General features: G+C 40.6%; 2 protein-coding genes and 1 pseudogene across 2 annotated transcripts; 1 reads left to right on the top strand and 2 right to left on the bottom strand.

The window, feature by feature from the left end:
- The first annotated feature begins 36,772 nt into the window (after nucleotides 1-36,772).
- LOC134372414 (histone H3.3A-like) lies at nucleotides 36,773-47,495 on the top strand. The gene is made up of 3 exons (XM_063089930.1): nucleotides 36,773-36,961; nucleotides 47,005-47,070; nucleotides 47,112-47,495. The coding sequence occupies exons 1-3, from the start codon at nucleotides 36,773-36,775 to the stop codon at nucleotides 47,493-47,495; spliced, it is 639 nt and encodes a 212-aa protein (XP_062946000.1).
- Nucleotides 47,496-53,367: 5,872 nt separating this feature from the next.
- Nucleotides 53,368-80,373, bottom strand: LOC134372413 (sulfotransferase 2A1-like; annotated as a pseudogene).
- Nucleotides 80,374-90,936: 10,563 nt separating this feature from the next.
- Nucleotides 90,937-123,541, bottom strand: EDDM13 (epididymal protein 13). Its single transcript, XM_063089929.1, has 7 exons — nucleotides 123,457-123,541; nucleotides 120,704-120,721; nucleotides 101,805-101,831; nucleotides 100,935-100,961; nucleotides 93,903-94,021; nucleotides 91,935-91,972; nucleotides 90,937-90,997 (listed from the first exon to the last, which is right to left on the bottom strand). Exons 1-7 carry the CDS (start codon nucleotides 123,539-123,541, stop codon nucleotides 90,937-90,939), a joined length of 375 nt encoding a protein of 124 aa, XP_062945999.1.
- Between the last annotated feature and the right edge of the window lie 11,845 nt (nucleotides 123,542-135,386).

Here is a 135,386-nt window from a genome sequence, read left to right as displayed (position 1 = left end):
ACGTATACGTACTCAGGCGCTGAGGCCCTTCCTTGGGCTCTTTAACTAAGCCCAACCTTCCCAATTCGCTGCCCTGCCCAGCTTCCACACCGGCATATTTTCGTTCGGGGGTGTTTCTCTCCCGCATTGCCGCCCTTGGGCCCCTGGATTCAGCAAGGTTTGGAGCCTGCCTCAACCGCGAAAGCGAACGCGTGCGCACTGCGAATTGAGCCTCCAACTCCCAGAAGCCTCTAGGGCGCGGAATGGAGCAGAGCGGCTGTGGACGGCCTTGCACAGAAGGTGAGGCGGCAGAGTCTCGGGTGCGCTGACTTGGATCCCTCCGGCCTGGAGGCGAAGTGACCCAGTAGAGGGGCGGAGGGACGTTTCTCCTGGCCAGGAGTGGGGATTCTCACCTTGATGGAACGAGGAGGCCCAGAGTCCTTTGCGCGGCGCCCAGACTACATTTCCCAGAAGCGCCTTAAGCCGGGATTTTTCTCCATGTAGTGTTGCGCCTGCGCGGCCAGTGGGTGGACCGGTGGGCTCGGCGTGATGCGGGGCGGGGCGGGGCGGGGTAGGGGTGGAGTAGGGGTGAGGCGCGGCTGGGAGGGGACGGAGGTGCGGGAAGGAGGCGGCACGCGGGGAGCAAAGGGTTTGGCGTAACTGCTCTGGTGGCGTGTGAAGTGAACGTGTGTAATTGTGAGTTTCTGTGAGAGGTGTAAGGTGTGACCCCGTCCCGGTGTGTGGGCGTGCGTGTCCTGGGTTGTGATTGTGCGTTTGTGTATGTGAGACCTAGTTTCTGTTAGTGTGTGAGGCTGAACCGTTGTTTGTGAATGTGTTTCCTTATACGTGTGTACGTAAACCAGTTTTTGTGGTTGTGTATGTATGTGGAGGAAACTACTATTTTTTTTTTTTTGCCTTTTTCGTGACCGGCACTCAGCCAGTGAGTGCACCGGCCATCCTTATATAGGATCCGAACCCGCGGCGGGAGCGTCGCCGCACTCTCCCGAGTGTGCCACGGGGTTGGCCCAAACTACTATTTTTTGATGTTTACGCTTACGTGTATTTGTTTAGAGTCTAGTCGCTGTTGTGTCAGTGCAGGGTTGTAGTTGCACCAGAGACTGTAAGGCCCACAAAGCCTAAAATGTATACTATTTGATCCTTTAGAGCTCAGTTTTTGTGGTGGTGTCCTGTGTGTGTATGTATGACCACTGATGGTGAACGTGTGGAACGTATGGAAGCTAATGTTTGTGAATGTGTGTGCTTGTATGTGTGTTAGAGCCAGTTTTTGTGGTGTGTTTGTGTGGGGAACTATTGATTTTGAATATGTATTCTGGCGTATGTCTGCACATAGTCTATGGCTGCTTTTGCACGATGGCAGAATTCAGTAGTTGCAACAGAGATCTTATGGCCCCTAAGGCCTAAAATGCTTATTATTGGATTGGCTTTTCAGATCCCAGTTTCTGTGTTTGTGTGTTTTGTGGTGTATGTATGTGTGGAACCACAGACAGTGTGTGTGTTTGTAAGGCCCAGTTTTTGTGGTTGTGTAGGTGCGTGTATGTGTGAGGGGAACCCAAGGCTTGTGATTTCACCCATGTGACCCTATGAGTGAGTGAGTTTTGGGGACTAGGTATTAGAGTGAATGTGTGAGAAAGTGCTTTTGGTTCCCCATTTCTGTGACTAGGTGGTGATAATAAAAATAGAAGCTAGCACTTACTGACTGCTTTCCATGGTCAAAAGTGTTTTCTTTTTTTCCATTTAAGGTTTTGTTTAATCTATTTAATCTTCCTCTGAGTTTTTCTACAAAAATCTCCAGTTTCCAGGTGTGTAAAGTGAGGCACAAGGATGTTAAGTATTATGCTCAACATCACACAGCTAGAAAGGGAGCTGATTTTGAATCCAGGTCTTGCTGACTCTAAAGTCCCTGCTCTTTCCATCCCTTCAGGGTGTGGTCTTTGGAGCAAGCTTCTTCATGGATTGGGAAATTCCTCTGAGTACCTGGTGGTACTAAAATAGGGGGTGTGGCCAAGAGATCCAAGAAACCTTAGGGTAAACCTGTTGCTTGGCAATGTCTTTGATGTTTTCCTTAAACCATCTCCTGAGAGTGGGTGTCATTCTTTCTGCTGTTCAGGGAAGCTGGCGGGAAAGTTTGGGAAGCCCTGCACTGAGAAAAAAAGCTTTATGCATCCAGAGACTACCTGGTCTAGTGCAGAGAGACCAAAGTACTAAAGGTTACATGTCCTGGATCTCGATCAGGCACTGTTGTGCCCATTCTCTCAGGCAACCTTCCTCCAAGAGGCCCATGCGCTTTCTAAGGCAGTTTGTCCTGAAGCCAGGTCCAGAATCCAGGCCTAGTCTTTGATTTGATCAGTTTTTCACCTAGCCTGATGACCTCTGGTGATGTCCTGAAGCTAATAATTGCTGTCTGGGGAGATGGTTTTCCTTAGGAATTCACCATGGGCCCTGAGGTTGGGGAAGGTGAGGAATTAGAGTCCCCAGGGCATGGCTGGGGTGCATCTGGGGCTTCAAGCTTGTGTTTGCAGAAGAACCTATTATCATGCTGGAGATTGCATTGAAGACTGTATTACTTGTGTTTGACAGTGTGCGAGTGTGTCTTGCCCATGGCTGGATGTGTCATTGTGCTTGAGACTTGCCTTACTGAGAGACTGAATGAGGCAGCTTGAGAGTGTGGTTTGCCTGCATGTGATTGTAGCTGTTATTATTATACTGTGACTGTGACACACTCAGTGTAGTTGTGTATGACCATTTGTGAAAGCTGCTGGACTCCTAAACTCAAGTTTAGGTGTGAATGCCCCAACACTATTCTTCTGTTTGTGGAGTTGATTTTGGGGCTGAGTTTGTGGAGGGAGAATCCCAGGTGCTTTGTGTCTGTCACAGAATTATTTGAATTGCTCTTGGCTCTATGACAGTGTCCTCTCATACTGTGGTCTGGCACTAAAAAGATACACATGAGGTTTACTTACAGTTACAGTAACTCAATTCTGCTGTTGCCCAAAGCAGCCATAGAAAATATGTAAACAAAGGAGCATGTCTGTGTTTCAGTAAAACTTTGTTTATGAAAACAGGTGGGTTGGATTTGGCACATGACCCCTGCACTAAGGTGACCTGGCTTTTCGAGACCTTAGTCACTGGGGGAAACGTTCCCATCCCCTTCCTGGGTACTCAGTTGAGTGACGACTTAAAGTGAGGGAGCAGGAAGGGAAGAACTACCATGTGCTCAGTATTTTCCTTACTGTCTCTTATGAAATTACTGCACCTGTCCTGTGGGGCAAGTATACTTGGCCTCATTTTATAGGTGAGAAAACTGAGGCTCTGAAAATTCATACAATGATTCCAGACTGTCTCTGAACCTGGGGCTCGGTAGGCCATAAGATCTAGACCAGTGGGTCTTGACCCTGGCTCCAGCTGGAGAGCTTATGAAAATACTAATGCCTGGGCCTCACCCCTGGAGATTCTGATTCAGCTATTCTGGGTGTGGGGCCTGAGGATAAGAATTTTTCAAAAAGCTCCGAAGTGATTCAGAATGTGTGCAGCCAGGGCTGAGAACCAGTGGTCTAGACCTGTGTTGTCCAGTGTGGTAGCCACTAGCCACAAATGGCTTTTAAATTAATTAAAATTAATCAGTTTCTTATTTGCACTAGCCACATTTCAAATGCTCCATAGCCACGTGCTGTTAGTGGCTACCATATTGAACAGGGCAGATAAAACTTTCTGCGGATATAGATGTTCTTTATTGGATAGTGCTCATCTAGGAGAAAGAACCCAGTATTAGAGATTTCAGGTGAGCTGGATTCTAAGTAAGGTCCTCTGTGCCCTTAGTTCTGTTTGCAGAGACCCAAGCTCAGAGGGGTTAGGTACTAGTTTAAGGCATCTTTGCTTGTCTCTTGAGCCTATTCTGTGTCTGAGTTAGGCCCTGTTTCCCCAGAGCCCTGTGGCTTCTGTGATCTTCATTTTCTAAATGAAGTTTTGTTTCCAAGGTATTCACTGTACACTTTTCTCACACACTGTATGGGAAAGGCCAGCTGACAGTCTCCATATGAGGAACCTAATCCAGTACCAAGCACATAGAGCACTCTCCAGAAATAATGCACCATAATTAACATTATTTTTATTAATAAATGAAGTGACTCGTTCACGGAAGAGTTAACTTATATACTTAAGAACCCATGGGAATCATAGATACAAATTAAATCCCTGTGATAGCTCCAGAGTATCTGGAATCTTGTTATGACAATCAATGTCTTTGTGTTTGGGAAGTGGGGGAAAGGAGGAGAGCAGGGGAAAGGAGCGTTTGTGAGTTGATCCTGAGAATTGAAGGGCATGCTTGGTATATTATAGCTCCTGTTTTCCTAGCTTTGCCTTCCCAGGACATTCCCTCTTCCAAAAGAGGAGTCAGAAGGAGGAAATGGCAGTTTAACTTCTTAAAGTCATGTCCCAAGTGAGTTGGCATTTCTTTTTGTGATTTTCAGGATTTTCCTTTGGCATTTTGCTGCCTAACAGAGCCCCTGTCAGGGTCTTGGTCCCTCTTTCTCCCTTTCTGGCAAATGACAGACCAATAAGGATGACTTAAGTAGTCCAATGCCCTCTCTTGATGTTCTCCTCCACTTAATTGTTCAGTATAACCATTGTATGTAGGCTTCCATGAATAGCTGTGATGGCTAGAAATGCACTCTTCTATAGAAAAATAGGGAGCTTTCCTTGAGGAGTCCATAAATTGATGAGGGACCAATGCATTTTTATGAGGGACCATGTCCCAGATAGCTTTGGGCTTCTCTGCAGTTATATGAGAGCATTTTAAGCTTTTTTTCCAGACTGCTTTAAAAAATGTACTGTTTAGATAGAACACCATCAGGGATTCATATATTGTAATTTGAGTTTAGGCCAAAGTAGCCTTTTACATTTGCCTTCTGTACAATTTAATTTCTATAAGAAATGATCAGTTTAGATTTATGTGCTCTTAAACACATAAAAAATGATATAGTTGAAAATGAAATGTTTTTAGTCCTAAGAACAAATACTAACAAGATAAAGTTAAATAAAACCTTTTATTTTATTTTTTTTCCTTTTAGTTATGAAATATGACCCAAAAGTGGAAACTTTTTTTCCTTATGATGTATTTGTTTGTTGTGACTGCTGTAATAAAGTACCACAGACTGAGTGCCTTAAACAACAGGAATTTATTGTCACACAGTTCTGGCAGCTGGAAGTTCAAGATCAAGGCATCCACAGGATTGGTTCTTTCGTGAGGGAAGCATCTGTTCTAGGCCTCTTCTTGACTTTTAGTTGGCTGTTCCTATGTCTCTTCACATTGTCTCCCTGTACAAGTCTCTGTGTCCAAATTTCCCCTTCGTATAAGGACACCAGTCATATTGGGTTAGGGTCCACCCTAATGACCTCATTTTAACTTCACTAATTACATCTGCAATTACCCTGTTTCCAAATAAGGTCACATTCTGAGGTCCTGGGGAATATGCCTTCAACATATGAATTTTGGGGGACACAATTCAACCCTGTATAACACATGAGAAAATTTTTTTGTTTGTTTCCATCACACATCTACTTAGTATGTGAGACGGTGTTGCTAAAACAGATAATTGTATTTTATGCAGCATCAAGTATTTATGTTTTTTGGTTTATTTTTGGCTAAATCAGGGGTTCCATGCCAGGAGAGGTATTTTAAAATGTACCTGGGATTTGTTTTAATCAGGTATGGTAAAGTGACAGACATGGAGAACGACTGCTGTTTGAAGAAGAGTTTATTACTTACGTTACCCAACAGAAGGCGGCATGCCACACCATGGGGAAGTACCACATGGGGAAGTACCAAGGTTTGGTCAGGAGGCAGAAGGAGTGAGGGGAAAGCCTAGACTCAGCGCTTTTATCGTGTTTTCCCCAGGAAAGGCAAGACAGGGCAGGGGAAACAGTTTAAGATTCGCTAGTTTGAATAATGTTGCTGGGCTCTGGGCTATAGAGGTAGTCTCTAGTTGTCTGATCCCTGTCCCCAGGGTGATTTATACCAGAAGAAATATTGGCTTGGTGTGTGTGAGTTAGATAAAAATGGTGATTGGGGATGTGGGCTTTGGATTGGTTAGTTTGCGTATGAAAGGCATGTTTACAGGCAAGTTGTTTTACTACCTTTAGGAGTTAGCTAGGGAGGGGCAATCTCTCCATACTCCCCCACCCCAAGATAAATAATAAAAAAACGTAATAAAGTATAGAATATAAAAAACATTAATACAAGAGAGCAGACAGAAAAGGTCACATATCATATGATTCCATTTATATTCAATCTCCCGAATAGGCAAACCCATAGATACAGATACTGTTTGCTTGCACTAGTAGGGGAATGGGAGGAGAAGAGGGGGTTTCTTTCTGAGGTGATAAAAATGGTCTCACATTGACTGGTGATGGTTGCACATGTCTGAATAAACTAAAAAATACTGATTTTTATACTTTATTTGGGTGAATTGTATGGTATATGAATATAAATAGAGCTATCATTATTTTTTTAAAAGTTGTAGTATTGGGGTCAAAAGTCAAACTGAAGTAGGTGATACTCTCTATTCAGGAGTCAGTTGGATGATGTCTCATTAGTCTGATCCACTCCAAGGGAGATCCTAACTGGGTCCAGTCTGTTGCCACCTGGAATCATTCACCACAGACAGGAACTAAAACTGGGCTAGAACGTGTAACGTGTCAGAAAAGCCCATGCTTTTACACCTCCCACCTCCCCAGTCAGGTCTTCCTCAAGCATTCTTCAATTCCAAGGCCAAGGTGAGCTAATAATGCAAGGTCAGTGTGGACCGTGTTTTTTTTTGGCTGTCCTGCAGCCTGTGTTGTAGGGACAGTAAAAATGTGACTCAGTAACATGAGAATATTAGAAAACCTTGTTGCAGGCTACAGTATAACATACTAGATAATCTCCTTGGTATTGCTCCAGAGAACACTCAGTCTTCATTAACTAAATAAATCTCTACTGAATCCCATCATGAAGTACTGGATATTGAGTTGCCCATTTGGAAAGCAGCTCCTACAATTCAGTATGGATTGGATGTTCACAACTGAAGCATAGGTGGGTTTCTCCAATTATGATATCATTTGTGTATCTAAGTATGACATGTCTTTTCCAATCAGTGTCACAGGCCTCTGATGAATAATTTCAGGTGCTCTAAAAGAAGCCTCCCACATTGCTGTTTCCATGGGATGAAAAAGGAAACCGAGGCACAGGGCAGGGAACTCATGTAGCTAAGGTCACACAACTAAACGTGTTAGGATGCCAGCTCAGCTCTGTGTGTGACTGCCAGCGGGTGGACAGATGATCAGATCTGGAAGTTATCTATCCTGTTTTCAGGTTTATCGATGTAAAATTAGATCTTTGTTTAATTTGTTTTGAGAAACCCTGGTTTATTTTCTGTCTTGAAATTTTGCAATCTACAGCAGAATGAAGTAGTTTTCTCCATCATTTTGAATTTTACAAAAGAAACTTAATGTATCATCAACCATTAATATCTGTCTTTGTCCATTTGGGCTGCTATAACAAATTATCATAGAGTGGGTGGCTCATAAAAAACAAATGTTAATTTCTTACAGTTGTGGAGGCTGGGATAAAGGCACCAGCAGATTCAGTGTCTGGTAAGGGCTTGCTTCATGGATAGATGGCCATCTTCTTGCTGTGTCCTCACATGGTGGAGAAAGGGAGATTTCTTCTTCTCATAAAGCCACAGTCCTGTCTGACCAGAGTTCTACCCTTATGACCTCATTTAAACTTACATTAGGTCCTTCATATCTGAGAGTTCCACATTCACAAATTCAACCAACCTCAGATTGAAAATATTCTAAAAATATATGTATATATAAAATAAGATTACAACAATGAAAAATAATATAAATTTAAAAGTACAGTGTAACAACTATTTACCTAGCACTCACATTGCATTAGGTATTACAGGTAATGTAGAAATGATTTAACATATATGGGAAAATGTGCATACTGTATGTGCACATACTACACCGTTTTTATGTAAGGGAATTGAACATTGGTGCATTTTGATATCCACGGGGGGAAAGGGGGATCCTGGAATCAGTCCCCAATGTATACTGAGAGAGGACTGTAATTACCTCCTAAAGATCCTATTTCCGGATACAATAACAATGGTGGTTAGGGCTTCAACATATGAATTTGGGGGGGGGGGAGTGTCACAATTCAGCCTATGACAAAAAAATATCACAATGTTAACATAACACACTGTGATGTGAGAATATTCTGATAATTTATCTACTACCACATCACATAAGATGGGTTGAGAGAGTTTCATGCAATTTAGGTAACATGTTTTGTCTGAAATGATTTAAACTATAAGAGTACAAATTCACATTTATAGGCTCAGGGACACTTCATGTTAAAGGCTTCCTTTAGAGCACCTGAAGTGCATCAGAGGCCTGTGGAGCTGCTGATTGAGAAAGACATAGCTCACCTAGATACGCAGATAATGTTATGACTGGCGAAAGCCAACTATTTCACATGTGAACATCAAACCCCTGTCAACATTATTCAAACTAGGCAGTCCTAAACTGTTTGCCCTGCCCTACCCTTCCTTTCCCAGGGAAAGCACAATAAAAATTCTGGGCCATGCTTTCCTCTTGCTCCTTCTGCCTCTTGACCAAAGCCTCATTGAGGGGCCCTTGCTCTTGGGAAATATAAATTATAAACTCTTCTTGTAAAGGCAGTTATCTACACGTCTGTCACGTTACCATACTTGATTAAAACAAATCCCGGATATATTTCTCCTGTCATGGAACCCCTGCCTCATAAGCCAGTGTTGCCGGTGGCTTTGCTTTGCACCCAGGGCAAAGCTTCTGTCATAGGAATGGGGGGCCTCATCAACTCAGTAATGGATGGCTTGGGGCAGTGTGAAAAATGCTGACACCTTGCCCCTCCCAGGAGAGTGGCCCCTGACTGGAAGCTGACGGGGGCAGGGGTGGCAGGTGGGGTGGCAGGGGAGGGAGAACCCTATGTTCTTGCTGTACCAGTTTGGAGTGGGAGAAAGAAAGATGTGAGTAGGCCTTGGTTCAAATAACACTGATCCTTGCTTTTCTTACCACGTTATAGTAGATTTTATTGAATCGATGTTTCTTCATTTGCTGTATGACTTCAGGACCATTTCTGGGGACATTAAATAGATGTTGTTTTTTTTAAAAAAAATTTTCACCATGTTCCTGGGGTGCAGTTCTACTGAGCTCCTTCTGCTTTCATGCCGGAAGTGGAACTCCCCACCTCTGCATCTTAAAATCACTTCATTAATTCATCAATGATGCCCATGTCCATAAATACAATTAACATTTTCATTCCTCATCTTCTTTCCTCAGCAGTTTTTATTAATTCTGCATTCTTGAAGTACTTTGTTCTTTTTGCCTCGATAGGAGCACACTCATCTTGTTTTGTCCCACAGCTCTGGCTTCTACTGCTGTCTCCTTTGCTCCCTCCTCATCAAACATTCATCATTTGACCCTTCTAACTATTGATGCTATTCTGTACATAAAGTTTGACTGTTACGGGTACTAGCTGACAAAACAGAAAAAGAATAAACAAGGCAGAAAGCTGCCACAGACATTGTAAACTCCAGCAGGAGGGTGAGTTCTGCCATCTTCCAGGCCTGGGTTTTCCCATTGAAGCAAGGCCTATAGATAGGGCAGACAAGAAAGAGTGGATGCACAGGCTCTCAGTGAAGCAGAAACTATTTTTGATTTTACAAAAGCCAAATTTTCTTTCTTTTTTTTTTTTTCCTACTACTCAATTGAAGCTGGGCTGACCATGTGACAAGATTCCTGCTAATGAGATAGAAGAGAAAATGTTCTGAAAGGACTCAGGAAAGGAAAGATACATCTTTCTCTGATATAATAAAGTCCTATAGAGGGAAATGCTGGGTGCATGTAGCTTTCTTCTTGCCTTTGAATTAGCAGAGAGGACTTACTGCCCACAACTGATACAGCCATCTAGCAACCATGAGGAGAAGGCCTGTGCAATCAGAGGTGCCAGTTGGTCCAGAGCCCTGCATATTCAGGCCTTTGAACCAAGAATGACTGCCTATCTTTAGACATTTCATTACATGATAAAAACAAACCCTCATTTGTTTAAGACACATTAGCCAAGTGTCCCATTATGTGTAGCCATCTACATCTGCATTCCTACAACTTGGTTTATTTATACTTGTACTGACCAGGTCAGCAGGAGAAAATATGGCTTGCCCAAAATGCTGTCAAGACAACACATGAATAGACCTTTGGACCACTGAACAAATAAACGTTCACTTGCTTTTTTGTTTTCACTTTACGTACTCCCCCATCTCTCGTATTGTATCTCATATGTCAAAACTGTAAATCTCTTATTCTTTATAATGCCAGAAAATGAAAAATTAAAAATGAAGGAAAATATTACTGGCAATCCTTTCTCTCAGAAATAACACTTTATATTTTGATGCATAGCTTTTAAACACTTTCAGCTTATAAAATGAAATCGTTCTTGAAATAAAGTTTTTTTTTTTTTTTTTTTAAAGATGACCGGTAAGGGGATCTTAACCCTTGACTTGGTGTTGTCAGCACCACGCTCATCCAGTGAGCTAACCGGCCATCCCTATATGGGATCTGAACCCGTGGCCTTGGTGTTATCAGCACCGCACTCTACCGAGTGAGCCACGGGCCAGCCCTTGAAATAAAGTTTGACGAACTATTTTTTCACATATCTTGGAAAATTTTTCTGTGCCAATTAACTTCTAAGATGACATCTTTTTAAATATTAACATTTTTAGAACAGCTCTATTGAAATATAATTAACATAATAAACATTACCCTCTTAAAGTGTATAATTGAGTGTGTTTAGTATATTCACAGAGTTGTGTGACCATCACCATTATCAAATTTGAGAACATTTTCATCACCCCCAAAAGAAATCCCATACCCATTACCAGTCACTCCACATTTTCCTCTTCCACCTCAGTCCCTGGTAATGACTCATCTACGTTCTGTGTCTCTAGATTTGCCTATTTTAACTTCGTGTAGCTGTGAGTTATACAACATGTGGTCTTTGTGAATGGCTTCTTTTGCTTAACATAATGTTTTCCAGGTAGATGACATGGTTTTTACTTGTGCATAATGCATATGTTGTAATGAAGTTAATGAATCGCCTTTTTCCATATTTACCAATTAAAAATTTTTTGTGCTGCACATAAATCTTTGCACATTTCCTGATATTCTCATTAAGATACATTTTTGATCTAAGTAGGGCAAAATACTCCTCTCAATCTCACTGTATCCATTTGTAAAATGGTTATGTATATATATATATATTACCCATTTTTAGGGAGCTGATGAGTATATTAAATGTGAAGCATTTTTAGAAGCATTCAGTTGTAAATAGCTGGTATTATTATCAACTATTTAAAGATTCCTTTATTCCTTTTTTCATTCAACAAGCATTTATTAAGCCACTAACTAGTGCTTAGCAAGTACAGGACAGCCACCCCCATCCCCCCCAGGCCAGCTGACTCTGGGACTTCAGCAGACCCCGGCTATCAGCCATGCCAACAGCACACCTTAAGCTCCGCTGTGATAACGCCCCTGATCCTCCACAGGCTGCCTGATAGGCCATAAGATCAACCAACCTTGAGAAACGTGGTTGAATCCGGAATTAGTACACCCGGTTGACCTGTCCTTCTAAAGTTATTTATCTGCACTATGGTGTTTTTTTTTTTTTTGGCCCTCCTTTAATTTTGCCTTTGAGATAAGTGCCTCACTTATCTTACCAGTCTTGATGCCAGGTTACTTTCCTTCAGGTGTAGCTCAGGTATTAGCTTCTTTAGGATTTCTCCCAGACCTTTTTTTTTTTTTTCTTTGGGGTGGCTTGGTTGTTACTCCCTTGTGTTTCTAGAACATTCTGCGTGCCTCTGTTAAAGCAGTTAACCTATGGTTAGTCTCTTTTTGTAACTCTCCTTCTCCTTTGAGAGTAGTGACCACATATAATATGTCCCTGACATTGGGGAAATTATTCTGCAGTAGAGAAATAAAGAATGCCTGTGATGGAGAGAACTGACACCAGCTCACTGTTTATTTTCAGAGATTTTGTGAATCAGTTGTTAAACACAGCCATCACAATGAATTAAATTAGGTAAACATACAATTAAATGTTATATTAAAACAAAGTGAATAAATACTCAGAACTCATCACTTTCTAGTTATTTTTGTTTGTTTGTTTTCCACTGTTAGCTATGCTCTTAAGGTTATTTGTATCTATCGTATCTGTATGGTGGAAATGCTACTATAATGCTACCTCACATTTCTTCTGAACTCCACATTCATTGCTATCACATTGGTAGATTGAAACCGACTGTGAGGGGAAGTATTTACACTGTGGAAATAGGTAAGTAATATGGATAAGGGCTTTTGTCCACTTCATTCCCCCAAACACTTACCAGCATACCACTAACTGCAAATAATAAACATCAGCATCCAAGGACTGGTAAATTCTTAGAAGAAGATTGTACAAATAAATGATTAACAGCACCTTTACCTTGGAAGGATATTAAAAATTCTAATTTCATCAATCATGAACAGTTAGAAGAACAGACATTTATTTCTCACAGTTCTGGAGGCTAGGAAGTCCAAGATCAAGGTGCCAGTAGATTTGGTGTCTGGTGAGGGCCCTCTTCCTCATAGATGGTGCCTTCTGTGTGTCCTTACATGCTGGAAGGGGCAAACAAGCTGTCTTGGGCCTCTTCTATAAGGGCATGAATCCCATTCGTGAGGACCCCACCTTCATGACCTAATCACCTCCTCAAAGCCCCACCTCTTAATACAATTATCTTGGGATTAGGATTTCAACATATGGATTTTGGGGGGGACAGGGACACAAGCATTCACATCACAGCAATGAGTTCACATGGCTCACATTTTTTTTCCCAGACCAAATATTTATATAAATCTAAACTTTTTATTAGTAGAGTCACAGTTTGTTATGGGCTTTAACTATACCACGGGCCGGGACTGACTAACAGTTTAGTCAGGTAGTGACTGGGTAACTTTGCAAGGAGTTGCCAGGGAGTGAGGGTAATTATAGAGCAGGAACTAAAGTGAATTAAAACCCATGAATGTAAATCAGAAAGTACACTGAGTAAGCTAATGATTAATCAAGTTAAGCGTCCTTGCTGATAGAGTCCTTCCCTTTTACCCTCCTTATTTATATAACTGTGATCTGGCAAGGCCACCTCAGCATATGTATTTCTCTGTCCGAATCTCTCTATCCTTTGTATCCAGATCTAGTTTTCTTTAAAAAAATGTTTTCATTAACACCAAGAAACAGAACTTACTGCCTCCAAGACTTCTAAGGCTGGAACAGCCAGGTTAAGCTTGACAGATGGTCTTTTAGTTGGCCACTGACTTTTTGAGGTTTGAAGGGATTCCTTCTCCCAATATCAAAGACAGAATTGAAAACTCCAGACTTTTGTGGGGTCAATTAGTGGGGAGGGATTATCATGTCATTACCCTTCCTTACCAAAGTCAAGTAAGGAAGTGGGACCAGAAATTGAGGAAAGTGATGGAATGAGGTTCCCAAATGAATGCCTTCTCTATGCCTTGCAATTGGCTATTGGTGGCTAGTGTGATTCCTAATGGAGCTTATAGTCTGTTAGAGGAAAGAGGTAGAAAATTGTAGTTCAAAAGGACATGACAAGGGCCGGCCCATGGCTCACTTGGGAGAGTGCGGTGCTGATAACACCAACACCACCAGTTCAGATCCCTATATAGGGATGGCCAGTTAGCTCACTTGGGAGAGTGTGGAGCTGACAACACCAAGTCAAGGGATAAGATCCCCTTACTGGTCATCTTTTTAAAAAAAAGACGTGACAAAGTGGGCATTGGAAAGTTGTAGAGGACTTAACGGGAGAGAATCTTAATGAAGATATTAGTGATCATTTGGGGGTAGTTCGAGGGGACAGATGAAGAATTTCAGGAAAAAGAGAAGCATCTGTCCTGAGGTGTAATGAATAAATAAGAGATTGTTAGATGAAGAGAAAAAAGGGCAGGATGGGTTACACGTGTAAAGGTCTCAGTTTAAAGATACTGAGGTATATCAAGGACCTGCAAAGGGGCCGGCCCATGGCTCACTTGGGAGAGTGCGGTGCTGATAACACCAAGGCCCCGGGTTCGGATCCCATATAGGGATGGCCGGTTAGCTCATTGGGTGAGCGTGGTGCTGACAACACCAAGTCAAGGGTTAAGATCCCCTTACCGGTCATCTTTTTAAAAAAAAAAAAAAAAAAAAAAAAAAAAAAAAAGGACCTGAAAAGACAAGGTGATGGTTGTGTGGAAAGTGGGGGCAGGGGAGTAGCAGGAGGTGAAGCTAAAGATATTTAAAATATTTTATATTAAGTTGGTATAAAATTATATTAATGTGGAAACTGAAGATCACGGCAAGGAATTAAAAAATGATTCCAAATGCAATGGAAATTCACTGAAAGGATTAGTTATATATTTATCTCAATTGGCAGTAAGCGTATATGTTATTGTGTACAGCATGATGTCTGAAATATGAGAGTACTTCAAAAAAAGTTTATGGAAAAATAGAATTAAAAGATACAAATCTTTCGACAAGGTTTTTGAAATAGTCTAGTATGTATACATTGTGGAATGGCTAGATTGAGCTAATTGACATGCATTGCGTGGCATACTTAGTATATTTTTGGGGGAGAATGCTTAAAATCTACTTTATTAGCAATTTTCAAAGATAGATCAGTTATTAACTTGTAGTCACCATGTTGTATCATACATCTTTTGAACTTATTCTTGTCTAACAGAAATTTCATATGCTCTGACCAACATCTCTCCAACCCCTTGCCCCCAAGCCCCTGGTAAGCACCATTCTATTCTCTACCTCTATGAGTACAACTTTGTAGATTCAACAGATAAGTGAGATCATGCGATATTTGTCCTTCTGTGACTGGCTTATTTCACTTAGCAATATTATTTGTCCTCTAGGGTCATTCGTATTGTTGATAATAAAAGGATTTCCTTCTTTCTTAAGTCTGAATAGTATTCTGTTGTGTATATATGCCACATTTTCTTTATCCATTCATTTATTAGTAGACACTTAGGTTGATTCTATATCTTGGCTATTGTGAATAACACTGCAGTGAACATGGGAGCGCAGATGTCTCTGACATACTGATTTTATATCCTTTAGATGAATACGCAGTAATGGTATTGCTGGTTTGTATGGTAGTTCTATTTTTAATTTTTTGAGAAAACACTGAAAATGTTTAAGTGGTGAAGTGACAGGAGCACATTTTTAAAGATCAGTAAAGCTCTCTATGTTAAAGGGATTTAAAGGTAGAATAGAGGAGTAAATAAGATAAGGCTATTTTCAGCAGGCTGGACAAGAGATAACTCTGATGAAGACTAGAACAGTGTCCGAGGAAGTGGATAGAAGTAGAGGTAACTAGGCAATATTCAGGCAGTAGGTTCAACAGCGTTTCTCACCTTGGGCACTGTTGACGTTTTGGGTCTGATAACCCTTTGTTTTGGGAGGCTGTCCTGTGATTTGTAGGATAGTCAACTACAACCTTGCTTTATATCCACTAGGTGTCAGCAGCACATCGGTTTTACTCAGTCATGAAAACCAAAAAATGTCTCCAGACATAGCCAAAAGGTCTCTTGGGGAACATGTTTGCCCAAGATTGTAAAACACTGGATTAGTGTTAAGAAAGAGGGAGGCTCACATGTATTTCTGAGGTTTCAGACAAGGAATAGAAGGTGAATGTTGGTACCATGCATCAAGGCAGAGAGAACTAGGGTCAAATGTAAGAAATATTACAGTTTTGAACTAGTGGGATTATAGGAGATGGGAAAATGTGAGGAATTCAAGCTGGAAACAAGGAAATACTAACAAAGTTCATTTGTGCAGTGTCCAAGTGTAATATTAAATGTGTTTGTGTAAGAACATTTTGGACAGGTCATATTTTCTCCTGCTGACCTGGTTAGAACCAGTATGAATAAACTGAATGTAAAAGGGCAGTTGTAACCCTTTTTTTTTTTTTTTTTTTTTTTAAAAAGATGACCAGTAAGGGGATCTTAACCCTTGACTTGGTGTTGTCAGCACCACGCTCACCCAGTGAGCAAACCGGCCATCCCTATATGGGATCCAAACCCGTGACCTTAGTGTTATCAGCACCGCACTCTCCCGAGTGAGCCACGGGCCGGCCCCAGTTGTAACCCTTTTTAAAGCTGCTTGTGGCAGAACACCTGACTAACACATCTTAAACAAGTGGGGGATCATTTTTCTCATATTGAAATGTCTAGAGATAGGCATTTCCCCTTTAGGTCTTTCTTATTCAGAGCAAGATATATCTTTCCTTACTGGAAGTTTTCCAGAACACTTAAAGATATATCATTAGCAGCAAACCTGTCACATGGTCAGCCTTAGCTTCAGTTGAGGAGGGAAAAATTCACATTTGGTTTTGTAAGTCAAAAATAGCATCTCCTTCACTGACAGCTTTTGAGTCCACTTTTCCTTACCTGTGCAATGTGTAGGCCCTGCTTTGATGGGGGAAACCCTGCCCTGGCAAGTGATAGGGCTCACTCTGCTGGTGGAGTTTTGAATATCTTTGGGGACTTTCTGCCTCAATTATTCACGCTCTACCATGACAGCTAGGACTGAGGAAAGTCAAGATATATGTAAGGAATAGGATCAATTGTTAAGGGGGTTAAATGTTGATTACCGGTTGAAGACGGAGCAAAGGAGATTGAGCTATAGGAGCAAGAGGAATAGAACAAAATGAGATGAGTGCAGTCATATGGAAAGCAAATTAACAGAGTGTTTCAACAATGAAGAATGAATTGACCTCTGTTAAGGAAAGAAGTGAGATGAGGAATGAAAAATTGGATTTATGGATATGGGCATCATTGCTGAAACAACATGGTGTCTTTAAGATGTGACAGTGGGGTCAAAGTCAGATTGAAGTATGTGTTACTTTCTTCTTTTTCCTTATTCAGGAGCAAATTGGATGTTGGAGATCATCAGTCTGATCTACTCCAAGGGAGATTCTAGCTAGGTTCAATCTGTTGTCAACTGGAAGCATTAGCCATGGATAGAATATGAAAGTGTGTTCCAATATGTAAAGAAAGGCCCATGCTTCTACACCTCCCACCTCGCTGTACAGGTCTTCACCGAGTCATTTTTCAGTTCCAAGGTCAAGATAAGCTTATGTCAGTATGGACCACATTTCTAGCTGTCTTGAATGCCTGTGTTTTGGGGAGAGATTTAAAATGTGATGTATTTAATTGAGCATATTAGAAAACTTTGTTCCAAGTGACAGTATCATACACTAGATAATCTCCTTGGTATTGCCGTTTTTATTAGTTAATTCAGTCCTTGCTGCACAACAATCTGAAGTACCCTAAATTGAGTTTACCCTGTGAGAAACAGCTGAATTATAAATCAGCACCTACAGTTTAGAGGAAATATGGATTAGATGCCCACACGTGAAATGCTGTTGAGTTTCTCTAATCATGATATCATCTATGTATGACATGTCTTTCCCAACCAACAGCTCCACAGGCCTCTGATGTATAATTTCAGGTGCTGCAAAGGAAGCTTCTAATATTGACTGTTTCTGATGTATAACTGGGGTTTTATCTTGGATTATTCTTATGTCATAATACATTATATTATATTAATGTTATCTGCTTTTCTGTCAGGTTTTCTCTGAGTACGGAGAGTATATTTATTTTGCTACTCTTATCATGTTTACCCCAATTTTGCATAATGCTTGGCACATGATAGAAACAAGAAAAATAGTAGGTGAATTAATGAAATAACAAACAAAAAGAATTGACTAAAGACCAAGCCCTGGAAAATAATTGTGATTTTCGTGTCTAAAATTTCTGACTTGAACCTTGGCTCTCCAGAATTTATCTACATTTTTATAAAGTATTTTACTTTTATCACTCCAGTCATTTTATAAAATTTGTTAAATCACTCATTGGCCATTAAGTTAATTGAACAGATACTTAAGTGGACACATAAGACAAAGAATATAGTCTTTACAACAAAAGTAGTTTAGAAAAGCCACTAAACAAAGAAACAGCTACAACCCATAACAGCAGCAACAACAAATTCTGGAGCAGGGGGAGTATCCAGAGTTGTCACATTATAGTATTCAAAATATCCAGTTTTCAACAAAATTATAAGGCATGCTAACAAGAAAGTATGGCCCATTTCAGGAAAAAAAAAAAAAAAAATTAGTAGAAACTGTTCCTCAGGAGCCCATATATTGAAGTTAGTGTTTGCCAGGAGGTAGGAGAATGAGGGAATAGAGAGTTAACTGCTGAATGCATACTAGGTTTCTTTTGGGGGTGAGAAAAATAATCTGTAACTATATAGTGGCGATGATTGCACAACCTTATGAATGTACTAAATGCTACTGAATTGTGCATTTTAAAATGGTATAAATGTTGAATTTTATATTATAGGAATTTTACTACACCAACAATCAATGCTCAGTCTGGCGCACTGCAGAACTGAGTTTAAACAATGACTCTAATCTTGGACACATAACTTGATGCCACTGGAAATCAGTATACAAAATGAGGGAGGATAAGGTATATTTTATGTAAAGTGGGTATGAAATGAACTTTAAAGACAGTTTTCCATTTTCCTTTGACATCTGTTTTTTCTGGTATGATAAAAGTCTTGAAAATGTTTAAAATGAGAAAGCATGTGAATAAGGTGCCTATAAATGGGGTGTTTTGTTTACATTTAACTTTACAATCAATATATTTTGTTATTTCTATCATAAGTTTACTTGTTTCTCATTTTTACCTTCTAATTTTTATTCCTCTTTGGCTTCTTTCCTTCCTTCTTTCTATTCCGTTTTCTTCTTCTGTTCCAGATTCTGATCTCTACCTCTTGTTATTTTTAACAGTCATTCAACAATTCACATATTTAACTTGTCATAGTCCATTTTATACCTATTCACAGTCTATAGCTGATAATATCCCATTTCTTTTTTCCACTTAATACTTCTGACTTCACATATGCAATACCCTTCCAGTAGTATAATTCCATTTATGCACCATCTTTTTTGTGTAATTTTCTGCATTGTTTTAGTTCAACATACATTTTAAATACCAACTTAACAGTGTTATCATCTTGATTTAAAATGTAAGTTTTCTTTCATGTAAATTATGAAAGGAAACAAAATATTGTCATTAATTTTATTCTCTTATGTACTATTTCTGAGTCTCTTCATTCCTTCCAGTAGATGCATTATCATTTCCTATCAGACTGGAGGACTTATTTTAGGTTTGTTGTAGTTTAAATCTGCTGGCAATAAATTCTCATAGCTTTCATGTTTCTTAGAAATGCCTATATTTCATATTTATTTTTGAAGGATATTTTTACTGGATATAGAATAAAGGGTTGATGGTTTTTAATTTCGTACAGTACTTTAGAGACATTTTTTCCACTTTCCTTTGGCTTCCATTTTTTCTGATGAGAAATTCAGGACATTTTTCTCTTCTTTCCTACTATATGTATTCTGCCTATTTTTATCTGCTACTTTGGATGACTCAGCTGGATACCAGAGGTATGAAGGAGCTGTTAATAGTCACTGGTGTTTGGTCAGTGTTTAGTAGTCTTGCTCCATGCATGCACAGCCCAACCCTCAGCCATGAATTTCCAGAGGTCCCTGACACAAACTTCTAAAGTGCCCTCTTTTTAGACCACCCTTCTTTCTGATGTCCCACCCTGTCAATTCCAGTCTCTCCAGCAGCCCTGAAGTCTGATCTCTGCCTGCTCCGCTGAGCACAATTGCTGTGCTCAGCTCAGATTCCAGCTCTGTCCACTGTGGTGGAGGAATTATCCGGAATCAGAGAACAAGGTGTATATTTTCCATCCCTTCACTATTAGTCTGTGTGTCTTTACAGGTGAAGTGAGTTTCTCGTAGGCAGCATATAGTTGGGTCTAGTTTTTTGATCTACAAAGCCAGTCTATATCTTTTAAGTGGGGAATTCAATCCATTTACATTCAGGGTTGTTATTGAAAGGTATTGCCTTACTCCTGACATTTTATTAATTTTTAATTTTTTTTATATCTTTTGTTTCACTTTTTTTGTCTTTGGTGTTTATTGGTGTTTTGTAGTGATAAGATATAGTTTCTTTCTCTTTCTTATTTGTGTATCTGTTGTACCAGTAGGTTTCGTTCATTCTAGTGTATTCATGATGGTAGTTATCTCTTTGGATTCCAGATGTAGAACTCCCTTGGGAATTTCTTGAGGGGTGGTCTTATGGTGGTAGATTCCTACAGTTTTTGTTTGTCTGGGAAAGATGCTATTTCTCTTTCATTTCTGAAGGATAGCTTTGCTATGTATTGGATTCTTGACTGGCAGTTTTTTTCTTTCAGCACTTTGAATATAGCATCCCACGCTCTTGTGGCCTGTGAGGTTTCTTTTTTGAGATATCTGTTGTTAGACTGATGGGGATTCCCTTACAGGTAACTTGATGTTTTTTTCTTGCTGATTTTAGAATTCTCTTTGTCTTTGATTTTGACAATTTAAGTACAATGTGTCTTGGAGAGGAGTTTTTTGGGTTGAATCTGTTTCGGGATCTTTGAGCATCTTGGATCTGAAAGTCCATATCTCTCCTAATACTGGGAAGTTTTCAGCTTTATTATTTTGTTAAATAGGTTTTCAATGCCTTTTTCCTTCTCTTTCCCTTCCATTACATCTATAATATGAATATTTTTGTGCTTAAAGTTTTCCCATAGATCTCATAGGCTTTCTTTACTTTTTTTTTTTTAATTCGTTTTTCTCCATCTGGGTTATTAAAGCCTGCCTGCAAGTTCTGAAATTCTTCTGCTGCTTGATCAAACCTGTTGCTTAACTCTCTGTTGTATTTTTTTAATTTCATTTAATGAATGCTTCATTTCCAAGACTTCTGCTTGGTTCTTTTTCATGATATCTATCTCCTTTTTTTTATTTTTTATTTTTTATTTTGTCAATATACAATGTGGTTGATTATTGTGGCCCATTACCTTCGAAACCTCCCTCCCTCCTCTCTCTCCCCCTCCCTCCCAACAATGTCCTTTCTGTTTGCTTGTCGTATCATGATATCTATCTCTTTGTCGAATTTCTCCTTCAGATCCTGAATTGTTTTTCTCATTTCTTGGTGTTGTCTCTCTGTATTTTCTTGTATCTCATTGAATTTCCTTAATATTAATATTATTTGGATTCCTTTTCAGGCATTTCATAGGTTTCCTTCCTTTGGGGTTTGGTATTAAAGAATTATTGTATTCCTTGGAGGTGTCAGTTTCCTTTGTTTTTTCATGTTTCTCATATCCCTACATTGATATCTGTGCATATGGTGGAACAGTCACTTCTTCTAATTCTCTGGAGTAGCTTTTGATGGGAGTGACTCTTTCCTGTAGATGTGTTCTATAATATCAGTTATATAGAATGTTTTAAGTTTGGTTCCTGTTGAGTATAGTAGTGTAGTCTCTGTGTGATTTCTTTGACTGTATTCAATGTCAGAGTTATCTGTGAGTGCCTCCATGGCCTAGGTGCTGGGGTGCTTGGCAGCTCCTCAACTGGAGTGAGCAACCCTGGGCAGGCTCAATGATTCCCTGGCCAGGACCTGTGTCCCTGATAGAGGCACTGGGGTGCTCTGCAGCCTCAGCTTAAATAGGTGACCCTCTATAGAATTGCTTGGGTCATGGTCAGGACTTTGGACTTTGAGGGAGACAGTGAGATGCTCAGAGCTCCTCAGCTGAAGTGGACAATTCTGGATAGGATCACTGGGGCTTCGGGATGGGCCCTGCACCCCCAAAAGAGGTGCTGGGGTGCTCTCCAGCTCCTCAGCTGAAGTGGGAGACACTGGTGAGGTTGCTGGGGCTGTGGGCAGGACCCTGTGTTCCCAATTGATTGCTCTGCAGCTGCTTAGCTGGAGTGGGCTACTCTGGGTGAGGATGCTGCAGTCATGGGCAGGCCCCTCTGTCCCCAAAAGAGATGCTGAGGCACTCTGTAGCTCCTCAGTTGCAATGGGCCACTCTGGAAGAGGTCACTGGGGTTGTGGGGAGGACCCTGTGCCCCCAAGAGAGATACTGTGATGCTCTGCAACTTTCCCATTGAAGTGAACCACTCTGGATGAGGTTGCTGGGGCCATGAGCAGGACCCTGTATCCCCATGAGTGACACTGTGTTGCTTGGTGGCACCATTGTTTGAGTGGGCCACTCTGAGCAAGGTCATTGAGGTTGTGGGTGGGACCCTGTATCCCCAAAAGGAATGCTGGGTTGCTCTGGAGCTCCTCAGCTGGAGTGAGCCACTTTGGGTAAGGTTGCTAGGGTTATGCCCAGGTAGCTGTGCCTCCAAGAGAGATGTTGGGTCTCTCTGCAGCTCCTCAGCTGATGTGGGTCACTCTGGATGAGGTTTCTGGGGCTGTGGACAGCCCCTTCTATCCCCAAGAGAGATAATACATTGTTCTGAAGCTCCTCAGCTGGAGTGGAACAAGGTTGCTGAGGTTGTGGACAGGCCTCTGTGTCCCCAAGAGAGATGTTGGGTTGCTCTACAGCTCCCTAGCTGGGATGAGTAGCCCCAGATGGGCTAAGAGGAGCTGTAGATGGGGTGCTGTGCTCCCAAGAGAGTCATGTGAGTGTTCCATGTGTCTCAGCTGGAGTATGTAGCTCTGGGTTGGTTTACTGGAGCCACAGTGAGACTCTATCTCCTGGGAGATGTATATGGGCACTCCACTGAAGAGAACAGGGCTGCTGGCAGTGGCCCCAATCAGTCAGCATTCTGGCTCCAAAAAGAGCATGTACTGACTCCCTCTGTTCTGGGGGTGACCTCTGTACTGCTCTGGGCCGCCTGTGCCCAGGGTAGAGGGCACCATGTGGGCTTGAGTGGTAGAGTCCTGGTGTGATGAAGGATATCAATGATATTCAGTTATTGATGGTATTATTGAGTTCAGCTATGTTCTTGCTAACTTTCTGCCTGCTAGGTCTGTCCATTTCTGATACAGGAGTGTTGAGATTTCCAACTATAATAGTGGATTCCTCTATTTCTCCTTGCAGTTCTATTAGATTTTACCTCACGTATTTTGATGCTCTGTTGTTAATGCGCATAGATGTAAAGATTCTTATGTCTTCTTGGAAAATTGGCCTCTTTACCAGTATGTAATGTCCCTCTTTATCCCTAAATAATTTCTTAGTATGACGTCTGTTCCATCTGAAATTAATATAGCAACCCCTACTTCTTACTGTTAGCATGATATATCTTTCTCCATCCATTTACTTTTATTATGTGTCTTTATATTTAAAGTGGACTTCTTGTAGGTGATATGTAGTTGGGTCTTGTTTTTGTTTTTGATTATTAATTTAATTTAATTTATTTATTTTTTTGATGGCTGGCTGGTACAAGGATTGAACCCTGGCTGGACCTTGGTGTTATATTCACCACACTTGAAGGAAGTGCTTTTTACAAGGGTATAGGGAAAGTACAGCCAAGAGGGCAGGTCTGAGATATCTGCAGTTATGCACCTGGGCCCCAGCCCGGAGCCAAGGGCGGATAGTTCCCAGAAATAGACAAGTCAGTTAAAGTTTCAAGAGTGCCCCTCAGCTGTTTCAAGGACTCCCACTTGACCGAAGTTCACCCCTGGCTTGATTTAAACTAACCAATTAAACTTGCTTCTCGCTTCTGTACCCGCGCTTATTTGAACTGACCAATTAAACTTGCTTCTCGCTTCTGTACCCGCGCTTTTTGCTATAAAAAGGACCCAGGAGCTCTACTCGGCGCGCCAGTCTTTCGAAAGACTGAGTCGCCCGGGTACCTGTGTGTTCAATAAACCTCTTGTTTTTGCATCCGAAGCCGTGGTCTCGCTGTTCCTTGGGAGGGTCTCCCTGAACTGACTGACTACCCACTGCGGGAGTCTTTCATTTGGGGGCTCGTCCGGGATCGGAGACCCCCACCCAGGGACCACCGACCCACCAACGGGAGGTAAGCTGGCCAGCAGTCGTTCTGTGTCTCGTTTCTGTGTCTCGTTTCTGTGTCTCGTTTCTGTGTCTCGTCTCTGTGTCTGACTCAGTGATTTCGACTGTCCCTCAGGGTGCGCACATTTTGGTTTCGGGTTTGTTCCGGGTTGATGTGTGAGTAGCGAACAGACGTGTTCGGGGGCTCACCACCCGGCAATCCTGGGAGACGTCCCAGGATCAGGGGAGGACCAGGGACGCCTGGTGGACCCCTTGGCAGAGGATTATTGTGTTTTGGTCTCACCGCGTCTCGGGAGGCGCGCTCTGCCATCGGACTCTTTCTTCTATTTCTACGGCACTCGGTCTCGTCGCCGTTTCTGGTTTCTTTTTGTCTTAGTTGTGATAGGTCTTTGCGTCGTCGTTCCCCTATTGGAAATTTTCGAGATGGGGCAAGGTGCCCTTACGCCTCTCTCCCTTACTCTAGATCATTGGAAAGATGTCAAAACCAGGGCTCACAATCTGTCCGTGGAGATCAAAAAAGGAAAATGGCGGACTTTCTGTTCGTCTGAGTGGCCCACATTCGGCGTAGGTTGGCCGCCAGAGGGAACCTTTGATCTTACTGTCATTTTTGCAGTTAAAAAGATTGTTTTTCAGGAGACCGGAGGACACCCGGACCAGGTTGCCTATGTCGTGGTATGGCAAGACCTCGCCCAGAATCCCCCTCCCTGGGTGCCACCCTCCAGCAAAGTCGCTGTTGTTTCGGGATCAGAAAATACTCAAAGGCCACCTACAAGGAAGCCTTCCGCCCCTCCCCAACCCCCCGTCCTCCCGACACCAGATGACCTATTTTCTCTCTCTGAAACCCCACCTTACCCGGCGGCTCCGCTGCCCCCTCTGGCCCCTCAACCAAACAGATCGGCACCAGGACGAGCACCCAGTGACCCCAACCCTGAAGGACCGGCTGCAGGGACTAGGAGCCGCCAACCTCGCAGTCCGAAAGGCGACTCGGGTCCTGACTCCACCGTAGCTTTGCCCCTCCGAGCCATAGGGCCCCCAGCCGAGCCAAGTGGCTTGGTCCCTTTGCAGTATTGGCCTTTTTCCTCAGCAGATCTTTATAATTGGAAATCTAACCATCCTTCTTTTTCTGAAAATCCAGCAGGACTCACGGGACTCCTTGAGTCTCTTATGTTTTCTCATCAGCCCACTTGGGACGATTGCCAACAGCTCCTACAGATTCTTTTCACCACTGAGGAGCGAGAAAGGATTCTCCTAGAGGCCCGCAAAAATGTCCTTGGGGACAACGGGGCCCCCACTCAACTCGAGAACCTCATTAATGACGCCTTTCCCCTCAACCGACCTCAGTGGGATTACAACACAGCTGCAGGTAGGGAGCGTCTCCTGGTCTACCGCCGGACTCTAGTGGCAGGTCTCAAAGGGGCAGCCCGGCGCCCCACCAATTTGGCTAAGGTAAGAGAGGTCTTGCAGGGACCGGTAGAACCCCCCTCGGTTTTCTTGGAACGCCTGATGGAGGCATATAGGAGATACACTCCGTTTGACCCCTCTTCTGAGGGACAGCAGGCGGCAGTTGCCATGGCTTTTATCGGCCAGTCAGCCCCAGATATCAAGAAAAAGTTACAAAGACTAGAGGGGCTCCAAGACTTTTCCTTACAAGATTTAGTGAGAGAGGCAGAAAAGGTGTACCACAAGAGAGAGACAGAAGAGGAAAAACAAGAAAGAGAAAAAAGAGAGACAGAAGAGAGAGAGAGACGGCGCGATAGGCGCCAAGAAAAAAAGAAAAAAAAAAAAAAAAAAAAAAAAAAAAAAAAACTTGACTAGGATTTTGGCCGCAGTGGTAGGTGAAAGAGGGTCTAGAGATAGGCAGACAGGGAACCTGAGCAACCGGGCAAAGAAAACACCTAGGGATGGAAGACCCCCTCTAGACAAAGACCAATGCGCGTACTGTAAAGAGAAGGGTCACTGGGCAAGAGAATGTCCCCGGAAAAAGAATATCAGAGAAGCCAAGGTTCTATCCCTAGATGACTAGGGGAGTCGGGGTTCGGACCCCCTCCCCGAACCTAGGGTAACACTGACTGTGGAGGGGACCCCCATCGAGTTTCTGGTCGATACCGGGGCTGAACATTCGGTACTGACCCAACCCATGGGGAAGGTAGGGTCCAGGCGGACAGTCGTAGTAGGAGCGACCGGCAGCAAAGTCTACCCCTGGACCACACAGAGACTTTTAAGGGTCGGACATAAGCAAGTGACCCATTCCTTTTTGGTCATACCTGAGTGCCCTACTCCTCTGTTGGGCCGGGACATCCTGACCAAACTAAAAGCTCAAATCCAGTTTTCTACAGAGGGCCCACAAGTAACATGGGGAGATCACTCTACCATGTGCCTGGTCCTAAACCTAGAAGAAGAATACCGGCTACATGAAAAGCCAGTTCCCTCCTCTATCGACCCGTCCTGGCTCCAGCTTTTTCCCACTGTATGGGCAGAAAGGGCAGGCATGGGGCTAGCCAATCAAGTCCCACCAGTGGTAGTAGAGCTGAAATCGGGTGCCTCACCGGTGGCCGTCCGACAGTATCCAATGACTAAAGAAGCCCGGGAAGGCATCAGACCCCACATCCAAAGGTTCTTAGACCTAGGGGTCTTAGTGCCCTGCCAGTCGCCCTGGAACACCCCTCTGCTACCAGTAAAAAAGCCAGGGACTGGCCACACAACTGGGGATAAATTGGAAGTTACATTGTGCGTATAGGCCCCAGAGCTCAGGTCAAGTAGAGAGAATGAATAGAACCATCAAAGAGACCTTAACTAAATTGGCCTTAGAGACCGGTGGAAAAGACTGGGTGGCCCTCCTTCCCTTAGCGCTGTTCAGAGCCAGGAATACCCCTGGCCAGTACGGTCTAACTCCCTATGAAATCCTCTACGGGGGACCCCCCCCATACTTGAGATGGGAGAAACACTGGGTCCCGATGATAATTTTCTCCCTGTCTTATTTACCCATTTAAAGGCTCTAGAAGTTGTGAAGACCCAGATTTGGGACCAGATCAAAGAGGCATATCAGCCCGGTACCATAGCTGTCCCCCACCCGTTCCAGGTCGGAGACCGAGTGCTGGTCAGACGCCATCGACCCAGCAACCTTGAGCCTCGGTGGAAAGGCCCGTATCTGGTATTGCTGACCACCCCGACCGCAGTAAAAGTTGATGGCATCGCTGCCTGGGTCCATGCTTCCCATCTCAAGCCTGCACCACCCCCGGCACCAAACGAGACCTGGGAGCTGGAAAGGACTGATCATCCTCTTAAGCTGCGTATTCGGCGGCGGAAAAATGAGTCCACCGGGTAAGAACCCTCACCGGCCTGTGACCCTCACCTGGAAGGTACTGTCCCAAACTGGAGACGTTGTCTGGGTCAAACAGGCTGCCCAGCCTCCTTGGACTTGGTGGCCCGATCTTAAACCTGATGTATGTGCCCTGGCGGCGGGTATTGAAACCTGGGATATCCCGGGATCCAGTGTATCGGCCTCCAAGGCCCAGATCAGACCCCCTGACTCAGACTATACAAAAGCTTATAATCAGATCACCTGGGGGGTCCCAGGGTGCAGCTATCCCCGAGCTAGAAACAGGCTTGCCGCTTCCCCCTTCTACGTGTGCCCCCGGGATGGCCGGACCCTTTCAGAAGCTAGAAGGTGCGGAGGGCTGGAATCCCTATATTGCAAAGAATGGGGTTGTGAAACCACGGGGACAGTCTACTGGGGACCTAGTTCCTCATGGGACCTCATAACTGTAGAACGTAACGGTAGCAGTAAAAGCTGTGACAACTCCGGCTGGTGTAACCCCCTTAAAATAAAATTCACAGAGAAAGGAAAAAATTCCAGAGATTGGGCACAAGGAAGAACCTGGGGACTAAGGTTCTATTTGACGGGAAACGATCCAGGTGTACTGTTCACCATTCGCCTAGATATCACCAATATGCCAACTGTGGCAGTGGGCCCCGACCCCGTCCTTGCAGAACAGGGACCTCCTAGCAACAAGCTGTTCCCAATGACTAGCAGGCAACCCCCCGCGGCACAAAGGAGCACTGCTACACAGAGCCTCCTATCACCAGGCACTCTACCCCCCACCACGGGTGACAGGCTCTTTGGTCTTGTACAGGGGGCCTTCCTAGCTCTAAATGCCACCAACCCGAACGCCACAGAGCATTGCTGGCTCTGTCTGGCCATAAGCCCCCCCTACTATGAAGGAATAGCCTTTTTGGGAGAGGCCAATTATACCAGCGCCGAGAGTTGCCGTTGGGGGACCCAGGGAAAGCTTACTCTCACAGAGGTCACAGGACAAGGGTTATGTATAGGAACAATACCTTCTACCCATCAACATCTTTGCAACCAGACCCTATCCATCAATTCCTCCGGGGACCATCAGTACCTTCTCCCCTCCAACCATAGCTGGTGGGCTTGCAGCACCGGTCTCACCCCTTGCGTTTCCCTCTCAGTTTTTAATCAGTCTAAGGATTTCTGTGTCCAGGTTCAGCTGATTCCTCGCATCTATTACCATCCTGAAGAAACTTTGTTGCAGGCCTATGACAACCCTCATCCCAGGTTTAAGAGAGAACCTCTCACACTTACCCTAGCTGTCCTACTGGGAATTGTGGCAGGTATAGGTACCGGCTCGGCTGCTCTGATTAAAGGACCTATAGACCTCCAGCGGGGCCTAACCGAGCTCCAGACTGCCATGGACACTGACCTCCGGGCCCTCCAGGATTCAGTCAGCAAGTTAGAGGACTCATTGACTTCTCTATCTGAGGTAGTACTCCAAAATAGGCGAGGCCTTGACTTACTGTTTTTAAGAGAGGGAGGCCTCTGCGCGGCCCTCAGAGAGGAGTGCTGTTTTTATGTAGACCATTCAGGTGTGATACGAGACACCATGGCCAAACTCAAACAAAGACTAGATAAAAGACAGTTAGAGCGCCAAAAAGATCAAAACTGGTTTGAAGGTTGGTTCAATAGCTCCCCTTGGTTCACTACCCTACTATCAACCATCGCCGGGCCCCTAGTACTCCTTCTTCTGTTGCTCATTCTGGGGCCCTGTGTCATCAACAGGTTAGTCCAATTCATCAATGATAGAATAAGTACAATTAAAGTCCTGGTTCTTAGACAAAAATATCAGACTATAGATAATGAAAATAACTTTTAACTCCGCTCTAAGATTAGAGCGATCCACAAGAGAAATGGGGGAATGAAGGAAGTGCTTTTTACAAGGGTATAGGGAAAGTACAGCCAAGAGGGCAGGTCTGAGATATCTGCAGTTATGCACCTGGGCCCCAGCCCGGAGCCAAGGGCGGATAGTTCCCAGAAATAGACAAGTCAGTTAAAGTTTCAAGAGTGCCCCTCAGCTGTTTCAAGGACTCCCACTTGACCGAAGTTCACCCCTGGCTTGATTTAAACTAACCAATTAAACTTGCTTCTCGCTTCTGTACCCGCGCTTATTTGAACTGACCAATTAAACTTGCTTCTCGCTTCTGTACCCGCGCTTTTTGCTATAAAAAGGACCCAGGAGCTCTACTCGGCGCGCCAGTCTTTCGAAAGACTGAGTCGCCCGGGTACCTGTGTGTTCAATAAACCTCTTGTTTTTGCATCCGAAGCCGTGGTCTCGCTGTTCCTTGGGAGGGTCTCCCTGAACTGACTGACTACCCACTGCGGGAGTCTTTCACACTAACCAACTGAGCTGACTGGCCAACCCTGAGTCTTGTATTTTTAATCCACTCAGATAATTTCTGTCTTTTAATTGGAGTATTTAGACCATTGACATTCAATGTAATTATTGATATAAGTTGCATTAATATCTGCCATATTTGTTCTTGTTCTTGTTCTTTGTTTTTACTTTTGTCTCCCACTATTTTTCTGCCTCTTCTGGTTTTACTATACTTGATCTTAGCCAAGAGGCCAAGAAGCAATATTTTGTGGTTTTAATTGAGCATTTTATATGATTCCTCTTTCTCAGCATATTAGTTATACTTTTTAAAAACTTTTTTTTTAGTGGCTGCCCTAGAGTTTGCAATATACATTTATAACTAATCCAATCCCACTTTTAAATAATACTATACCACTTTTCTAGCAGTGCAAGTACCTTATAATAACAAAATAATTTTAATTTTTCCCTCTTGTTTATTGTATCATTCCTGTCGTTTATTTCACTTATGCATAAACGTGTGTTAACATAGAGTCAAATACATTGTTGCTATTATTATTTTGAACAAACTGGTATCTGTTAGATTTATGCATAAACGTGTGTGTTAACATAGAGTCAAATACATTGTTGCTATTATTATTTTGAACAAACTGGTATCTGTTAGATTAATTAAGAATAAGAAAAACAGAAGTTTCTATTTACATTCATTTATTCCTTTTCTGATGTTCTTTCTCTCTTTATGTACGTTTGATTTTGTAACCTATATTATTTTTCATCCCTCTAAAGAACTTCTTTTAAAATTTCTTTAAGACAGGTATGTTGGCACTGAATTTCTTCAGTTTTTGTTTGTCTGAGAAAGTTTTTATTTGTCCTTCACTTTTGAAGAATAAGTTTGCAGGGTACAGAATTCTAGGTTGATGGTTTTCACCTCTCAACACTTTATTTTTTATTTATTTATTTATTTATTTATTTATTTATTTAAAGTGCTCAGTAAGTGCCTTTATTTTCATTACAAAGCATCGTGGTCTCACAGCCATCATTTCCACACTATATTATTATTATTATTATCTTAAATTTTATTTTGTCAATACACACTGTGGTTGATTATTGTGGCCCATTACCAAAACCTCCCTCCCTCCTCCCTCCCCCCGCCCTCCCAACAATGTCCTTTCTGTATGCTTGTGTCAACTTCAAGGAATTGTAATTGTTATGTCTTTTTCTCCACCCTTGGTTTTTGTGTGTGTGTGAATTTATTTATTTATTTTTAGCTCCCACCAATAAGTGAGAACATGTGATATTTCTCTTTCTCTGCCTGACTTGTTTCACTTAATATAATTCTCTCAACGTCCATCCATGTTTTTGCAAATGGCAGTATTTCATTCGTTTTTATAGCTGAGTAGTATTCCATTGTGTAGATATACCACATTTCCCGTATCCACTCATCTGATGATGGACATTTGGGCTGGTTCCAACTCTTGGCTATTGTAAAGAGTGCTACAGTGAACATTGGGGAACAGGTATACCTTCGACTTGGTGATTTCCATTCCTCTGGGTATATTCCCAGCAGTGGGATAGCTGAGTCATATGACAGATCTATCTGCAATTGTTTGAGGAACCTCCATACCATTTTCCATGAGGCTGCACCATTCTGCATTCCCACCAACAATGTATGAGAGTTCCTTTTTCTCCACAACCTCGCCAGCATTTATCGTTCAAAGTCTTTTGGATTTTAGCCATCCTAACTGGGGTGAGATGGTATCTCAGTGTAGTTTTGATTTGCATTTCCTGGATGCCGAGTGTTGTTGAGCATTTTTTCATATGTCTGTTGGCCATTTGTATTTCTTCCTTAGAGAAATGCCTACTTAACTCTTTTGCCCATTTTTTAATTGGGTTGCTTGCTTTTTTCTTGTAAAGTTGTTTGAGTTCCTTGTATATTCTGGATATTAATCTTTTGTCAGATGTATATTTAGCAAACATTTTCTCCCACTCTGTTGGTTGTCTTTTAACTCTGTTAATTGTTTCTTTTGCTGTGCAGAAGCTCTTTAGTTTGATATAATCCCATTTGTTTATTTTTCCTTTGGTGGCCTGTGCTTTTGGGGTCGTATTCATGAAGTCTGTGTCCAGTCCTATATCCTGAAGTGTCTCTCCTATGTTTTCATTAAGAAGTTTTATTGTTTCGGGGTGTATATTTAATTCTTTAATCCATTTTGAGTTGAGTTTAGTGTATGGTGAAAGGTGTGGGTCTAGTTTCATTCTCCTGCATATTGATATCCAGATCTCCCAGCACCATTTGCTAAAGAGGCAGTCGCTTCCCCAGTGTATAGACTTGGTGCCTTTGTCAAAGATCAGATGGCTGTAGGTGTGTGGGTTGATTTCTGGATTCTCTATTCTATTCCATTGATCAGTGTGTTTGTTTTTATGGCAGTGCCATACTGTTTTGGTTATTATAGCTTTGTAGTATAGTTTAAAGTCAGGTAGTGTTATGCCTCCAGCTTTATTTTTTTTGCTCAGCGTTGCTTTGGCTATGCGTGGTCTTTTGTTACTCCATATAAATATCTGGATAGTTCTTTCCATTTCTGAGAAAAATGTCATTGGAATTTTGATGGGGATTGCATTAAATTTGTATATCACATTGGGTAGTTTGGACATTTTCACTATGTTGATTCTTCCAATCCAAGAGCATGGGATATCTTTCCATCTTCTTGTATCCTCTCTGATTTCTCTCAGCAGTGGTTTGTAGTTCTCATTATAGAGATTTTTCACATACTTGGTTAACTCAATTCCTAATTTGGTGGCTATTGTAAATGGGCAGGCTTTCTTGATTTCCCGTTCTGCATGTTCACTATTGGAGAAAAGAAATGCTACTGATTTTTGTGTGTTGATTTTGTATCCTGCTACTGTGCTGAAATCATTTATCAACTCCAAGAGTTTTTTTGTAGAGGTTTTAGGCTGTTCGATGTATAGGATCATGACATCTGCAAACAGGGACAGTCTGACTTCATCTTTTCCAATTTGGATGCCCTTTATTTCCTTCTCTTCTCTGATTGCTCTGGCTAGTACTTCCAACAGGATGTTGAATAAGAGTGGTGAGAATGGGCATCCTTGTCTAGTTCCTGTTCTTAAAGGAAAAGCTTTCAGCTTTTCCCCATTCAGGATGATATTGGCAGTGGGTTTGGCATATATGGCTTTAATTATGTTGAGATACTTTCCCTCTATACCTAACTTATAGAGGGTCTTTGTCATGAATGAATGTTGAATTTTATCAAATGCTTTTTCAGCATCTATAGAGATGATCATATGGTCCTTGTGTTTGAGTTTATTAATATGGTGTATCACATTTATTGATTTGCGTATGTTGAACCAACCTTGCATCCCTGGGATGAATCCCACTTGATCGTGGTAAATAATTTTATGTATGTGTTGCTGTATTCTGTTTGCTAGTATTTTAGTAGGATTTTTACATTTATATTCATCAAGGATATTGGCCTGTAGTTTTCTTTTTTGGTTCTATCTTTACCTGGTTTTGGTATCAGGATGATGTTTGCTTCATAGAATGAGTTTGGGAGATATGTGTCTGTTTCAGTCTTTTGCAATAGTTTGTAAAGAATCGGTGTCAATTCCTCTTTGAATGTTTGGTAAAATTCTGCTGTGAATCCATCTGGTCCTGAGCTTTTCTTTGTTGGGAGCCTTCTGATAACAGCTTCAGTCTCCTTTATTTTTATTGGTCTGTTCAGGTTTTCTACATCTTCATGGCTCAGTTTTGGGAGCTTGTGTCTGTCCAGAAATTTATCCATTTCCTCCAGATTTTCAAATTTCTCAGCATATAGTTGTTTATAGTAGTCTTGAATGATTTTTTGTATTTCTGATGAATCAGTTGTGATATCACCTTTTTCATTTCTAATTTTTGTTATTTGAATCTTCTCTCTTCTTTTTTTGTTAGCCATGCTAATGGTTTGTCAATTTTATTTATGTTTTCAAAAAAACAACTTTTTGATTCATTGATCTTTTGTATTGTTTTTTGGGTTTCAATTTCATTCAGTTCTGCTCTGATCTTAATGATTACTTTCGGTCTGCTAACTTTAGGTTTGGATTGTGCTTGTTTTTCTAGATCTTTATGATGAAGTGTTAGGTTGTTCACTTGCCATCTTTCCATTCTTCTGAGGTGAGCATTTAATGCAATAAATTTCCCCCTTAGTACTGCGTTTGCAGTATCCCACAGGTTTTAGTATGATTTATCATTATTTTCATTAGTTTCAAGAAATTTTTTGATTTCCTGCTTCATTTCTTCTTGGACCCATATGTTGTTAAGTAGAATACTGTTTAATTTCCATGTGTTTGTATAGTTTCCAGAGTTTCGTTTGTTATTGATTTCTAATTTTAATCCATTGTGGTCTGAGAAAATACATGGGATAATTCCAATTTTTTTGAATTTGTTGAGACTTGATTTGTGACCTAATATGTGATCTATTCTGGAGAATGATCCATGTGCTGATGAGAAGAATGAATATTCTGAGGTTGGATGGAATGTTCTGTAGATATCTGCCAAGTCCAATTGGTCTAGAGTGTTGTTTAGATCTTGTGTTTCTCTACTGATTCTTTGCCTTGATGATCTGTCAAATATTGATAGTGGGATTTTCAGGTCCCCTGCTATTATGGTATTAGTGTCTATTTCCTTCTTTAGGTCTAATAGAGTTTGTCTTATTAATCTGGCTGCTCCAACATTTGGTGCATATATATTTATGATTGTTATGTCTTCTTGATGGATTAATCCTTTTATCATTACGTAGTGTCCCTCATTGTCTCTTTTTATGGTTTTTAGTTTTAAAGTCTATTTTATCAGATATAAGAATAGCTACTCCAGCTCGTTTTTCTTTTCTGTTTGCATGGTAAATCTTTTTGTATCCTTTCACTCTTAGTCTATGTGAGTCTTTATGGGTGAGATGGGTCTCTTGAAGGCAGCATAGATTTGGGTCCTCCTTTTTAATCCAGTAAGCCAGTTTGTGTCTTTTGATTGGGGAATTTAATCCTTTTACATTAAGAGTTGTTATTGAAAAGTGTTGATTTATTCCTAGCATTTTATTGATTATTGTTTGGTTGTCTTAGGTGTCTTTTGTTCCGTGCTTTCTGATTTATTGTTTGTTTTCTGTATTTGTTGGTTCCTTGGTTTGTAGATAGCCTTTTTTTTGTTTTCTCTTCATGGATGCCATTTTTATTATACTAGTGGGTTTTGATTTTTCTGGGGTTTTTAGGGCAGTGGTAGTTATTTTTCAGGAACCAAACCCAGTACTCCCTTGAGAATTTCTTGTAAGGGTGTTCGTGTGGTAGTGAACTCTCGCAGTTTTTGTTTGTCTGAGAAATATACTATTTTCCCTTCATTTCGGAAGGATAGCCTTGCAGGGTAGAGTATTCTTGGCTGACAATCTCTGTCTTTTAGTATTTTGAATATATCATCCCATTCCTTTCTGGCTTTTAGGGTTTGTGATGAAAAATCTGATGTTTGTCTGATTGGGGCTCCTTATAGGTGATTTGATGCTTCTCTCTTGCAGCTTTTAAGATTCTCTCTTTGTCTTTGAATTTCGCCAATTTGACTATAACATGTCTTGGTGAAGACCTTTTTGGGTTGAGTACGTTTGGAGATCGTTGAGCTTCCTGGATCTGAAGATCTGTGATTTTTCCTATACCTGGGAAGTTTTCTGCCACTATTTTGTTGAATATGTTTTCAATGCAATCTCCTTTTTCCTCCCCTTCTGGAATACCCATGACTCAGATATTTGAGCACTTAAGGTTGTCTGATATCTCTCTCAGATTTTCTTCAATGCCTTTGATTCTTTTTTCTTTTTTCTTTTTATTTTTTGTCTGCTTGTGTTATTTCAAACAGCCTATCTTCAAGTTCAGAGGTTCTCTCTTCAACTTCGACAAGCGTGCTGGTTAAACTCTCAGTTGTGTTTTTTATTTTGCTGAATAAATTCTTCAGTTCGGCAAGGTCTGCTATGTTTTCTTTCAGGACTTTGATTTCCTTGTACATTTCTTCTTTCAGGTCCTGTATACCTTTCCTCGTTTCATCATGATGTCTAGCTGAGTTTTCTTGTTTCTCATTCAGTTTCCTTAGAATTATCACTCGAAATTCCTTGTCAGTCATTTCAAGGGCTTTTTGTTCTATAGGATCTAGAGCTTGAGAGTTATTATCCTTTGGTGGTGTACTTTCTTGATTTTTCGTATTTCTGGTATCTTTTCTTTGTTGTTTATTCATTGTGTCGGGGTTTCAGAGTCCACAGGTTTGACACTGTTGACTGACTAAGATGTTGCTGTGGTTGCCAATTTGGTATGGCTCCCTCAGTGACTGCTCAGTTGGCATCTAGTGTCTTGTGTGTGTGGTTGCCTCTGATCTTGGGCCTCTCCAGGGAGCCACCTCTCTGGTCAGGTTGGACTCGGCTGGGCTGCTGGGTCACGGGGCGGTACCACAGGGTGTGTGTTCTCTGCTGAGCTTCCACCTCCTGTGCTGGACTTCTCCCTGTTCTGTGCACTCTGGGCAGGGCTGTTGGGATGCGCAGAGGCACCGCAGAGCGTGTGGTCTCTGCGGAGCTTCCCCTTTCCCTGCTGGATGTCTCCCTGCTCTGTATGCACTAGGCCGGGCTTTGGATGGAGCCGGGTGGCGGCAGTGCTGCCTACCTGCTGGATCACGCAGTGGCGGCCCCACAGGGTGTTTGGTTTCTGCGGAGCCTCTGTCTCCCCTGCCAGATGTCTCCCCACTCTGTGCGCACTGGGCTGGGCTAGGAATGGAGCCAGGTTGTGGCAGTGAAGCATATCTGCCGGATCATGCGACGGCGGCCCCACAGGGCATGTGGTCTCCACGGAGCTTCTGCCTCCCCCGCTGGTTGTCTCCTTGTTCTGTATGCACTTGATGTTATGTTTTTATAGTTTAAATCGGTTGATTTGTGGGAGAGAGTGACGCTAGGGACCGTCTATTCCGCCATCTTGACCGGAAGTCAAAAAGAGAGAATTCTGGCTTCTGTCCTGGGACTTCTCTTTTACATTCACAGTCTCTATTGGATGATGTTGACACAGAAGGCGTTCAGTTTCCCTGGCTATGGGTTCCAGGACACGCCTCCGGCTTTCCAGCCACTCCCTGAGGTCTCAGGCCCCCTCTTCTGGGTTCTTCCCGGTCGTGGAGTCTCCTCAGACACCGGGCAGCGCAAGTGCCAGCAGCACGACCAGTGCAGCCGCCATGTTGCTGTCCCTGTTCCGCCGCCAGCCACCGCTGCTGCTGGAAGAACTGGTCAACTCTCAACACTTTAAATATTTTACTCCACTCTTTTCTTGCTAGCATGGTTTCTAAGCAGAGAAGTCTTCTGTAATTCCTATCTGTACCTCTCTGTAGGTGATTTTTTTTTTCTAGCTTCGTTCAGGATTTTTTTATCTTTGCTTTTCTAGAACTTGAATATAACATGCCTCAGTGTAGTTTTATGGCATTTATTCTTCTTGGTATCTCCAAGCTTCCTGGATATGTAGTTCGGTATCTGACATTAATTTGGGGGAAATTTTAGTCATTATTGCCCCAAATATTCCTTCCGTTCCTCTCTTCTCCTTCCGGTATTTCCATTACATTAATTACACCTTTTGTAGTTCTCCCATAGTTCTCGAATTTTCTGTTCTGGTTTTTTTTTTCCCACCTCATCTTTTTTCTCTTTTCTTTTCAGTTTTGTGAATTTCTATTGAGGTATCCTCAAGCTGAGAGATTCTTTTCTCAGCCATGTGCAGTTTAATAAGCCCATTAAATGGATTTTTTTTTTTTTGCAGCTGGCCAGTATAGGGACCTGAACCCCCCACCTTTGGGATATAACACAGTGCTTTAACCAACTGAGCTAACTGGCCAACCCTTAAAGGGATTCTTTATTTCTACTACAGTGTTTTTTATCTCTAGCATTTTCTTTTTGATTCTTTCTTAGAATTTTTATCTCTGTGTTACATTTCTCATCTGTTCTTGAATGCTGTATACTGTATCTATTAAAGCCCTTAGCATATTAATTATAGTTGTTTTAAATTCCCAGTCTAATTCAAATATTCCTGCTATATGTGAGTCTGGTTCTGATGATTGTTTGGTCTCTTTAAACTGTGTTTTCTGCCTTAGTATGTCTTGAGATTTTTTCTTTTTGTTTATAATTGACACAGAATAATATTTCATATTTCGTATGTGTTCGTGTGTACAGCGTGTAATAATAAGTTTATTGGCAAATTAAGATTATTGGCATATTCATCACCTCAGACATTTATCAATTGTGGTGAGAATATTCAGAGCACTCTCTTCTTGGTATATTGAAATATACAATATGCTGTTGTTAACTATAGTCATCCTACTGTGCAATGGAACAATGAAATTTACTTCTCCTATCTAGCTGTAACTTTGTATCTGTTGACCAATGTTTCCCCATCTCTACTCCCCCGTATCCTTTTCAGGCTCTGGTAACCACTGTTCTACTGTCTACTTCTATGAGATCAACTTCTTTAGATTTTACATGTGGATGAGATCATATGGTATTTGTCTTTCTGTGTCTAGTTTATTTCATTTAACATGTCTTCTAGGGTCATCCATGTTGCTGCAAATGACAGGATTTTATTCTTTTTTTTTTAGTATTGCATAGTATCTAGCAGATACTATGTTTTCTTTATCCATTCATTTGTTGAGGGACACTTAAGTTGATTCCATATTTTTGCTATTGTGAATAATGTTGCAATAAACATGGGCATGCAGATATATTCAGAAAGGAAAATTTAACCACTTGGCTATACTGCCTGTAATTTCCAGTTCAGTTCTCATGTTAGATTGGCAGAAAGAACAAACACAGAAGTTCAATTGAAGTCTTGAGACCTTATTTATAAATCTGATCTAGGCTTTTGTTTTTTTTTTTTTACTTGACAGGAGTTACTGGGGACTGGAAAAATTATTTCATAGTGGCCTAGAGTGACACTTTTGATAAAACATACCAAGAGAAGTAGTGTGGCTCAGTCCAGGTCTGAAGGCCTAGAACCGGGAAAGCTGATGGTGTAACTCTCAGTCCAGGGCCAAAGTTTTGGGAACCCAGGGGGCCACTGGTGTAAGTCCTGGAGTCCAAAAGCCAGGGAGCCTGAAATTCTGATGACAGGAGAGGAAGAGTGTATCCCAGCTCCAGCAGATAAATTGACATATTCACTTTTCTCTGTTTTTGTTCATTCTGGGCCCCAATTGGATGGTGCCCACCCACACTGAGGGTGGGAAGGAGTTTACTCAGACTCTCCTGCTAATCTCTGGAAACACCCTCACAGACACCCCCCCAAATAATTGTTTACTGCGTTCTTGAAACTTAGAATAAATGATGGAGCATATTATTAAATGAAATATAGAAGCCAGAACTGTTATATGACTGTGGGAAAAGGAATCAAAAGGCTCAAAGAACTGGGCATACCACTATTGAGGATCACCATGGAGATCAAATCTTCTACGCATAAGGCTAGAAAACCCACCAGCTGATTATATTCCTTGGAAGGGTCCAGAGGGTACTCTGTTTCCCCAGACTGTAAGAAATGATGCAGTGGTGAAGGGGTCACCAGCATTGTTGAGGATATCCATGGTGACTGTGCATATATGTAAGAGCTAAGGATCAGAGATGCTTTCAGAGAACTGGGTACCCCAGTCACAATGGGGTTTATAGGAATCTGAAATAGCAGAGGTGAGGTAGTAGCATTGTTACCAATCACAGACAAAGTGACCATTATTATCAAAATGAGCAGCTTAGTTGGAATGCCATCCTGGACAGATAATAGAACATGGTGTTCCTAGGATTAAGATAGATGTATAGCTAAACAGGAGATATATATATTCTATCTATCTGTCTATCTATTCCAAGAGATAACTTGCTGAGCAGAAAACTGAGCTTAGACACCCAATGGGAATCTCTTCCCAGTTTTAAGATCTGATGCCAGTTCTTAGACCTGAAATCCAATCTCTGAAGCAAAGGCCAGATCCTCATTAGGAAGGAGCCTGCAAATCACAAGTGAATATAAAAGGGTGACTCTGTCATTCTTACTTTCAAGTGACCTACAGCCAAATAATCATATACTGGGGAAAGGGTAATACCCAAATTTTCTAGGGACTGTTGCAGTTAAGGTTCGAGTTGATGCTGATTTCTGAGAACCCAAAGAGCCATCAAGACAACTATTAGATTAGTGTTATGTAGGATATCACAGCATGTTCACTAGTTACCCAGTTGTCCTTTTCCCACTTTTCAAATGTGTAATTAAAGCAGACACATTTAGTGGTTAGAAGAACCCTCACATAGGTCTTCTGACTGTAGAATAAGAACAATTGTAGCAGCAAAGGCCAAATGGAAGCCCATGTAACTGCCCACACTCCCATTCTGGCCATGATAGTAAATTAAAACATAGTCACATCCAAGCAGAAATGGCTGAGACTAATGAAAAGAATGTCCATATGCAGAGTGGTCCTCAAAGCCAGATAAGAAAGAGGAAAGTGTCCAAAGGAGAGGTGTCCTAACATGGGATTCCAGAGCCCATGGGAGGTGAGGAGAGAGTTTACACAGCTGGCCTGTTATGGTATGATGGTTAATTTTAGGTGTTGACTGGATTAAGAAATACCTAGGCAAGGGGGGGGAATATCTAGATAAATGGTAAAGCATTATGTTTTGGTTTATCTGTGATGGTGTTTTTAGAGGAGGTTGGCATGTGAGTCTGATTGGACTGAGTGGGGAAGATCTGCCCTCAATGTGGCTGGGCACCATCCAATCCCCTGGGGGCTTGGAGAGAACAAAAACAAAAACAGAGGAAACAGAGGAAAGGTGAATTGGTCTCTTTCTCTCTTGGAGCTGGGATACACTCTTCCTTTCCTGCCCTTGAACAACAAACTCCAGGCTCTCTAGCCTCTAGACTCCAGAACTTACACTATTGGCTTCCATGGTTCTGAGGCCTCAGACTTGGACTAAGCCATACAACCAGCATCCCAGGATCTCCAGCTTGAAGATGGTTTGTTGTGGGACTTCTCATCATCACATGAACCAGTTCCCACAGTAAATCTTGTCTCATATATCTATACAGTCATGTGCCACATAATGACATTTCAGTCAACAACAGACTGCAAATATGGTGGTACCATAAGATTATAGATATATAGTAGGCTATGCCAACTGTGTTTGTGTAAGTACATTCTATGATGTTTGCACAACAATGAAATCACCTAATGACACATTTCTCAGAATGTATCCCCATTGTTAAGCGACTCATGACTGTGTATATATCCTATTGGTTCTGTCTCTCTGGAGAACCTTCACAAATACGTGTGGGAAATCAGAGCCTGAGATGAGTGAGCAAGACTTTCATATTTTTCACAGGGTGTTGGAGCCCAAAGCTGATGTCTGTGATAGACTGAAGAATGCCCCCTTAGATTTGTAAGTCCTTATCCCTGGGGCATGTGAATATGTTAACTTATGTGGGGAAAGGGACTTTGCAGATATGATTAAGTTGAGGAACTTGAGTTTGGGGGATTATCCTGGATTATCTGGGTGAGCCATGTAATCACAAAAGTCTTTGTAAGACAGAGGCAGTAGGGCTAGAGTCAGTGATGGAGGTATACCAAGACTATGATGCTGGCTTTCAATATTTGGACTGGGACACAAGCCAAAGAATGCAGGTGGCCTCTGGAATCTGGCAAGGAAATGGAATCTCCCTAGAGTCTCCAGAACGAACCACCCCTGTTGAAACCTTCTATTTAACCCAGTGAGACTGCTTTTGGACTTCTGACCTCCAGAAGTATAAGATAGTAAACTTATGTTGTTTTTAGCCACTGTGTTTGTGATAAATTATTATGGAGGCAATAGAAAACTCATTCAGTATTCATGGATGGGAGCACTGTGGCTCAATGTGATAGAATACAAACAGTTTAAGAAGGATTTCCATATAGAAGAGGGCTGGCATTATGCTGTTTGACTCTAAGTTAGGTTTGGAAAATATGCAGGCAGGAGAATGAGTGATCTGGTAGGGGATCTGTTGAAGGAGACTCAACAGGGTGAATGGTATCCCTGAGGAGGGGAGGCCTGGAGTATAGCATCAGAGCTAGAAGTTAATAAGGGGGTGTCTATGTAGGACTTTAGAGAGGAAAAAGCTCAGAGTGGGAATTCAGAGCTGGAGTGGATGGGGAAAGAGCAGCTGCAGTAAGTGGAAATTGGTTATTTACAGAAAGATTAATCAAATAAGTAAATACATTAAGAAAAATGGGAGTCAGTTTTCTCACAGATAGAGAAGGGAAATATAGATATCTTTCCATAGAAAAACTACTGTGAATTGGATAAAATAGACTTTAAACGAAAAACCATGAAATGAGACAAGACCACCATGTAATAATAAAGGGATCTATCCAGTAGGAAGACATAACAATTATGAATATATATGCACCCAACACTGGAATAGCCAGATATATAAAGTAAACACTGTTAGACCTAAAGAAAGAGAAGACCCCAATACAGTAATAGTAGGGGACCTGAACACCCCTCTCTTGGGACTGGACAGATCATCTAGGCAACAAATCAACAGAGAAATACAGGATTTCAACTACAACTTAGACATTTGGACCTGGCAGATATCTCCAGAACATTTCATCCAACAACTCTAGAATATGCATTCTTCTTATCAGCACATGGAACATTCTCCAGGATAGACCACATGTTAGGTAACAAATCAAGTCATTACATATCTTAAAAAATTGAAATCTTTTCATGTGTCTTTTCAGACCACAATGAATTAAAACTAGAAATCAATCACAAGTGAAACTCTGGAAACTAAACAAACACATGGAAATTAAATGTTCTCCTGAATGACATATGAGTCCAAGAAGAAATTAAAAAGGAAATCAAACAATTTCATGAAACTAATGAAAACAAAGACACATCATATCAAAACCTGTGGGATATTGCAAAAGCAGTACTAACAGGGAAGTTTATTGCAATATGCTTACATCAAAAGAATAGATTTCAAATAACCTAGTGCTGCACCTCAACTAGAAAAAACAAGCAATCCAATACTAAAATTAGTAGGTGGAAAGCAATAATTAATATCAGGAGCAGAACTAGATGAGGTAGAGACCCCAAAAAATGATATGAAAGGTCAGTGAAACAAAAAGTTGGTTTTGTGAGAAGATAGACAACCCATTAACAAGGTTAACAACAGAAAAAGACCCAAATAAAAAAAAAATCAGAAATGAAAAAGAAGATTAAACCAATACCACAGAAATACAAAGAATCAGTAGAGACTATTATAAACAACTATATGACAACAAATTTGAAAACCTGCAGGAAATGGATAAATTTCTGGATACATACAAACTACCAAAACTGAACCAAGAAGAAATAGAAAACCTGAACAGACCAATAACAAGCAATGAGATTGAAGCAGTGATCAGCAGTCTTCCAACAAAGAAAAGCCCAGGACTGGATAGCTTTACTGCTGAATTCTACCAAACATTTAAAGAGGAATTAATACCAGTTCTCTTTAAACTACTCCAAAAAATTGAAACAGAGGCCACTCTCCCACACTCATCACCCTGATACCTAAACCAGACAAAGATACAACAAAAAGAGAAGTTACAGGCCAATATCTGTGATGAACATAGACACAGAAATCCTCAAGAAAATATTAGCAATCAAAATACAGCAACACATCAAAGAAATTATACACCATGATCAAGTGGGATTTATCCCAGGGATGCAAGGATGGTACAACAGATGCAAGTCAATAGATGTGATATACCACATCAACAAAATCAGGGACGAAAACCATATGATTATCTCAATAGATGCAATACAAGCAGTTGACAAGATTCGACATTGCTTCATGATAAAGACTGTCAGCCAATTAGGTACAGAAGGAAAGAAACTCAACACAATAAAAGCCAAATATGGCAAACCTACTGCTAATATTCTGAATAAACCTTAAGAACAGAAACAAGACAAGGATGCCTACTCTTACCACTCCTATTTAACATAGTATTGGAAGTATTAGCCAGAGCAATGAGACAAGAGAAAGAAATAAAGGGTATCCAGATTGGAAAAGATGAAGTCAACCTGTCCCTGTTTGCAGATGCATAATCCTATATGTGGAGAACCTAAAGATTCTACCAAAAAACTCTTAAGAGTTGATAAATGATTTCACTAAAGTTGCAGGATACAAAATCAACACACAAAAATCAGTGGCATTTTAATACTCCAATAATGAACTAGCAGAAAAAGAAATCAAGAAGGGAAGCCCATTTACAATAGTCACCAAAAAAATAAAATACCTAAGAATGAATTTAACCAAGGAGGTGAGAGAGCTCTACAATGAGTACTACAAATCACTGCTGAAAGAAATTAAAGAGGACACAAAAAGATGGAAGGACATTCAATGTTCTTGGAATAGAAGAATTAACATTGTGAAAATGTCAAACTACCCAAAGTGATATACAGATTCAAGGCAATCCCCATCAAAATACCAATGACATTCTTTCCAGAAAATGGAAAAACAATCCTAAGACTCATATGGAACAACAAAAGACCCCGAATAGCCAAAGTAATCCTGAGTAAGAAAAAAAAAAAGAGGCATAACTCTACCTAACTTTTCACATTATACTACAAAGCTATAGTAACCCAAACAGCATGATACTGGCATGAAAACAGGCACTCAGAACAATGGAACTGAATAGAGAACCCAGATATCAATCCAAATATTATAGCCAACTGATCTTTGACGAGGTTAACAGGAACATACATTGGGGAAAAGAGTGCCTCTTGAATAAATGGTGCTGGGAAAACTAGATATCCATATGCAGGAGAATGAAACAAGACCCATGCCTCTTGCCATATACCAAAATTAACTCAAAATGGATTAAAGACTTAAATATAAGACCTGAAACTATAACATTCCTGAAAGAAAACACAGGGGAAACACTTCAGGAAGTAGGACTAGGCAAAGACTTTATGAATAAGACCCTAAAAGCACAGGCAGCAAAAGAAAAAATTAACGAATGGGATTATATCAAACTAAAAACTTCTGCACAGCAAAAGAAACAGTTAACAGAATGAAAAGACAACCTACTGAGTAGGAGAAAATATTCGCAAACTATGAATCCAACAAGGGATTGATATCCAGAATATACGGGATACTCAAAGATCTTAACAGTAAAAAAAGAAGTAAATTAAAAAAAGGGTGAAGTAGCTGAATAGGCACTTCTAAAAGGAAGATATACAAATGGCCTATGGACACATGAAAACATGCTGAACATTACTAAGCATCAGGGAAAGGTAAATCAAAACCACACTGAGATGACATTTTACACCAGTTAGACTGGCCAGTATCGAAAAGACAGAGAATCACAAGTGCTGGTGAAGATGTGTAGAAAGGGGAACGCTTCTTCACTGTTGGTGGGACTGAAATTAGTGCAGCCATTATGGAAAACAGTATGGAGCTTCCTCAAACAACTACAGATAGAACTGCCATACAACCCAGCAATCCCACTGCTGGGTGTTTACCCAAAGGAATGGAAATCATCATGTCGAAGGGTTACCTGCACTCCCATGTTTTTTGCAGCTCTATTTACAATAGCTAAGAGTTGGAAGCAACCTAAATGTCTACCAGCGGATGACTGGATAAGGAAAATGTGGTATATATACACAATGAAATACTACTCTGCCACAAAAAGGAATGAAATTCTGCCCTTCGTAGCAACATGGAATAACTTAGAGAAAATTATGTTAAGCGAAATAAGCCAGGTACAGAAAGAGAAATATCACATGTCCTCAGTCACAAGTTAGATCTGAAAAAAAAGTACAAAAAAAGAAAGATAAAATTGCTACAATTCCTTGAACTTTCAAAAGAAGAGAATGGAACTGAGGCCACCAGAGGTGGGAAAGAGGCTTAGGGGGACGTTGGTAAAGGGCCACAAAAAAAGTTTACATTGGGTAATGCTAAAAAATTTTAAAAATTTTAAAATGTTAAATGTGAAAAATTCAGCTAAAATCTTATGTATTCAAAAATAAAAATAAAAAACTTAGTGTGCATTCTGTGGCATTGGATTTAAATTGGGGGAATTGTTATGAGCACATAGATTTCAATATATACTGTGTATGTAATATATGTATGTACATTCACTGTTACGGGCTGAATTGTGTCTCTTCCCCCCACATTTATATGTTTACATCTGATGGAGTTTGGATGTATTGTCCTCCCAGAACTTATGGAAATCTAATCCCCAGTGTGACAGTTTGAGTCATGGGGGCAGATCCCTCATGAATGGATTAGTGCTCTCCCTAGGTAGGGGGGCAATGAGTGAATTCTCGCTTTACTAGTTCCCACAAGAACTGGTTGTTTAAAAGACCCTGGCACCTCCTCTCCCTCTCTTGCTTCCTCTCACTCTGTGATCTGTTTGTACCTGCCGGCTGCCTGTCCCTTGCCACCATGAGTAGAAGCAGCCTGAGGCCTGCTTCAGATGCATCTGTCCCAAAATCATAAGCCAAATAAACCTCTGTTCTTTATAAATTACCTAGTCTCAGGTATTCTGTTATAGCAACACAAAATGGACTAATACAGCATCTTAACCCCCCAGTGCCTCAGAATATGACCATATTTGGAGATAAGGTCTTTAAAGAACTGATGAAGCTAAAATAAAGTCTTCAGAGTGGGCCAAATCCAATATGATTGATGTCTTTGTAAAACTGGAAATTTGGACCTAGAAAGAGACATCAGGGATACAAAGGGAAAACTATATGAAGACACAGCGAGAAGGTGGCCATTTGCAAGCCAAGGAGAGAGGCCTCAGAAGAAACCGAACTTGCCAGCACCTTGATCTTGGACTTCCAGCCTCCAGAACCATCAACAAAATGTCTTTTCTTTTAGCCACCCACTGTGGTATTTTGTTTTGGCAGCCTTACCAAGCTAATACATATACCCACACGTATACATAGAGATATAATTTTGTGTATACGATGTACTTATATCATACTCTATCCACTGAGAGTCTTGAAGCAATGACACTCCCAATAGCAATGAGAATATTTAACACCCACATCCTGTCTTCTAAATATTTTCTATTAAAACCAGGGCTCCTTGGAGGAATGACTAATTTCAGGACTAGAAAAGGGAAAGTACAGGATGAGACTGAAAAATCTGGTTGTGCCAGAAGCTAAGTAAGTACTCAAGGACTGACAGGGACATGTCCAAAGGGCACAAAAGTCAGATTTGAAAGGGCTACCACAGGCCAAATCTGAAACAATTTTAACATTAAAATAATTATAGTAACGTTCGCAGCGGCTGTCGCTCTCTGACGCCAGTGCCGCCTCTCGCTCGTCGAGCTCCAGCCCAAGGAGAAGCGGGGTAAGTAAGGAGGTCTCTATAGCACGGCTGGTACAAAGCAGACCGCCTGCAAATCGACCGGTGGTAAAGCACCCAGGAAACAACTGGCTACAAAAGCCGCTCGCAAGAGTGCGCCCTCTACTGGAGGAGTGAAGAAACCTCATCGTTTGGGGCCTGGTACTGTGGCACTCCGTGAAATTAGACGTTATCAGAAATCCACTGAACTTTTGATTGGCAAACTCCCCTTCCAGCGACTGGTGCGAGAAATTGCCCAGGACTTCAAAACAGATCTGCGCTTCCAGAGCGCAGCTATTGGTGCTTTGCAGGAGACAAGTGAGGCCTATCTGGTTGGCCTTTTCGAAGACACCAACCAGTGTGCTATCCGTGTAACAATTCTGCCAAAAGACATCCAGCTAGCACGCTGCATACATGGAGAACGTGCTTAAGGATCCACTATGATGGGAAACATTTCATTCTCAAAAAAAAATTTGTTCTCTTCTTCCTGTTTTTTGTAGTTCTGAACGTTAGATATTTTTTTCCCATGGGGGTCAAAAGGTACCTTAAGTATACGGTTGCAAGTGGAAAAATAGGAGACAGAAATCAGGTATTGGCAGTTTTTCCATTTTCATTTGTGTGTGAATTTTTAATTTAAATGCGGGGACGTAAAGCATTAATGCAAGTCAAAATGTTTCAGTGAACAAGTTTCAGCAGTTCGACTTTATAACAATTATAAATAGACCTGTTAAATTTTTCTGGACAATACCAGCATTTGGATTTTTTTAAAACAAGTAAATTTCTTATTGACGGCAACTAAATGATGTTTGTAGCATTTTTATCATACAGTAGATTCCATCCATTCACTATACTTTTCTACTGAGTTGTCCTACGTGCAAGTACATATTTTTAATGTTGTCTATCTTCTCTGCTGTTTCTGTGTTTGCTATTAAAATACATTAAACTATTAAAAAAATTATAGTAAGGAATTATTATCCATTTAATAAGATAGGAAACTGTGAATCCCTACTCATATAAACAGAAAGTTGGATAAGAAGTGGGATATTTATATAGTTTTAAGATACCACCCCAGGAAACACTTTTTGTGTGTGTCCTGTTTATTGTGGAGGGGCACATGGGGGTCAGTGAAGGTACTAGGAAATTCTAACCATGAAACACTTATTGTTTCACAGGGGAGAAGAGTAACTTCGGTGAAGAAGCCTAGAAGATACCACTTTAAATGAGTGATCAAAAGTGAATGCCATCAGTAATGGGACAAGTAGAAATCATGCACCACCTGAAAGGATGCAATGAGAAGAACACGTCACTTCGGAGATATTTCTACCAAGCACTCATCACTTGAATCATGAAGAAACATCTGGCAAACCCAAAGTGAGAAACACTCCACAAAGTAAATGGCCTGTAATCTTCCAAAGTGTGAGGGTCAAAAAATTCAAAGAAAAAAAAAAATTTCCAGTCTGAAGGAGTCTGAAGAGACATGACAGCTAGTAGTAACATGTAATTCTGACCTGCATATTTTCCCTATTAAGTACTTTATTGAGATAATTGGTGAAACTTAATTAGGGACAGAGGATTAAATAATATTAAGAATTCATGTGAATTTCCTGGATTTGATGGTTGTATTGTGGACATGTAGGAAAAAAGTCTTGTTTTTAGAGAATGCATATTAAAATAATGAGGGTGTTAGGTAGGGCATTGGGACAGAAGTTTGCTCTCAAATGTTTTTTGAAAATAAAAGTTTATTCTGTTATACTTGCAATTTTTTGTAAATTTGAGATTGTTTCAAAATAAAATGATAAAGGCTGGCCCGTGGCTCACTCGGGAGAGTGTGGTGCTGATAACACGAAGGCCATGGGTTCGGATCCTATATAGGGATGGCCGGTTCACTCTCTTGGGAGAGCGTGGTGCTGACAACACCAAGTCAAGGGTTAAGATCCCCTTACCAGTCATCTTTTTAAAAAAAATTAAAATTAAAAAAATAATAGAATTTTATACAAAAATAATTAAAATTAAAAACTTTGGACTGGTATGAAAGAGATAAATACAACTGTAAGAGAAATGATGTATTAGATACAAGGGAATTTAAAAAGTTTGTGGAAACATAAAATTAAAAGGTAAAAATAAAAAATTTAATCTTCATTTCTCAACATAAGCTCCATCAAGTTCAAGACACATTTGTGAGCAATAATAACAGCCATTTAGTCCATCATTAAAGAACTGAGAGTTCTGGGAATTTAACCATGTCAATGAAGTCTTTTTTACATTAATTGAAGAAAAATGGGTGCCCTTTAAAGATTTTTTGAGGTTGAGAAACAAAAAGAAGTCATGAAGGAGCCAAATCAGGACTGTAAGTTAGATGTCTCATGATTTCTCATTGAAAGTCTCGCTAAATTACCCTTGTTTGATGAGAAGTATGAGCATGGTGGAGAAGGACTCTGGTACAGCTTTCCCAGGAGGTTTTCCTGCTAAAGCTTTGGCTAACATTCTCAAAACACTCTCATGATAAGCAGATATTGTTGTTATTTGGCCCTCCAGAAAATCAATGAGCAAAATTCCTTGAGCATTCCAGAAAACTGTTGCCGTGACCTTTGCTCTTAATCGCTGTGACCTTTGCTTTTGGTTTGACTGGAGCATTTCTACCTCTTGAGAGCCATTGCATTTATGGTGCTTTATCTTCAAAACCACACTGGTAAAGCCATGTTTCATCTTCTGTTCCAGTTCTTCGAAGAGACTCTGTCTCCACCTCTTCTTCCAGGCACAAAATTCCCACTTTCTTGTCCAGAGAACTAAGTTCTAAGATCTCAGGACAGACAAAGTACTCACCCAGAAAGAGATAAAAGCCTTTGTCTTCATTTCAAAAACTTTGTCTTTGTGCCTTGTGGACAAAGACAGTGGTTTCCTGGCCAACCCAAGCAAGGCTGAAAATGAGCTTAGAGCCCTCCCCTCTCAATTCATGATTCTTATCACCCCAGTCGATTCATTTCTGACAAGACAGAGACAGGGACAGAGCCTCTGTCATATCCGTGAGCTCTTGGTCAACTCAACCATGGAGGGAGGAGCAAATAATGGAGCAAAAAAAAGGGTGGCAAATAATGCATTTTTATCTTTGTTACAACAACTCTATTTCTAGGAATATACCCTGTATCAGTTAACTACTGCTGTGCAACAAACAACTCCAAAACTTAGTGGAATAAAACAAAAAGCATATAAATTGAGTAGGTAGTTCTTCTGGTCTAGGCTGGGGAATGCTTATCTTGGCATGTCTTCCTCATGTGTCTGTGGCCAGTTAGCAGGTTGGCCAGAGGCTGGCTGGTCTAGAGTAACCTTGACGAGGTTGGCTGTCCTTCCCAGAAGGCTAGTCTGGGCTTGTTCACATGGAAGTGGCAGTGTTCCCAGCACCACCTAATAGCTCTTATTATAGTGTATTCTGCAACATTATGGTTGACAATTCATTCTCAAAGGATGACACTTCTAAACTGGTATCTCAGTTGTGCCCTCAAGAGGCTGTTCCAATGCCCTTAAAAGCTGACAACTTCTTAACCTACTTACCACTTATTGATTATCATGTCTGATTAGTATGGTGTAATCAATATAGCTGACCAATGTGATATTCTTCAGAATGTCCACCTGGTCCACATTCTATTCGGTTGTATCCTGACAAGATTAGAAGAATTAACATAGCCCTCAGCAAGACAATGAGTGCATGTTGCTGTGCCTCCCATATAAACATGAACTGCTTTTGATGCACTTTCTGATGGGTATTGAAAAGAATGCATTTGCTGTATCAGTTACCACATTCCATCTAGTATGGCCATGTTAATCTGCTCACCTTTATGCTCAGCCCTTTGTTACTTCTTTTGATAATATCTATTGGAAAACATTCCTGTTGACTGTCCATCTAGACCATAGGAACACCATATTCTATGAGCTTCCCTTGATGCCATTCCAACTATGCTGCCCATTTTGGTAAATATGCCCATCATGTTTATGATGGTTAAAAGTGCTATTTCCTACCTATACTATGTCAGGATCCCATATTCTCCATTGTCATTAGGATACCCAGTTCTGCAAGAACATCCCTGATTGTCAGCTGTAACTCATAGTGCATAGCCACCATGGAACTTTTCAGCAAAACTGTGCTCCCTTCACCATTGCATCATTCGTTATTGCCTTGGTAGATAGAGTATCTCCTGGACCCTTTCAAAGAACATAGTCATCTGGTGGGTTTTCCAGTCTTATGTATAGAAGATCCATTCAAGTATGCTCAGTTCTCTGAGCTTCTGGATCCCTGCCCCAATATCTGTATGACAGTTATCTGTCTCTTCATTTGATGTGGCCCATCACATTGTCCAGGTTTGAAAAAACCATATCAGCAACACTTCACATCTGTTTGTTGCCCAGGTGTGATATACAGTGTCATGAGGTGTCCTATTTTGATAGACTTTAGCTTATTCATCTTCGATTCCAACCCTTGACCTTCAGGATAGCTCCTATGCACAGTCTTTGCTTCCAGTATGAATTGCCTGGTTCTGCGGCCTCCTGGGAGTGTAATTCCTCTCTTTATCAGAAGGCCCAGCGCTTTCCTAGTCATGTTATGCTTAGATGTTTGGATCTGTTAGCTAGGAGGGTTGGTAGAGGCATTCCTGTGGAGGGCAAGCATCATCCTGTGAGTCATATACCTTATGTGATGCCTCTGCATAGTTTTCAAACAGGGGAGCCCTAATCTTTCAAGAAAGTGAGTGATATACTTCTGAAAACAAATGAAGGGCTAAGAGTGATATTGCTACTTACAGTTTGCAACTTCATCCACTTAGGTGCTCTATCTCCAGTCTCAGGGCCAACTCCTTCCAAAGCAGGGTGCTGATTTTGGCTTAGGAGACTTGTGGGAAAACTTCGAAGTTTTGCTCTTCTTCCAGAAAAGTCCTATACTTCCATGTTAGTTCTGCCTGCCCTTGACTGCAGGAGATGAATGTTTCTTCAAATGCTCTTAAGGTGACTGTGACTTTCACACTTTACTTTAGAATGCCGTTTAATGCATCTGAGGCTGCTATTTTCTCTGCTCTATGCATTAGTAGCACTTTTTAAATGGCCTGATTCCACAGTCCTAATAGTTACTATTTCTTTTGTGACAATCAAATGCCAAAGATTGCACATGATGGGTCATCCCTTTCCACCTGTATCTCATCATGGTAGGTAAAAATCTCAGCAATTGCACAATAACAACATGTCAGGGTTTGTCTATACTTTATGTGCCGCTAGTATTTGGGTCGTCCTTGCTGTCTGGCTGGTAAGTGATCCAATTCCAGAATCCTTTCTTCGGGTTGATTCATTCATAGGATGACTTCTACTATCCAGTGTCTTGAGTTGGGTTTCTTAGAGTTTTAAATGGGTATTTTTGTTATCAGTAATTTTAGTGAATCAGTAGAAGAATGAGGGTGGCAAGATAGGGTAGTGGGAAAGTAGCTAAACATGGATGTAGTTTGGGCTGGAAACCGGTTTTATCTTGGCTCCATAGAGAGCTTGGAAAATGAATTACGCCACAAATTGGCTCTATTCATAAATTAAGGTGTTAGTCTTTAGTATTTCTGTATAAGTCACTCATTGGCTTCTAGTTGGCCAGTTAGCTCAGGTGGTTACAGCATGGTGCTGATAACACCAAGGTCCAGGGTTTGATCCCTTTACCGGCCAGCTACCAAAAAAAAAGCAAGAGAAAAAGAAAAACATTGTCTTCTTATTGTCTTGCAGTAGGCTTAACCTTCCAGGAAGATGTCTCCTGTTTGTCTCAAGCAGCTTTGCAGAGAAAAGGGTATCTGTGAGCAATTAGCAGTCTCATTCACAGCAGGTGGAGCACAAGTGTACACAGGTTTGGTGATATGGACAAGGCCCCAAGAGCATCCACGACAGAAATATCCATACTAAATTCTGAATAGTTGGGATGCCAAAAATACAGAGAGAAATATGATTGGGGATCGTTACAAAAGAAGTGTTATGTATGTATGTACTGTTTCATTTTACATTTTAATATATAAGTCACAAATATGGCAAAACATTAACTTTTATTTAATCTGGTTAGAATTCACATGAGCTTTAAAATATTGTTTTCTTTACAGTTCTGTATGTTTGAAATATTACATAACTTTTTGAAGCTGGCATAGCTTCAAGTTAATAAGGAACATGACTATTTCCAAGGGTTAAGTGTATAATTGAATTGTAGGATTAAAGTTTGTTTCATCTGAGCATGCCTGTACACAAGAACATCAGGAAAATCAGCGTTCGTGTGTCAGATTCAGAAATATTAGGCCATTATTCCCATGGGAAAAGCCCTTAAAGAAGCCTAGCCATCTTCTTTTGGTATATTTTATCAAAGGCTTCCCTCTGGGCCACTGTAAAGTGGTTTTTCCAGTCCCCAGTAACTCCTGTCACATCCAGAAAAAAAAAAAAAAAAAGTCCAGATCAAATTTATAAATATGGTCTCAACACTTCATTGGAAAAACTTCTGTGTTTGTCCTTACTGCTGATTTATCTTGCACGCTGAACTGGAAACTGCAGGCAGTATACCCAAGTGGCTAAATTTTTCCTGTCTGTACTCAGGTGCCCTTTGGTTTTAATCCCAGACTACTATTATTATATAATATATTCGAGTCTCAAATTTGCTGTCTGTTAAGTAGGATTATCCCTAGTACCTATACTATATAATATAATATATCATAGTGGAATTGGGAGGATTGGATAACACTAAAGGCAACAATAATACGTAAGACACGTTAAGTAATTCTTATGTGCCAGTCCTTGTTTTAGGATATTACATGCATTCCTCATTTAATTCTCAACACCTCTTGGAGATCGGCAGTTCTTTCTTCCCACACCACTCTTATCCAGGGTCATCGCTGCTCCCAAACCATTCTTTCTTTTTCCATTATTTAACTCTCCTCCTTTGGATCTTATGTCATGCAACTGCCTACCCCATGTATCTGCTTGTTGTAACTTTTCACCATGTCTCAGATCAAACCCCCTCACATCCATGAAGATTTTAGCACACAGCGCACTGGAACTCTCTCAGATACAATTACAATCAAAATGCTGGGTCAGTTTGATATCCATATAATGATCCTTCTAATACTCTGGTTCATTTTTTTCTCGACGTTTTCTAACGACCATGTCTTCCACCCCATTAGCCGTTCAACTCAAGGCTTTCCATATTTCTTTGCGTTACTAATATTTATTTTTTTCTCCATCATTTAAATTTCACATATCCCATTCAAAGAAAGTTGGCTTCTATGTTTCAAGAAAATTCATATTAGCACCTCCATTTCCCCAGTACAACTCAATTGAGAATTACAGTCTATTGATATTACCTTCATCTCACCATTCCTCTCATCTCATGAACTAATTTACTTCATAACCCACAATGAAATGACAAAATTGTTTAATGCATTACTTCTTCGCATTTTCAACTAAAGAGAGAATTCATGGATAAATACTAGTCCCAGATAAACCCAAGTATAAACATGACAGATGATGAAACCAGAAAATCTGGCTCACTAATCTCCATTTTAAATTATGTTCACTTACAGGACATATTGTCTGAAAAAAAATTATACCTTCTTTTTTTGCTTTATCTTCAATACCTTCTCCCAGTCTTCCCTCTTAGCTGATGAACTCAATGAACATTTAAATGGCAAACTAGAATCAATCACGATAAAGTCTCACAATTTCCTAGCAGGACAACCATCCTTGTCCCTTTATGCATGCCCCTTCCTGTTATGATGGGTGAACCTTCCATGTTCCTGCTTAAGATAAACCACTCATCTGAGCCTCACTTACTTTACTTTTCGTATTGCTTTGCTCACTTACTCAGGATGCAGCTCCAATAGTTCTGTGCTTTGTCTCCTACGTGATTTACCTACTATATTAAATCATTTTATGATAATAAAAATATTCTGGAATTTCTTCCAATTTAAACACTATTACTGTAAATCATGCATGTTCTTAAAAACAACTCCTCCACTTCTTTATTATCCATTTTAGAAACTACCCTAAAAAGTGTCTGTGTTCTCTGTCTGTGGTTCTTTGATAAACGTTTTTCCTTGAGCACACTTCCATCAAGCCTCTAACCCCACTGTCGAAATTGTTCTTAGAAATGTCACCAGAGATTCTCCATGATGCCAAATGAAATGGTCAACTCTTAGTTGATGTGATCTTTATCAGGATGTGATACAATTGATAAGCTCCTCATCTTTGAACTCATTTTCGTTTGGCCTCTAGGACACCATTTTTCACATGGATTATTGCAACATCCTGTTAACTGATTCTGTCACTTTTGTATAGTCATGTTTACAATGTATTCTCAACACAGCAGGTAGATTAATTCTTTTAAAACAAATCAGGTTAAATGGAAATCATCAAGTCGAAGGTATACCTGTTCCCCAATGTTCATCGCAGCACTCTTTACAATAGCCAAGAGTTAGAACCAGCCCAAATGTCCATCATCAGATGAGTGGATACGGAAAATGTGGTACATCTACACAATGGAATACTACTCTGCTATAAAAATGAATGAAATACTGCCATTTGCAACAACATGGATGGACGTTGAGAGAATTATATTAAGTGAAACAAGTCAGGCACAGAAAGAGAAATACCACATGTTCTCACTTACTGGTGGGAGCTAAAAATTAATATATAAATTCACACACACACACACACACAAAAACTGGGGGGGGGGAGAAGATATAACAACCACAATTACTTGAAGTTGATACGACAAGCAAACAGAAAGGACATTGTTGGGGGGTAGGGAGGAGAGGGAGGAGGGAGGGAGGTTTTGGTAAGGGGCAACAATAATCAACCACAATGTATATCGACAAAATAAAATAAAAAAAAATAAAAATAAATTTAAAAAATCAGGTTATGTGTTGGTCTCCTCCAAATTCCCCAATGACTTTGCACCTCATGAGGAAGAATATCCAAATTCTTTTAATGGCCTACAAAGCTCTAACGAAACCTTATACTGTGATCTCTCAGATTCCAGTCAGTTCCATTGACTTTCTATGTTCTTTTTCAAACATAGCTGGTATGCCTCCACATTGTGTAGTGTACTAACATTTATAAAGCAAATGTATTTCATAGGGCCTAGTTTCCAAAACCCTGTAGTTTCAGGTATAACCTAGTTTTTAAAAATTACATATAGAAATGTTAAGCTTGCAAAAGACAGGAAACTTTACCCAGGCTAAAGTCTCTGTTGTAGATAAAGAATTGTAACACAGCAAAATTGCTGGCTCAAGGACAGACGTCCTTGGAGCAGGTTAACTTATTGATTGAGGTGTTAAGAAAGTTGTTTTACTGTTATGTAAAAATACTGAGGAAACTGCTGTAGGAAAAGACAGTATTTGCTAAGAACAAGCTTTTGTTGGTGGATTGATCTAACCTTTTGCAAATTGCATTATGGAATGTAACTTTGTTATTTCACTGATGTTATCAGATTCTCTTGTTAAATGATACTTAGCCATAACTCCACCTGTATTCCTTTTCTGTAACTTTCTGGCCTGGAGAATAAATACTGAGTCAGAACCCCAGTCTGGTGTTAATTTCCCAAGGAGGAATGCCTCTTTCTTGAGGGTTCTGGGAAGTTAATGCCTTCGGGGTGTCTCACTACTCAGAAGAAATGGGCTTTGAGTAATCCTTTGCATCTCCATCACCCAGGAGAGAGAGGTGACAAATCTGTGTGAGGACAAAGAGAGTGCAACACCACATCAGCAAGTTTTGTAACTTGCTGTTCTTTCTACCTGGAATGCTGTTCCCTTGGGAAGCCCAGCAAACTGTCAAATGTCATCTTTTCATTGAGATCTTTCTAACCAACCCATTATAAACTGCAGGTTGAAAATCAAATCTTCTTACTCTATGAAGTCAATATCCTCACTTTTTCCAGTGCTCACTGTGTGGTGAACATATTTGGCCTTTATTACAGGGTCTCAGCTGAAGTTTTTACCTGGATTAAGTCACATGTCTCTCCTCTCTTTTTTCTCTCCACAGGGTTTCTATTTATTATTTATCCTCTTCTTTTGGTGGAATAGATATTCCCATTGTCAATATATGTGAAGAGAGACTTACTCCAGAGGGCTAGGGACTATGCTTATGTTATGAGCAGAAACTCTCTAAGAAGAAAAGGGAGGGTTCTCTACCTGATGAGCTATATCTAGAAAATGGATGTAGCCAGATAGTACCCCAAGAGATATATTATTCATTGAAAATGCCTCATTTTCATGTCTTTATAACCTTAAAAATACCCCATATCATTTCTTAGTCTTTTAAGTCCAGTGCCACTTATGTGATTTTATAGATTCAAATATTTTTCTTCTGTCATGTCTTAGTATATAAATAGAAGCAGGGGAATTCATTGTCCCTTTCTTTCATGTACTAATACTAGAACTCTTAAGTTTTTTCAACAAAGTTCCTTTACTGTGGTCCATAACGGTATCAGGCAATAAGGAAAAATTGCTCTTTTTATTATCTTTCATGGCCTGGAAGGATATGTTCTTGATGACTAAGTCCAGTCTTCTGGGCTTAGCTTCTTGACCAAGAATTGGCTGATCCTCTTTACACTGGCTCTTATGTCCTAGAATAAGAACCACAAGAGGAAGGACATGAAAGTAAAATACAATGGGAGAGAAGAAAGAGAAGCAGCAGAGAACGAAGATGAGGAGGAGAGAAAAAATGAGGAGAAGTAGGAAGAGGATGAGTTCACTGTGCTTATCTGGCTAATGTGTAATCTGTGCAAGTGATAGAGCAGAGTGCTTATGAGAGAATGCTCTTCAAAGACAAGCAGACTGTTTAAATGCTGTTACATTCGTATGCTTTTGTCATATTCTTAGCTTGAAAACCAGAGACTATGGGCAGACAACCAATGAAATCGATAAACAGCAAGGAGTATTATAAATACAGAGGTACTGAGAGGTACAGGAGCATATAACATTGGGACAGTAATCGTGTCAGAAAAGGCTTTTATGCAGAAGTGAATTTCTTTCTTCAGTAGTTTTATTTTTAAATAAGTTTGTATTACCAAAGAGTTGCATACAACTTTTCAAGAGTTGACCTATGGACAGTTCCTATATGCACATTCCCCAGCTTTTCCTAGTGTTACCCTCATACATAACCATGGTACATTTGTCAAACTAAAAAATTGACATAGGTACAACACCACTGGAGAAATTACAGGCTTTATTCAGATTTCCACTGTTTTTCCAAGAATTATCCTTTTTCAGTTGCAGGTTCCAATCAGAGACCCCACATTTCATTAAACTGTCATGTCCCTTAGTCTCCTTTGGTCTGTGATGACTTCTCAGCCTTCCTTTATCTTTCATGACCTTGTCGTGTTTGAAAAGTGCTTATCACGTATTTTATTGAATGTCTTTCAATTTGCTTTTGTCTGTTGTGTTTTTTTCATGATTAGACGAGGGGTATGGATTTTTAAGGAGAATGTATGATAGTGAATTTTAAGCTATTACTTAAAGACTCAGTCAAAATTAGTCAAATCAAGGCAAAGAGGCCATTAATTTTTCCAGCAGAAGCACCATAAGTGTCAGTTATGAGGAGAAAATTATCATGGTGTATTTACCTCTCTTTTAATTCAAATAAATTCCTAAGGTAGAACTCTCTTTCAACCACGATAACCACCCTTCCTAATTTAATGCATCAACCATATAAAAGGACTAAAACAGAAATGATGAAGTCCCCCAATTTCCCCTCTTTTGTTGTTTTCTGTACCCCATGAATGGTTATTAACTGACTGTCGGGTTTGCCAAACAGTTCTTCAGAATGGGATTGTCTAACAATGCTCAGCAAAGGGCAAGAAAACCAAGACAAACTCCGATGACAAATTTCACAATAATTAAAGACAAAAATTGTCAACCTGAGTCAAACCACAAAGACATGCGTTCTTCTCTTCTGCTCATCCTCTAAAACTCTAGCCTTACTTCCACTCAAGGAGTGCCTGGCCTTCGGCAGTCGCCTGATGCACATCAGCTGAACAAAACCTTTAAGCTGTATTTCAACTGCTTTCTTTTGATGCTAGCCAACTCTTTCTATGAATATCTTTGAATACTGACATATTCTATTCCTACTGGAATCGCCCATCCTGTTGGTTGATCTGGAAATATATAAATAATTCTTATACCAATCTTGACCCTGCCAGGCCCCATCTTCCTTCCCATCCCCTCCCAACACTGGGTTCCCAGGATGCATCAGATTTTTTGCCACAGAATGATTGACAACAAGTACATATGTTAAGCTTTTCCTCAGTGCATGTGTTAAATATTGTACAAATAATAAGAACAAAATCAAAGAAATAACATTTATGATGTAAGTAGAACAATGAAGGAGATGCAGACAGTGGCCATACTTTGTCTTCTCACTGGGTTAACCTCTGAATGAAAGGATAGAATAGAATTATAGATAGCTATGAAATGGGGTGTGTAGAGCTAGGGCTGGGTCTGGAGCTCACAGACCCCTAAAGCCCATTGTCGAGACTGTGTCACAAACCCTTCACACACAGGTCTATGAGCTAGGTAACAGGGAGGAAGTTCCTTGGAGTCATAGGTGAAGAAAGAATAGTCTATTCAGCACACACACATCTAAGAGCTAGGCAGTCCAAAGGGAAACTGAGCAGCTGCTGGCAAAGTCTAAAGAAAAACTGAGCAGGTGCCAGCAAAGTAAACTTGCTCTATTTTTAGATGTGAGCTCTGCCCACCAGCAGTTCAGAGCTGCTGCTCCACACACTGAAGAACACACAAGAATAGCAAAAAACTAAAAGTATCTGGGCATGCATGTATGCTAACTCCACCCCCACACAACTTGTTTACAAAGAATGTGCTGCACCACCCCCAACCAGACCTGAGGCGAGGGGGCCTGACTAAACTACTCTATTTTCCTCACAGGGTGAATAGAATGAATTTGGGGGGAGAATGGTTACCTGATGTAGCCCCTCATATGATACTAGCAGGAAATTCTCTTTTCCTATCATTTGCAGCCAGCCACAAATATGGTCAAACCATGAGCCATATGACAGTGTAAGAAAAATTAAGAGAAAAGGTGACTGGTGCACTCTTGTGTGCTCAATTGCCAGTACAATCTGGCCCATTTTACATATGCCATGAGTAGTAGAAGAGCAAATGAGTGAAGTGGATGGAAAACCTTTTCTTTTTCTCCCACCCCCATTTGCATGAGAAATAGAATTCTGCATTTACTGCATAGATGACAAATCAGAAGGTTCTATATCAGTTGCTATATTTAAGATGAGTTTCACATCTACTCTTGATAAAATAGATTTCGAATTGTGAAGAGAATTTAGTTAGCAAATGTAGGAGCTAAACTTAAACTCCATCTAATTTGGAGTCAATGTCTTTGTTCTTTCTGCCATGAATATAGTTTATTTCTCCTGTGGCAGAAAATGATGTGATTAACTGTAACAAACACATATCTTTTGTCTGTATTTCACCCACCCCAAACCTTTGGAACAGGACATTTTATGAGAATTTCTTCCCCTCACATGTACATGCTATTCAGATGACTATTGCTGGAGGAGTCATATCCCAAGTGATCTCATACTTGGACAGTGTTGATTTGTCCAATGTGGGGCATCTGACACACGCAAACCAGTGCCTCTTCCCTTGAAATTTTTGGTCTTCGTATCAAGAGTAAACTTGCTGTCTCTCTTTGTATATCTGGGCAATAAGACAGAAGTCTACATATTCAGAAATGGTCAGCTGTCTTTCAGGTCATGTGGACACAAAATAATAGAAACCTATACTGATACCAAGAAAATGAAACTTTCGAGCAGAGATTTAGGAAATTCTGTTTGAGTCCATGGTTTCCAGCTATTCCTGGGGGAGGTCTGGCTGAATTCTTAAACTGTATTTATTGAGAAAGCATACTGCTTTCACAATTTCCCTCTTGCTTGACTTATTTATCAAGTTTAATGTTGTTTGCAGTTATGTGTTTGGTATAATAATTAAACAGGAGCTCTGGTTGTGGACAAGATAGCACCAGAACTCAGAGGTGAAGTGATGTGCTTAGCATACTATAGATCATAAATTCTTTCAAAAACCAAAATGGAAGATTTTTCCTACATTACAATGAAGACAATAAAATTTTTTGAGTACCGTATCAACAAATACATCCCCAAATCCCACTTGAATAATAAGAAATTGAAGCTCATAGACATTATGTCATCCTTCTGAAAAGCAGCTAGTAAAAGGTTGAACAATCACTGTTTGAACGCAGATACTGGGAGCATTTTATGCAGGAACACGCAAGATTATAGACATGGTGGACACGTTATATGGCTATAGGAAAAATGGTAGCAGTTAAAAATATGGTTTCTCTGTAGGACAGAGAAATCTAAAAAGATGCCAGAGAGCTGGACATTTAAATTTTTTTATTTTAGGCAATACAGTCCTTTAAAAAAATATAGTTAATGGAAACTCAGATCCAAAATCCTGGGTACTCTTACGAAACAATATTATAAAAAAATTGTTTAAAAACTTCAAGGGACACGGCCGGGTGAGCGTGGCTGGGGGCGTAGGGCGATTTGGGGGGTCCGGCTGTGGGGCAGCCGGAGGGGCGGTCCGTGGGAGGAGACCTCGGGCAGAGGGAAGCCGGCCAGCCCTTCCTGTCTCTTAGGGCGACCGCGGAGGCCAGGTGGATCCTACTAAAAAAAGAGCCTAATCGAGCCCCGGTTCTGAAAACGGCAGAGGCGGTGACGGCAGCGGTTTGCGGAGGCGCATGAAAGCGAAATCCTGTTCTTGATGCTCGTGCTGCTTGCGCTTGTGCTGCCCGGCATCTGCAGAGACTCCGCAGCCGGTTGAGCATCCCTAATCTGAAAATGTGAAATCCAGACGTGGCTCCCCGGAGAGGCCCAAGACCCAAAGCAACCACACACACAAGGCACTAGTGGCCAACGGAGCAGTCACTGAGGTAGCCATACCAAATTGGCAACCAGTCAGTAGTGTCAAACCTGTGGACTGTGAAACCCCCTGCCACGATGAATAAACATCAAAGAAAAGATACCAGAAATACGAAAAATCAAGAAAGTACACCACCAAAAGTTAATAAATCTCAAGCTCTAGATCCTATAGAACAAAAAGCCCTTGAAATGACTGACAAAGAATTTCGAGTGATAATTCTAAGGAAACTGAATGAGATACAAGAAAACTCAGCTAGACATCATGATGAAATGAGGAAAAGTATACAGGATCTGAAAGAGGAAATGTACAAGGAAATCAATGTCCTGAAAAAAGATGTAGCAGAACTTGCTGAACTGAAGAAGTTATTCAGCGAAATAAAAAACACAACGGAGAGTTTAACCAGCAGGCTTGTCGAAGTTGAAGAGAGAACCTCTGAACTTGAAGATGGGCTGTTTGAAATAACACAAGCAGACAAAAAGAAAGAAAAAAGAATCAAAGGCATTGAAGAAAATCTGAGAGAGATATCAGACAACCTTAAGTGCTCAAATATCCGAGTCATGGGTATTCCAGAAGGGGAGGAAAAAGGAGATTGCATTGAAAACATATTCAACAAAATAGTGGCAGAAAACTTCCCAGGTATAGGAAAAGTCACAGATCTTCAGATCCAGGAAGCTCAAAGATCTCCAAACGTATTCAACCCAAAAAGGTCTTCTCCAAGACATGTTATAGTCAAATTGGCAAAACTCAAAGACAAAGAGAGAATCTTAAAAGCTGCAAGAGAGAAGCATCAAATCACCTATAAGGGAGCCCCAATCAGGCTAACATCAGACTTTCCATCACAAACCCTAAAAGCCAGAAAGGAATGTGATGATATATTCAAAATACTAAAAGACAGAGATTGTCAGCCAAGAATACTCTACCCTGCAAGGCTATCCTTCCGAAATGAAGGGCAAATAATATATTTCTCAGACAAACAAAAACTGCGGGAGTTCACCACCACACCACCAGCCTTACAAGAAATTCTCAAGGGAGTACTGGGTTTGGTTCCTGAAAAATAACTACCACTGCCATAAAAACCCAAGAAAAATCTAAACTCACTAGTATAATAAAAATGGCATTCATGAAGAGAAAACAAACAAACAAAAAGGCTATGTACAACCAAAAGAACCAACAAACACAGAAAACAAACAGTAAATCAGAAAGCAAGGAAGAAAAGACAACTAAGACAACCAAACAATAATCAATAAAATGCTAGGAATAAATCAACACTTTTCAATAACAACTCTTAATGTAAAAGGCTTAAATTCCCCAGTCAAAAGACACAGACTGACTGACTCTATTAAAAAGGAGGACCCAACTACATGCTGCCTTCAAGAGACCCACCTCACCCATAAAGACTCACATAGACTAAGAGTGAAAGGATGGAAAAAGATTTACCATGCAAACAAAAAAGAAAAACGAGCTGGAGTAGCTATTCTTATATCTGACTAAGTAGACTTTAAACTAAAACCAGAAAAAGAGACAATGAGGGACACTACATAATGATAAAAGGACTGATCCATCAAGAAGACATAACAATCATAAATATGTATGCACCCAATGTTGGAGCAGCCAGATTTATAAAACAAACTCTATTAGACCTAAAGAAGGAAATAGACACTAATACCATAATAGCAGGGGACCTGACACCCCACTGTCAATATTGAACAGATCATTTAGGCAAAGAATCAGTAGAGAAACACAAGATCTAAACAATACTCTAGACCAATTGGATTTGGCAGATATCTACAGAACATTCCATCCAACAACCTCAGAATATTCATTCTTCTCATCAGCACATAGATCATTCTACAGGACAGATCACATATTAGGTCACAAATCAAGTCTCAACAAATTCAAAAAATTTAGAATTATCCCATGTATTTTCTCAGACCATAATGAATTAAAACTAGAAATCAATAACAAACGAAATTCTGGAAAACATACAAACACATGGAAATTAAACAGCATTCTACTTAATGACATATGGGTCCAAGAAGAAATCAAGCAGGAAATCAAAAAATTTATTGAAATTAATGAAAATAATGATAAATCATACGAAAACCTGTGGGATACTGCAAAAGCAGTATTAAGGGGGAAATTTATTGCATTAAATGCTCACCTCAGAAGAATGGAAAGATGGCAAGTGAACAACCTAACACCTCACCTAAAAGATCTAGAAAAACAAGAACAATCCAAACCTAAAGTTAGCAGACGGAAAGAAATCATTAAGATCAGAGCAGAACTGAATGAAATTGAAACCCAAAAGATCAATGAATCAAAAAGTTGGTGTTCTTATGCCAGTACCATACTGGTTGCGGAGAAAAAGGAACTCTCATACATTGTTGGTGGGACTGCAAAATGGTGCAGCCTCTATGGAAAATGGTATGGAGGTTCCTCAAACAACTGCAGATAGATCTACCATACGACCCAGCTATCCCACTGCTGGAAATATACCCAGAGGAATGGAAATCATCAAGTCAAAGGTATACCTGTTCCCCAATGTTCATCGCAGCACTCTTTACAATAGCCAAGAGTTGGAACCAGCCCAAATGTCCATCATCAGATGAGTGGATACGGAAAATGTGGTACATCTACACAATGGAATACTACTCAGCTATAAAAACGAATGAAATACTGCCATTTGCAACAACATGGATGGACCTTGAGAGAATTATATTAAGTGAAACAAGTCAGGCACAGAAAGAGAAATACGACATGTTCTCACTTACTGGTGGGAGCTAAAAATTAATATATAAATTCACACACACACAAACACACACACACACACACACAAAACTGGGGGGGGGAAGAAGATATAACAATCACAATTACTTGAAGTTGATACGACAAGCAAACAGAAAGGACATTGTTGGGGGGAGGGGGGGAGGGAGAAGGGAGGGAGGTTTTGGTGATGGGGAGCAATAATCAGCCACAATGTATATCGACAAAATAAAATTAAAAAAAAAAAAGTTGGTGTTTTGAAAAGATAAATAAAATTGACAAACCATTAGCATGGCTAACAAAAAAAAGAAGAGAGATGATTCAAATAACAAAAGTTAGAAATGAAAAAGGCGATATTACAACTGATTCATCTGAAATAGAAGGAATCATTTGAGACTAGTATAAACAACTATACGCCAACAAATTTGAAAATCTGGAGTAAATGGATAAATTTCTGGACACACACAAGCTCCCAAAACTGAACCATGAAGACGTAGAAAATTTGAACAGAACAATAACAATAAAGGAGATTGAAGCTGTTATCAGAAGGCTCCCAACAAAGAAAAGCCCAGGACCAGATGGATTCACAGCAGACTTTTACCAAACATTCAAAGAGGAATTGACACCGATTCTTTACAAACTATTCCAAAAGATTGAAACAGACGCAAATCTCCCAAACTCATTCCATGAAGCAAACATCATCCTGATACCAAAACCAGGTAAAGATATAACCAAAAAAGAAAACTACAGGCCAATATCCTTGATGAATATAGATGCAAAAATCCTCACTAAAATACTAGCAAACGGAATACAGGAACACATACGTAAAATTATTCACCACGATCAAGTGGGATTCATCCCAGAGATACAAGGTTGGTTCAACATACGCAAATCAATAAATGTGATACACCATATTAATGAGTCAAACACAAGGACCATATGATCATCTCTATAGATGCTGAAAAAGCATTTGATAAAATTCAGCACTCATTCATGACAAAGACCTTCTATAAGTTAGGTATAGAGGGAAAGTATCTCAACATAAGTAAAGCCATATATGACAAACCCACTGCCAATATCGTCCTGAATGGGGAAAAGCTGAAAGCTTTCCCTTTAAGAACAGGAACTAGACAAGGATGCCCACTGTCACCACTCCTATTTTACATAGTGTTGGAAGTACTAGCCAGAGCAATCAGAGAAGAGAAGGAAATAAAGGGCATCCAGATTGGAAAAGATGAAGTCAAACTGTCCCTGTTTGCAGATGACATGATCCTATATATCGAACAGCCTAAAACCTCTACAAAAAAACTGTTGGAATTGATAAATGATTTCAGCACAGTAGCAGGATACAAAATCAACACACAAAAATCAGTTGCATTTCTTTTCTCCAATAGTGAACATGCAGAAAGAGAAATTAAGAAGGCCTGCCCATTTACAATAGCCACCAAAAAAATAAAATACTTAGGAATTGAGTTAACCAAGGATGTGAAAAATCTCTATGAGAACTACAAACCACTGCTGAGAGAAATTAGACAGGATACAAGAAGATGGAAAGATATCCCATGCTCTTGGATTGGAAGAATCAACATAGTGAAAATGTCCATACTACCCAAAGTGATATACAAATTCAATGCAATCCCCATCAAAATTCCAAAGACATTTTTCTCAGAAATGGATTGAACTATCCAGACATTTATATGGAATAATAAAATACCACACATAGCCAAAGCAATGCTGAGCAAAAAAAATAAAGCTGGAGGCATAACACTACCTGACTTTAAGCTATACTACAAAGCTATAATAACCAAAACAGTATGGTACTGGCATAAAAACAGACACACTGATCAATGGAGTAGAATAGAGAAACCAGAAATCAACCCACACACTTACTGCCATCTGATATTTGACAAAGGCACCAAGCCTGTTCACTGGGGAAGGGACTGCCTCTTCAGCAAATGGTTCTGGGATAACTGGATATCCATATGCAGGAGAATGAAACTAGACCCATACCTCTCACCATATACTAAAATCAACTCAAAATGGATTAAGGATTTAAATATACACCCTGAAACAATAAAACTTCTTAAAGAAAACATAGGAGAAACACTTCAGGAAATAGGACTGGGCACAGACTTCATGAATACGACCCCAAAAGCACGGGCAACCAAAGGAAAAATAAACAAATGGGATTATATCAAACTAAAAAGCTTCTGCACAGCAAAAGAAACAATTAACAGAGTTAAAAGACAACCAACAGAGTGGGAGAAAATATTTGCAAAATATATATCTGACAAAGCATTAATATCCAGAATATACAAGGAACTCAGACAACTTTACAAGAAAAAAACAAGCAACCCAATTAAAAAATGGGCAAAAGAGCTAAACAGGCATTTCTCTAAGGAAGATATACAAATGGCCAACAGACATATGAAAAAATGCTCAACATCACTCAGCATCCGGGAAATGCAAATCAAAACCACATTGAGATACCATCTAACCCCAGTTAGGATGGCTAAAATCCAAAAGACTGAACGATAAATGCTGGTGAGGTTGCGGAGAAAAAGGAACTCTCATCCATTGTTGGTGGGACTGCAAAATGGTGCAGCCTCTATGGAAGATGGTATGGAGTTTCCTCAAACAATTGCAGATAGATCTGCCATACGACCCAGCTATCCCACTGCTGGAAATATACCCAGAGGAATGGAAATCATCAAGTCGAAGGTATACCTGTTCCCCAATGTTCATCGCAGCACTCTTTACAATAGCCAAGAGTTGGAACCAGCCCAAATGTCCATCATCAGATGAGTGGATACGGAAAATGTGGTACATGTACACAATGGAATACTACTCAGCTATAAAAACGAATGAAATACTGCCATTTGCAACAACATGGATGGACCTCGAGAGAATTATATTAAGTGAAACAAGTCAGGCACAGAAAGAGAAATACCACATGTTCTCACTTATTGGTGGGAGCTAAAAATAAATAAATAAATTCACACACACACACACACACACACACACACACACACACACACACACACACACACACACAAACCGGGGGGGGGGGGAAGAAGACACAACAATTACAATTCCTTGAATTTGACACGACAAGCATACAGAAATGACATTGTTCGGTTGGAGGGGGAGAGGGAGGAGGGAGGGAGGTTTCGGTAATGGGCCACAATAATCAACCACAATGTATATCGACAAAATAAAATTAAGAAAAAAATAAAATAAAACCTTCAAGCTCTTTAATACAAAATTTACGGCTGTCCATTATATTAGTAGCTTCATTTCTTAACTACAATTTCCCATCCCTGTCTTCAAATTGTGCCAACTCTTCTCCTCTAATGCACTTTCCTGTTCTTGTTTTCCATCTTAGTGAATTGGTAGCATATCCTACAAACTTTTCTCCATATCTTAATTTTTCTAAGTTAACAATGGATTCTAGAGGCCACTCTGTAGTAGTGTGGCAGTATTCCTAATTTGTTGTTTTTGCTTTTCTTGCATTGGATAATACTCCAGTATATTGTGTCAATTTTGGTTTATTTTTTGCTATTACAAATAAGGATCATTTAAGTAGTTTTATGTCTATCTTTTTCATGTTTTTGTTAGTGTACATTTATCCATTGGTGAAGTGGGGACTCTGCTTGAAAGTGTATATGCTAGAAAGGTATAATTTGCAAAATTACCTTACATAGGCTTGCATTATTTTCTATCACACCAGGAACATATGACCATGCTTGTCTACCCAGAGTCTCATCCCTAGAACGTGATTCACATGATTTCAATGCTAGCTGTGGTAGGCAGAATGCCTTTAACCACCAAAGATGTCCACGTCTTTGGCACAGGGTATCACAGGGTGAAGATGATACAAAATGTGTTCAGTTTCCCTGGGCTTGGGTTTCAGGACATGCATGAGTCTGGGTTTCCAGCCACTCCCTGAGGTCTCAGGCACCTCCTCTGAGCTCCCCTGGAGGAAAGCAACTGTTGCCAGTTAGACCTATTTTTAGCACCAACAGGGAGAAATGAGGCCACAGGGGGATGGTTTATACAATCCAGTGGCTGGGCATGCTCAGTAAAGAGCACAAAACATTTTGGTGCATAGAACTGGGAACCACCCCCTTAACTGAATATTCAGTAGATAGAGAGACTGTAACATCTGAATCCCAGCTGAAGGTAGGGTTGTTGTTCATGTTCCTGGAGGCAACCTGCACTTTGCTGGCTGAGGTGTGTATATTTACTTTGTATCTAAGTTAACTTTCAGCAAGCAGCTGCTCATTCTCTTGAACCAGCCTGCACTTTGTACTGAATTTTAAGTATGTTTTTCTTGCTTTTGTGTTAGACTTGATGCTGGTACTGAACTTACTTTTGTGTTAAACTTGATGTGGGCCCTGCTCAGTCTCTGGAGCAATGCCCCACCCCACTTCTCACCACTGTTGCATTGGGGGCCAAGTTTTCAACACATGAACTTTGGGGAGACACTTTCAAACCACAGCAACATCCTAATCCCCCAATCTGTGAATTTGTTATTTTTCATGGCAAAAGTGTGATTAGGGGAAATAGCTTCAGATGGGGAGATTATCTTGGATTAGCCAGGTGGGGACAATGTAATTACAGGGGTCTGTGTTTGGAGGCAGATCTGTCAGAAGCAGAGGAGATGTGATGATAGAGATGTGACCATGTGCCGAGAGGTGCGGGCAGCTTCTAGAACCTGGAAAAGGCAGGAAGTGGATTTGTTGCAGTAAGTTACTATGAACTCTCAGGGTGAGGCAGGAAACACTGAGGCTTAGGACATGAAGCAGAGTTTATGGATGTGCTGGCACCGGCCCAGCGGACTACCGTCACAAAGGCCGAGCCCCGAATGCAGCGGGGCTGTTAGTTTTATATTATAGCATTTCCAGGTTTTTGCAACAAGGCAAACAGGGTGATCTTATGATCTTATGTGGTTATGACTCTTATCTTAGGGTGGAAAATTACAGCAGGGGAGAAGCAGAAGGGAAAATTCTGTTACAGCAGTATGTGGCAACTATGGTGTGAGACAAGGCGGGGGTGCAGCTGCAGCTGGGTCTTTATGATACCTGAGCAGGGGTCTTAGTTACAGCATAGCGGGGCACAGCTGGGCAAACGTGAGTGCCTCAGATTCTCCCCTGGAAACTCAGAAATGGTATGTAACTAGGCGCACACATTAATTTTAGCCTGTTAGACATATTTTGTACTTCCAAACTACAGAATGTAAGATAATTTTTTGTTTTGTTTTGTTTTTAAGTCATGGCACCTGTGGTAATTTGTTGTAGCAGCAATAGGAAACTAACATACTTTCCAATATGGTCAGTGAGAAATGGTATCTCAGTATAGTTTAAATTCACACTTATATTGATTGTGCTGACTTATCTTTTTATATATTCATAATACTCAGAAAAAAACTGGGGTGGCAGAACACGTTGATGAGATTCTGTTGTTAACCGGAGGTGCCACATACATTTAACAATGTCTAACTTTGGATGGCAATGTTTGCTTAAACCATGAGACAGTAAGACCTGGAGGTGAGGTGCAGAACTCTACCATCCACCCAGAACCCATATTTTCAGTCAGATTCATTGTACCCTTGAAGGAACCATTCAAAATATTGTTCAAATGACTCTGGATATTTGGCTGTCTTCGTTACATACCAGAAGTAACATCTTTTGTATTTCTCATTAAGTAAATGATCTAAAATGAGAAAAAAAAGGGGGGGGGGGGATAATGAGAGTAAATGCATCTGGTTCCTTTGCTCCTGGATTTTTGTAAATGAAGAAAAAATTCCCAACTCCCATTAAAGTGTTTGGCTACAGCTCATCTTCTTTAGTTCATTCATTCAGCAACATTTATTGAGAACCCAATGCGTCATACATTTACTTAAAGACTGAGAGAGAAACAGTGGGCAAGACAGGAATTGTTTCTTCTCTCAGTTACTCCAGTTAGACTGGCTATAATCAGAAGGACGGTAAATAACAAATGCTGGCGAGGGTGTGGAGAGAAGGGAACACTCCTGCACTGTTCGTGGGATTGTAAATTAGTAAAACCACTATGGAAACTGTATGGAGGTTTCTCAGACAACTACAGATAGATCTTCCATATGATCCAGCAATGCCTCTTCTGGGTATATATATACCCAAAAGAATGGAAATCATTATGTTGAAGGGATACCTGCACTCCTATGTTCATCGCAGCTCTGTTTACAATAGCCAAGATATGGAACCAACCTAAATGTCCATCAATGGAAGATTGGATAAGGAAACTGTGGTATATATACACTGTGGAATACTACTCTGCCATAGAAAAGAATGAAATACTTCCATTTGCAACAACATGGATGAACCTGGAGAAAATTTATGTTGAGTGAAATAAGTAAAGCACAGGGGGATAAATACCACATGTGCTCACTCATATGTGGGAGCTAAGAGAGAAAGGAAGGAAGGAAAGAAAAACCACAGTAGTGCAGTGATCTTACAGAGGGGGGGAACATTCCTAAGGATACAAAGTGGAGTGGGGGGAGGGGGTGGGAGAGGGAGGTTGGGGATAATTGGGTGGGGACATGGGGTACAAAAGTAATTTCTGGTAATGACTGTGCCCCCAGTATGAATCTGGCCCTCACATCATGGCACAAGGGGGGACAATTAGCTTTGTATCTCGTGAATATTCAGAATAAATTTTAAAAAAAACGTGATACCTGGCAGGTGGAGGTTTTCTAATATTTGGAGAGACAAATGTTATTACATTTTGGCATGACTGTTTAAGAGTATCTGAGCTGTACGTCAAAAATTGTGAGTTTCATTGGGATTCTGTCAGTGTCTCTTGATTCAATGCTCTCCAGGGATTTCATGTTCCAGGCTTCCATTTCTTTTCTTAGGAATTCCTACCATATCAGCTCTTCCCAGGGACTAATCAAATAGATGTTAACGGCCAACTGTATGTAAGAATCCTTTTATAAAATTCAAAATGATGGCAGAAACAAATTCATTATGCTGCTGCAGATTGTGAAACCTCGAAAGAGAGAACAGACTTCAATGTTTCTCAAAACAAATAAAAAAGAATGGTCTAAATCAATAAACCTGACAACAGATTGGGATAGGCTGGATCCAGTGTTATCTAAGGTAGATTCTAATTCTGATCATCTGCCCACCCCACAGCAGTCACAAGAGCTGAGCAGGAGTCCTGACACATTTATCTGTGTGACTTTGGCTTCATGAGTTCCTTGCCCCATTCCTCAGTTTCCTCTGTAGTCCCATGGAAAGAGCAATGTAAGAATAGAAACTATCAAAACAAGAAATAGTTAGATGATAACGTCTGACATTTACTCCGAGCTCACTATATATCATGAAGCATCACAAGCTCTTCATCACCTGTGATACTTACAAGGGAAGACAACAAAGACACCAAAGTCAGATCATTGGCAAAAGAAAGATATGATTAAAACAGTCAGTCTGCCTTCTAATCATATCTTATTAAAGAATTCAATCCACATAAAAAAATAACTTGCAGCATATATGTCATCTAGACATAGTAAAATGATGCGCTCTTCCCTCCTAAGAACTTAATACGTCGATAATACCTCCTTTCTACCAGTGCACACCTTTTCCCCTTCACCTTGCCACCCTATACATGATGACTACCATAAATATTGTGTTTATTATTAAGTTACTTCTAAATATGTAGATATGTTTCATAATGTAAATGTATGTAGGGTTTATTATATAAATGAAATATATGTACTACGAGTATATGTAAATATAGATATATACAGTATATACTATAATATATTTACATATAGTACATATATTTATTAATATATTAATTGTATGTACTATAAAAGGTTATACTAATATATTAATTTACATATGAAATATATACACTATAGATACCTATGTAATACTACGTATAATATACCACTACACATATTATATATATTATGTGAACTGTAATTCTTATGTATCATATATGTGTATGTAAATACACATAATCAGAATAAAATATTATAGTACACATATTAATATATATAAATATTGAATATATAACTGTGTATTGTATAATACACATAATATTGTATAATACATGTAATACATGTATACATAGATAATATAGGACATACATGCATTTATATTATAAAATACGTTTTATCGTGCATAAAATTATGTATATTATACATATATTTAATATTTTTATGTAAAATGTTATAGTTTGTATATTTATGTACAATATGTGTGTATATATTTATATAGTACCTATAATTATTTATGTAGTACAGGGGTACTTCAGAAAGTTCATGGAAAGATTTGTATTATCTTTTAATTCTATTTTTCCACGAACTTTCTAAAGTACCCTCAGACATATACTATATTTACACAGTATATTAGAAAACATATATAACATGTAAACATATTAAATGTATTTTTAATAAATATACGTATGCATTAAAATCACTACAGCCTTTCTATGTCCGTGTAAATGTCCCATGGCTACTGTGAGGTTAAATATGATACTTGAAAAAGGAGCTGCAGATGAGTCAGCATATAGCGCCGAGTAAACGTTTCCTGAACGTGTGAATGACAGGCACAGAGGAAGGCGTAAGGAGTGTCTCAGCTTCTGTGCTCTGCTCAAGGCAAGGGGTAAGAAGGAGTGTCTCTTAGCTTTTATGTTCTGCTCAAGGCTTGGTTTTTCATGTGCTCAGGAGAGAGCCACAGAGACACGGGGAACACTTGGCATACAACGAAGTTATTGATCATGAGCAGCTAAGAAGAGTTACATATGTGAGTACTTCGGAAAGCTCATGAAGAGATTCATATTGTCTTTCAGTTCTCTGTTTCCATGATCTTTTTGCAGTACCCTCATACTGGGGCCCGTGATGGAAATCAAAGCAGGGGAAGCTCAAAATCTAGTGGGATTTGTACCATCATGAAGAGGAGGGAGAGATACAGCATATTTATGTGAGAGCACAAGGGGGGTAATTTGTATTTAAGCACCCAGCACTAAAGGGCACCCAAAAGGACTTTATGAGAAGCAAAATAAGCCAGGTGCAGAGGGAGACACATGCTGCAGGACTCCACTTATATGAAGGGTCTTCAAAAGGTTCATGGAAAGATTCATTTTATCTTTAAATTCCATTTTTTCCACAAACCTTTTGAAGTTTCCTCTTATGTGAAATCTAACAAAAATGTCAAACTCACAGTAACAGAGACTAGAATGGTGGTTACCAGGGGCTAGGGTGGGGGAAATGGGGAGATACTGGTCAAAGGGTACAAACTTTCAACAATAAAATAAAATAGTACTAGAGACCTAATGTACAGCATGGTGACTATGGTGAAAAATAACATATACTTAAAATTTGCTAAGAGAGTTATCTCAAGTGTTCTCACCACACACACACACACACACACACACACACACACACACACACACACACACACACACACACACACACACACACACACACACACATGGATAATTATGTGAGTTGATGGTATGTTCATTAGCTTGACTGTGGTAATTATTTCACAAAGTATACATACATCAAAATATCACATTTTAAACCCTAAATATGTGCCATCTTATTGACAAGTATGCCTCAGTAAAGCTGGAAAAAGGTACTCAATACATATTTCCTTTATTCTATCTATACCAGCACACTCTAATGCTCTGAAAGTATTTCTTGTCATAAAATCTAGGTCCCTGAAATTCTGAAAAACAACAAACAACCAGTATAGTTCCTCCTTAATATCCCTAATGAATTTTCTCTGTGTAACCCCTTTAAACTATAGTAATAAAACGTGGCATCTACTGCTGGTGATGGGTGAGTAGCTGGTACTAGACTAGACTTCTGGATATAGGAAATTATGAAAATAGATGAACTATATCAGGTAAGTTTTCAGGCAGTGACAAGAGGTCGTGCAAGACTGAGATTCATGTGAGAGAGCAAACTAACCAGCTGAGCCCACCATCTCCTTGTCCTCTGCCTCAGGGTAATTCCTCCACCACAGTAGACAGAGCTGGAAACTGAGCTGAGCACAGCAATTGTGCTGAGCTGAGAGGGCAGAGACCAGACTTCAGGGCTACTGGAGAGGCTGGAAGAGGGTGGATGGTCAACAGAGAGTGCACGTCAGAAGTCTGTGTCAGAGTCTTCTGGAAATTCACGGCTGAGGGCTGGGCTGTGCATGCATGGAGCAAGATCACCAGACATTGACCAGATACCAGCAACTATTAGCAGTTCCTTCATACCCCTGGTATTCAGCTGAGCCATCCAAAGTAGCCAGATAAAACTAGGCACAATACACATAGCAGGAAAGAGAAGAAAATATCCCCAGACTTCTCGTCAGAAAAAGTGGAAGCCAAAGAAAAATGGAAAACTGTCTTTGGGGAGCGAGGTTGGGGATAATTGGGTGGGGGACATGGGGTACAATTGCAATTTCTAGTAATGGGCATGCTGCCAGTATGGATCTGGTCTTCACCTCTTGGGCACGAGGGGTGATCAGCTTTGTATCTCTTAAATATTAATAACCTATAAAAAAAAGTGTAAAAAATTTAAAACCATCAACTGTTCATCCTATGCCCATTGAAAATATCCTTTAAAAATCAGAATAAAATAAAGATAATTTTAGAAACATGAAAGCTGAAGGAATTTATTGCCAGCAGCTCTACACTACAACAAATTCTAAAGGAAGTGCGTCAGTCTGAGAGGAAAATCATAACACATCTATCTATAGGAAGGAAAAAAGGGCCTCAGAAACAATAAAGGAGTAATATTAAAGACAATATTTTTTTCTCTTGTAATTAACTTAAAAGTCAACTGTTTAAAGCAAAATAACACTAGGCAGTTTTCATAATGTAGGTAAAAAAAAAAGCAGTTATGAGGTACATCGCACAAAGAAAGATGGCGGGTAAATGGAATTAGGTATAAACTCCAGCTCTTGTCCTCAACTCAGACTGATGAAGTCATCAAAATCCTCCATCTGTGTAACTCCATCAGCAAAACCCTGCATTGACCTCCTGGGGACAACTCAATGTTTTCCCTATATTTTTCTCCCTGCCTCACTCTCTTAATTTATGATGGAGTTTGGATGTGTTGTCCCCTCCAAAACTCATGTGGAAATTTGATCCCCAATGTGGCAGTGTTGGAAACTGATTGAGTCACGGAGGCGGAGGCAGATCCCTCATGAATGGAATAATGCTCTCCCTGGAGGAGGGGGGATTAATGAGTGAGTTCTCACTCTGTTAGTTCCCGCGAGAGCTCGTTGCTTAAAAAGACCCTGGCACTTTCTCTCTCTCTCTTGCTTCCTCTCACCATGTGATCTGCTCATACCTGCCAGCTGCCTGCCACTTTTCCGCCATGAGTAGAAGCAGCCTGAGGCCCATGCCATATGCAACCATCCCAGAATCGTAAGCCAAATAAATCTCTCTTCTTTATAAATTACCCAGTCTCAGGTATTCTGTTATAGCAACACAAAACGGACTAAAACAGAAAATTGGTACTGAGGAGTGGGGTGTAGTTAAACAGATACCTGAAAATGTGGATGCAGCTTTGGAACTGGGTAACAGGCAAAGGTTGGAGGAGTTTGGAGGATTTAGAAGAAGAGAAAAAGACGAGGGAAAGTTTGGAATGTCTTAGAGACTTATGTGGTGGCAAGCAGAATGCTGATAGAAATGTGGACAGTAAAGGCCATGCAGATGATGAGGTCTCAGATAGAAATGAGGGACTTATTGGGGCCAGCCCCATGGCTCACTTGGGAGAGTGCAGCGCTGGTAGTGCCAAGGCCATGGGTTCGGATCCTATATAGGGATGGCCGGTGCACTCACTGGCTGAGTGTGGTGCAGACAACACTGTGCCGAGGGTTGTGATCCCCTTGCCAGTTAAAAAAAAAAAAAAAAAAGAAAAGAAATGAGGGACTTATTGGGAATTGGACAAAAGATAACCCTTGCTACACTATAACGAGGAACTTGGCTGCATTGTGTCCATGCACTTGGACTTTGTGCAAGTAGGAACTTAAGAGTTGTGAACCAGAGCATTTGGCCAAAGACATTTCTAAGCAGCAAAGCATTAAGCAAGCTGCATGGTAGCTTTTAAGAGCCTACTCTGAGTTATGGCAGCAGAATCATGATGTAAAGCCTGAATTTAAAAGGGAATCGGAGTGTAAAGATTTGGAAAATTTGGACCCTGGCCATGCGGTAAAGAAGCAGACAGCCAGCGAACAATGCAAGGGTGAAGCAGATAAACTAGTTGCTAAAGACTATCTTGGCAGTGAGGCAGCCAGATGCTAATAGTGGAGAAAATGAGAGGAAAGCCCTGCAGGCATTTGAGAAGTCTGGAAGAGTGCCCCACCTATCACATACCCTGAGGCCTAGAAGGACTGAGTTATCCTGGAAGACAGATTTGGAGCGCAGCTGCCCTCAGGATCCTGCTCCCTGCATCCCAGCTGTTCCGGGTGGAGCGGCCCCAAGTGTGGTTCATGCAAGCAGCCTTGGAGTGTAGAGGCCCAAAACCTCAGTGGCGCCCATGTTGTGTTAAGTGCAGGCCAGCAGGACATGCGAGCTGTGGAGGCATGGCAGCCTCCACCCAGATTCCAGAGGATGTATGGAAAAGACTGGGGGCCCAGGCAGAGACCTGCCGCAGGGGCGGAGCCACTGCAGAGGACATCTGCTATAGCAATGTCGAACAGGAAAGTGGGGTCAGAGCCCCCACAGAAAGCCCCCACCAGGGAAAGGTCTAGTAGAGCCAAGGCAGCAGGGCTGCCACCAGGACCCCAAAACTCCGGGGCCACTGGTAATGTGCAACGTAGGCCTGGAAAAGCCACAGGCACCAGCATGGCCCACTGGGCTGTGCCTGGCAGAGCTGTGAGAACAAGGCTGCCTGATGCTTTGGGGACCCAGATGCCCAATTGTGCCCAGGATGCAGGACTTGGGGTGAAAAGAACATTATTTTGGAGCTTTAAGACATAATGTCTGCCCTGCCGGGTTTCAGCCTTGTTTGAGGCCTGTTTTTTCTTTCTTCTGGCCTACTCCTCCCTTTTGGAATGGAAACGTGTACCCAATGTCTGTTCCACCATTGTATCTTGGCAGTAGATGAATTTGGTTTTGTTTTTCAGGTTCACAGCTGGAAGGACTTTTGCTTTTGGTCTCAGATGAGACTTTGGACTTTTAAGTTGGTGCTGGAGCAAGTTAAGACTTTTGGGACTATTGGGATAGAATGATTGTATTTTGCATGTGAGAGGGACATGAGTTTTGGGGTGCCAGGGGCAGAATGATGGAGTTTGGATGTGTTGTCCCCTCTAAAACTCATGTGGAAATTTGATCTCCAATGTGGAAGTGTTGGAAACTGATTGAGTCATGGGGGCGGATCCCTCATGAATGGATTAATGCTCTCCCTGGGGGAGGGGGGATTAATGAGTGAGTTCTTGCTCTATTAGTTCCCGCGGGAGCTCGTTGCTTAAAAAGACCCTGGCACCTTCTCTCTCTCTCTTGCCTCCTCTCACCATGTGATCTGCTCGTACTCGCTGGCTGCCTGTCACTTTTCCGCCATGAGTAGAAGGAGCCTGAGGCCCATGCCAGATGCAACCATCCCAGAATCATAAGCCAAATAAATCTCTCTTCTTTATAAATTACCCAGTCTCAGGTATTCTGTTATAGCAACACAAAATGCACTAAAACAATTTATTTATTATATTTCTTAAAATATGTGTTTTTCATCAAGTATGCACTGGGATCTGATGCTAAGATAGGCTGTCAATAAACAATATTGTCACTATGGAAACTAAGTATACATTTATTTCTTGTCTTTTCCCAAGAAACCTGTAAATTCCTTTAGGATGTGGCTTGTGGTCATCTTAATTATCACATTCTTCCCCATCATTAAATACAGCCTGACACATTATAGGTGCAGAGTACCTAAATGTATGGAAATAAAAGGCATGAATGCATGCATAGGTGAATAAATAATTAGGAATGAATACATGGATGAATAAATACTTCCAGTTTAAACACGAAAACTGAGCTTCAGAGACATTGCACTATTTCCTAATAGACAAAGTCTAGAGAGCCAAGATTCAAACCAGAATTTCTGACATAACATACAATCATTTTACAGAGTTTGATCTTGGGCTATTTTTTGTTCGTTTAATTTTTCATTTATTCTTTTATTATTTGTCCAATATTTTCTTAAATCTCTACAATGTTTTAAGCATTCTGCCAAGTTAGTGTAAAACAGTAAAAATAGTAACAAAATCAACATGGTCTTCATAATTCTGGAGGTCACAGTAAAATAAATGAACCTGACAGTAAACAACCAGACAAATACAAACATAGCATCATATTAATATAATGTAACACTGTAATAGAAAATTTTGATAATACTGCTACTACCACATCACATAAGATGGTTTGAGGGAGTTTCATCCAATTTTGATTATTTTAGTGTCATATGATTTAAACTATAATCTAAGATGAGTAAAAATTTATATTTATAGCCCAGGGTCACTCAACGTTTGTGGCTTCCTTTAGAACTCCTAAAATTATGCACTGGAGAGCTGTGGAGCTGTCCCTTAGGAAGGACATGCCCTACGTAGATGACATCATGATGTAGCAAAACCAGGTTTCAAATATGAGTGCCAAACCCTTATTTTCTTTGAAATACAGGTGCTGGTTTATAACTGAAGTGCTTCTCCACAGGCTTATGAGTGTTGGTGCCTCAGTATTGGGAGTACAGCTAGGATTATTTAACTAAAGACTGAGTATTCTCTGGGGCAATACCAGGGAGAGTCTCTTGTATATGACACTGTAGCTTGGAACAACATTTTCTAATATGCTCACTCTACTGAGTTACATTTTAACTCTGCCCCTAAAACACAGGCATACAAGACAGCCAGAAAAATGGCTCACATGGACATTGCATTATGAGCTCACCTTGGCCTTGGAGTTAAAGAATGACAAGGGGGAGACCTGACGGGGAGGTGGGAGGTGTACAAGTATGGGCATTTCTTTTTTTTTGCGCTCAGCCAGTGAGCGCACCGGCCATCCTTATATAGGATCCGAACCTGCGGCGGGAGCACCACTGTGCTCCCAGCGCCGCACTCTCCCGAGTGCACCACAGGCTCGGCCCCAAGTATGGGCATTTCTCACTCTTTGTAAGGTCTTGCCTAGTTACACTTTCTATCCATGGTGATCAGTTCCAGTTGACAGCTGATTGGTCCCAGCTGGGATCTCCCTTGGAGTAGATCAGGCTGATGGTCTCCATCGGCCAGGTGGTTCCTGGATAAGGAAGAAAAAAGAGAGAGTGGCACCTACTTCAGTCTAACTTTTGACCTCACCACTGCATCTTAAAGACACTGTGTTGTTTCAGCAGTGATGCCCAATGTCCATAAATCCAATTGATGTCATTTCGCATCTTACTTTTCTCCCCAACAGCATTGAATTGATTCTTCATTCTTGAAACACTCTGTTACCTTGGCTTCCTTGAGACTGTCCTCACCTTGCTTTGTCCTACTGCGCTTTCTTAGAATTAAAAAAAAAATTTAATTGTAGTAAAATACACAGAATAAAAATTTACCTCCTTAGCCATTGTTAAGCATACAGTTCAGTAGTGTAAAGTGCATTCCCTTTTTTGTGCAGCCATCACCACTATCCATTTCCAAAACTCTTTTCATCTTGCAAAACAAATGGTTACATTAAACTCCTCATTCTCCCCACCACTCTGCTTTCTTACTCTGTAATTTTGACTACTCTAGTAACCCCATATAAGTGGAATCATGCAGTATTTGTCTTTCTGTGACTGGCTTATTTCACTTAGCATACTGTCCTCAAGGTTTATTATATTGTAGCATGTATCAGAATTTCCCTTCTTTTTAAAGGCTGAATTATATTCCATTGTATGGTTGAACCACATTTTATTTATCCATTCTCCACTAGTCTGTCCAGTGCTGAGAGAGTGGTGCTCAGGTCCACCCTGATATCAAAACCAGACAAAGATATGACAAAAAAAAGAAAACCAGAGGCCAATATCTCTGATGAGCATAGATGCAAAAATCCTCAACAAAATACTAGCAATCAGAATACAGCAACACATCAAAAAAATTGTACACTATGATCAAATGAGATTCTTCCCAGGGAGACAAGGATGGTTCAACATATGCCAGTCAATAAATGTGATATACCACATCAACCACATAAGGACAAAATCCATATGATTATCTCAATAGACATAGAAAAAGCATTTGATAAAATTCAACATCACTTTGTGATAAAAGTTCTCAGCAAATTTAGTGTAGAAGGAAAGTATCTTAACACTATAAAAGCAATATATAACAGGCCCACTACCAATATCACCCTGAATGGGGAAAAGCTGAAAGATTTTCCCTTAAGAACAGTAACAAGACAAGGGTGCCTACTGTCACCACTCCTGTTTAACATAGTGCTAGAAGTGCTAGCCAGAGCAATCAGGCAAGAAAAAGAAATAAAAGGCATCCAGATTGGAAAAGATAAAGTCAAACTGTCCCTGATTGCAGATGACATGATCCTATATGTAGAAAAACCTAAAGATTCTACCAAAAAACTCTAACAGCTGATTAACAATTTTAGTAATGTTGCAGGATACAAAATCAACACCCCAAAATAAATAGCATTTTTATTCTCCAATAATGAAATAGCAGAAAAAAGAAATCAATAAAGTAAGTCCATTTACAATAGTCACCAAAAAAACACCAAAAACAAACAAACAAACAAATGTAGAAATCAATTTAACCAAGGAGGTGAAAGATCTCTATAAAGAGAACTACAAATCACTACAGAAAGAAATTAAAGAAGACACAAAAAGTTGGTAAGACATTCCACGCTCCTGGATTAGAAGAATCAACACTGTGAAAATATCCATACTACCCAAAGCAATCTGCAAAGTCAATGCAATTCCCATCAAAATACCACTGACATTCTTCACAGAAATAGAAAAAAAAAAAATCCTAATCATGTGGAACAACAAAAGACCCCAAATAGCCAAAGCACTCCTGAGCAAAAGAAATAAAGCTGGAGGCACAAAATTACATGACTTCAAATTATACTATAAAGCTATAATATCCAAAACAGCATGGTACTGGCATAAAAATAGACACTTGGACTGAAGGAACACAATAGAGAACCCAGAAATCAACCCACATACTTACAGCCAACTGATCTTTGACAAAGGCAACAACATCATACATTGAGGAAAAGACTACCTCTTCAATAAATGGTGCTGGGAAAATTGTATATCTGTATGCAGAAGAATTAAATTAGCCCTATATCTCTTGCCATATACCAAAATCAACTCAAAATGATTTAAAGACTTAATTACATGACCTGAAACTATAAAACCACTAAAGGAAAACATAGGGGAAACACTTCAAGAAGTAGCACTGGGCAAAGACTTTATGAATAAGACCCTAAAAGCACAAGCACAAAAGAAAAAATAATAAATGGGATTAAATCAAACTAAAAAGCTTCTGTGCAGCAAAGGAAACAATAAACAGAGTGAAAAGACAACCTACAGAATGGGAGAAAATATTTGCAAACTATACATCCAACAAGGGATTAATGTCCAGAATATACAAGGAACTCAAAAAACTACACAGTAAAAAAGCAAATAACCCAATTAAAAAATGGTCAAAGGAGTTGAACATTTTTTGAAGGAACACATACAAAAGGCCAGCTTGTACTTGAAAAATGCTCAACATCACTAATCATCAGGGAAATGCAAATTAAAACCACATTGAGAAGTCATCTCACTCCAGTTAGACTGGCTGTAATCAAAAAGACAAAGTGGGGCTTCCATTTAAGATGAATAGATGGTCCCCAGCATCACTTTCTTCCACAAGTCTACCAATTGACAACTATAAAAATGTATCAGCCAAGCTGGGGCTGCTGGAGCTCAGGGGAAGAGGAGGAGAGACCTATGGAAATCATGAAGGCAGGAGAAACCACGATGAAAGAAAGAAAAAACTGCTCTCAGTGTTTTGGGCTGTGGCCACTTTAATGCTGGAGTGCATGGAGCAGGAGCCTGTAGAAGCCTCAGCTGTGCCCTTTAGATGGAGTTACTTGGAGGTGGAAGGGGAGAAGAGGACTTTGGTGGTCCCCAGGACAGCAAGACCACTAATAGGGTTCCCATGGACGGATGGGGAAGGGGACCAGACTCCCCTCCCACAACCAGGCACACTGCAGCAGTGCCCCAGGGCCTGCCCAGGGACCCGGGGCATGGAGAAGGGGACTGGACACCCCTCCTGCAACCAGGCACACTGTGCCAGTGCCTTGGGACCCACCCAGGGGCTCGGGGTGTGGAGCCAGGGATTGGACACTCTCCACAACCAGGCACACTGCCAGCACCAAAGAGCATGCCAAAATCATCTCCCCCATGTGGGTGGCCCACCATAGCCATAGCCACCACCATGATATCCATGGCTGCCGCGAAGGCGGCTAGACACTACCACCACCGTGCAGATGGTCCACCAGCCACTGGAGTGTGTTGACACAAGAAGAGTCACCAACGGAGATAAAGAAAGGAGGAGGATGTCTCTCCCCACAGAGCCCATTTCATAGTGACGGAAGAGGCATCTGCTCTATGACAGTATTGGGGGACATGATCACGCCTCTCAGCATTGGAAAGATCATTTGGGCAGCAAATCAACAGAGTAACCATTATTCTTTCAGAGGGAGAGAAGAAATCTAGGGTAATTAGAGGCGGGAGGGGGAGGGAGAGGGGATGGGGAGAGATTGGACAAGGGGCATAAAGAATAGTTATGATTTGTAACAATATATATACTAGTAATATTGGTTTGATCAACATATCTCAATGTTGAACCCCAAAAATATGTGTAATCAATTTTGATTCAATAAAAATTAAATTAAAAAAAAAGACAAAGTGGCTTCTGGTCAAGATGGCAGAATAGATGGTCTCCAGTGTCACTTTCTCCCACAAATCAATCAATTTACAACTATTAAAAAGCAATTACAGCCAAGCTGGGGCCACTAGAGCTCAGGGGAAAAGGAGGGAAGATTATGGAGTTCATGTAGGCAGAAGCCATGATGAGAGAAAGGACCACTCCCACCATTTCAATCCCCAGCCACTTCAAGGCTTGATCTGGAGAGTGCACAGAGCTGCAGCTGTGCCCTTCATATGAAGTTGCTTGGAGGCGGCAGGGGAGAAGAGGGCTTTGGTGGCCCCAGGCCAGCAAGACCACTAACAAGTTCCCGTGGACCCACATAGGAATCAAGGGGCCACAGACAACTGAAAAAAAGGAGCCACTCAGAGGCTGGTGAGTCATCACAGGGGACCAGAGCATGGCCCATCCCATGGGAAGTGTTTGGAGTGCAAGTGGTAGGGGAGACAGGCCCACCAGGGGAACAGTGGGGAACAGCAAGGACAGCTGGTCTGCCCCCCAGTCAGCACAGGCCCACACAGTGGAGACTGGTCAGGAGTATAGAACTTCAGGGGGTGCAGTTTGCTGAAGTCTCAGGCCCAGACCAGAGTTTCTTCACAACCCAGGTGCACCAGACCTCACAAGACCCAGAAGTACATACAAGATCAACAGTTAAAACCTGAGCTGCACAGAAAGCCTTTGCCAGAGAATCAGCAAAGCAACAATTCAGCTCAACACAGAGCTCAAGTGCTGGTCCCCTTGGGAAGTTCCCCCATTTTAGAAGTAACCAAAGGACAACAAATTAGTTCCAGTGCAGAGTATAAGTAGTGGGAACAGTGAGTAATCCAAAACAGAACTGAAAGAAAAACCCAAATATCCACAGACCAGAGACAAAGTTTGATATTAACTAGTAAAGGTCTCACTTCACCAAAGAACACCTATAAAATCTAGAAGGACTGGAAGCCCCCTGGGCCCCCAAGCCAAGAAGGGAGGAGGGCCAGGGGCCTGAGCCATGCCCCCAACACCCACAACCAGCCCAGCGATGACCACTGAGCCACTGCAGGAAAAGCCCCAGGCTCCTGAACTGGGATAGTGGGGCCCCCAACGCCCACTACCAAGCCCAGCAATGACCACCAAGGTGCCACAGGAAACACACTGGTCTCCTGAGCCAGGGTGGTGGGGGCGCTGAGGGCTTCCACCACACCCCCCTGACGTCTGCATTCGGCCCAGCAATGACCAAGCCACCACTGGAAGTCCCCTAGTCTTCCCTGCAGGAATGAGGGGGGTGCCACGGGCCTCAACCACACTTCCCCCTTCCTCCTTCTCCCACCTATTTCCTTACCCTTTCCTCGCTTCCCCTCCCAACCAACTGCTCTGCAACGACATCTTAGAATGTAAAAGCAGATGGAGCTGGGGGCCAACCCCCACTCCTGCATCCAGGCATGCTGCTGCTGATGCCACAGCGCCTGCCTGGGGTCCTGAGGCATGGAGTGGGGGACTGACCCCTCCTGCCACAAACAGGCAAAGAGTACGTCAAAAACACTTCTTCCATGTGGGTGGCCCACCACAGCCACTACCATAGCCACAGCTGCCACAAAAGTGGCTAGACACCACAACCACCATGCAGATGGCCCGCCAGCCACTCAAGTGCATTGACACAAGGAGAGTCACCAGTGGAGACCAAAGAAGATGTCTCTTTCTACAGAGCCCATTCCAGAGTGATGGGAGAAGCATCTGCTCTATGATAATAGTGGGGGACCTGAACACACCTCTCTCAGCACTGGACAGATCATCTAGCCAACAAGTCAACAGAGTAACTGTTACTCTTTCAGAAGGAGAGAAGAAATCTAGGGTTATCAGGGCTGGGAGTTGGAAGGGAGAGGGGGCTTGGGAGAGATTGGATAAGGGGCATAAAGAATAAGTATGATTTGTAATAATATGTATACTAATAAATAATCTAAACAACAATAATAATAATAAATAATAATAACAAAAAGAAACTGACCGTATGGTTGAAACTGCCCCAAGATGAAATCATGATACAAAAGGATCCTTCTCAAAGGCTTATTTCTGTTTACCTCCCATTACACCCTCTTAAGTTGATTGACTTTAGATGTTGTGCACCTACCATTCAGGATTGAAACTAAGTTTTCTTCTTTTTCTTACCTCCCTAATCAACTGCAAACAGAGGAAACACAAGAGAAGGCAAAGCACCCTAGCTGATCATTAACTCTCCTTCTTGCATGAAGGAAAATTACATCCATGTTAGTTAGAGGTCCGAATCAGGTATTTTTACGTTCCAGTGATGTTTGATTGAGGTTATTGTCTTTGAGCTCTCCCTAGAAAATAAGGACTCCAACCCCAAAATAACACCAAGGGTTTGAAGCTGACCAGTTCACCAACTGCAGACCCCATGATGCCAAAGCACCCAGTCCATCATGGGACCCTGATATCTGACTCAGATCCTCTACTGATCCCATGATCAGCCTCCCCTATTTTCCCGCAGGACAAAACCCTTACCTTACCTTCCCGTCTCTTTCCCTTTATAAGCCCCAGAACAGGCATCAGAAGGTGGGATCATTTTAGCCTGGCCATCCCCTAGATGCCAGGTATCTTAATAAACCTTCCAATCCTTGCACCAACTTTTGGACTTTTCAGTCATTTACTTAATGTGAGAGGACAAGGTGAGCCTGGCTGCTGCTAACAACTTAATGAGACAGGAGATGCTTGGTTTCCATGGGGTGAGGTTAGAGGACACACCTCTGGGTTTCAAGCTATTCCCCAAGGCCCGAGGTCCCTCCTTAGGCCCTCCCCTAGAGGAAAGCTACTGTTGCTAGTTGAACATATTTTCTGCACCAATGCAGGACCTCAGGGGGCTGACTGCAAATCCAGTGGCTGGGCATGCTCAGTAGAAAGGCGCTATATAACCCTAACAGCTGAACATGCTCAGTAAAGTGGAATTTATATTCATTAGATAGCATGAATACGTATTAGGTAGCAAAACTATAGAAGCCAAATCCCAGCAGAAGGCGGGGTTTCTGCTCACTTTCCTGGGGCCAACCTGCACTTTGCCGGCTGAGGTGTGCGTGCTTTCTTTTGTATCAAACTTACTTCGGCAAACGGCTGCTCACTCTCTTGAGCCAGCCTGCACCCTGTACTAGACTTTAAGTGTAGATTTCTGACTTTTGTATTAAACCAGATGTGAGCCGTGATTGGTATCTGGAGCTAGGCCACACTCTTTCTGTGAAATCTGTAACTCTTATTCGTTACATTAAACCTGTTCTCACTTTCTACCATGACTCTGGTCTTGGATTCTTTCCTGTGGTGGAGTCAAGAACCTGGTAAGAGCATGACGTGGGTTAGTGCCCGCTATCGGGCCTTCCGAGACCCCTTCTCCTCCAGCATCGCCAACAGTGTGTAAGTGTTCCCTTTTCTCCACATCCTTGCCAAAACTTATCTTTTATCTTTTTGATAATAGCCATTCTAACTGGAGTGAGATGGGATCTCACTGTGGTTTTGATCTGCGTATCCCAAATCTTTATACAAAAGAATGAGGACTTTACAGCAAGTCAAGGCTGGGTCAAATTGGAACTCTGTAGCTTGCTTAACCTTGGGCAAGTTATCAATCCCTCTGAGCCATAGTTTCTTCAGCTGTAGAGTGGACAGCATAATAGAACCTTCTTGTAGGGTCGTTGCCAGAGTTAAATGATATGGTATATGATTCTTGCCTACACATTAATTCTCCGCGTTGAGTGAATGGAAGAACCAAGCACTCAGCCATTTCAACAAGTTTACATTTTATTACAGAAACAGTAGGGAAAGGTTGAAAGCAGTCTGAAGGAAGAGTTGTGGGGGAACCCCTGCAGATGCTCACTCAGCGACTCCCTGGGCCGTCAGAGGTGGCTTCTCACTGTGCCTCTGAGCAGACAGGTGCTACTCCTCGAAGAACCCAATTTATTATCTTCCACGTTGGCAGTCCAGGAGACAGAGAGCTTTCTTGGGAGGTGAGAATACCTGAGAGATGGAGGGCTGGTGAAGGTTGAGCTGAGATGGAGCAGGGTCACTAGAAAGAACAGCAGGGATCACTTCTAAGGAAGGAAGAAGGGAAAGAGAAATGTATTTGTGCATTTGTTGAGGTCTTCATGCATTCTCAAACTCCTTGTCCTCCACCTCCCACCTGGGGCTCTGCCTGACCTGCCCCAAGCCCACCCCTTCCTACCATCATCCTAGACCACTCTCCCAACTCACTCTGTTCCACCAACTTTGTCCCTAAACCCACCAGGCTGTTCCACTCCCTGGAACATGCTTCCCTCAGATCTCGTTGTGGCTGACTCCTTCCCATCACTCAGCGCAAATGTCTCCTCCTCAAAGAGGGGCTCTTCTAACCACCCAGTCAAGCTGCCCCCTCCGTTTGCTGTCTGTCACAGTGCCCTGTCAGGCCTTCATGAAACTCATACAAGTACGACTGCTTGTTTACTCCCTGCCCTCCCACCAGAGGGCACACTCCATGAAAGTGGGACCTCCTCAGCTATGGCAGCTCTGTACCTGCCACCTGGCACACTGGAGTTGTGCAGGCAACTCCAGTTGTGTGTGTGGGGAGCGAACATATAAGGTTTGCTTCTGGGAACTGGAGTCCCAGGGATAGATCAGATACACTTCTTGCTCCCAGAAGAGCTAACAGTCTGGTGCGGAGGTCCTCAAACTATGTCTCAGAGAACCGACTCCAGCCTGTGGCCCCCCGCCTTTTTTTTTCAAAAAAGATGACTGGTAAGGGGATCTTAACCCTTGACTTGGTGTTGTCAGCACCACACTCTCCCAAGTGAGCTAACCTGCCATCCCTTTATAGGGATCTGAACCCGTGGCCTTGGTGTTATCAGCACCACACTCTCCCGAGTGAGCCACAGGCCGGCCCTCTGTGCCCCTTTTAATAAAGTTTTTCTTTTTTGTAATTGAAGTAAAATGCATATAATATAAAATTCATCATTTTAACCATTTTAAAGGATACAATTCAGTGGCTTTTAGTACATTCAAGAAGTTGGGCAATCATTACCACCATTTAACCCAAAAAAGAAACTCTTTAAGCAGCCACTCCCCCATTGCCTCCTCTCTCTCAGCCCCTGGCAGCTACAAAGTGGCTCCCTGTCTCCATGACTCTGCATATTCCGGATATTTCATATAAATGGAATCATGCACTATGTGGTCTTTTGTGTCTGGCTTCTTTCACTTAGCATATTGTTTTCAAGGTTCAACCACATTGTAGCGTGTGTCAGTGCTTCATTCCTTTTAATGGCTGAATAATATTCCATTGTATGGATACACCATATTTTGTTTATCCAGTCACCAGGTGATGGACACAGTCAGGCCCATCTGTTTCTGTATTGTCTATGGCTGCTTTGGACTACAACAGCAGAGTTGAATAGTTGCAACAGAGACCATGGCCTGCAGAGCCAAAAATGTTTACCATTTGGTCCTTCACAAAGAAAGTTTGCCAACCTCTGGCTTAATGGGTCAGATGAACACTATTGTACCAAAATAAAAATACGGTGTGACTAGTGCTTTAAAGTATGATTGAAGAGAGCCTGAAGCACCATTCACCACCATTTACTTTATTCATCTGTCTCCCCCAGTGGAATCAGAAGAACTGGTCTTGGCTTCCAAACCAAAGCCATGTTCAGGTGAATCTTGAGGACTGAGGAGGAGTTTTTTTAGACAGACAAAGAGCAATAAATGCTGTTCTAGCTAAAGGGACCAGTATATGCAATGGCATAAAGGGATGAGAAAATGTGGTATTCTCAGGGGAATCATAAATGGTTTAATATGGACAGGGTGGGGGTGGAAGGTGGAAAGAGATGTGGAGAAAGGGTAGAGAAACAGGAAAAGTCCAGAACCTGAGAATCCTTGAATACATGCCAAGGAGTTGAACTTAATCAGGAAGTGCAGGGATTTTCTACCATGTTCTGTGAAACCCTGGGATCCCTTAGGGATTCTGCAAAGGTTTGCTTTGACTCTCATTTCAAGAATGAAAATATGTTTACTAGTTGTGATAAAATGTAGCATGTGCACTAGACATTTTTATTCCCTGGAGACCTACACCAACCTGTTGCATGTTTTTCATGCAGACCTTGGAAAAATCTCTGTTACCTGAGGAGTGTGCTGAGATCACAAGGTAAGCTGTTAGATAACTGTTACCGTCTGCAACTACTTATCTCTGTGGGTTAAGATTTTTCTCCACATAGGACAATCAAAAGAAAACACTGAAAAAAATTGGATGATAAGATTTTTCTCCACATAGGACAATCAAAAGAAAACACTGAAAAAAATTGGATGATAAAGGCTAATATAAGATGGCAAAGGCCATCTGTACCTTCCGCTTGCAAATCTCATCAATTGTCTTCATAATAGGTAAATGTTACCCAGTTAATCTTATAAAAGGTATTTTTGGTAATAAAAAGCCACTTTACATTTTTTATATGTTGGGATCCTATGAAAGATTTCATTAGAAAAGTGTTCGGATTTTATTTTCTTTTAAAGTTGGAAAACCACTGATATGGTTGGGGAGGTTCCACTGCTGGGTTTTGAGCGGGGATGCAAAGGTTACATGATCGAATTTGCATTTTTTAAAAATGAGCACTCTGGCTGCTGGATAGAGGATGAAAGTCAGGCAGGGCAGTAGAGACCAGGAAGGAGGCTATTTGTAAACATCCAGGTAAGAGAAATCTCATATCTGTCCACTTCTCTTCCTCTCCATCTCCAGACCTTGGCCTAGCCCACCATGTCATGGAGACTAAGTAGCCTCTTAACTAGTCTCTTCACTTCAAATCACTGGAACATGTCCCTCTCCCACTGAAAGTTTTTCTGTGGCTTCTCATGACTCTTAGAACCAAGTCCAAAATGCTTGCTATGGTCTTCCAGGTTCGGAGTGGTCTGCTTGTGCACAACCCCCAAACTCCTCCAACAGTGCTCTCTCACGTCCTACCTCTTCTCCAGCCTCAGCCCCAGGCACTTCTAGGTCACTTTCCACCAGGGTCTTTGCACAAACTGGTTCCTTCACCTGGAATCTCTTACCTGTTTTCAGTCTTGGCTGACTACTCCTCATGCTACAGATCTTTGATTTAATGTCACTTTCCCAAAGAGGCTTTTCTTGACCACCCAACAATCCAGGGTAGAGTTCTTTGATTTTCTTCCTCATAACATTCTGTGCTTTTCCTCTGTAGCTCTAAGTATAACCTGTAATCACTTATTTATTTGTTTTCTGTTTCCTTGTGAGCACAGGAATCTTGTCTGCTCTGTTTACCACTAAATCTGGGATTCAGCAAAGAGTAGTTGCTCATTAAAAGTTTATTGAGTGGGTTTCTCAATAAGTTAAACATAGAATTATCATATGACATAGCAATTCCACTCCTAGGTATGTAAAATAATTTAAAACAGATGTTCAAACAGAAACTTGAACATGAGTGTTCAAAGTAGCACTATTCACAATAGTCAAAAGGTAGAAGCAACCCAAGTGCCCATCAATGGATAAATGAATAAACAAAAGGTGGTCTATCCATGTAAAGTAATACTAGAAGGTCCTTCAAGAAGTTCATGGAAAAATAGAATTAAAAGATAACACAAATCTTTTCGTGAACTTTTTGAAGGACCCTTGTATTCAGCCATAGAAAGGAATAAAGTACTGACACATGCTACAACATGGATGAACCTTGAAAATACGCTGAGTAAATAAAGCCAGACACAAAAGACCACATAGTATATGATTCCATTTATACAAAGTGTCCAGAACAGGTGAGTCAGTAGAGACAGAAAGATTAGTAGTTGCCAGGGGCTGGGGGAGGGACTACTTAGTGGGTACAGAGATTCCTATTGGGGTAATGAGAAATTTCTAGAAATAGTGTTGATGGTTGCACAACACTGTAAATGTACTAAATGCCACTAATAGTAAATTTTAGGTGTATTTTGCCACAATTTCTAAAAATTCAAAAGAAAACTTATTGAATAAAGTCATAAATGAATTCCTCCAGCTCTGTGTGCTCTCACCATGTGAAATGTGTTGCATTGGCCATGTCAGGCCGTGGCTTGAAATTAAGGGTGATGAACTTGCAACTTTTCATACAATTCTGTGATTCTATGATTGGAGCTTTCAAACCCACCTCCAGTTCCCTACCTCAAACTCTAGGCAAAGGGACAAAGCCCCCCGCTCCAACCCAGCAGTGGACAAAAGCCCCTTCCCCCCATAGCATACCTGAAATCCACTTCTGGGCTACAGTAGTGGCAGTAACACTTGGGTGGTTGACGAAGGAGTGAACCGGGAACAGAGAAGGAAACGGTCAGGGTGAGGCAAGTCAACTTCCTCCCCTCCCTTCCTCCCTACTCCTTCCTTCCTTTATTCCTGCCCTTCTCCCTCTACTCCTTTTGTCCTTTTGTGGCATCTCGTGGTCTTGCTGATCTATTCAGCCTCACCTCTCACTGCTCTCATGTTCTGCTACATCTTCCAGCTCGTTCTCCTCATCACGTAAGTGGCACCGTTCCCTAACCTGGGATTTCTCAACCTCAGCAGTACTGACATTTTGACCTGGATCATTCTTTATTATGGAGAGCCATCCTGTGCAATGTGAGCTGTTCAGCAGCATACCTGGCCTCTACCTACTAAATGTCACTAGCATCCCTTCCTCCAGTTGTGACAACCAAAACTGTCTCCAGACACTGCTGAGTGTCCCCAGGGTGACAAAGTCACCTCCATCTGAGAGCCACTAGTCTAACCAAGGGTTCAAGTCAAAGTCTGGGGCTCATCTCTGTGACCCTCCATTTTGCTCATCTCTCACACTCAATCCATTAGCAGTTCTTGCAGAACTGCTATAAGGTTTTCCTTATCTGCACTACTGTCACCCAGTCTCCTGCGCTGGCCCTTAGACCCCCTTCTCTCAGGCTGTCTGTTCCCACTCATGCCCTGATTCCAACTGGCTCTCCACACACGTCATCTGGAGTAATTCTTTCATAACCCAAGTCAGATCTTGGCAAAATCTCCACCGAACAAAGAATCAATGCTTCCTTCTAGCCATTATCTGCTTGATCTGGACCCTCTCTGTCCCTCTCAGATCACATAGATTTCCTTTGTTCCTCTAAGGTGCACAGTGCCTTTTCTGCCTTGCATGTTTGCTTTGCTCATAATAGTTGTCCCCAAGCGGTTCTCAAGGCAGTCTCCTTCCACTCACTCATGTCTCCATCCAGACATCACCTCCCCAGGTAAAGCAGCCCACTTCCTCACATGCTCTGTGTCATCCTGATGTAGTTCCTTTTTTTGGAGGTTGCTGCTCATTTCCTTCCTGTCCTGCCCCTATCATGTGAGCCCCATGGGCTCAGGGACCTTGTGGGTTTTGTTGTCCTCTGAGTCCCCAACATCTAGCATAGGGCCTGCTACACACATAAATATTTGAGGAAATGAATGAATGGCTACTTGCCATTCCTTGAATCTTTCCCTATGTCATATCTCTGAGCCTTTTCACATGACATTTCCTTTTCCTGGAGTGCTTTCCCCTTCCTCCTCTCTTCAATAGGCTCGTTCCACCCTATCCTTAAGACAGAGTGGAAGTGTCATCTCCTTCAGGAAAACTTCCATGAGCCCAGCCTTCCCCTAAGCTGGGATAAAAGCCACCATCTCCTGTGCTAACACAGCCCCAGAGGTTCCTAGGAAATACTAGGCCCCTGTGATCTTGTCGTCTCTTTTGTTCCCTGTCTGCCTTACAAAATTATGACCTGCTCGAAAGTAGCTTATTCATCAGAGTTGCCAGCAACCAGCAAAAAACTCGGTCTTTAAGAACCTCCTTTATATGAGGAAAAGAGAGAGAGAAAAAGATGGAGAGAGAGAGAGAATGAGTGACAGTATTACATAGAAAATTCTGGGGCTGTGTTAGTGCAGAAGGGAATGGCTTTTATCCCAGCCTAGGGGAGGAAGGAAGGAAGGAAGGAGAAAGGGCAGGAAGGGAGGGTAGGAAGGGAGGAGAGAGAAACAGAGAGAGGGAGAGAAAGGGAATGTTTTACAGAAAGGGGTCTAGACCTCTCCCACCTTCACATGCTTGGTACTTCTTAGGCTCCCTTCTTCTCTCCTCCTATACCCACTTCTCTTGCTCTTTCCTCTGACTTTGCCCCTCCTCTCTTTTCCCTCTTCCCTCCTTGGGTAAAAAAGCACCCTGGAGTGCTGCCTCCTTCTTACCCAGTCTCCTTTATTGTAGGACACAAATAAGAAAGTCATCATCATGTAGGCACATTTCCAAAAGTTCCAACTGTTTCTCCTCAGTTTCTTGGGAGGCCTGGTAGCTGGGAAAGGCTTAACTGGAGAGAACCAATGAAAAAGGCTTACAGCAATGGCATTCCCTTTCTGTCCTAGAAATTCCTGCCATTGCTGAATCCCATCTTCACATGCCTCCGAGAGGGAGATGTCGGTCCCCACCCTCTGCTGCTGCTGGCTGCCTCCGTCTTCCTCCACTATCCCAGATGAATCATTAATAATTTTTTTTAGCTCTCTCACTCCTCACATCCAAAACGTAACCATGTCTGACCCTTGTACAGTCATCCCTCCACGTTCATGGGGGATTGGTTCCAAGAGCACCCAAGGATACCAAAATTGCGGATGCTCAAGTCTCTAATGTGAAATGGTGTATTATTTGCTTATAACCTACATGCAAATAACCTATGCACATCCTCCCGTATACTTTAAATCACCTTTAGGATACTTCTAGTACCTAGTACAATGTAAATGTTATTTAAATAGTTGTTATACCGTATTGTTTTTTATTTGTATTATTTTTATTGTTGTTGTTTTTTCTGAATATTTTCAATTCACGGTTGGTTAAATCTGCAGATGCAGAACCCAGGTATACAGAGGGCCATCGAAACTTTCCAGATCTCACACCAGACCGCCTCTCCTCTCCATCTCCAGCCTCGTCACTCTCCTCTTGATCATCGCACCCAGTGCTTTGTTTCCCTCAATCCATCTCCCTCGTGGATACTAGAAGGATCTTCCTGGAACTCAGACCTGACCGTGTCACTTCCTCATTTCAAGCCTATTGTGGTGCATAAGTCTGGGTTTGTTTGTTTGTTTTTTGTTTTTACCAACATTCTTTCCCTTGTCTTTTTAATTTAACAGTATTACACTCAGAAAAACTCAAATTTTCACAGGTAAACATACCTGTCTAAACAAGTCCCAAATCAAAAAATAGAACATTACCAGTGTAAAGGTAAATTCAAATTGAAAAAGAAAAAAAATTAATTGTCCCTGTTGAAAATTTATATAGAGACTCTCCCTCCCCTTTTCTTAAAGCATTTACTTTAGAAAACTTGTTATTGTAAGTCTCTGGCTCTTGGAAATGTATGCAAATCTTTTTAAAAGTTAAATAAGTCTCCTGCCAGCTTTATGTCCCAAGACGTTTTTCTTTTCTTTTCTTTTCTTTCTTTTTTGCGCAACTGGCTGGTATGGGGATCTGAACTCTTGACCTTGGTGTTATCAACACTGCTGCTCTAACCAGCTGAGCAACTGGCCAGCCCTTAGGACTGAATCCATCTCTTAGAAATATAAATATTGAGGAAAATAGCACCCCTTTCTCCCCAGTGTCTGTGGAAGGGTAGGAGCCTAACTGTGGTAGGTGCCTCCCTCCAAGTTGCAAATCTACCTCCTGTAATAAAGATATGAGACGTTTATTTTTCTTTTAGATAAAGCCAATTAGCAAACACAGCTGGCCATCCCATTCACCAGATAAATTTAGGATGAATATATATGACAAATGCTGCTGTCAAAGTCCTCTTATTTGAGGACTAGCTGTTGTTTCTCTTGAGAACAGTATGTAATGGATTGTGTCTGCTTGGCTATATGAAAGGGTAAGATTTATCTCTGTCTTCGCAATCACAGCATATCCCATTCCGGTTTAATCCTTATTCAGTAATAAAACTGTCTTATTTCTCTTCTACCTTTGTGGAGAGATTTTCTGGGTTGGGACCTTTTGTTTTTAATTCTATTTGCCAACACCAGCATATCATAAGCCTCTCAGGTATACCCTCCCAGTCAAAGGTATATTCTAGGTACACAATCACCTCTATTAAAAAAAGAGAGAGAATTTTCTTTCTTCCTTTGCAATCCTTGTGACTATTACTTCCTTTCTTTGGCCTGAATAGGACTTGCACTGGTTAGAAAATCCAGTACAATGTGAAATACAAGTGGTGATAGCAAAAGTGTTTGTCTCATTTATGATCCTGGGGGAAAGTATTTGCTATTTCAGCATTAAATAGGTTGTTTTCTTTACGTTTTTTTTGTAGGTACTTTTTATTATATGATAACAAGAACCAAAAATGTGCTCTGACCAAGTCAGCTAAATTGCAGTGCCTTGGGGGATCTGAGATAAGTCAGCAGTCACATCAGCATGTCCTGGAAAATGTTAATAAAAGACCGTTTTTACTTAGGAGCAGATGCAATAGCATCAGAAAGTCATAGAGTAACCTGGAATGCTTCTTGTAATCCTTATACTTGATCCTTGCATGTATGATATACCCTAGTAACAATCCCAAATCTATGCATCATGTACAACCAATAGAAAAACTGATTAAGTGATTAGGCAGGGCTGTCCTCTTTCTCTCCTTTGATTCTTCCTCCTTCTTTTGTTTATAAAATGATGAGATCAGGTGGCCTCTTTGGAGTGCATTTCTTAGAGTGACCTGAAATTTGCATTTCCCCAGTTGCAATCATCATATTGCTTTAATAAATCCCATGTTTTAAATGTTCAGCCTCAATTTCTTTTAGGTCAACATTTAAGATGTCTCCTTTTATTCCTGCTGAGATTTTTAAAAATCATGAATAACTTGAATTTTGTCATTATTTTTCTGTATCTATGGAGATGATAATGTGATTTTTTCCCTTTTATGTTAATAAGATAGGAATAACATATATTGATTTTTCACATGTTAAGCCACTGTTGCATTGTTGGAATAACTCAATTTGGTCATAATTTTAAAAAATATATTGCCAAATTGGATTTGCTAATATTTAATGTAGTATTTTACATCTACGTTTGTGGGAAAGAATGACTTGAAATTTCCCACTCTCATATTGTACTTGTCAGATCCTTTATCCCTTGATTCTGTCCTCAAAATGAGCTGGAAAATGACTGTAATTTTGTATAAGATCAGTGTGATTTCTTCCTTAAATGTCTGAAAGAATGTACCAGGAAAGCCAGCTAACCCTGGAAGGTTTTTTGTGGAAAGGTTATTTAATTACAGATTTTTTTTTTTTAATAGAAGACTATTCAGATTTTTATTTTTATGTTTTTGGTTTAACTTTTGATAATTTGTGTTTCCTAGAATTTTGTCCATTTTATCTAAACTTTCCATTTTATTGGCATAAAGTTTTTCAAGCTATAATCTTATTATTATTACCTGCAAGATCTGAGATAATGTTCTCTTTTTTTCTTCCTCATATTGGTCATTTGTTTTTCCTCTATTTTTTTTAATCAGTAATGCTAGAGAGCTAAATTTTTATTAGTTTTTTCAAAAGAACCAACTGTTAGTGGTGTTGTTTATTTCTAATGTATTTCTTTTTCCTTAATTTCTACTCTTTTATTTCCTTTTTTCTACTTAGATTTGTCTTTTTCTAAATTTTCAAAGTACTCAATTCATTGATTTTCTATTTTCCTTTCTTCCTTTTAAAATATGCATTTAAGATTATAAATTTCTCTATAACCAAATCTTTGACTGTATCCTCCAAGTTTTGATAGTGATATTTTTACTATCATTCAGTTAAAAATTCTTCCTAATTGTTTCTGTGATTTCTTCTTTAACCTATGAATTATTTAGAAGTATATCTATTAATTTATAAGTTTGGATTTTGTGATAATTTTATTATTGGTTTATAGCCTAATTCCATTGTACTCCAAGAGCACACTCTAAATGACTTTAATCTGGGCCGGCCCGTGGCTCACTCGGGAGAGTGCGGTGCTGATAACACCAAGGCCCCGGGTTTGGATCCCATATAGGGATGGCCGGTTTGCTCACTGGGTGAGCGTGGTGCTGACCACCCCAAGTCAAGGGTTAAGATCCCCTTACCGGTCATCTTTTGAAAATAAATAAATAAATAAATAAATAAATAAATGACTTTAATCTGAAATTGATTGAGGCTTGCTTTATGGACCACTGTATAGTCAATTTTGGTAAGAAGGAATTCCATGTTCACTTGAAAAGACTGTGAATTCTGTCACTGTTATGTGCAGGTTCTATACATGTCACTTAGGTCATGTTTGTTAGTTGTGTTGTTTAGATCTTTTATATTCTTATTAAATTTTGTTTATTGTTCTATTATCTGTTGAGAGATGTGTTAAAGTCTCCCACTGTGATTGTAGATTTGTTTTTTTTTTTCAGTTTTGCCAATTTTTTTTTTCATATATGTAACAACTATGCTGCTGTGTGAAAACAGATTTAGAACCTCTGTGTCTTTCTGACGGGTTAACCCCTCTATCCATTTCAGTGTCTCGTAACCCTTGGTTTGGTGTCGCCCGCACCACGCTCAGCCAGTGAGTGAACCGGCCATCTCTATATAGGATCCGAACCTGCAGCATCAGCGCTACCAGCGACGCACTCTCCTGAGTGAGCCACGGGGCCCGCCCTAGGAATGCTTCTTAATTTAGAACGTTCTTTGTCTGATGTTAGAATGGTTATGCCAGTTGGCTTTTGGTTAGAAGCTCGAGGATATACTTTTAATGATATAATTTCCATTATTTATCTTTCAACCATTCTGTATCCTTATAAGGTGTGTCTCTGGTAAGCAGTAACTAGTTGGGTTTTGTTGGTTTTTATTCAATCTAACACTCTTGGTCTTTATTCGGAATAACAGCAACGAAAAAGAGAATGACAGATGCATGTAAATTCAGTGACATCTGCTGATGTAATTGGGTTTATATCTACCTTCTCACTCTTCGTTTTTTATTTGATGCATCTATACTATGATCTTTCTTTTCTTTTCTTTTACCATTTTAATCAAATTTTATTGGAGTTTTTAAAAACCAGTATTGTCACCCCAGTCTCTTTTTTCTTTCTTGAATTCTTTCCTACGATTGAATATTTTCATTCTTTTGTTTTGGATTTTTAGTTTAAAAATTATATAGTCTTTATTACTTTAGTAGTTAAGTTAGAGATTATAATATGCATCCTCAATGTATGTGGTTTCAATGTAACCTTTTTTTTTTTTTTAACTATTTCCTTTACCATTCAAGGAGCAAAGAGAACAGACACCTTTGAACAGAAGTGATAAAAGCCAGAAGATTATGGAATGAGATTTTTTAAGTTCTGAAAGGGAAGTACTGTTAACCTAGAATTCTCTACCTAACAACAACAAAAAAACTTTTAAAAATGAATGCAAAATTAGAATTAAATTAAATTAGAATGGTTTAACATCTTTTATCCCCTGCCTACCTTTGGCACTATTATGATAATAAATCTCTCTATATATTTAATTCTCACTATATGTTAGTATTATTGTTTCATACAGTTAATATTCACTTGTATTTAGCCACATATTCACTTTTTCCATCATTCTTTATTCTGTTCTCTGTTTTTATGCTTCCACATGGAGTCATTTACTTTCTGACTGAAGAACTTCTTTTAGTATTTCATAAATGCAAGTCTACTGGCAACAAATTATATGTTTTGATGTTTTTTCTAAAAATCTTTATTTTTGCATTCATTTTTAAAGGAAAGTTTTTTGTTGTTAGGAAATTCTAGCTGAGTAGTCTTTTTCTTTCAACACTTTAAAAATCTCATTTCATTATCTGGCTTTTATCACTTCTGTTGAAAGGCAGCTGCTGCTCTTCTTTAATCTTTGGATGGTAACATGTCTGTTGTGGGTTGAATTGTGTTTCCCAAAAAGACATGTTCAAGTCCTAATCCCAGCACCTGTGAATGTGACTCTATTTGGAAATAGGATCTTTGCAGATATAATATTGTTGGTGTCCTGATAAAAAAGAGGAAAATTTGGACACAGAACATGCAAAAAGAATTCCGTGTCATTACGGAGGCAGAGATTAGAGTGATGCATTTGTGAGCCAGGCAGTCCCAGCATTGCTCTCAGCCACCACCAGAAACTAGAAGGAGGCAAGGAGGGCCCTGCCAATACTGGATTTCAGACTTCTAGTCTTCGGAAAAGTAAGACAGTAAATTCTTGCTGTTTTAAGCCACACACTTTATAATAATTTGTTATGGCAGATCTAGGAAACGAATACATATCTTTTTTGTTTTTGCTGGGGGGAGTGTTGTTTTAAAATTTTTCTTTTTGTTCTTGGTTTTTAACCATTTTGTGGCATTGTTTCTAGAAGTGATTTTCTGTATATTCATTTCCTTTGGGGTTCTCAGAATTTTAAAAATCTGTGGCTTGTTGTTGTTTTTTCCAATATGCAAAATTCTCAGACATGAACTCTTTGTTTGGTGGCTGGCTCGTACAAGACATTAATTCTTTAAGTACTCTTTTTTCTCTTCTCCTTCTGAAATTTTAATTTCACAAACATTACGACTTGTCACTGAGTCTCATGTCTTTAGTATTTTTAATATTTAGTATTTTAGTATTTTTAGTATTTTACTTTTTTCCAGTATTTTTTTTTTTTAACTATTGGGCTTCAATTTGAATAATTTCTTTTGACCTGTTTTTTATAACTCTCTAATTATTCTTTTTGCTGTTAAGCCCAACTACTGAATTCTTAATTTCTGTTGCCTATTTTTAATTCCAGAATATTTATACTTTTTACAGATTATAATTCTCTGGTGACATTATTCATCTATTTTTTTGAACGTAATAATCCTAGCTATTTTAAAGGTGCTTATTTCCAATATCTGGATCACTTGGAGGTTTGACTCTATTATCTGGTTTTCTTTCTCTTGCTTTTCAGCCACACAGTCTTGTCACTCAAGACTTACCTGGTAATTTCCAGGGGGAAGAACAGGGTTCAATGGTCAATAGAAGAAGCGACTGAGATAAGTAAAACCGTTTTCCATCATACCTCAGTATCTGGGAACTCGCTGATATCAATGAGCAGTACTCAAGGGGCGAGCGAGGTGGTTTGAAGACTTCGGACACCCTTCAAGAAGGCAGCCCATTGGGTACTCAGCCCCTGGCCTTGCTTGCCTGAAATCTTCTCTTCTTAAGGCTTCATTATCACCTAGACTGAAGGAACTCAGTGTTCTCTAGATGGGAAAAGGCGTGAGTCCACACACTCACCTGTTTCCTTGCAGTCATTCGTTTCTTCTAAAAATGAAGAAGGAGAAAGAAAAGAAGGAAGAGGAAAGAAATGAAGGAAGGATGGAAGAAAGGAAGGGAGGAGGAGGAAGAAGAGCAGGAGGAGAAAGAGGAGGAGCAGAGGGAGGAGGAGGAGGGAAGGAAGGAAAAGGAGAGGAAAGAAGGAAGGAAGGAGGTGAAGGAAATAAAAAGAAGAAAAGAAATCATCAGTACATTATGAAATGGGTAGAAACCAAACCGTGAACAGGGCTTCTCAGTGCCTCGGTTGAGGAGGGAAGGGAATGCAATGCGCCTCCTTAGTGTCCCTTGATCCCAGGCACTGTCCTTCCTCAAGGCCTTTGCATATGCTGTTCCCTGTGCCTGCAGTGCCCTTCCCCAGATATACACATGTCTGGCTCCCTCATCTTCTTCAAGTCTTTGCTCAAATGTCACCTTCCCTGGTTGCCCTTTAAAAACCTACCTTCTCCCACACTACATTTTTGTTTCCACTCTATTATCTTCATAGGACATAACAGTATCCACAGACATAACCCACTTCTCTATTTATTTCTTTTCTTTCTTTCTCCTCTCATTGGAATACAAATTCCGTTTGGGCAGATTTTCGTCTGTTTTAATCCATGCTCTATCTCCCACACTTAGAATCAGACTTAGTGCAGAGCAATTAAAATTAATTAATATTTCTTGAGTGAATTAAAAAAAAAACACTTATGCTCATGATGATGACAATACAGAGTGTAAGGTTTGATGGTATCTAAAAACTCTTCCAATGTAACAAAAGCTCATAACTCTATACTTCTCTGCACAGGCATGAACACAAATCGTAGGGCCACATAGCACAGTCACCAAACTTACCATTCAAAACCTGGAGGCTCAGCAAACCTGAGGAAAGCAACAACATACAAATCGAATCACAAAAGGCAACATGATAGATCCTCCCAGATCAACAGATTCGATAAGCTCACCCCCAGCCACTCCTCCTCTGAGAAGTCCTCCTGGATTCCCAAGCACCTTCTCTTTTTGCACTATCCTCATTGCCCCCTCCCTCAGGACAATATTGATTCATATTGTGTTATAACAATCTGTTACTTGTCTGTATCCCCCATCAGACTGTGAATTTATGTAGAGGTTTGGGCATGTCAGATTCATCTTTCAGGTTTCCACCACTCTGCACAGGCCTGGCACATACTAAGTGTTAAAAAAACAATTTTTTTTTCCATATAAGCTTCCCACAAAGACCCCAGGCATGCACGGAGTCAGGTATTTACCTAGGATCTCTGATGTCGTCCGTCCAGAAGGAAGTGTGGTCCAGGAGGCAAAACAGAGGTCAGGGGTGCAGACAGGGTTCAGAATGTTGAATCCAAGGGGCCATGAAAGATGAAGCCATATGTAGGGGGAAAAGTTAAAATATCACAAGGCAGGGAGACTGGGAGCAAATAAGAGCAGAGCCCAGGGTGGGCCGTGGTGTGCACTTCGGACTTATGGCGGTAAATGAGGGCAGGCCATTGAAGGCCTCACCATGTGGGTGAGAAGGTAAATCTAAAAGCTTAAAGAACTTGCACAGTAGCAGAGTTAGATTGGGAGAGAAGCCACCGCTCCTTTTCCATCTTTTTTGTATATTTAGCGTCACTGTGATGTAGGTACCTTACATACTTTATATCAGGGGGTGGCAAATTACGTCTCACTGGCTGTTATTGTTGTTTCTGAACTTGTTTTTTTAATACCTACTTGACTAAAATATAATTCACATTACTTAAAATTTACCCATTAGAAGTGTACAAGTCAATATTTTTTTGTCCCTTTACCGAGTTGTGCAACCAGCACCACAATCAGTTTTAGAACATTTTCATCACTCTGAAAAGAAACCCTGCACCCACCATTAGCCGTAACTTCCAAATCCTGTACCCTTGAGCAGTTGCTCCCCATTTTCCTCCAGCTTGTCCCCCTCCTTACTGTGGTCCTGGGAAATCACTAAATTACTTTCTCTATCCATGCACTTGCTTTTTCTGGACATTGCATATAAATAGAACCATACCCTGTGAGGATTTTGCGTCCAGCTTCTTTCACTGAGTATCATGTTTTCAAGGGCAATTCATGTTGTAGTGTGTATCAGGGCTTCATTCCTTTCCATGGCATTAATAGACCACATTTTATTTATCCATTCATCAGTTGATGGACATTTGGGTTAATTCCCGGTGCCTGCTTTTGTAAATAAAATTTTATCAAAACGCAGTCTCGCCCTTTCATTATGTATTGCCTATGGCTGTTTTCAAACTACAAGGGCAGTGTTGAATAGTCAAGTGCATTGTTCAGACAAGGAAGCTGAACGTTTCAGGAGCTGGGTCCAAAGTCTAGTAGGTGGCCCTGTCAGGACTGATACCTACAGTGCCACACGCTGTCAGTGCTGATTCCCTCTCTGAGCTTAATTTTCTCTTCTTTAAAAATAGGATAATAATAATAATACATCAAGTGAAGGAATGAGGCAGGAATGACCTCATCTGTCTGAGCTGCTTCCAGCGTTATAGAATCATGGTTAAGAGCACAGCTTGGGGATCCAGACTGCCTAGGTTTAAATTCTTCTCTGCACCTTCCTGGCTGTGTGACCCCAAGCAAGTTACTCTCCCTCTCTGTGCCACAGTAGCCTCACTTGTAAAATGAGGGTGATGAGGATTATTATGAAGAAAGCACGTGGGACCATGCCTAGTGCCTGGAATGTGCTCTGGAGGTGTGGGGTATTATTTTTTGATTTGGTTTCTCATACCAGGATCTCTTAGGTTTAACTGAAGCTCAAGCCGCATGAATTTGGAGGTGGCCATGAGGCATGGACCAGATGGTGTATTAGGACTGGATTTTATACAGCTTTGAATGTGAGCCAAAAGGGTGTGACCTCAGCCAAAAAGTGGAAACAACCCAAATGTCTATCAATGGATGAACCTATTTTAAAAAGTGGTCTATCGATACAATAAAATATTATTCAGCTGTAAAAAGGAATGAAGTACTGACACATGCTACAATATAAGTGAACCTTGAAAACATTATGCTAAGTGAAAGAAGACAGACACAAAAGACCACATAGTATATGATCCCACTTCTATGGGGTACTTAGAGTAGTAACCTCATAGAGACAGAAGGTAGAATGGTGGATGTCAGGCATTGAGAGGACAGGAGAGAGTGAGAAATGAATGCTTAATGGGTATGACGTTTCCTTTTGGGGTGATGAAAAAGTTCTGGAGCTAGATAGAGGTGGTGGTTGCACAACATTGTCAAAGTACCAAATGCCATTAAATCATATGCTTTAAAGTGGTTAAAATGGTAAATTTTAAGTTTTGCGTATTATAACACAATAAAAAAAAAGTTTAACAAAGAGCGTGTGACCTCTATTTGGCATACAGTGACGTTTTCAGGGAATGGCATCATAAAATGACCAGAGCTGGTCTTCAGGAAAATGAGTCTGACTGTATTCAAGAGTGAAAGGCAGCAACACGGTTAAGTTGTGGAGTCACAAAGACCAGGATTCATAACCCACCCCCACCTCTGGGCTGTGCGACGTTGGTCTAATTACTCAACTTCTCTGTGCCTCAGTAAAGTCCAGATGAATAATGCCTGCCTTGTGAAGAAGTTGTGGGAAATAAATAAACATAATACGTTAAAAGTGCTCTTTCTAGTGCCTGTAACCTAGGAAGCTCTCAATAAGTTTTAGTCATTGTCCTCACCATCATTATAATGTTATGTATATCTCTGACTTAAGGAAGGATTGATTTCCACAAGACACCCCACCTTTTTTTTTTTTTTCATGCATATTGGTACTTTATTATACACGAATTTCTTTCTTCAGTTACTTAGTTAATTTTAATATACCTCAATACATACATATTTTAAATATACATTCTTTTTTTTAAAAATTTTTTAAAATTTTATTTTGTCGATATACATTGTAGCTGATTATTGCTCCCCATCACCAAAACCTCCCTCCCTTCTCCCTCCCCCCCCAACAATGTCCTTTCTGTTTGCTTGTCGTATCAACTTCAAATAATTGTGGTTGTTATATCTTCTTCCCCCCCCACCCCACCTTTTTGAAGGTGAAGGTAATATAGTTATTTTTCCAGTCCATGAGTTAAAAAAAAAAAAAAGATGTTGGAAGCTGTAATGGATTGAATTATGTCCCCCCAAAACTCATTGAAGCTTGAATTGTGTCCCCCAAGTTTTATGTGTTAGAAACTTAGCCCCCACTATGACTATTGAGAGGGTGGGAAATCCTATTACGGTAATTGAAAGGTGGAGCCTTGAAGAGGTGATTGGATTGTAGGACCGTGCAGTAGTGAATGGGTTAAAAAGGGTGGTCAGGGGCATTGTACTGAGGGCTTTAAAAGAAGAGAGAGTCTGTCTTTCTGTCTCTCTGCTCTCTCTGCTTCTACCATCTTGCAATGTGAGACCCCTGGGTCACTGTCACCACCACCAGATGGACTTTGGAATTCCCAGCCTCAGAAACTGTAAGCTATAAATTTCGTTTTCTCACGTATCACCCAGTTTCAAGTATTTTATTATAAGCAAGAGAAATGGACTAACACAAAAGCTGAGAGATCATCTGTGGCTAAGAATGGACCCTTTGACAGAGATGAGAATGGGACCAAAGCAGAAGGGGGAAAATGTGAAACAAGAATCTTACGTTTCAGTACTGTTGACATCCGAGCAGCAAGGAGGACAGAATTCAGTAGGTGTCATTGGGCACCAACAGAAGCGTGGAGAGAACATAAAGAGAAAGGTGTTAATAATGTCTTCTTTCTGGCTCATCCCACCCTGCTGGTTCTCAAAAGAGATCCTCCCAAAGGAGAAAAATGAAAGTATCATCCAGATTTCATGGGATAGGCTGGGGGCCAGGGAGGGTGACTCTAGATACGCCTATGACACGACATTTATCCAGGTGGCCAGAATCCCCATATACCCAGTTTCTTTGGGGATTTATCTTCCAAAGATTAGGAAGATTATCAGAAAAGCATCTCCTTGACTCTCCATTGTTTTCTCTCATTTCTCTCTTGGTGGGTGAGGAGGGAGAAGGCTTTTGCTTCTTTTTGGACCTCACCTTTCAATAGCCTTCTCAACAAATGCGTGCAACTCAATACTTTCTTGTATTCTGGGGCAGTGGGCCTTAGTCTTTGAGAATCTGATAAAAAGCTTGGGGACCTGATACCCGGTCCTACATGTAGCCTCAGACCCACCTGCATCCCAGACACACACTCTCAACTTTCTATGCAACCACAGAGGGTGTGTGGAGCTTGCAACCCATCCTGAGCCTCCTTCGGAAACGGGGGCAGTAGATTGACAGTTTCTCTTGACCTGCATCCTAAATTGAGAAGAACTATCCTAAAATTCCCTTCTCTTTCTTATTCCTGTTTTCCCTAGTGTCTGAAAACATCCAAGTTACCCATACAAAGGGAAAAATATCTTACTTTTCACTGGAGGATGCAGCAGAACCAGCCATCAGGGAGTCAATATGGAAAACAGTGAGCAAGAGAGTAGAATCAACATTAACACCCTCCTTCCACCCCTGGTAAATTTGTTATCCCTTCATTAGATATGTTTAAAAATTATTTTGAACTTTTTATTGTGTGCCGTTAAAGTGAATTAAAATGGAGAAGAGGCCTGAAGAATCCCCGAGCAGACAAAGCAGTTAGGCCTCATAAGTGACCTTAACCTCGCCTGATTTGCAAAAAAAAAAAAAAGTGAAACTTAACTTTAGCTATTTCTTGTAAATGCCTGTGTTAAACAACTTAAGCTCAACCAATAAGAAGCAGGCAACAAACTTATAATTAAACTGGGGACTTTCCAACGGGATAGACCAAATAAGGCAACTGTATAACTAGAACCAATCAAACATGTTCTTTGCTTTTATTTCCATGTTCCTCCTTTAAAAGCTTCCCCCTTCGAGTTCCCTTGGTGACGCTCCCCAATCACTTCCTGTTTGGTGCTGCTCGATTCATGAATCGTTGTTTGCTCAAATAAACTCTTTAAATTTTTATAGTGCCTCAGTTTACCTTTTCAACAGTACTAATTACAGATTCACAAAACTGAAAAAATGGTATAGAGGGGTCCTGCATTCCCATCACCCAGCTTCTACCAGTGGGGGCATCTCACGGAACTACAGTATGTTTTCAAAACTGGTGAATTGACTCTAGCATGATACAATGAACTGGACTGCAGAACTAACTTAGATTTCACCAGTTTTTGCATGCACTCATATTTTCTTTTGTACTTTATTAAAAATTTATCTATTTCACAGTCATAGGGAGGCTATTTGAAAATAATGACATCGTTATCCTGTTTTATAAATAAAAAAAGGGAGATGCATAGAGTAAGGGGAAGGTGTTTCAGTTTAGAATGTTTAAGCATTGACCCCAAACAGGTGTATACTATTGAATTACTGCCCACAATCTCTAGGAGGGGGCTGAAAGTAGGATTTGAGATTCGAAGTGGGAAGTTAGGAGGGGAAAGCACCACTTCCTTCTTTGTGCAGCACATCCCAGTAAATGCTGATGGACCTTGCCTAGACAATCTGGAAGTCGAGTTAAATTTGGTGGGTCCATATGGGCAGGTTCCATGCATACAAGAATCATCACTTGGAAAGGGTGTTACAGACACAGCACTTCAAGCTTCATCCTGTGATGGAGTCCTCCTTCCACAGGTCTGAGGTAGGATCCTAGAACCTAATTTTAAACAAAGACCCTGAGAGGCATTGCTCTAGCTCAGAGGTCAATAAACACTTTCTGTAAAGGGCCAGATGGTAAATATTCATACTGTAGGCTTCGTGGGCCATGGGGTACCAGTCCCACAGACAATATGTAAGTGAATGGGTATGGCTGTGTGTCAATAACATTTTGTTTACAGAAACGGCAGTGGGCTGGGCTGTAGTTTGCTAAATCCTGCTTTTTGTTGGTGGTTCCCAGACCATCTGAACCAAATCATTAGAAACACCTGAGAAAGCTTTTGGAAAAAACCAGATTCCTAGCTCCTACCCTTTGGTATTCTCATGCAGAAGTTCCAAGTGGTACACAGAAATCTGTCTTTTTAAAAGAATTTTAGATGATCAACCAGTTTGGGGCAAGCACACTTTATAAATTGGGTTCTATCTGATTCACAGTGCAATTGTGAGAATTCAGTAATAAAAAAGAGGTAGGTGCTCCAATATTAGTTTTTTTTTTCTCCTCCAATGAGCAAAAATAACATGAATTAGTAGTTGTAGGAGGCACCCTTTCCTTCAATAAATATTTGTGTAGTACAATTGTGTGCCAGATATTTTTCTAGGCCATGGATGTAGAAAATGGACTACTCTTTGCCCTTGAGGAGCAGTACAGATGGTAAAAAAGTGTTCCCTCTCCATCTCACCGAAGCTGGAGTATATATACATCTATATTCAGAGACGACTGCTCCACTATCTCTCTTCCTTGAAGTTTCCCCTCCACTCTCTAAAGAGCATGGCCCCTTTCTATCCCCCAAACCACCACGTTTCCTTCTGGAAAGGTAACTGGGGTAAGCTCCTTCTCATCGTAGTAATTTATACACCAAGCGAGAGAGACATAACTTAGACTCAGTAATGTGCTCGAGCTGGCTTGCAAGAGACGGTTGCTGAAATTTCAGGAAGTCTACAAGCCAACTGTTAAACCATTAGTAGCTTGGAATCAGCCATGGTTACAGTATTGATACCATGGAAAATGGCAGTTGCTACAAGTCAGGGCTCCCTTCCCACCCACCCCCACAGAGATGTTTGTCAGACATTTACCAGCACACCGCAGCTTAGATTCTTCAGAGGAATCTGTGCGGATTCTGCTCCCGACTCCAGACCAATGGCTAAATGCCAGGACCTGAACCAACTCTCCCCAGAATTTTTTTAAAAAGGAGTGTCAAAGTTCAGAGGAGGTTATAAGAATCTAATTTCAGGGACACAAACTGTCACAGTACTTACTTTCTTCTTCTGTCTTATCTGGAGGCGAGAGTGCAGGCAGCCAGTTTCCAACAGAGGTGCAGAGTATAGAGAGAAATAGGCATTAAGAATCAGGCCCTAGACACCACCAAATAAGCATCCCTGACCAGTCAGAGTGGGGGGTGGAAATTCTACCGGAGATGAGGCAATGCAATGCACTCGCTTTCCAGGTGAAGACAGACTCAATTACACAGTCGCTCTTTCTCCTAACAAATACGGAGCAACTATTATGTGCTAGATATTAAGCAAGGTGTGGAGGACACAACGGAAAGTAAAGTGGGCAAGATCCATATGCCCAGGGACCTTACAGTCTAGTCAAAGAAGCAGGCAACAAAGACATTAATTGGGGTATAGGTGGGATGAATGTGATGGGCAGACCTACAGGGCATAGTGGAAACCTGTAAGGGGGTGATGGTTGCTGACCTTGAGGGGGAACCAAGGAAGGCCTCTTGGTGGAAGTGCTGTTGTGCCGGAGAACTGAAAGATGAGTAGGGGTTATCCTGGTGAAGAAATTTGGAAGGGGAGGGAGAAAAGCATCCCAGACAGAGGGAACACTGTAGGCGTGGTCCTGGATGGGAAGGAGTCTGGAACTTCTGAGGGATTGAAAGAGGCCCACAACAGGGGCACAAGAGTTGATGACCAGGGCACAGCATAGAGCCCAAGAGTATATCAGAAGCTAGATGATGCAGAACCACGTAGGTAATCTTAAAGACCTCAGACTTTATCCTAAGAACAGTGGAGCATCACGATACAATTTGGACCTGTGTTCAAATCCTGGCTCTTTCATTTAACTAGCTTTGTGACCTTTGGCAGCTTACTTCACCCCTTTGTGTTTCGGCCTCCTCATCATAAAAGTGAAATCATAATAGGGAAACCAATCATCCTGGTTTGCCTGGGACTAAAGGAGCCCCCAGAATGCTGAAACTGGAAATGTCCTGGGCAAACAAAGACAGGTTTGTCACTCTCTATGTTATAATGGCTTCTACCCCTCTTAGGGGAGTTATGAGGATTAAAATAAACAATGCAAGTGAACAATTGAAAATTCATTCGCTCTTTTAAGGTACTTAATGACTTAAAAAAATTTTATTGAATCATAATTGATTATACATATTTTGGGGGTTCAACATTGACCTATGTTGATCCAATCAATATTACTTGCAAATACATTGTTACAAATCATACTTATTCTTTATGCCCCTAGTTCAATCTCTCCCCATCGACTTTCTTATCAGCTGCCACTTTTCCTCTGATCTGCATCTTTCTGGGCCCCAGTTTCACCATCCGTGTACTGAGTCAGATGATCTCAGTCCCATGAACCTATGACTCCCACCTCATCCACCCTCAACTCCAAGCTGTTATTATACCCGATTATGACTCTATTAGATCGAACTTTGGCTTCATGACAGGCACTTCACATGTGGAATTAGAATAGTTTGCTTTTCATAAAGTCCAGCTGCCTTCTAAGGAGGGAGGTCCTGGTACACAGAGGGCTGATATTCATGGGTTAGGTGGCTTATCTGGGCATAGGAGTCAAGAAGAGCTGAATTATTCAGCTTGTTCTAAGAAAAAGGATTTGGGGCTTCACAGGTGATGTGGGAGGGAGGAAAGGAGAGAAGAAAAGGAAAAGAGAGGTGAGAAGAGTTGGTAAAATGGGGGGAAAACCACCTACTCAAAGTCGTGACTGTTTCTGACACTCTAATCTTCATCAAAGATCACTAGTTTTAGGTACAGACTGATTTTTTTGTAGAAACCAGTGAAAGAGAGTTCTACTTCAGGTTGATGGGAAAACAGAGCACACAGTTGTTTATGCACTCCAGGTGGAGAGAGCTGAGGAGCTGTTACCTTAGAAGTAGCGGAGACCACAGGGAGGGTTTCAGACTCCAGAATCCATGCAATGGTGAGGGTGGGGGAAGTTGAACCAATTTTAACCAACTCTCTAATACCTGAGTTTTTCATTCATTTAATCATAATCTCATAACCACACTGTGTAACGTGTGCTACTGACCCTGCTTTACAGACTCGTCCTTGGTCACACATGCCGATAATTAATGGAGCTGGATTGAAACTCCGTGTCCATCTGTTCTGGCATTCACTCTGCAGGCATCTCTAGCAGTGAGATACGAACCCTTCGTGATGTCAATAATATCTCAGCTGAACACGGATTCACCTTTAACTCCTTGGGTACCATGTGCTGAGAAAAGTTTTCCCTTTCCAATTTTTTTTTTTCAACTGGAGAGAAAGTCTCAGAATGGTGCCAACTTGTCTTTAACACCTCACTAACACTTGCTTATTTTCCTTTCTACCAAAGAGAGAGATGAGCCTTCTGATGAAAAGTCTCAATAGAAAGTGATATCTAGCTATAATTTGATAATGCTTTGTTTTCATTATATTAGTCCTCACGATTGTCTTCTCATGACAAGTGATACTGATTTTCCACTTACTCAGATGATGTAAACTTTCCTTTTCAAGTTTACCTATTTAAGGAAAAAACTGTGAGTCCATTTAAAGAAAAATAAAAATGAGAGTACTGGCAGTACATGAGTGTAGCAAAAACTCCTATTGGGGTTTAGTCTGTCTGTGAAAACATATGGGCCAAATTTTTTGACCACCACATTATCAAAAATTAAAAAGTTAGATAATGTCCCATGTTACCAAACATGTGGGGAAATAGGCATTCTCACAGGCTGCTTATAGGAGTGTAAATTTATTAAGCTTCTGTCCATATTTAAAGTGAGGATGCCCTTTGACCTAGCCATTTTCCCTTTGACCTAGCCATTTTCCTTTTAGAAACTTAATAGATATGTATTTGCAAAACTGAGAAGAGCAATGATTGTATAAGGATGTTCATTGTAGCATTGTTTGTAATGGCGTGAAAACAAATCAAAACAAAATTGAAATCAACATATATTAGGAAAAAAACTAAATATCATGAACTGGAGACTCATTAAATTATAAGAGTATGAATAAAGTACTATTCAGGTATTTGAAAGAAAGAGGAAGCCAGCCCGTGGCTCGCTTGGGAGAGTGCGGTGCTGATAACACCAAGTCAAGGGTTAGGATCCCCTTACTGATCATCTTAAAAAAGGAAGGAAGGAAGGAAGGAAGGAAGGAACGAACGAACGAACGGGTAAAGCTCATACTGCTGAAACACATAATACTTTAATATTTTTAACTGGAAAAGTTAAGAATATGCATTCACGCTTAAGCATTTTTTGTGAGAATACACAAGAGACTAGTAATGGTGCTTGCTTCTAGACAGTAGAACTGGGGATGGGATAAAAGGATGATTTTGACTTTTATTTTATGTTTCCTTAATGTTTTCCCATATGCATACACTATTTTTAAAACTTAAGAAATCCACAGCTTAATAATTATTAGGTAAAATTCTAGCTGTAACCACATATAGCAATAAAGATTTTCATTACATCAGACTCAAATAAACAAAAGAATAGGCTGGATAATTTCTGAGATGTTTTAGACTCTAAATAAAAGCATAAATGACTCAGTAAGTCTGCATTACCTTGTAGACAAGAGAAAAGAAAGACCAGTACCAAAGGATATAATCCCAACACTTACCATCTGGTGACAATCTGTTCATCAGACCTGAGGAAGAAGGCATACAAATGATGTGCACACACAATAGAAAGAAATATTCTTAATTGATAGATTTTCCCAGTTCAACAGATTTAACAAACTCTTCTTTGGGAAGTGTGGCTATAATGACTCAGGCATGATTTACAGTTTCCTCCATATGCCCACTGTGAAGGTTAATTGGTTGAGTCTAGGTGTAAACGTGGTTAGATGAAGGAATGCTGAGAAACCTGGTAAATCTATCTTTTTAAGTGTGTTCATGAGGGTGTTTCCAGCAGAGATTAGTATGAAAGTCTGAGTGGTCTGGGTGGGAAAGACCCACCCTCAATGTGGGTGGGAACCGTCCAATCCGCTGGGGGTCCGGAGAGAACAAAAGACAGAGGAAAAAAGTGAATCTCTCAATCCACTGGAGCTGGGATACACTCTTCTCTCCTGTCCGTGGACATCGGAGCTCGAGACTCTTCAGTTTTTGGGTTCCAGGACTTACACCAAGGACACCATCAGCTTCCCTGGTTTTAAGGCCTTTGGACTTGGACTGAGCCATGTTACCAGCATCCAGTTTATAGACAGCCTATTGTGCGACTTTTCTTCACAATCACATGAGCTAATTCCCCTAATAAATCTCTCTCATATGATTATAACATATCCTATTGATTCTGTCTCTCTGGAGAACCCGACTAATACATCCACCAACCCCTTTTCCTAGCTCCACCATAGCAGGCATCACTTGTCTCTAATCTAATTTCTGTTTACTTATATCTATTCCCCACCAGAATCTGAGTTTCTAAACAGTAAGCATATAAGATCCACCTTCTGGTTTCCACCACACAAGCACAAGTCCAAGCACATACCAGGTGCTCATTCTTAGTCCAAGTTTCCCACCAAAGTTTACAGTGTAAAGGCATCGTGAACATTGAAAGGTATTTACCTAAGATCCCTGATAGCAGCCCATCCAGAAGGAAAGTTGGTGTGGTGACCAAGGTTGCAGTTGTGCCACAGAGTGTTGGCCCGGAGGGGTCACAGAGATGAAGCCATATTTAGAAAACCAAAAAGCAAGATCAGTTTCTGGAGTCTGGGAACAGGTTGTCAAGTACAGTCCACAACTGGGGGTGGTGAGCAGTTAGGAACTAAGACTCAGAACCCTTCGAGATTATTGAGAGCCCCGTTGCATTTGATGCAGCAGAGAGCTTAAAAGAGCTAGAGAAGGGGTTGGAAAGGCAGTCGTGGACTGTTCTTCAGTCATACTAGCAAAAGAAGAAAAGATTATTCTTCATTTACTCTAGAAAGACATGCCAAGCTCTCTACTTCTTTTTGCTTTACACCAGCCTTCTGAGATCAGAGTATTGTCATTTGCTGCTGAGGAGGATAGGTGAAACTCCAAGACCTCATTTGCAAATTCCTGTGCAGCTGGTGAGTGAAAGAGCAAGAATTCAAACTCAGATCTTTCCGACTTCCTCTATATATCTCTATTTCCACATCCACAAAATGGGAATGTTAATTGAGATAAGGCTTTCTGCATACTGAGGAATCTTACTTTGTTAATGGAAAGTGCTGTGTTTATGTAACTCACAAAACATATCCTCCATATCACTTAAAATCATCTGGTAGTCCATGCCTAATGTTGTCAGGAATATTGGAGTGGGGGTTGAATGTTTGATAGCAATGCTATATATTTTACTAATGAGGTGGTCTTGGGCTGATCAATGAACTCTTTGTGACTCTACAAAATGGAAATATTAACTGCCTTTTGGAGCTGTGGTGGTGATGAAGAAAGATATTGCATATTGAGTACTTCGCCTAGTTCCTGGTCCAAGGTAGTATTCAGTAAATGTTAGAAATAGTAATATGAGCCAAGTGGTAATTAAAAAAAAATAATGATGATAATAATCACATTCACGTAGATGTGTGTGTGTGTGTGTGTGTGTGTGTGTGTGTGTGTGTGTGTGTGTAGTGGGGGGAGGGGCATAGAATCAGGAAGAGCTGCTGAACCCTGGATATCTTGGGTTGAGCTGAAAATGTTTTACACCTGTTACTGCATTTAGCCTTGTGAAGTAGGCACAGAGAGGTGAAATGTCTTCTCCAAGATTGGCAAGCTAGGAAAGGGCAGAATTGGGCCCTGAATATAAAGAAACCTGATGCTGAGCTTTGTGCCTTCTCTACAGGTCATCATCTCACTTCCTGGCTTAGTCTCCTGCCTCCAAAACTTAAACAAACTCAATTACAAAGCCATAGTCTCATTCCATTGAGCTTGTTCCTGATTGCCATTTATAACAATTATTAAATAATGATGATGGTGATTTTTTCTACCTGATCATCAAAGCAGAGATGGAAATAAAGGTGTTTGGCCAAATATTAGATCTCAGGTAGACTACATTTAGCTCTCTAACCTAATGGCTTTCCTTTAATCATATATGGACCGTCCTGAAGCTTGGACCAACAAAAAGTGCTCAATTTCTGGGCAACTGGCTTTTTTGGCGGGGAGGAGTCATGGAACGAGGGAGGTAGTATTTCATTTTTTATCAAAGGAGATGTTCCAGTGCTCAATTTTTCTAGTTCCTAGATTAGAAGCTGAGCTGTGGACAGCCAGGAGAAGAAAAGTTGCTTTTCTCCATCCACTGGAGAAATTATCCCTGTAGGACAAAGTTTGTAATCAGAACCAAGAGGGAAAGAGACGAAATGAGAAACTCACCTTTCAGTACTGTCGGCATGCACGCGTAGGAAGGAGAGAACCAGTGGTGGCCAGTGGAGATCATTTTGCCAATAAAATTTCAGGGAGAATATGAAATAAATTAAGACAACCTTTGTACCTCATTGCACCCCATATATCCTGAGATAGAGTAGGGAATCAGAATTGGGCTCTGTACCCATTCCAAGGGTACTGGGCCCCTCTGGAGAAACATTTATCCCAGACATCAGAAACCCCAGGGGTACAAGTTGCCTGAGGCATCCAAACCCTCCCCTCTGCCCTGAATTTCCGGAGGTTAGCAGAAGGACGGTCTCCCTAGCAACTAATGGCCATCTCACTTCTCAACCGGAGACCAGGATGGTTAATTCTTGAAAAGGAAGAAGGCTCTTCTAACCTGCACCATATTTTCCCGTCTAAAACCCACCAAGGAATACACATGATCTAATCCAGCTTTACGTTCTAGAGCAAAGGTTCCTAACTTGTGTTAGGTCATTGATCCCACTGAAAATCTGATCAATTTCTATATTCCCAGAAAATCATGCAAGTTCTCTTTTTCTTTCTCTGTCTCACACACGGTTTTACACATGATTACAGAGGCTCGTTGGTCCCCATGAAGGCCATACAGTGCACCCCTCTTCCCCAGTGAACTGCAGATTCTGGACTAAGAGGCTATGTTTGAATTGAGAGCATCTCTCTGAAGCTGCCCGGGGTTGAATGTGACAGTCAGCAGTTTTGCCTCTTCCTTTCACTCCCTTCCTTCTCTGGGTTGAAGGGCTCCCCACTTATGTAGGGAGAAGGAGATATGACTTACAGTTTACTGGGAGAAGCAACGCAACCGGGAGTCAGTGAATGAACATGGAAAATAAAAGCAAGGAAGAGAGTCAGATTAATATTAACATGATCCATCTGAGTTAATTTTCACTCACACTTTTTATTCCTCATAGAACCTACATTTGCCTATTGTTATACAGGGAGGGATTTTAATGAGAGACTGTTTTTATGTAGTATATCACATATAATCTGACAAAGATTAGTACAGTGATAACACTGCATTATCAACAGTGTTGGGAAAACTTTTTAAATCTTACAGTCGTAGAAATTAATCTTGCAGACATATATCTATTTATCTAGACAGACAGAGACACACACATACACACGGGGAGTCTTCAAGAAGTTCATGGTTCATGGAAGGATTTGTATCATCTTTTAATTCTATTTTTTCATGAAAATTTTGAAGTACCCTTGTACGTGTGTGTGCGCATACAAGAGCACTTCAAAAAGTTAATGAAAAGATTCATACTATCTTTCAATTCTATTTTTCCATGAACTTTTTGAAGTACCCTCATATATACATTATATATAATGATATATATGATTATATCTATATCTACTTATCTATCTATACAATTTTTGAATGTGTTTCCCAAAAACCATACGTTAGAAACTTAATCCCGAATGCAACAGTGTTAGCAGCGTTGGGAGGTGGGGGCCTAATGACAAGCGTTTAGGTCATGAGGACTCTACCCTCATGAATGGATTAATGCCAATTGTAAATGGGCTTGAGGCTTCGAATCTCTCTCTTTCTCTCTTTTTGCCCTTCCACTAAGGGATAACACAGAAAGAAGGTCTTCAACAGAAGCCAGCCAACTCGATCTTGGACTTCCCAGCCTCCAGAATTGTTAGCCAATAAATTTAAGGTCATTACAAATTACTCAGTCTCAGGTATTTTTTTATAGCAGCACAAAACAGACTGAGACACCAGGTGTATCTAGATATACACTCGTATGTATCTATACAGGTACCTACATAAGTAGATATATATAGAGAGAGACATAATCATACACATGTATACATATATGTAATCCTATAGGTAAATAGATATTGCTCACATGTCTGATTTCATATAAGATTTTTTTTGAAGCATTGTTTAAAATGGCAAACTATTGGAACAAACTGAGTGCCCATCAGTTATGGACATTCACACAAGAAATATTACGCAGCTAAAAATAAGTAAAATATTAAGAATGCTCTGTATGGACTGACATGAAGTGACCTTCAGGATGTATTGCTAGATGAAAAAAGTAAGGTGTATGATGCAGAACAGTGTGAATACTATGTTGTCTTTTGTGTAAAAATAGAAATGAAGATTTTGAATATATAAATACATACTCGTTTCTACTTGCATAAACTCTCTCTGGAAGGATCCATAAGGAACAAGTAATATTGGATTGCTTTAGGGAGAAGAACTGGGTAAATAGCTTGGTAAGAAAGTATTTCCAGTATAACCTTGAGAACTTTTTGAATTCTAAACCATGGAAATCTTATTTTAAATAGAAATAAAATATTTTAAGTTAAAATAACATAATGCTTGAAATCAAATATCTAATTATTAATTTAAATATTATTAAATGTGACTACAAATGGTATTTAAATTAGTAATTTAAATAATATACTAATAATTTATGAGAGTACTTCAAAAATTCATTTAATTAAAGCAGCATAAGTTTTTACATAAAAATAAAAATAAATTGTGACTCATGAGATGTTTGCATTTATTTAGATTTAGAATTTCAGTTTTTGAAGACAGAAAGGAGCTAGCATAAGCTAGTTTTTTAGGTATAAAGAACCCAAAGCGTTACCTGAGGGCATTTTGACTCGCTAGGTCTAGTGTGGGGATTAAATATTTTAAAAGCTTCCCAAGTGATCCTGATGATGGGTGGTCCTGTATGAGGATTCAGAGCTTTGGCCACCTCAGACCCATATGGAACATTTACTATTTTGAAAATTAAATTGCATGACGTATTTTAAGTTCTCAGGACGTGCTAGATGCTTAAATTATATTGGTTACCTTCCTCTCCTTTCAATCTGAAATAACAACGTTAACTTATATGCACAGTGCTTTCCATTTTACAAAGCCCTTTCCCATTATACAGTCCCACTGAGCGCTGGGACTTTTCCTAGGCTATAGGAATAAACAGATGAGTAAAAGACAGCCCCTGCCCTCTAGGCACTTACAGTCTTGCAGTCTAGTAGGGGTGGGAAAGAGAGACATCCTTTCCCCTCCTATAATATGGAGCAGCAATTCTCAAAGTATTATTCAAGGGCCACTGGGGGGTCCCTGAGACATTTCAGGAGGTGTGATGGTTGAGCAACCTGACTGAATTAAGGGACACCCACATAGCTGGTAAAGCGTTATTTATTCTTAATCATTGCATTGATGATTTTCAGCGCTTTAGTAGGCACACAGCCAGTTCCTGTTCTGCTGAAAGGGAAGCCCAGGTGGTTTGGCATGTGATTAGAATAACTGAGCTGTCCCACGTGTCTCTGTAAGGGTGTTTCTGGAGAAGTCCGGTGTGCGAGTCAGTGGACTGCGTGGTGAAGATCTGCCCGCAGTGTGGACAGGCACCATCCAGTTGGCTGAGGTCTGGAGCGAACAAAGAGGTGAAGGAAGGGAGAGTTCTTGCTCTTTTCTGGACCTGGGATGCCCTTGTTTTTCTGTACCTGGGATGCCCTTGTTTTCCTGCCTTTGGATATCAGAACTCAAGGTTCTCTGGCCTTTGAGACTCTAGGACTTGCACAAGCAACACCGCCCCCGCCCTGCATCCCTGGCTCTTGGGCCTTTGTGGCCTTCGACTGAGAATTACACCACTGGCTGCCTTGATTTGGAGACTTTTAAACCTAGGGCTGGCCAGTTAGCTCAGTTGGTTAGAGCGCCACCTTATAATACCAAGGTCAAGGATTCAGATCCCCTTATAGGCCAGCTGCCAAATAAATAAATAAATAAAAGACATACCTGAGGCCTTTGAGCTTGGACTGAGCCATGCTACCAGTTTCCCTGGGTCTCCAGTTTGCAGCCTCCATAACTGAGTGAACCTAATAAATCCCTTATCATGTATTTATCTGTCCTGTCTCTCTCTGGAGAACACTGACTAAAACAGGGGGCCTGCGTGACCTCTTCCTTTTCAGCTCACTATCTGTGTGATTGAATTTCATTTGTTTCAACTGAAATAACACATCACAACAGATTGAATGCAGAAGCAGAAATAAGAATCCACTGTTTTATATTAAGCCAGACATTGGAGAGATTTCAAAAATGTAAAATAATACCTCTTTTCTCACCAAATTTTTTGGTTTGAAAAAAATAGTCATTTTATTAAAATATTTTATTTATATTAGTGTGTTGTGTGTTTATTATACCTATTTTTATGAAGTTATTTATTTATTTATTTTTTATGAAGTAACATTTTAATAATAACTTTATTGAGGTAAAATTTACACACCATACAATTCACCAATATCAGTGGTTTTTAGAATATTCAGACGTGTGCAACTACCACTACATAAATTTTAGAGCATTTCATCACCCCCCAAAAAACCCTACATACCTTAGTCATCATCCCACAATTCTCCCACTCCCCAGCCCCCGGCAACCACTAACGTATATTCTGTCTCTATGGATTTGCCTATTCTGGACGTTTTATATGATATCATGTAATCAGATGTATCTGGTCTTTTATGACTGGCATCTTTCACTTAGCGTATTGTTTTTGAGATTCATTCATGTTGTAGCATGTATCAGTACTTTATTTGTATGGCTTTATAATATTTCACCATAAGCATAGATCACATTTTGTTTATCCATTAATCAACTGATGGACAGTTGAGTTATGTCCACTTTTTGGCTCTTACAAGCTGCTGCAAACATTTGCATACAAGTGTTTGTGAGGACTTATGCCTTTCTTTCCCTTGGGCATATACCTAGGAGAAGAATTGCTGGATAACTCAATGTTCAACATTTTGAGAAGCTGCCAGACTGTTTTCCAAAGCCATTGTGCCATTGTACATTCCCACCAACTGTATATGAGGGTTCAAATTTCTGCACATCTCCTGGTCAACACTTACCATCTATCTTTTTGAATATAACTGTCTTAGTAAGTCTGAAGAGGTATCTCATTGTGGTTTTGATTTGCATTTTCCTGATGGTTAATGATGTTGAACATCTTTTTGTGTGTTTATTGGCCATTTGTATAAATAAATATTTTTAAGTTAAAAATCATTCAATTTATAATAAGGTAAATATAAAAAGACATAACCCATATTTAAAAAAACACCAAAACTCTTTGGGGTTCTCAATAATTTTTAAGAGTGTTCAGAGTCCTTGAGACCATAAAGTTTGCAAATTGCCAGCAACGGTGAGTGTGGGTCAAGGTGTCATTCTAGTGGAGATCTCCCTGCCTTCTTTCTTCCCCGATAAGATCTCTCCTTTCTCCTACTGTGCCTCTCTTCTCCAGACAAAAGGAGGGGAGCTCTTTTAGTTGTGATATAAGACAAAGATGGCAGCAGCTTACTTTTACTAATTATGTACTGACCCCCAAGGCAAAGTCTGTGTACAAGATCCAAGTCCCTCCCTTCCCCAGAATTCCCAGAGAGTTCTCAAGATCCAAAGGAATCTGAGAAGAGCTAGCTATGGGAACACAAACTTGGGGTTTTAACAGTTCTTACTTTTTTCTTCAATTGCAACTGGAAGCAAAAGCATCAGCCATCCAGATCACCATCAGGTCAGGGAGGAGGTAGCAGAGAAAGAATTCAGCATTAGATTCAGATAACTGCAATAACCAAGAAGACCAAAGCCGGACGTATCCCTGGACACTCACTTTTTGTATCAGTAAAGTATTTGGGTTCATCCATTTGTTCATCCACTCATGTATCCACTCATCCATCCACCCACTCATCCATCCACCCACTCACCCACCCACCGTCCATCCATCCATCCACCATCTATGCAACCAACATTCGTTTGATACATAGTCTGGGCACTGGCCTGTGCTTGGTGCTAGAGACACAGATAAATCAGACTCAGTTCCTGCTCTGTAGGCATTTGCAATGCTGAATGGGAAGAGAGATGTGGGTATAGGAGTAAACAGGAAATTCCAAGCCCTGTTCTCATGGAACTTGCAACCTATGGATGTCTGCAACATCTTATGGCACTTCAGACTTATCATGTCTGAAATAGAACTTGTGGTCATCACCTTTCCACCCATCAAAAATAATCATTTAGGCAGGCTGGTTACCTCACTTGGTTAGAGTTTGGTGCTGATAACACCAAGGTCAAGGGTTCAGATCCCCTTGCTGGCCAACCCCCAAAAGAGGAAGAAGAAGGAGGAGGAGGAGGAGGAGGAGGACGAGACTCTTTTAACGAAATAAATATCCATAAGTTCACACTGATATAAATAAATACTCAAATAAATAAATGGGGGAGAAGGATCACCTTTCCTTTACAGAGGAATTCCAGTTAATACATGTAGAAGGAATAAGGGAAATAGAAAATCGCCATTGGAGAAAAGCGATAGTAATCATTTCTGCAGGCAAGATCCACAGATGGTTGCTAAAATTAGTGGGCACACATGGAAGGAGAAACAGGATGTTTGCATAGTTGCAAAGGAATTCCCTCAGCATATTTATTAATTACAAGAGAGAAAATAGTAACTTAACAGTGGAAAAATCTGGCAGATACCACCTTCACCAAGTAATCAGAGTTAACATCACAGTAACAAAAGGCATCAACATCATGTGATCTCTGATATAATTTGCCAATAAGGGCATAACACCACTTCCGTAGTATTTCTGCCCCAAACGCATGACCTCAATCTGATCACAAGAAAAGTTCAGACAAAGCCACATTGAGAGACATTCTGCAGAATAAGTGACCAGAGCTCTTCAAATGTTTCAAGGTCATGAAAGACCAGGAAAGACTGACGAACTTCAATCACACATTCTAAGAATGAATCACAAGACTAAGGGAGACACGATAACAAAATGCAACATGGGATCCTGGATTGAATCCTCAAATAGAATACTTTTTCCATTAGAGCAAAAATTAGTAAAATTTGATCGAGGTCTGTAATTTTGTTCATAGCTTTGTGTTAGTGTGAGCTGTTGGTTTTGATCATTATGCTGAGGTTAGATACGATGTTAACAACAGGGGAAACTGGGTGAAGAATATTCAGGAACTCTATTTTTGTGCCTTTTTGGTAGTCTAAGAGGATTTCAAAATAAAGTTTTAAGAAATCTGTTGCTTGTACCAACCAGCCACAAATAAATAAATAAACAAACAAATAAATAAATAAATAAATAAATAAATAAATAATAAGAATAAAAAATCTGTTGCTCTACAGACCTTTCTTATCCCAGTTAAGGGCAGCTTCAATCACCCAGTTGCAAATATATATACACATACATACACACACACATATATGTATATAAACACACACACACATGCGTAACCCCTAAATATGATACTCCCTTGCTAAAAATCCTTAAACAGCCTCTTTTTGCCTTTAGGGTAACATCCAAAATCCTATATATGACCCACAAGACTTTGCACGTCCTAGTTTCTGCCTCGTTTCCATCCTTACTTGTAACAATCCCCACCCACCATGCTCTTCCCTTTGTCCACCATGCTTCTGACATACTGGCTTCTTTCAGATTCTTGAAGGGACTCAGTGCCTTCTGCCCCAGGAATTTGCACATGCAGTTTTCTCTGCCTGGGACAGTCTCCCCTAATTCTTTAGCTCCAACTCCTTGTAGAGGTCTTTCCTCAAATGTCACTTTTCCAGAGAGGCCTTCTCTGAATCCCCGCACTAGAATGTGTTTATTTGCTTAGCATGGGAGTTCATGAAGAGAGGACTATGTCCGTCTTTTTCATAGTGTATTCCCAGCATTAAGCATGTGTAACAAACCAGGAACTGAATAAACATTTGTGGATAGAATAAGAAAGTAGGAACTCAGCTTTGTGACAGGACTTAAGTCCTCTTCCTAATATATTCTTTGGTGTCTTTACGTTGCAAAGGTCTGGAGTCTCACTACAAGTCTCCAACTATAATAATGTTAACTCCCAGGCACTACAAAAATATAACCTCATCAGTGACACGCAACAGTCCTATGAACTGGGGATTCTAACCTTCATCACCCCGATGAGGACAGCAAAGCTAATAGAAGCAATGTCTGTCCCCGCAAAGTCACAAAGAGTCATTGATAAAAGCCAGGATGTAGACACAATCTATGTCCAAGGGCAGGGGCTACCGGACCCAGGACTCATCCACCTCACTGTCTCCACCAAGGGAATTGAGAATGCCTAAACCTGAAGCAAGGAGTCTGGTTAGACTTCAGGAGGCCCTATCTGAATTCAGCTCATGGGATCCTCACCATTGTAAGGAGAAATTGTAGGGGAGACCAGGAGCAGGTGAAAGCATTACCTTCACGAGGAACACAGGCTTCTGCCAATCCCAGGAAAAGCAGAACCAGAAGGGACATCTTCAGAAATGGCTCTGATCTGCACATAGCGGGGCCAAAATTGAGCTTGATGTTCTTCTTTCAGGATGAACAGGACTCTGGTCACCCACTGTCTTCCCAGGCTCCAAGGGCAAAACTAACATCCCACACATGCCCTCCAGCTCACCTGGAGGCTGGCTGATAACCAGACCTGTGCTCACACAGCCAAGTACTGATGAAGGAACTGCTTCTTCCCATTGGGATCTGCTTAATTACATTAGAGGAACATTCTAGAATAATTTTATGCTAAGCATAATGCTTGTCATTCTATGACCCTCAGGCCAAATTCTCCCTGTCTGTTGTCTTTGTAGGGCTCATAACCTAAGAATGATTTTTACATTTTTAAATAGGGAAAAAAAGACAAAAGAAAAAGAAGATTTCATACCATGTGAAAAATAGATCAAATGTGAATTCCAGTGTCCACAAATAAAGTTGTAATAGAATACAGCCATGCCCATTCCTTTATGTATTGTCTACGGCAGAGTTGAGTAGCTGTGACAGGGGCTGTCTAGCCCATAATGCCTAAAATATTTTCTGTCTGGCCCTTTACAGAAGTTTGTGGACCCCTGTCCTAGACAAATTGTAAATTTTAGAAAAAACACCAAAGCAAACAACACCACCTATCGTACTTCTACTCAGAGATAAGTATAATCTTTACATTTTTGTTGTATTCCCTTCTAAAGACGTCCATGCATGTCTCCAGCACTTACCAGCTATGTGCCCTGAGCAAGTTACTTAACCACTTTGTGGTTCAGGTTCCCATCTATAAAATGAGCATAATGGTATTTTCAACCTCATAGTATTGTTGAAAAGATTAATCGCATTATATCTCTAAAGCTTATAGAACAAAGCACAGATTCTCTCTCTCTCTGAATATATTAAGAATGTGGTAAAGTATATATCCCATATATACATATACTTTATATATGTATATTATATATGTGATACCTAATATACCCCTGCACATCTTATGATCATTTTATGCATAAAGTATTTAAACTGCTTTATTACTTATGCACAATGTATAATTTAGATCAAAGCTGACATAAGCCAAATTGGAATTTCCCAATAGGGGTTATTTCTATGGAAGTTAATGGGTATTTTAAGAGAGAAGGAAAAAAATGCACCATGATTACATAATTTCAGGAATACTGGGTTGCAGAAAATTTAACATCTCACAGCCTTTAATAACTAAAGGAAATTGTAAATATCCAAGAAGAAGGGTATAATATAGGTCATTTCCCAAAATTATTTGCTCATAAAGCTTTTTATTTTGAAAATGATAATAATACATTTAAAATAGCATTTGTCATGCTTCTGGTCAAGATGGTAAAATAGACAGTCCCCAGCATCACTCTTTCCCACAAATCAACCAATTTATAACTTTTAAAAAGCAACACAGATGTGGCTGCTACAGATCACGGGAAGAGGAGAGACCTATGGAGTGCACAAAGGCGGGAGAAGCCATGACCGCTCTGACCATTTCGAGCCCCGGCTGCTTCAAGCCTGGAGCTGTTGAGTGCACAGAGCAGGAGCTGGCAAAATCTGCAGCTGTGCCCTTCACATGAAGTTGTTTGGAGGCTGCAGGGCAGAAGAGGGCCTTGGTGGCCCCCAGACCATCAAGACCACTAACAGGGTTCTCGTGAACCCACATGGGAAAGGGAAGCCTCAACAACTGAAAAAAAAGAGCCACTCACAGGCTGGTGAGTCATCACCAGGGACTGGCACACAGCCCGTCCCATGGGAAATGTTTGGAGTGTGGATGGTGGGGGAGACGGGCCCATGGGGAGGAACACTGGGGCACAGCAAGGACAGCTGATCTGCCCCCCAATCAGCATAGGACCACTCAGAGGAGACTGGTCAGGAATATAGAACTTCAGGGGGTGCAGTTTGCAGAAAAGACTCAGGCCCAGACCAGAGTTTCTACACAACCCGGGTGTATTGGATCTCACAAGACTTGGAAGTACCTATATAGTCAACCATTAAAACCAGAGCTGCACAAAAAACCTTGCCCAGGGAATCAACAGCAAAGCAGCAATTTAGCTCAACCACAGGGCTCAAGTACTGATCCCTATAGGAAATCCCCCCATTTTAGAAGTAAGCGAAGGACAACAAATTAGTTCCAGTGCAGAGTTTAATCCAACACAGAACAGCAAATAACCCAACACAGAACTGAAAGAAAAGACAAAATACCCACAGATTGGAGACAAAGTCTGATATTAACTAGTAAAGGTCTAACATCACAAAAGGACACCTATAAAACCTAGAAGGACTGGAAGTCCCCAGAGCTACCAAGCCAGGGAGGGAGGAATGCTGGGGGCCTCAGCCACACCTCCCTGATACTGGTAACCAGCCAGTGACAACCACCACGCTGCTGCAGCAAGTGCCCTGGGCTCTCCTGAGCTGGGGTGGTGGGAGTCCGAGGGCCTTGGCCATGTCCCTCCAACACCCGCAACCAACCCAGTGCTGACCACCAAGCCACCTCAGGAAGTTCCCCAGGTTCCCGAGCTGGGGCAGTGGAGGTGGCGAGGGCTTCAGCCACACCCCTCTGACATCTGCACCCAGCCCAGCAATGACCAAGCCGCCGCTGGAAGCTGTCTGGTCTCTCCTGCAGGAATGAAGGGCCCACCTGAATAATCCAGAATAACCTCCCTATTTTAAAGTCAACTAATTAGCAAACGTAATTGCAATCTGTGAATTCCTTTTCCCATGTAGGGTAATATAGCCATTGGAGTAATACCCAGGGACAACAATCATGGAGACCAAAATTATTTTCATTACAGTAAGGAAGTGGTAAGTTTCTAGTATTCATTAATTTATTTTCAATATAATTTATTTAATTCCAAGTTTATTTTTATTTTTATTTTTTTAAATTTTATTTTGTCAATATACAATGTGGTTGATTATTGTGGCCCGTTACTGAAACCTCCCTCCCTCCTCTTTCTCTCCCTCCCTCCCAACAATCTCCTTTCTGTTTGCTTGTCGTATCAACTTCAAGGAATTCTAATTGTTGTGTCTTCTCCCCCCGCCCCGGTTGTTTGTGTATTTATTTATTTTTAGCCCCCACAAATAAGTGAGAACATGTGATATTTCTCTTTCTGTGCCTGACTAGTTTCACTTAATATAATTCATTCTAGGTCCATCCATGTCATTGCAAATGGCAGTATTTCATTCTTTTTTACAGCAGAGTAGTATTCCATTGTGTAGATGTACCACCTTTTTCGTATCCACCCATCTGATGATGGACGTTTGGGCTGGTTCCAACTCTTAGCTATTACAAAGAGTGCTGAGATGAACATTGGAGAACAGGTATCCCTTTGACTTGATGATTTCCATTCCTCTGGGTATATTCCCAGCAGTGGGATAGCTGGGTCACATGGTAGATCTATCTGCAATTGTTTGAGGAACCTCCATACCATTTTCCATAGAGGCTGCACCATTTTGCAGTCCCACCAACAATGTATGAGAGTTCCTTTTTCTCCGCAAACTCGCCAGCATTTATCATTCACAGTCTTTTGGATATTAGCCATCCTAACTGGGGAGAGATGGTATCTCAGTGTGGTTTTGATTTGCATTTCCCAAATGCTGAGTGATGTTGAGCATTTTTTCATGTGTCTGTTGGCCATTTGTATATCTTCCTTAGAGAAATGCCTACTTAGCTCTTTTGCCCATTTTTTAATTGGGTTGCTTGCTTTTTTCTTGTAAAGTTGTTTGAGTTCCTTGTGTATTCTGGATATTAATCCTTTGTCAGATGTATATTTTGCAAATATTTTTTCCCACTCGGTTGGTGGTTTTTTAACTCTGTTAATTATTTCTTTTGCTGTGCAGAAGCTTTTTAGTTTGATATAATCCCATTTATTTATTTTTTCCTGAGGTTGCCTGTGCTTTGGGAGTCATATTCATGAAGTCTGTGTCCAGTCCTACTTCCTGAAGTATTTCTCCTATGTTTTCTTAAAGAAGTTTTATTGATTCAGGGTGTATATTTAATTATTTAATCCATTTTGAGTTGACTTTAGTATATGGTGAGAGGTATGGGTCTAATTTCATTCTCCTGCATATGGATATCCAGTTATCTCAGCACCATTTGCTGAAGAGGCAGTCTCTTCCCCAGTGGATAGGCTTGGTGCCTTTGTCAAAGATCAGATGGCCGTAGGTGTGTGGGTTGATTTCTGGATTCTCTATTCTATTCCATTGATCAGTGTGTCTGTTTTTATGCCAGTACCATGTTGTTTTGGTTATTATAGCTTTGTAGTATAGTTTAAGGTCAGGTAGTGTTATACCTATGATGTGTTATGCCAATGATGTATCATTGTTTTCATTAGTTTCAAGAAATTTTTTGATTTCCTGTTTCATTTCTTCTTGGACCCATATGTCATTAAGTAGAATTCTATTTAATTTCCATGTGTTTGTATAGTTTCCAGAATTTCATTTGTTATTGATTTCTAATTTTAATCCATTGTGGTCTGAAAAAATACATTGGATCATTCCAATTTTTTTGAATTTGTTGAGACTTGATTTGTGATCTAACATGTGATCTATCCTCGAGAATGATCCATGTGCTGATGAGAAATGAATATTCTGAGGTTGTTGGATGGAATGTTCTGTAGATATGTGCCAAGTCCAATTAGTCTAGAGTGTTGTTTAGATCTTGTGTTTCTCTGCTGATTCTTTGCCTAGATGATCTGTCCAATATTGACAGTGAGGTGTTCAGGTCCCCTGCTATTATGGTATTCGTGTCTATTTCCTTCTTTAGGTCAAATAGAGTTTGCTTTATAAATCTGGCTGCTCTGACATTGGGTGCATATATATTTATGATTGTTATGTCCTCTTGATGGATCAATCATTTTATCATTATGTAGTGTCCCTCATTATCTCTTTTTATGGTTTTTAGTTTAAAGTCTACTTTATCAGATATAAGAATAGCTACTCCAGCTCATTTTTCATTTCTGTTTGCATGGTAAATCTTTTTCCATCCTTTCACTCTTAGTCTATGTGAGTCTTTATAGGTGAGGTGAGTCTCTTGAAGGCAGTATATAGTTGGGTCCTTCTTTTTAATCCAGTCAGCCAGTCTGTGTCTTTTGATTGGGGAATTTAATCCTTTTAGATTAAGAGTTGTTATTGAAAAGCATTGATTTACTCCTAGCATTTTATTGATTTTTGTTTGGAAGTCTTAAGCGTCTTTTGTTCCTTTCTTTCTGATTTACTGTTTGTTTTCTGTATTTGTTGGTTCCTTGGCTTGTAGATAAACTTTTTTTTTCTCTTCATTTTTGACATTTTTATTTTACTAGTGGGTCTTGATTTTTCTTGAGTTTTTGTGGCAGTGGTAGTTACTTTTCAGGTACCAAACCCAGTACTCCCTTGAGAATTTCTTGTAAGAGCAATCTCTGTCTTTTAGTATTTTGAATATATCATCCCATTCCTTTCTGGCTTTTAGGGTTTGTGATGAAAAGTCAGATGTTAGTCTGATTGGGGAGCCCTTGTAGGTGATTTGACGCTTCTCTCTTGCAGCTTTTAAGATTTTCTCTTTGTTTTTGAGTTTTGCCAATTTGACCATAACATGTCTTGGAGAAGACCTTTTTGGGTTGAATACGTTTGGGGATCTTTGAGCTTCCTGAATCTGAAGATCTGTGTCTTTTCCTATACCTGGGAAGTTTTCTGCTACTGTTTTGTTGAATATATTTTCAATGCTATCTCCTTTTTCCTCACCTTCTGGAATAACCATGACACAGATCTTTGAGTGCTTAAGGCTGTCTGATATCTCTCTTAGGTTTTCTTCAACGTTTTTAATTCTTTTTTCTTTTTTTGTCTGCCTGTGTTATTTCAAACAGCCCATCTTCGAGGTCAGAAGTTCTCTCTTCTGCTTCTGCAAGCCTGCTGGTTAAACTCTCTGTTGTGTTTTTCATTTCATTGAATGAATTCTTCAGCTCGGCCAGCTCTGCTACATTCTTTATCAGGGCATTGATTTCCTTGTACATTTCTTCTTTCAGGTCCTGCATACTTTTCCTTGTTTCATCGTGCTGTCTAGCTGAGTTTTCTTTTATCTCATTTAGTCTCCTTAGAATTATCATTCGAAATTCCTTTCAGACATTTCAAGGGCTTTTTGTTCTATGGGATCTAGAGCTTGAGAGTTATTACCCTTTGGTGGTGTACTTTCTTGATTTTTCCTATTTCTGGTATCTTTCCTTTGATGTTTAGTCATTGTGGCAGGGGATTTCACGGTCTCCTGGTTTGACACTATTGTCTGGCTAGGATGCTGCTGGGGCTACCAATTTGTTATGGCTGCCTCAGTGTCTGCTCAGTTGCCCACTAGTCCCTTGGGTGCATGGTCACCTTGGGTCTTGGGCCTCTCTGGGGAGGCACCTGTCTGGGTGGCACACACTTGGCTGGGCTGAGGATGGAGTTGGGCAGCAGTGGTGAGGCCTACCTGCTGGGTCATGTGCTGGCACTGCAGGTCGTGTGGTCTCCGTGGATCTTCCATTTCCCCAGCTGGGCGCCTCTCTCTAATTCCAAGTTTATAGTTTAGTTTTTAGTATTGGACTGTGCTTAACCACGGGCTTGCAAAATTCCTAAAAATTTAACAATTGACTATTTACACACCTGTGTAATATTATTTTGTGTTTTAAAATCTCTTATAAATGATATTGTACTGAATCTCTCTTCCACACTTGCTTTCTTTTTTTTTTTAACTTACTATTATAGTTGTGAAATTCATTCATGTTCATGTGGAGCAGAGTGGTGGTGCTGAGCCCAAAGGTGGTCAAAAAATACTGTGGTTAAAATCACAGACACTGGGAGTAGTCAGATGCAAATTCCTGCCCTATCAGATTACAGCTTGTATGAGTTTCTCTTTGCTGCAGTAGCAAATTACCACAAACGTGGTGGCTTAACACAGCACAGATTTAATATCATACAGTTCTGGAATTCAGAAGTCTGAAATGTGTTGACTGAGCTAAAAGTGTTGATAAAGTTATGTTCCTTCTGGAAGCTCTAGGGGAGAATTTATTTCTTTGCCTTTTTCAGCTTCTAGAGGCTGCCTACATTCCTTTGCTTGTGGCCACTTCCTCCATCTTCAAAGCCAACAGCACAACATCTTCTCATCCCTCTCTAGCTCCCTTCCATTTTCAAAGCCAGTGATGGCTGGTCAAGCCTTTCTTGGGGTGTATCTCTCTGGCTCTCTGCTTTCATCAACACGTCTCCTTCTCTTCCTCCCCTGCCTCCCTCCTTCACTTATAAGAATTCTTGTGATCACATTGGGTTCACTTAGGTAATTAGAGATAATTTCTCTACCTCAAGGTCAACTGATTAACAGTTTTATCACATCTGCAAAGTTCCTTTGCCATGCAAAGTAACATATTCACAGGTTCCAAGGATTAGACATGAGCATTTTGGGGGACCATTATTCTGCCTACCAGCTGCACAAACTTGATCGATTGGCTTTTTCTCCCTGAGCTTCAATTTCCTCCTAATAATGATAATAACTATTATTATTGTTTTACCATATTGTTGTAAATTTAAAAAAATATATATTGAGAGGATGCGGAGAAATTGATACCCTGTACATTACTTGTAGAAATGTTAATTGGTGCAGCCACTGTGGAAAATAGTGTGACAGTTCCTTAAAAATTTAAATGTAGAGTTATCATATGACCCAGCAATTCCACTCCTAGGAATGTACCCAAAAGAATTGGAAGCAGGTATTCAAACAAATATTTGCACACAAATGTTTATAGCAGCACTATTCACAATAGCCAAAAGATGAAAACCACCCAAATGTTCATCAACAGATAAATGGATAAATAAGATTTGATATGTCTATACAATAGGATATCATTCAACTATAAAAAGAAATAAATTACTGATACATGCTGTAATATGGGTAAACCTTGAAAACATTATGCTAAGTGAAAATAGCCAGACACAAAAGACCACAAACTGTATATTCTATTTATATGAAATATCCAGAATGGGTAAATATTTAGAGACACAAAGTAGACTAATGATTTCCAGGGACTAGGGACAGAGAGGAAAAGAGAAATGACTACTTGATGAGAATAGGGTCTTCTTTGGGGGTGATGAAAATATTTTAGAATTAGGTATAGGTGATGGTTGAACAACATTGAAAATGAACTAAACACGACTGAATTACACCTTAAAATGGTTAATTTTGTTACGTAAATTTTACCTGAATTTTTAAAAAAATTAAGTGTAAAAAAAATTAAAAACTCTGAAAATAACAATACAAAGTTCTGTGTTACCAAGACAAAACAAAAAAGTATAAGCACAGCCCCTTTCCCCTCCCCCTCCCCCAACTGCTCTGCAACATTTTAGAATGTAAAAAATAAAAATATTAATAAATAAATAAATGTAAAAAACAGTACAAGCACAGTGACAGTACATATTAAAACTAACTAAATTTAAACATCATAGAACAAATCTAGAGATCTAACATACAACATGAGGACTAAAGTTAATAAAATTGTATTAGAAATTTTTGTTAAGTAGATTTTAGCTGCTCTTGTCGCAAAAAAAGTAACTATGTGAGATGATACTTATGTTAATCTGCTTCACTATAGTAACCATTTTACTATCTATATGTATCCCATAATATCACGCCGTAAGCCTCAAGTACACACAAGAAAATTTATTTTAAAAAAATACAAGTATGATCTATTATCATAAAATGAATCAAGTAAGTAGGATAATTTTTAAAAAGCTTATTACTGTATCCATAAATAGATTAGGGCAAAAATAAGATAAAATAAAAAGTGAAAAAAATTGATCTAGCGGTATCTCAGCATTCTACAGGGAAATTAAAGGAAAGAGCACAAGCTCTTTGTGCAGTTCCTGGGGCAGTCCCAGAGCTTGATCATGGCGGGAGGGATGAGCATTGTGTCCCTGCCACAGGGGTCATTACTCCCACGAAGTGGCACCCGCACAAGGAGCCTCATCCCCTACTGATGTAACCTGCTCAGCCACATAGGTGATTCTCAGACCTGGGCAGTCTGGTTTACTTCTCCCAACTTCCAGGGAGTTCCAAGCGACTGGAATTTGGCAGCCCATTTCCTGGGCTCTGGCTGGATCTCTGATCAGCTCCTTCACACCCATCCTGGATGGAAGTTCTCTTGAAGTCTCCTGTCCCCCGATGAACAGATGAGGGAGCAATGAGTCAGAAGCTTAAGGGATGTGCCCAGCAGAGACTTGTAAAGTGTAATGGGAATGAGCCAGACTGTGAAATCAGAAAGGTTTTTGATCAAATCTCGGCTCTTCCATCTTTTGGTTCTGTGAACTTAAGCACATGGTTGCTCCTCTTTGGACCTCAGTTTCTTAAGAAGTAAAAATGGAGGTATCATAACAACAGTTAATACTTGTTACAGAATTTACTACATCCCAGATGCTCTTCCAAGTGCCTTTGCCTGTAGTAACTCCTACAACCCCGTGAGATAGAAACTGTTATTAGACCCATTTTGTAGGTGAGGGAGCAGACCTGAAATCATACAGCTAGTGATTGGCAGTACTTGGATTTGAAGCCAAACACATGAATCTGCAGTGCATGCTCTAAACCAGTTCTGTCCAGTAAAACTTTCTGCAATGATAGGAATATCCTTTACCTGCATCGCCCAATATGGTGGCCACTAGCCACATGTGGCTACTGAGCAATTAAAATGAGTAGTGAACCAAGAAAATAAAGTTTTGACTTTATTTAATTTTAACTCTTTTAAATTTAAATAGTTACATGTGCTAGTGGCTGCCATACTGCACGGTGCTGCTCTAAGCCATGATACTAAGCTGCCTTTCAGCCTATCAGCCCCATCTACCTAGGAGGGTTGTCGTGAGGCTGAAGAGAGAACCATAATGTAAAGCATCCTCTGTGCACCAAGTAGCCTAGATGATGGGAATGCAGTTTTTTGGGTTTTTTTTTTAGCCCCAAGGAGTTTATATTCTAGTGTAGGGATACCAACAGAATATTAGCAAATATATTCATATATATATGAATTCATTGTTTTGTTTTATTTTGGCTGCTGGCTGGTATGGGGAACATCAAATACGTGTGTGTGTGTGTGTGTGTGTGTGTGTGTGTGTGTATTATATAAGCCAAATATATATATATATATTATATGTTTAATTATATACATAATATATATATTTTAGGTACTGGTCATTGTTTTAAAGAAACTAAAATAGGGCTATATGTTAGAGAGTGATGGAGCTGAGATGCTGCCTTAGCTAGAGCTGTCAGGAGACACCTCACCGAGGTGGTAACATATGAGTTTAAATCTGAATGGTGAAGATCTGAGGCAAGAGGAGCTTAGACAGAGGGAACGGCTTGTGCAAAGGCCCTGAAGAGAAAAAAAGCAGGAAGAATTTGAAGGGTAGAAAGAAGATCGATGTGGACGGAGCAGAGTATGCTCATGGGAAGGTGGAGGCGGAAAAGGTTAGAGTGACAGACATGGGCCAGATTGTCAACACACATGAGTGCTCTTTGGCATGAGAATAATGGTGAGCACAAATATCCCTTTGCCTCCTTTCCCTGGGCCCTCTTAGCCCCACTTGGCCCTCTATTAAACTTGGGCATGTCCCACTCCTGTGGGAAAGTAAACCCTCTCCCGTGGGAAGAGAGGAAGCAAGCCCTGGACACTAAAGGAGCATCTTCTTTGGGCACCTGCCCTAACAACTTCACATGTATTATCTTATTTAACTTAGGCATGATCTTGCAAAGGCAATATGGCTTGGTAGAAAGAACTGGAGCTTTGGAACAAAACAGAACTAGATCTGACCCTGGCTCTACCACTTGGGTGTTATTCCATTTTTTTTTTCTTTTCTGGTAGCTGGCCAGTACAGGGATTAAACCCTGGACCTCAGTGTTATCAGCACCATGCCCTAAACAACTGAGCCAACCAGCTGGGTGCTATTTTTAGCAAGCACTCAGTAATAATCATAACACTATTAATAGGCAAGCTTTACTAGGTGCTTACAATGTACCAGGCATGGCTCTAAGCACATTACATCTATTAATACGTAAAAGTTGGGTATTATCATTTTTTAAAAAAACTGTTTTTTAATATTTTTATCTCACAATAGAAAATGTATTAGCATTTTCCTTGGGCATTATTATTATTCACTCTTTGCAGATGAGGTAACTTTGTCCAAAGTCACAAAGCCAATAATTGGAGAAGATGAGATTTAAACTCATACAGGTATAATAGACATTTGTCAACTTTTTTAGCTACTAAGCTTCTATACCATGATTTCCTTTTTAAGAATTATCTCTACTCCATTGTGTGTGGTTCTGGTGGGATAGATAAGGCATGTGCCTGTTTTCTCATAATGGGAGGCAAACAGGGTTCCTTAGAGCTCTTTACACCAGATCCTTCTTTTTACCACCCAAGACAACCAACCTGTGTCCTAAGCCAAACTAATCAGACTGCTTATCTGACACTTTAAATCTTGATTTGTGTAAAACAAGACTGGCAGAAACAAATTTCATGCTTTCCAGGTGAGAGTGTTGGATGGTTCATGATACAGAAACCTCCTGAGCTCCCAGGTTTCGGTCTGTCCCAAGCCTGCTTTCCAGCCTTCTCTTTGATTCTTTGAACTCCCTCGTTCCTCACTCCACCTGCCAATTCCTTCCAGTAATTTTCCTTTTAGCTTAAGCTAGCCGAAGTACATTTCTGTCAGTTTTTGGTGTTTCCAAACAAGTCTGAAGAGATCGTCTATTTTTGTCCCCTGATGCTTCAGATTTGGTCTCTCTCTCCTCTCTCTGAAAATATTTGCTCATTAATCTGATTAAAATCCTGGAATACACCTTCAAGTCAGGCAGCTGTCCGGACTTTGTCTGGGCTCTTCTGGGGAGTAT

The sequence above is a fragment of the Cynocephalus volans genome, chromosome 3, assembly GCF_027409185.1.
Source record: "Cynocephalus volans isolate mCynVol1 chromosome 3, mCynVol1.pri, whole genome shotgun sequence".
In the NCBI taxonomy this organism is placed as follows: Eukaryota; Metazoa; Chordata; class Mammalia; order Dermoptera; family Cynocephalidae; genus Cynocephalus; species Cynocephalus volans.
Note: the sequence above shows the minus strand (reverse complement) of the source record. Positions and strands in the feature narration are given on the sequence as shown.

Excerpts from the sequence above, each read along its gene's own strand:
- LOC134372414 (XM_063089930.1), top strand. The coding sequence starts at position 36,773 with ATGGGTTCCAGGACACGCCTCCGGCTTTCCAGCCACTCCCTGAGGTCT. Across the intron at positions 36,962-47,004 it reads CGCTGCTGCTGGAAGAACTG|CGGCTGTCGCTCTCTGACGC; the intron begins GTCAACTCTCAA and ends TAACGTTCGCAG. Across the intron at positions 47,071-47,111 it reads CCAGCCCAAGGAGAAGCGGG|ACCGCCTGCAAATCGACCGG; the intron begins GTAAGTAAGGAG and ends GGTACAAAGCAG.
- EDDM13 (XM_063089929.1), bottom strand. The coding sequence starts at position 123,541 with ATGTGCAGATCAGAGCCATTTCTGAAGATGTCCCTTCTGGTTCTGCTT. Across the intron at positions 100,962-101,804 it reads GAGCCTCCAGGTTTTGAATG|AAGAAACGAATGACTGCAAG; the intron begins GTAAGTTTGGTG and ends CTTCATTTTTAG. Across the intron at positions 91,973-93,902 it reads CCTACAATAAAGGAGACTGG|TGTTACTGCCACTACTGTAG; the intron begins GTAAGAAGGAGG and ends CAACCACCCAAG.